Source organism: Diadema setosum, chromosome 18 (genome assembly GCF_964275005.1).
Source record: "Diadema setosum chromosome 18, eeDiaSeto1, whole genome shotgun sequence".
Taxonomy (NCBI): Eukaryota; Metazoa; Echinodermata; class Echinoidea; order Diadematoida; family Diadematidae; genus Diadema; species Diadema setosum.
In genome coordinates this window covers 13,005,739-13,149,917 of record NC_092702.1, presented here as the reverse complement: position 1 = coordinate 13,149,917, position 144,179 = coordinate 13,005,739, and the positions used below count along the sequence as shown (strand labels likewise).

The 144,179-nt window shown below is 39.5% G+C and overlaps 2 protein-coding genes, 1 non-coding gene and 1 pseudogene across 3 annotated transcripts; 1 reads left to right on the top strand and 3 right to left on the bottom strand.

Annotated features, from left to right (window-relative positions):
* Positions 1–16,994: 16,994 nt before the first annotated feature.
* Positions 16,995–17,067, bottom strand: Trnac-gca (transfer RNA cysteine (anticodon GCA)). Its single transcript has one exon. It is a non-coding gene; the product is annotated as a tRNA-Cys (tRNA).
* Positions 17,068–37,871: 20,804 nt separating this feature from the next.
* LOC140241645 (SH3 and PX domain-containing protein 2A-like) lies at positions 37,872–127,769 on the bottom strand. The gene is made up of 14 exons (XM_072321386.1): positions 127,665–127,769; positions 124,762–124,877; positions 120,917–120,997; positions 108,456–108,531; positions 94,509–94,585; positions 83,202–83,296; positions 80,202–80,224; positions 74,879–75,010; positions 70,956–71,066; positions 69,902–70,019; positions 67,813–68,057; positions 59,513–59,565; positions 44,349–44,486; positions 37,872–43,108 (listed from the first exon to the last, which is right to left on the bottom strand). The coding sequence occupies exons 2-14, from the start codon at positions 124,831–124,833 to the stop codon at positions 42,500–42,502; spliced, it is 1,830 nt and encodes a 609-aa protein (XP_072177487.1). The 5' UTR covers positions 124,834–124,877; positions 127,665–127,769; the 3' UTR covers positions 37,872–42,499.
* On the bottom strand, positions 111,893–113,181 carry LOC140241494 (uncharacterized; annotated as a pseudogene).
* A 2,318-nt stretch (positions 127,770–130,087) lies between the features above and the next one.
* On the top strand, positions 130,088–137,396 carry LOC140241729 (uncharacterized). Its single transcript, XM_072321477.1, has 3 exons — positions 130,088–130,246; positions 132,224–132,353; positions 134,467–137,396. Exons 1-3 carry the CDS (start codon positions 130,097–130,099, stop codon positions 134,631–134,633), a joined length of 447 nt encoding a protein of 148 aa, XP_072177578.1. The 5' UTR covers positions 130,088–130,096; the 3' UTR covers positions 134,634–137,396.
* Positions 137,397–144,179: the final 6,783 nt, after the last annotated feature.

Here is a 144,179-nt window from a genome sequence, read left to right as displayed (position 1 = left end):
GTAAGTCAATTGCTCTTTTTATTATGCTAGGAAAATGGAAATAATTTACTTATGTTGAGTTTTTTTTTTTTTGATATTTTCTTTTGTTGTCCATAATGACGTCATGAATTGTTGTAGTCTCCTAATCCAGAGATGACGGCACCGAAATTCATAATTTTTGAACGGATTATCCGATTTTCACTGATGTGTTCTACTAATATTGTTGCTTTCACTCAATCCACATTTATATTTGGATTTTGGTTTCCTTTAAAAAGAAGGGAAGGTAGGGACGTGAGCTAGCTTCTCCTGCAGTTCTTGAAACAAAAATCATTCAATTGGTCTCAAGTCCTGATGACAAAAACCGAAAAAAGACAGAGAAAGACACAAAAAAATGTGACAAGAAGGGGAAAGAGACAGTTTTGAAATAACGGAGATATATATATATACACTGATAAGTAGATAGAACAAGAGGGAGCGAGGGAGAGAAAGTAGGAGGGGAGAGGGGTCGGCGCTGCATCAATAGACCATCGCCCCCATACTCGCGTTGAAAGCGGTCACTTTGTGACGTAAGCTGCTCCCCCTCAAAGCTACTCAGCCTTCCTCGCACTGTGGATCAGTTTCAGGAGCCGCGCATCACAAGACTTCTCGCTATCTTTTCAAACGTCAAATTCCACCAAACACGTAGGCGATACACCTATACCTCGCTGATACATTATCTGAGTTTGTACTGTGTTGCATAGCATGTACAACAAGTGACAAGTGTAACATGTGTAGAGGAAATTCATGGTATATAAAAGTCTATGATATTATCATAGGCGTATGCTTCACGTGAGTGAAATAAGACAAAGGATTTTTTTTTTTTTTTTTTTTTTTTTTTACATGGAAACACTATACGTGTACACACACGAATATAGAACGTGTGTAGTGTGGCTCCCTTTCAACTGCTTGTAATAATAATAATAATGATAAAAATGATAATGATAATAATGATAATCATAACAATAACAATGATAATAGTAATAATGATAATCATCATCATCATCATAACAACAACAACAACAATGATGATGGTGATAATGATGGATGATTATGATACTAACGATAATAATAATGATAATGATAATGATAAAGATAACAATAATATGGTCTTCTTTATCTTGCGTTGCAAGGTATCTACCCATTCATACACATGGGTAGAAAGGGACACGGTGGGTAAGAGTTGTCAAAGGGCGCAGGATCTTGACGGGATTTGAACTCGGGACCTCCAACGCAAGTCAAGAGTCTTATCCACTATGCCACAGTGCCCATACATGTAATGGCAGTAGTGAAACTAGGAGATGAAAGATGTCATGAGAGAACTGAGCAAATTAATATTTCAGTGCACAACGAGAAACTCGATTTTACCTGGATTTTTTTTAAACTTCCCTCAACATCATAATCGATGGTATGATAACATTTGTATGGAAGAGTTACCAAACTCAAGAATGTATGAAATTTACGAATACCGTCATCATCATCATCATCATCACCACCACCATCACTGCTGAGTCATTAACAATCATCAGCATCATCGTCGTATAACTGGACTTTACGAAACGTCAATGTATTGCGTTCGTGCCTGGAAAGTACTTTCCTTCACCGCGATGTATTTTTCATGAACTGTTTCGGCCTTGAGTGACAAAAGGTTGAGTCCACGCGAAATTGAACCAATCACGGGCTCCGATTTCATCTCATGCATATATGTATGCCGTGGACGAGAGACGCAAGCCGTAAGTCGTGTCACGGTCATCGGAGGAGAGCGTCTCATATTCAGCAGCTAAACTGTGGTTCAACCACGCTGAAGGAGGCGGTTGGGGAGCGGCTGAGTTGTTTTGAGAGGCTATGACGCGAAATATGTCACATCAAGAGGGCGCTAATGACGTAGTCCAGATGAATTATGCGGTATATCAGATCTATTCATCTGTCTTTATATATATATATATATATATATATATATATATATATATATTACATTACATACACTTCCTATGGACTTTTAATGATTCAACAGGGATAATATCAAATTAATAAAAAAAAAAACACTACTATCAAGTCCAAGTATGTTTACGAATAGATTTGGTGATCTTCCACGAAGAATCTTTACGAATGCTACATTTCATCATCTAATACAATTTTTACAAAGGTGTCGTTTCCTGGATTCGGAGGCCAATGTATATCTTATTCTGGCAATCCGAGATTCGGGTGGAATGATCTAAATGTACCTTCACGCCCACCTGATTATACAGATTATGACGAACTAAATGGGAAACAAGATAAAAACACAGATTAATAATAACAAACAGTCGATATTCATAGTAATATACCAGCTGCCTTTGAAACAAGCATGAGCGAGTAATCGCAACACGTATTGTCAAAACAAGAAAAACATAAAACCGTCCCATCAAATTTTCATAAACAGTTCACCGCTTGACCTAATTGCACTATCATCTAGCAAGTTAGGAGCGAAGTCAAGCTGGACCATGATCTGACGGTGCCCTAGAAAGTCAATTATTACGGCCGGCGGTTAGGTGCTGCGTGTGTCGCTAGATGATACGAAAACGAAATGGGAATATTCATTACAATCATAAAGCGCACACGTCTCACGCTCTTAAGACTGCGGGGAAACTGCGTGACATTTCTGATCATTGTGTACCCACTAATCACCTGTTGCACTAAATTATATTTGTGTTGATTGATTGCTTACCCTTATTAGTTGTCATAAAAACACACAAGACAAAGAGTTACTACATTGACTTCTTAAGCGACACCTACGTCAAGTTGGTTCTCCTGTACATGTATTCTGGCTGTAAATTTCAAAGAGCAAAAAATCAAATCCATTAAAAAAAAAACCAAAATCTTGGTCATGAAATAGGCTAAGTGAAGATATGCAATGACAGGACCCTTACCAAGTGACTTCGATTTCTTTTTTCTCTCTCTCTCTATTTCAGTGTTTGTTTGTAAATTATCAGAAGCATAAGCAATATATCAAATGCTTGAAATGTAGAAACCTGTTACTTTACCGTCTCAAATTTCACCAAATTGATTAGTCTTCCTTCCTTCACCACTTTCTAAATACACTTTGTACCGAGAAAACCCAAAACCACCATGTATAGATGCGAGTAGAGGACTATGCATCTTGTCGAGATATAGAATTTTGATTTTTTATCCTCGTCCTTTGTAAGCAGAAGAAGTAAAATAATTAGATTAATAGTGTATTTTTTAGTCTTAGGAAAAGACTTATATGTAATAGATAAGCTCTTACCACATACAAAGCTGCAACAAAGTTCATGCTGTATTCACCAACGGTTTATTTCTTCACCGTTGGTGAATACAGCATGAACTTTGTTGCAGCTTTGTTACTTATCTTTTTATCTTGCCAACACGTGGACTACCTTATCAACATATATATATATATATATATATATATATATATATATATATATATATATATATATATATATATATATATATATATATATATATCTAATACAGTAAAAAGGTGAAGTTGTTGTTGTTGTCGCGGCCTTATGTATTTCCTGTTTTATTCCGGCGTTGCTGGTTTTTTTTTTCTCCTCCCGAGCCTTCGGCTCCGGGCAGCTGCGACCGGTGCCGTCGGCCGCGGGAGAGTATCCTGCATCGAACAGCGCGGGCTTCGTCCCCGCTCCGCCTCCGTGTCGACGTCGAGGTCGAAAAAGAAAAATTAATTAGATAGTTGCATAATGCATTTTTGTGCGTGACGAAAGAGCCGAGCGTTTTAATATTCACCGATCCTGCGCTGGACTCCTACTTTCTCGATATTCTATCTTTTAGCTTGCAGAGACAGTGGGATACTAAAGATGATGGGTGCAGCGAAATCTCTGACATCTTCCGGCGGACACTCACGCACGCACTCAATGCACTCTCGGGTGGGTACGGTATGCCAGTGTGTGGCCTGCGCCTGTACGTGTATGTATTGACGATGGTTGCACGAAACACTATCTGCGTGCGCGCGCGTGATATGGACTCTCATAATCTGGTATAATACACGGCGCGGTCATACAAGGGCATTTACGTACAATGACGTTCGCCGTTGGCGTGCCCAAATGAAAACAACGAATGCTGTTATTTTATTGTATTTTGCACAACTGCAGGATACTATGCAGCTCAGGTACGACATTTAGTTTACTCTCAAGTCGGGTATCATTGTACTCAGACTGTTTAGGACGGCTAAATGTCCACTTAAATTTTGTCCTTGCCGATCGTATCCTTCCATATCAGATTACATGCGCCGTTGTCCATTCGTTTACTGCATAGCTGCTATAAACATGAATATTAGGGAGCTTTAGATTTTGACGCGCGGACGTTTGAGACGACGAGTGCGTTGGACGTTCTCCTCTCCCCTGCGTCGTGTTGAAAAATAGCTTTAGATTAAGGGGGACGCAACGTATAAAATAACTAGAGAAGCACTCTGAGAGCGCAGACCTCCGCCAAGCATGCAGCCCATTTCCACCAGCACTGATCTTGTTCTTCCACAGAGATCAGTGATTTCCACCAGCGTTTTGATTGTGAGATCATGTTGTTGCCAAATTTTTACCTCCACGAAATAATCCTTATTACTCTAAAATCTCGTTCTTCAAAATTATCCCCTTAATCGAAAAAAAGCTACGACTGTGATTTTTAAATCTTTTTTAAGATGATAAGAATACCACTACCTTTGGAAATGAATGTTTCTAGGTGTACTGAGTTTGTACTTAGCTCTCTTTTGTATCGTCATGTAGGGAGCCATTTTGTGTCCATTTTTATCGCGCGCCTTCGTATCTTGTTATGCAAACCTCAAATACGCGCAGCCTGAACTCCCAAGTTCATTGACCCTATAAACCTGCCAAAATATCAAAAATCCTTCATAGATTCCCCCAAAATTCTCGGATAACACTACCAAAAGTTAATTGTTTGTTACTTGTGTCATTCTAAACCATTCCTGCAAGTTTCATCTCAATCCGTTAACTACTTTTTGAGTTATTTTGCACACGGACAAACGAACGAACGAACTAACAAACAAACTGTAGCGTAGTTGGTTTCTTCTTCAGTGTCTGTGCTTGTATTGGGTAGTAGAACATCAATTGGGAGTTTCACACTTCTTCCCAGCATCATTTCACATGGTGAGAATTTAGTAGTGTCATAAATTGATGTGCGGTAGGCCATCGTCACGTATGGGAGCCATTCGTCCCAGTCTGTTTGGTCAGGCGCTACGACTTTTGAAAGCATTGCCTGGAGTGTCCTGTTAAATCGTTCGACCATCCCATCTGATTGAGGGTGAAAGGGTGTGGTGCGTGTCTTGTCTATATCCAGCAGTCGACAAACTTCTTTGAAGAGGTTTGATTCGAAATTTCTTCCCTGGTCGGTGTGGATTTCCACTGGTATACCAAACCTACAGACGAACTCTTCTACCAGCACTTTTGCTACTGTCTCTGCTGTTTGATTGGGGATTGGGAAAGCTTCTGTCCACTTTGTGAAGTAGTCAGCTACGACCATAACGTATTTATTCCCGTTCCTCGACGAAGGAAGTGGTCCCATGATGTCGATAGCTATTCTCTCCATTGGCTTTCCAACATTGTACTGTCTCATTTTGCCTTGTCTACGTTGAGATACCTTCTTTGCTCCTCCGCAGATTTGGCATGAGTTGCACCTCTCCTCCACATCTCTCCGGTAACCGTACCAGTAGAATCTCTCTTTTACTCTCTGCCCTATTCGTGTGATACCAGTATGTCCTGTCATTTTGTGATCATGGAGCTGTTTTAATGCTTCTGCCTTCACAACGAGTACAACGAGCTGCCAGATTATTTGACTGCCATCTTCACTTTCCAATCTATGGTAGAGCAGACCATTCCTCAGATGCAACCTGTCCCATTGCATCCAATATGCCTTGAGTTCTGGTCCTTCAAGTGACACTTCTTCCCACGGTGGTCGATAATCTGCCTGTTTCCAAGTCATAACCTTCCGAAGACACCTGTCTTTTTGTTGAACATCGGCCACATGCCCAACTCTCCAGCTCCCTATACCAGAGCAATTATCCGGTCTGTCCTGAGCGTCCTCAGGCCGACCCGACTGTATCCCCACACTGTGAACCCGGACATCAGTCCCATGAGCTTCCTGCTCATCCTCCGAAGCAAAACCCTTTGCCTCTTTCTGCTCACAATGCTTACAGTCCACGCATGGTCTACGTGATAATCCATCAGCGTTTCCATGCGAATTTCCTGCTCTATGCTGGATCCGAAAGTTATAAGTACTGAGGAGTTCAAGCCATCGTGCTACTTGCCCCTCCGGGTTTTTAAACCCCATCAACCACCGCAGTGCCCCATGATCAGTACGTATCAGGAATTCTGCTCCATAGATGTAAGGGTGAAAGTGTTTCGCTCCCTGAACGAGTGCCAACAACTCCTTCCTAGTCACACAATACTACCTTTCTGCTTTATATAAGGCACGGCTGAAGTAGGCTACAACACGTTCCTGGCCATCTTGTACTTGTGAGAGTACTGCGCCGATTCCGTCATTACTTGCGTCTGTGTCAATGATGAAGGGATCATTATCACGTGGGAATGCGAGGATAGGTGACAATGTTAGGGCGCGCCTGAGTGTCTCGAAAGCTTGCTCGGAGTCTTGCGTCCATCTGAACGGAGCGCCTTTCTCCGTTAACTTGTGCAGGGGTCTTGCAAAGCGTGCAAAGTCTTTCACAAAGCACCGGTAGTAAGAACAAAAACCAAGGAAACTTCTGACTTCCTTCACTGTTTTTGGTCTCGGCCACTCATTCACTGCAGTAATCTTGCTTGGGTCCGTTGCTATGCCATGTTCAAAAATGATATGCCCGAGGAATGGGACTTGGTGCCTGAAGAGAACACATTTCGAGGGGGATAGTTTCAAATGAGCATCACGCAGTCGTTGAAATACCTCTGTGAGTCGCTCTAGCTCTTGTTCAAATGTCTGTCCGAACACAATGATATCGTCTAAGTACACCAAACATGTCTGCCACTGAAGACCATGCAGTACTTGCTCCATCAATAGTTCGAACGTTGCCGGTGCATTGCAGAGTCCGAAAGGCATTACTTTGAATTGGAATAGCCCTCCCTCAGTTACGAATGCGGTCTTTTCCTTGTCATGTTCATCCATTTCAATTTGCCAATAGACAAATCTAAAGTCGAGAACCATTTTGTTCCTCCCAGCCTATCGAGCATCGAGTCATCTATTCGTGGAAGCGGGTAGCTGTCTTTCTTGGTTATGTCGTTGAGTTTGCGATAGTCTACACAGAATCTAGTTGATCCGTCTTTCTTTTTGACGCGCACCACTGGCGACGACCATGGGCGAGAGGAAGACTATTATTTCTTCCTTCAGCATTGCGGAGACTTGTTATTTTGCATCCTCCCTCTTGTGAATGGGCAGGCGCCTTGCGTGTTGTCGGATAGGTTCAGATTTTCCCGTGTTTATTGTGTGTTTCACAATTCCAGTTCTGCCTATGTCGTTTTTGCCAGTGGAGAAGATGTCTTGGTAATTGTGTAGTAATGAGGCCATTGCATCCCGTTGGCTAGCATTGAGTGTTTCTGTACTTGCTTCCAGTAATTCCTTCAGATATTCGGGGACATGCTCGCCTGTGTTGTCTTTGCCTGTTCTGATAGACTCTTCTGCAGTCTCGTCATTGGCTAGCACCTCATCTACTTCCTGACATGTTGCTATTATACCTTAGTGTTCTTGTAAATCGTCTGTGTCGCTTCAGCGACGTTTGCTATCCTTATTGGGACTGTGTCTCTGCCTGTTCCTATTAGTACTCTAGCCACTAGTAGTGGGCATTTCTCCACGAATTTCTCATTCGGCTCCATAATCATACCGTTCGGTAATGTGGTTGGTACCCCATCTAATCTCCCTGGAACAACGATCTCTTCTCCTGCCTTAATACATATTGTCTCTGTTAAACGCACTGTGTAGATGGTTGGGTAGTCACGCTGCTCTGCATCAACAATTTCATCCCCAACCCGAACCCTATTCTGACTTGGTTCAATCGTACACTTGCAAAGCTTTAACAGATCCATCCCGATTGTCGCTTGTGGCTCTATGTCGGCTATCCAAATGTCATGACGCAGGGTGACATTTCCAATTTTGATGCTCATTTTGCCCTTCCCTTGTATTGGTTTGGTTTCCCCATCTGCAATGGTCATGTCTACATCAGTCCACTGTAATTCAGGCTTTTGGTTTGGTTCGAATTTCTCAAACGTCTTGGTACTAAGTATTGTTGCATTTGCTCCTGTATCTACCAAAGAGTGAATTTCTTGCCCATTGAATTCTACAGGTATAATGATGCCGTCTGTTTCTCCACTGCAAAAGCGTATAAACACTGTATAGGGCCGTGAGCTATCTACTGCCGGTCCCCGACCCCTGGACTCGGCTGGGCTGAGTTTCCCTGCCTACTTTCTGCAGTTCCACCGTGTTGTGCATGCATTCTACCTCCGGGGCTCTGGCTCTTACAGTCTTTCTGCAAATGCCCAAGTCTTCCACATTTCCAGCATCTCGGCGAACCAGATGAACGCCCGCCCATTTTGTGTGGACTCAGAATCTCTGTGGAAGCCAGTCTTTTTCGTCACCCCTGCCTTTGACAGCTCTACCATAACTGCAGCTACAATCTTCTCCACTGCATCTGAAGAAATGACTGATCCATCATCTTTTACATTGCCCGTCTTATTCCCGACGTTAACGTTACGGACCTGTTTCCTTTGCGGGAAATTTCGCCTACGCTCTGCTATTTGGAGAGCCTCAACTTCTACAGCCGCCCCAATAGCCTCCGTAAATGAAGTAGGATGAGCGTCATACACTCCAAATCGGATATCAGGGTCCTGAATCGCATCTATGAAATGGTCTTTAGCTAGAACATCTTGCAGCTCCGCCTTTGCTGTAGGATACGCCCTCCTAGTAAGGCGTCGCACCGCTTGCCCTAGCTCTGGTAAGGATTCATCCTTCCCCCTCCTCCTGTTTCTTAATTCTACGCGATGCATCTCGGTTTGGATTTCGGGTTGAAACCTAGCCTTTAGGGCAGCCTCCAATGACTTGAAATCGTGCCTTTTCTCTGATTCGAGATCGCTCAAGACGGCTCGAGCATCTCTCTTCAAACTGGCTGCCAGCTGCATTGATTTTGTCTCGTAACCCCATCCATTCAGTTCTGCAATAACATCAAACTGGACTACAAAATCATCCCAAGCTGACGATCCGTCATAAGTGGGAGCCTTAGCTGTGTTACTGCGTTTGTTTTGGGGAGTTTTGTTCTGCTTTAAAAGCCTAGCTGCCAAGCATTGTAGCCAAATCCTCATTTTCCTCTCTGTCAGATACATCTGTTTCCGATGAATCTCTGGCTTTATTACCCTCATCTTGCCTGCCTTGTGGTTGAAAAATGATTTCATCGCTTTCCATGCCTGGACTGCCAACTACATTCTCCATTGTGATAGTATGGGCTCGTATCACTGGATCTTGGGATTTCAAAACGCTTTTCTCAACGTATATCCCTGTATACTACAATTGCCTGTTTCAAAATCTTCCTAAAATCCCACCGCTGCCACCAATTTTTGTAGCGTAGCCGGGGAGCGGTCCAAGAGCCTTTATTATTGTGTCTACAGGTATAATGTGTACTAGGAGTAGCAGCACATCAGCACCTTATTCGGACAGCACTCACGCAGCCTATCTCATACTCCACGTCTATATACGTGCATTAGGACTCACTAGGCGCATTAGAAACCAGGCATATCACTCTCCCAATCAACCATACAGCAGCCCATTCACAGGGTCTAGTACCAAAGACTATCAGTTGCAAGAAGGAGGCTGGTGTGGAAACGACAGGCCGAAATACGGTTCAGTGCAGCATTGCTATATTGTAGCTCCTGCTGTTACAACCGATGGGTTTTTCTGTAACACTAGCCTAGTGGTTCCCCATTAATTTTATAGTGACTCCTAAAGAGAGAGAGAGAGAGTCCTGTGGACCCGCACTTACCCCCAACCCAACTGAAAACTTGAGCGGTGAGCTCGCGGTATTTATACCCTCTCGAGCCAGGGTCACGTGACTAATCCTGTCTTATTAACCCATCATGTATCAAAATGTATTGGAGTATTATACAACCCTACTTCTCAATGGCTGAATATTTTCTGGGCCCTTTTCCCTAGGGCTTCTGGCCTTTTTCCGTACTCTGGACATCGTTAACCTTGGTTTCTGCACAGGGTGTATCATAAAACTATAGGGTGTTCCAAAACCTTCTATACAATTTCTCCATAGGAAAAGCACAGGGACAAACTCTATGGGATTTTTACACAGGTTCAGAAATTAAGGGCATGAGCCGCATATTTTAAAGGTGCTCTATCGCATTTTCGCCACAAAACCAACGGTAACGAAAACATAACCTACCCCTTGGTTACGGCGGAGGTAATAAAATCGCGCCCCCATATGATCAGTGCATGAAGTAGTTCTCTACGTTGCAAACTGTGCGGACGTAAAAACAGCCCACTACGAGTAGTGAAAAACTCAGGCGACTCAAGCTAAAAATAAATCGGCTTGCCGCACGCTTCTGCGCACGCTCAGAACATGTTTGTTTGTTTTTTTTTTCCCCTCTGAACGTCCGCGCGTCTAAAATCTTAAAGCTCCCTATTCATAAGATGAGCGGACGTAGGGGAAAACCCTCGCTTTGCCGACCGCTTTTTTTTTTTTTTTTTGAATTTCCAATTGGAAATAAAATGGGTGGTTCTATGGTCCATCACACGAAGTTTTGGTGATAAAATAAAAAAGAGGGAGCAAATGAAGACAAAAATATTCTTCTTCCTCCCATAACGTGGGAAAAGAGTTAAAGAAAAGACTATATGATCTCCCCCTCCCCAAATAATAATGGAGATTATAGTGGTAATATAATAATAATAATAATGATAATAATAATAATAATAATAATAATATAATAATAGTAATAATGATAATGAAATAATCATAATGATAATAATGGTGATATTTATAATAATGATGATAATGATAATAATGATAATAATAATATAATGATAATAATAATAAAATACAGTCAACTTCGGATACCTCGACGTCGGATAAGCCGAATATCACTTACCTCGGGGGCAAAATGAAAGTCCCGATTGTTCCTATGTAATCATAATAATAATGGTGATATTTATAATAATAAGGATAACAATAATGATAATATTGATGATGATGTACCTGTGTATGAAGCAGATAAACGGGTGGTTTTATGATCTATCAAATCAAGGTTTGGTGATAAACCCCCCCCCCAAAAAAAAAGAGAGCAAATGAAGACGAAAATATTTTATTTCTCTCAGCACAATAGCAACAAAAACACAACTGGGGTAGTCCTGCTCAGTACAAGATTACGTATGTTAGTGCAGTGAAGCAGTTTTGCGCAGGACTGTCTTCAGAAAAGCTTTTTATCAAGAGCAGAAAAATGGGGGAAACAGATTTTTGCAATTCTTAACAAATTAACATTTCCGCCTCCCTATGTTGATCATCCCTATATTATGACTCTACTCTCTCCTCTCCCCTAAATAATAATAATAATGTTAGTTATAATAATGAAAATGATATTAACAATAACAATAATACACTGAAATAATGATAATAAGAGAATAGGCCAATGCAAATGAATGGGGAGGGGTCTAAGATCCATAACTAAGAGTGGGCGGAAGAGACGCAAACAGGTACTGGATTGTTTTAATGTTTAAAATGAAATGTCAGTGATAATGAAGCTATTTGAAATAAGTAACCTTCAGAGTAACCTTGACATGACGGAAAAAAAGATTCACTATCCTTGACCGATAAACTTTTTTTCTTAATTCCCTCGAGTCATCCCCATGTCAATGAATTATATAAAATAATAATAAAACCGAATGACTATGATCTCACCTCCCTCAAAATAACAATGATAATAATAATAATAATCGTAATCATGATTATAACGATAATAAAAACAATAAACAGTATTAATGAGATAAACAGGCGGTTCTAGATCCATCAACCCAAGTTTTGATTATGAAAACAGGAATGAGGGAGCAAATGAAGACGAAAATATTCTTTGTGTATTTCTTCTCTCATAACGTGGTTGAAAAAATATCAAAGAAAGAATACGAAGCCCTGAGACCCGTGGATTTCCACGGGTTATAACACTTATAAAACCTAATGACTATGATCAGAATAATAAGAATAATTATATGATAATAATAACGATGATGTTTAGTCTAAAGCAGATAAACGGATGGTTCTATGATATATCAAACCAAGTTTTGGTGATTAAAAACAAAAAGGAGGGAGCAATTGAAGACGAAAATATTATATTTTTCCCTCATAACGTGGGAAAAGAAATATTTTTTTTTGTTCTGCGGGGATGGAAATGTGTGTGTGTGTGTGTGTGTGGGTGGAGGGTAGTGGTCATGGGTAGAAGAGATCGAGCGCAAGTAACGAAAGAATGAGAACATTTTTCTTTTTATTTTATCAATAAAAATGTGCAAAATCGTATATGATAAAAAAACAAAACCCTCAGACCCGTGGATTTCCACGGGTGCTGCTATATATATATATATATATATATATATATATATATATATATATATGAATTAAACATTATTAAATCGCTTTCGCTTTATTCCTCATCCGGATTAAACTTGTTTTCACGCTTCTTGGCATTGTTATATTATTGTACAGAATGTCTAGAAGAAGAAGAAGAATGAGAATCGAAAAAGCAGACGAGAGATGGAGAGAGGGAAATGAGAAAGAGAGAGAGAGAGGGAGGGAGAGAGAGGGAGAGAGAGAGAGAAAGGGGTGTTTTATAATAATACTCGTTCTAGAGGGCACGGTGATACAAGGGGTGTTGCCGTTCGGTCTAAGTGGAAACACTTTCGGTGTAAACAGGACTGCAAAGTTGGCGTGCATGAGGTGCAAGAAATCAATTTTAGTATTATGATTTAGTACTACGACGATTGAGGCTTCAAAAATACAAGACGGTAATGATGTTCCACGAGTTATTTGACGTAGCTGCACGAATATAAATCACTGAATGCGTGTCAGTGTTCAGGACTGAAGCGGTGATGATTCATTACTATTGAAATCACTTAGCTGCTATTGGCCTCCCGTAAAATCCCTCTGAGTTACGTTTACATTTTGGCAGGTCAGGAAAGAAAGAAAAACAAAACAATTACAGCAGAGGATCGGGTAGGGCGGGAATGGGGCAGACTGATGTGGGAAGCAGAAAGAAAGAGCCGAGCGGTTTTATACAGAATTCAATCAAAATTGGTGTATGATGGGGCATCAGATGTTAGAAAATGCCGTGTTGGTGTACGCGTATGAAGCAGGAAGGCTAGATGAAACTGGGCGAGGAAGATAGAGAAGGCCGAGGGAAGAAGGGATGCAGGAAAGGAGAGGAAGGAACTACAAATGATATAAGAGAGAAGGAAAAGAGATTGTATAAGCAAAGAGAGGATACGAAATAAGACCACACGACAAAAGACTAAACTATATTGACTGCACGTGAAAAATAAAACAACACAGGAACTACACATTAAAAAGTTGAATGACGAAACGCGGGGTTGAGGTGGGGACGAGGGAAAATGGCAGAATGGACAATGGAATGATTGCTGGTGATTATCTGCAAAACAAAACCGAATTGCTGACTGATTTAATGAGGCTGAGATTCTAGAGCTGGTGAGAAATAATGACGAAAGCTGAGATCATGAGTATATACCACTGCAACTGATTTGACGAACGGTAATTACTCCGTCTGTATATAAGATTAGCAAACTCCTGACGGTATAGATAGATCGATATAAAGACTGGGTGGGGGGAAAAGAAGATGGACAGAGAGATAGCTTTTAATGACATTAAGATGTCATGAGTGCGCAAATGGTAACTTTGATTTATCAATGAATGGAGATATTTTTTTTTTAGTCTAGTAGATAAACATGCATCACGTAACGAATATTATATACATACACACACACGCACACACACACACACACACACACACACTTATGCATACATATGCATAGGGCCTATTTTATAGGCCTATTGTCAGATAAGAATGGTCACATAAGATTTTATATAGAGACAGAGCAAAGATATAGAGGCTACATCAAAAGAATGGAGGAGAAACAGAACAGACAACAACAACAACAAAAAGATGATAAGGCGAAAGCTTTGTGAGGAAACCGAAGCATAATAATTATGTTGTTAGGCCTGCGAAAACAGGAGATTTATATGTTGTGTGAGAAATCACTTATTATACAAAGTGCGGCAAGGAGAAAGAAACTTGAACCTGCATGAAAATCACTTTTGCAAGCAAACAGCTTAATAACGTATATGCTATAGCTCACGAACTGCAGAATAAAGACGATTCGTCTTCATTCAAAACAAGTCTCAGAATAGCAACATTACTTTCACAGATCTGGCACTCCTCAGATAAATACTTCATATCCATTCTGCATTTTATTCCACAAAGGTGGAGGCGTTCAGATGGCAGCTATATATATATATACATATATATATATATATATACAGTATATATGCTTCTCGAAATGGTGGCAAGCAAAGGAACTTTTTTTATTTCTTTTTCCTTCTATCCACGACCATAGGTACACGATAAAGATCTTCAATATGCAGTGATACGATAAATATGTTTTCGTAAGGACATGATTTACAACTGCTGGAAATAACATTGAGATTCTGCGACATTTATTTGGCCGAGAATGGAAGATGACACTGCCATCACCATACCTGCCTGTCATTATCACGTACGCCATCAGCGGCCCTCCGCTATCCCTCAGTGACCCCTGCTTGAGGCGTTAATACACTCCAACAGCAACAACAATAACTGGTACTCTTTTCTCAATGCTATTTCAAATGGGGGGGGGGGGGGGACAAGTCATTACAACCTGTACGAAGGAAATTGCTTCAGCATGGAGTAGCCGAATGGTGTAGACAATCCACACATTCCTCAGTATCGACTTCTGTCTAAAAAAAAATAATAATAAATACCTTGTAAAAGAAAAGTTCTTTCAATACTGGCAGGAGCTACAACACGTACACACATACACATACACACACGTACATACATTATGAACACGCGCCCATAAAATAACACTCTTACAATGTAGAATACAATAATTTGGAGAAATTAACAATGCTAAAAGCAATCTAAAAGGACATGACGTGTCTGCCAGAGAATGACTTATTGTCGAAATGAGACTATGTATATCTATACACATTGACAGTTTGTCAAACGTGTTTGAAGATCTGAATGATGAATTAACACTCATGGGTTATCTTATTTTCCTTACTTCTTCACGCTTTGTCAGTCGGTAATATGAAATAGGCCTATAAGTTTGTTGTTGTTTTTTTATCTAGTGCTTTTGCTACAAAGCAACCTCGCCATCCTCTTTTCTTGCATAATGCTTGTGCGTATGTGTGCACGTGTGTATGCACCTGTGTGTATATAGGCCTACATGGCTTTTTATCGTATTTTTTTAATGATTGCAAACTATTATTATCATTGCATGAACAAAACTGAAAGCATAGATTTATGTGAACACACCATAATATTCACACACTGATTGATAAGTAACATACAGGATGATTAATAAGTATATAGAGACAGAAATTTTTATTTGTTGAATTCTGGTTTTTACTACATTATGAAGATTGGATTCTATCGTCCCTGTCACTGTATGCACTTGACATGAATGAGTGGTTGCGTGCTTGAGTTAATAATGTTGTTAGTGTTCGCAGTCTTATCCCACTCGTTGTTATGATACTGATTAATAGTCTTGTTTTTCTGTGACTAAACATTCCAGAGGACAACGATTAATGAAGTTCTTATGTAATCTCAAATTTAGATCACGATCATGGTTGTAATGACTTATTATTGTGCAATTGCTTTGCAACCCTATTAGCTTTTGAGGCTGCAGTTTGTGTAAACATCTGCTTGAAGAAAACTTTTAATTATACATGTATTAATGTCATAGAGATAAAATTCAGACCATAACTATGATGGTGATGATGACGTTTAGTGCCGCATTATCATACTTATCATTATCATCAATGTACTTACAATAATGCTATTCACAATAACCAAAATGCCAAAGGCCCCTTGACAGCATACTCTATTTCGACTTTTATCAATGTGAATGGGTCTACATAGTCACATATTCTGGAACTGTTTGATCAAAATACAGTACGTACCACAGCATTTTTGTTGCACCCATTAAGTCCCCCCCCCCCCCACACACACGCACATCCACTAAAACAAACATGCCTGGGCTCTCGATGATGTCATCAAAGCATCACATTGCAATGCCTTCTTTTCTGCACCTTTACTCGGATTATTGCACAAATTCTGCGGTATACGCAGGCATTCTGGAAGCTAGTCCTGTCTTTGGGGTCATCCCGCGAGACCGACACCCACGAGTCATAGGGTCGACGAGACCGACATTAAAAATAGGTCCATGAGTTATACAGGTCAGGAGTCTTACAGCCCATAAGTACGACACTACGCACAAAAGGCTCAAGAAACGACATTACGCAAAAAAAAAAAAAAAAAAAAGCCCACGAGACCGACACTACGCAAAGATGGCTCACGAGACCAACACTAGGCGAAGAAAGCCCACGAGACCGACACTACACAAAGAAGGCTCACGAGACCGACAGGATTAACAGCGCCATCTACATGTCAATTACCATTATGTACCTGTACGGGGTGTTCAATGAGGGGAAAATGATATGCTGGCGGGTGCAATTTGTCACGCTATCGAGCAACAGATTGGAACTAATTAAACAGGGCCATCTACATACACTTATCATCAACAACGTCAAGTATTTGCAACTGATTGACAAATTTCCCTATACATCGACGTAAATAAGCACTGAATTGATCAGTGTTTTAGTAGTAGCCACGATAAAAAATAAATAATGGGCGTACATACTCGAGCAGGATTCGAACCTACGACCTCCTGATTTGCGGACAGGCGTCATCTCCACTAGACCACCGAGCTTCTGCCCGACAGCAAGTGTTGGTTCTAATCCTTATAGCATGAACGTCAAGTATGTATTTCTACCCGTGTGGCTTTTAGGGGGCAGCTCTGTCACGACATTGTTACCGATTATTTTATTTTTCAAAATAAAATTTTACTTTTCATGGGACCCCGCCCCCAGAAAATAAATAGATGAAAGAGGACAAGAACGATGTATGGTTTAATTTTAGATCTTTGATAATGCCATCGTGCTGTTTTTAATAGGCTTTCCCAATTTCTAGCTAAAAGATGGACACGATGTAATTTTTCCCCTTTTATTTCTTGCTTTTTGTCACACACACTCACGCACACAAACACAATTAAAGATCTTGAACATTTCAGAGGGTGAGGGAAGGCAACTGAAGGGGTAACACCCTAGCAACTCTCCTTTTCCATCTCTCATAATTTCCTTATGCCATGATCAGGGCCCCATTCCATAAAAGATGTTAGGATGGCAACTCTTACTGGAATGACAATTTCCAATAGCAACAGCCAATCAGGAAACTGGATTCTTGTCGTTGTCATGGAAATTGCCTTTCCAGCAAGAGTTGCTATCATATCAACTTTTTATGAAACGGGGCCATGGACACCCTATACAATTAATTGGTCTGTAGGTGGCGCTGTTCATCCCGTCGGTCTCGTGGCTCTTAACGTCGGTCTCGTGAGCCTCTTTTGCGTTGTGTCGGTCTTGTGAGCTTTGTTTGCGTATAGTGTCGGTCTCGTGAGCCTTGTAAGCATAGTATTGGTCTCGTGGGCTTTGTTTGCGTAGTGTCTGTCTCGTGGGCCCTTTCTGCGTAGTGTCGAACTCATGGGTTGTTTATGTCTTGGGCGTATTTTACGTGATGTCGAACTTGTTGGCTCTATTTACTTAGTGTCAAACTCGTGGGCTGTATAACTAGTGGGCTGTATGACTTCTGAGCTGTATGACCCGTGGGCTATATGACTGGTGAGCTGTACAGCTAGTGGGCTGTATGACTCGTGGCTGTCGGTCTCGTGACGTGCACCCCTTTCTTTTGGATCACTCTTTCCACTGTTCTCAGACGTGAAAACTTACGATGCCAATTTTGTTTTAGACAACCGCTTTCTACCTTTTCACTTGAGCTTTCAAGATTACCAAAATAGTATATTCGATATTTCATCTATTGGTTTCAATAGAAGTAAAGGATGATGATATCATACAGGCTTGGTATATACCAATGGAAAGTTGTGAGAGTACAGATAGCGGTCCTTTTGAAGGAAACTATCGTTGTCATTGTTTGTATTTTTCAAAGATCAAACAACTTTGTTCAATATGGAATAGATTTCAAACCATTCCAAAATAGTGTCCTGCGGAGGTCTAATCTGTCGCAGCATATTTATTTCACCATGAAGAATGAAAACAAGAAATGGATGAAGGGAGTTTTTCAGTGATTGGGTTTTGAAGTTCCTTCTTTGTTTCTGTTTTGTCTGTGTGTGGTTTTTTTTTAATGACAGTAAATCATGGAAAATGTAAGTAACAATCGCCATGTTCATGCATGTTCACGATGAACTGTTCATTACACAGTATGGACCAACTGTCATTTTCGCAAAAGATATTTTAATCACAATCAAGACTAACTGCGCATAAAGTAAGCATTGATCAGAATCTGTTGGGTTCATTCTCACTCTTTGTGAACGGCTTCACAAGAGAAATATGGCTGAGAAAAAAAAAATCACGCAATGAACAACGAACTAACTTGTGTGGAAGATCGTTTTTCCATCAAGAAAACTGTATCGACGCTTGTTGTCGTAACGTGTCATATTTTAAACTGTGGAGCAAAGATCGCGAGTCTGTGTAAGTTCAACAAACTATCACAGTCAACCACGCCAAGTGGATTATCATCTATCAGGGTATTGGGGAGAAAGGGAAAAAGGTGCATATACAATTTACGCTACATTTGTACAAGATTTTAGCGCATAAGAAGTTCGTTTGTTCTAATCAGGTTTTGCTAGAGAATCGAGTGAGCGAGGTCTATAAACTGCAATAACTCGCTTTATTGAAAACATCACAAGTATACCATGCTGTCTATTGCTTGCCATTGGCAAAGGCAAAGAAAGGACGATTTCGGAGACCCCATTCCTTCTGCACAGTTTGAGTATTCCAGGGAACTTCATCGGAACAGGACTTCCCATTTCACAAACTCGCCTAACAAATTTGGTCAATTTTCATCGAGTATTTTTGTTTTCCCATCTTGGATCTATCCACTAAATGCCGTCTCTCCTTCGTCTTGGCACACTGACAAGTAAATGTCTTTCGAGGTTTGTTTGTTTGTTTGTTTGTTTGAATGGTTAGTTGGTTGGCTGGTTGTTTCTTTCTTTCTTTCTTTCTTTCTTTCTTTCCCATGAGTATTAAAAATCATTTTCCCATCATCAAATTATGATTGTGAATCAAAATCCTACCACTCAAAACCTCACTCAAAGTTAGTTCTTTTTTTTTTTGGGGGGGGGGGGTTGGGACCCACTTTGACAGGGGTGGTAATGGTACCGTTGGATTATGTCTAGACCTAGAAGGAATATAACAAAACAAACTCATACATCAAGACACTCATTCATCAAATTCATGTGGGGTAGTAGTCGGCATAACCACCTCGGCACGGGTCAACTACCCTTGAAGGCGCTCAAGTTTTTATCATAATCCAGCACTCTTTTATATCCTTTCTCTATTCGTTTTACGTGAAGAAAACTAGACTATTAAGTCTTTATATTTGTTTTCCACTGCTGTTATTTCAATCATAGCAAAAGGTTTTAATAGAATTAACTCTCTCTCTCTCTCTCTCTCTCTCTCTCCTTTCTACAGAAACTATCACATGCCTTTGGCATTTAGTGAAAAGTTCATGCACAAGAAAAAAAAAACCCACCAGAGCTGCCATATTTGACTGATTAAGGCGTCTAAGACTTCTCAAATGGCAATCGAATGCCAGGTGCTCTTTAAAGGTAACCATTTTAAAGGGTAAGCAAGGGGTAAAAAATCAATGATTATTGTGATAATTTACGCTCATGTACGACCAACATGCATGTTTATCACTAGCCTCTAAGCATATTTCCAAAGTCGCAGAATCGTATTTTTCTTTCAAATTTTTGATCACATAGAAAACAAAATAATAAAAAACCTTCTATTTCGATCCTTCCTCTACAAGAGAAAAATAAAGAAAGGAAGAAAGGAACAAAATATCTCAAACGCAAGCAGTAAATGATATTTCCTTTCCCTGGATGACGAGAGCATAACGCGTTTAAAGATCAAGGAAGTGTCTCTGATATTTTACAAAAATGTCTCAACAACACCGTAGTTATACAACGAATGATAACAGTAATATGTTAGGGAATAAAGACAATATCAATAGGATGTTATTAGGTATCTACATCCACAATGAATGTACCTTTTAACCCTCAAATAGCCCACTGAAGCTGCATTTTCATACGGCAATTTATTGATACATGAAATTTTGATCTTGTTTTCGAACACTCTGACAGATGAATGTGTATGCAGTCATGCAACAATATTTTGAGTAAGCTGTAACAACGCTTGAATCAAGGTTTACTTTTGAAAAGAAAATAAAGAAGAATCAAGGAAGAGAAAAGAATACGACGACCTTGACAAAGGAAAATACAAACTACGTGATAACGCTTATCGTTATTTTTATTAGCGCAATCGCGAGCAGTGTTGACAAAGGATAATGTTTGTAATAGTATTCGATCTGGTGATGTTCGTTATTCCGATGGTTCCGTTAATCTGAGAATGAGAAGTATGTGCGTTATTCCGAAGGTTCCGTTAGGGTGGGATTTCACGGAGCACGCGAATGATTTGCGAAGGACGCGAATGACAAAATCCAACATTCGGAAAAGTTTTTCGCCGAATGTGTTCCGACAATGAAGCCGAAAACCATTCTTGCGCAATTTGTGCGAAGTTCTCACGACGTATGTGCGAATGTCGTGTGTATCATTGCTAAAGTACAGCACGTTACGTACACGAAGAACACGTGACGGAAATGCGAACAACGCAAATTTTTTAATGATCATGGGAGAAAATGTACCCAAGGAGAGGTGGGAGCTGTCTTGAGTTGAAGTTTTTTTCTTCTTTCCTGTATTTCTCCTTTCTTTTTCTATCATTTCTCTATTGGGTGCGTGCCTGGAGTTTTTTCTTAGGTCCTATCTCCACTAGTAAAGCATTTGACTTTTTTTTTCAGTTTCTCAAACAATAATCTCTAGTTTCAAATGTAATTTTGACATACTTAAGATTCATTTTAGGTGTATTCTGTATTTTTTGTACATCAAACATTAACCTTTCTCTTTGCTGGTCTTTAATTTCTTTTTGTTTTTACTATTATAGTTGTGAATAATTGTTTTTTTTTATCTCCTGGAGGCGCACACAGTTATCAATTATTGTACCATTGTATCACATGTATTTTTCTTTTCTTTTCTTTTCTTTCTTCTTCTTTTGTTACTGTTAACGCTGATTTTGTTAATGTTATTGTGTTTTCTAATCTATTTGTATGAGTAGCAAAGTGCGCTTAGAAACGTCAGTATGAAGCGCCATATAAATGCAATTATTATTATTATTATTATTATTATTATTATTAAGATGTTTAGATGTATGCAACGATTTTGATTTGTAGAAAACGTAGGTCATACATACCCCAAACATGCTCTAAATGTTCGTGAGAATATCTCAAAAGGTGCGCGAACAGTTTGCGGTTACGTCGTAAAATGACCGGAAAAACTTCGCAGATTTCGCAAAACATACGCAAGACATTCTCCAAAGTTTCGTGATCTGTTTGGGGTTTCACGAAAATTTTGCGAACATCGCGCTTGTCTTGCGAAGGTCTTGCGCATATGACGAGGCTTTAAAACACTTTCGAGAACAAATCACGAGTAAATCACGACCACGCGTGCGGAAAAGGTTCGCAAAAAATTTCAAAATTTTCTGAAATTCTCGCCGAAGTAAAAACGACATTTGCGAACAATTGACGACGCTTCCGAACCCTCACGTTCGTTTGGCGATCTTTTGCAGACTAAAATACGAATGCTGGACTTTGAAATTCGCGTCCTTCGCAAATCGTTCGCGTGCACCGTAAAATCACACCTTTTAATGTGAGATTGAGAAGTACAAATGTATGTGCGTACTAACAAACCTTATTCGTTTTCGGATTAACGAACCTTCGGAATAATAAATCTTTTAATTCTTGGATAACGAAATTTTTGAAATAATGAACCTTACGTCATTTTCGGATTAACGAAACTTCAGAATAACGAACCTTATATCATTTTCGGATTAAAGAACCTTCGGCATACCAAACCTTTGGAACAATGAACCGCAACCATTCAATCAGGCAGATGTTTCTGCCAACGTGCTGTTATTATTTCGCCTTGTCCACAGGTAGTTAATTTGAAACATACTAGAACAGTGAGCCAGAAGTGAGCATGATCCGAAGATAAAAGTTCAAAATAAAAGAAGAAAAAACAAACCTAATAAAAAACACACACAAAAAAAAAAACCACCACACACAATTAAGGATTTTTCCACCTGTAGCATCACTATACTCATTGATGCAAGACGTTCTTTTTGACTTCAATTGATATAGGGAGGAATGAAACAAAGAGCAGAGTTACAAAAATCTTATGAGAGCCGGTGATGAGATAAGTAAGTTTATTACGGAATCTTTCCTGTTTTCATGAAACGAGAACATTAGTCTCAACCTATAATGCCAAATAGTGGAACCGATGGTATTTCCTCGCAACTTTCCAATTACTTTTTATATAGAATGTAACAATTTGTTTTGGTCATTAACTTAGTGAATAAAACCTCTTATTTTTGCTGAGTTTGCGCAACTCTCCGACAATTTGATGTGGAGGACACATTCCATTTGAGTTTATAAAAAAAGAAGAAGAAGTAAATGGCGTAATTTATGTACAGGCAGCTTTAGACTTGCGAGTACATTGACATCACCCCTTTCGTAAAATATGGATTGTCCATGATAATTATTCATAGTCTTCATGATATTCTTGATAAAACTGTTAAGAGGCAGAGGGAAAAGTACGCGAATCTTGAAAATTCCCTAACTTTGTTACTACAAGTCCGCCTTTCATGAAACTTCCATCATCTCAATTTGTGTTATTACATTCTGCTGAACATCAACATGGAATGGCATTCACTTTAACCTCTATGCATATGTTTATCAAGTCTTCCTCCAGTTGATGGGTGATATTTCGTATTGCATGTATTAGAATTCGAATCAAAAGCGTCTGCTGTTTGCATCAATAGAAAACTAAGATATTCTGCTTAGATTTTGAGCAATGTTCTACAAAATGCTGCTTGGTGTCCTGTTAGAGAGAGATGGCTGCAGGTGGCATGGCGACTTCAATGCAGATTTTGAGGTAGGTTCACAGCACTATATGCACTAGACTCTCCACTCTATCTTCCTTGATCTCCCTTTCTTTCCCTTTCTACCTATCTAGTCATCCCAATTTTTACTTTCCTCCGTGATTCCCTGTTACACTGTCATCTATACGCTATGAAGTTGTCCTAAGAGCCAGACTACATATTCATGTCTCTTTCCCACTCAAAATTGCATACGATTGCACGGAGTTATCTCGCTTTAAACAAGTAGATTTCGCACAATGTATCAGGAAACAATTCGTGGGTACATGTTAAGTTGAGATTGCTCACTTTTTTCCACCCCCGCAAACCAAAGCTACAAAATTCTTCATTGAACTGGCATTTGTTTTTCTGACAAATTCCCGGGAGGGGTTGACGACCAAGATAAATCTGATTTTGTAACTATAAATGAATATCCTTACTAACCACTGTTGTGCTAATAAACGCCTGTAAATCCTGGAGTTTAAATTGCCCATTAGTATTCTAGCACTTTGTTCCAAGTTAGTGGTAGGTTACATTTGACGTGGATGACCTTGTCTTTTGCAGCATACGTTTCAAAGCATGTTGGGGGCGGACTCTAATAGTCGTCAAAATATCAAGACAGTTTGGCTGGTGAATGAAGGAATGACAAGATATGGTGGGGTATAGATGCCCTAATTGTTTCCTGAATCAGTACAAATCTGTCCAAATCCCATGAAGAATGTGAACCCTTTTAGTAGGGGACCTACTGTTTATTTTGATAATTCGCAAAGTCATGTGACATCATCATTCTTCGATTACTTCAACAAAAATATGAACGTTAACAAATATCAAGATAGATTTCTCTGCGAAATTGGAGTTGGATTCTGTGTTAATTTCCTTCTACACCACAGAGCGGGAGCCTCTAATGTCAGACGTCAAACTGTGCTCGACTCGGTTGAGCTTATCGGTCAGATAAAATTGCCCCCTTCAACTTGTAATTACCCACTTCTCTCTCTCTCGTCGTGACGTATGTATTTCTTCTTGCAATTATTGACCAAAAAAAAAAAAAAAAAATAAGATGCATTAGAGTCAACAACCAAGCGTGCTCTACGAAAGCAGGACAACAACCTTGATTGCAGGATGATGATAGTACGTAGGCGTTTGTCATCTTATATTCACTGCATGTACTTTCGTGGATTTGCAGGTGATACAATAATGACCCCCATCTAGAACGTAATTTATCCCGGCGTGTGGTGCGCGTAAGCTTCCAAATGATCATCATGTATCAAGAAAATCATACTAGGTGTTTTTTCCCCCTTATAGCCCATATGGTTTTTAACTAGTTTCTTGTTATATTTTACCACTCAGTTTTGTTTTCGCACTTTTTGTCGTCGGTAAGACGATTTGGGTAGGTTTCCCTGATGCCGACAAAAAGAAAGCGAGAAAGAAAAAAAAATCATCCCAGTATCCACGAAACCGATCCGACATGTTTGGCTATACAGGGAAGCCTCTACTACTTCAATTACAGTGTTAAATTTTGGCTCAGATTTGTTTGTCGCCACCTATACGTACGTCCAGTACAATTCCTTGCAGCGGCGAGCGTGATACGATGACCTAAAACTGGTTTATGCCCAGCGTTTTCGTTTGACAAGCGTAGCGGCATATATCCACTCAAGAGTACTTCAAACTATTTTCGGACTGACACAAACACTGTTTCCTTTCGACATGATCCTGTCGATTGGCTTGTCATCACCAACGCAAGCCAAGATACCTTAAAACAGCATCACTGTCCCTAAACCATCCACTGCTTTCCCTGTTTGAACTGCACCGTTCATTCAATTTCGTTCTTAACATCTCATCCACGTGAGTAGGGCATACAGCGCCACCTCCATAAATGTGAATGATGAATTGTTTCCGTCAGCATCATTATTACTACTATAATCATCATTACACACACACACACCCACACACACACACACACACACACACACACACACACACATATATATATATATATATATATATATATATATATATATATATATTTATATTTATATGATATACAAATATATATTTAATATTTAGATATACATATTTAAGGTTTCGCTGGTAACGACACACCTTTTCGGTGAAGGGTGCGTTGCAGCAGTGCTACTGAGACTGTGCCTGGACTTACAACTGTACTGTACTTACATAAAGTTTTATGGTTTCTCTTTGCCTACAGGCAGACAAACAGACATCTAGATTTTCGTTAACCCCAGCATTCCTGAGCTGGGTGTGACGTCAACATGTCGTCATTAACTTTGCACATGCACTCCCACATTCCAGTTTCCGTGATCAGCTCGTTGACGGCAATAGTTCCAGCAGAGCAGTGGGAGGCTCAGAAATGATGGCACCGTTGGCTCTTTAGACAATTACAAAACAAAAGTTGAGACGTATTTTGCCCTCCCTCTCATTCAAAACTCTGCATCGCTACCTTGGTGATTGTCCTTTTGTTAAGTTAAGAGTTAAAAGTTAAGAGCTAAATTTTCACCTCAAGCAATACTATATCATCTTTTTAAGACTCCTCCGAAAGGCTTAGCAGTGATGATAAAGTACCTGCCCTACTGCCGAACTAGGTTTCGAACCCCATGCATGCATACATGGAAGCTCATGTCTTGCCTCTACTTTGCATGAGACAGCTAGGCTCTCTCGTCATGGAAGCAATCGTCATCCATGCCTGCCATTAGCAGCTTGCTTTCTGAATCCTATGTATTAAAATGTTCTTCCTCACTCTCAGTTTTACCAAACCGAGCTTGCAAATTGTTACAAGAAACTCACGGCAGTCTGTTACTCTCCGTAAAAGATCAGGCCTATATAATATATGGTTATCATAATTTCAAACAGTCTTGCCTATTAACAGTATTGGAAGCAGACACATTGGTAGGAGCGATTAAACTGACGGTGGTAGGATTCAATGCTGAATACATGTACTAGTATCGGCACTCTGTCTGTTGATGTACAAACCAGTGGCGGAAATCATTCCCCTAGCACCAAATGTGCCAGCTCGCAGATCTACACATTTCGAATGCATTTGGGCATCTGCAGGTGGGCTGAATCAGTGTAGAACGCGGCGGTGATGACATCAACATTGCTACTTCAATGATCCACTGTGTCAAGGAAGTAAATGGGCGCAGATCCCAGTCTGTCCACCATGCAAATTACTCAGCTGTCTGTTGCACAGACATTCATGACATTGGAAACTGGTTTCCCTGCCCGTCATGCGTAAATAACACGAATATTTAGCTGCTCGTCTTACGATTTTATTGACATTTTAGGTAGTTTGCTGTGGGTTCACGGGGCTTGGTCTGATCAAGGAGTTATCAGACACTATAACTCCTTGGTCTAATGTTATGATGACACCGTCATATCCAAAATAGGTCTTCCTAATTAACCTGCTGGCAATTGCACAGAAGCAGCTTTTTCCGCGCAATGAACTGAGTTACCCTGTCTTGGAAACCAACGCGTTCGGGAGACTATAGCGTGGCCTATTATATAAAAAATGACCCTTGCTCCTCAGATCTCCAGACGCAATGGTCGGTCATCAGTATGAACGCAGGCTGGTCTAGTAATTGACCACTGATCAAAAAAGTCAATTCACTCGTATCTTCGCGCTAAAATCTTTCTCATCACATCGACCACAATTACTATTATGTCCAGGGTATTACATGTATGTATTACCAAGACCACCATTGCCACCAGACCCAAGTAGCTGGTAATAAAAGCCCAAAGTTTGTGGTAGACTGCATGGTGACAAGACTCATCTGATATGTACAGGTGGAGGCCACTGCTTCTGCTCGACAAATAATGTTCCCTGATGACTACCACATTGACGGTTTCTCTTGTGCGCCTTGTGGCGCGGGTAGAACCCCCGATGGCAGGCTTTTGAGAGTTCTCTTCTTAGCTTCGGCTTGCCTGCATTGAGCTGGGATGAGTATATCATTATCCAACTCCTTCCGGATTTGCTAAAATTTCTTCTGACTTCGCTTTGATGGAGGGATGCTTTGTATGCCAACCTGTAACATATGCAGGTTTGCTTCATCGTCTGCATTGCGGTCATCGGAGTGAAATTAAAGGCAGCTAAAGTACAAACAACACCTTTAAAGGGATCGTATAGTTTTGGTTAAGACCTAATTTCAGGTTTCTAACGTTTTTGGTGAGATAATGAGAAACCTCTCATGAAATATGAAAGAGCATGTAATTCCATGAGGAATTCAACGTTTATTTGATGAAAATTGGTTTTGAGATGGCTGAGATATCCAAAACAAAGCGATTCTTATAAGTGTGGGACCCACACATTACTACGATCGCTTTGTTTTACTTTGTTTTTGGATATTTCAGGCATTCCAAACCCGATTTTCATCAAATAAATTTTGAATTCCTCTTAAAATGGTATGCTCTGTACTATTTCATGTGTTTTCTTGGTATCTCACAAAAAGTTAAAAGCCCAATTCTCATCTCCACCAATACTGTACCATATCCCTTTAATCGCTGTATGCTAAAGTGTCCTTCAGCAATAACCTCCTACACCGACTAGCGGGCTAGTCATAATAATGTCTTCTTTATCCAGGGTGGCCTCTTCAGTGTTACCACTGCTCTACCAGAGGGCCCTGCCATTATTATTACCCTAGCGTTGCCAGTTACCTATTTATACACCTGGGTCGAGAGGGACATTGTGGGTCCAAAAACGAAAGCACTGGACGGGGATTGAACTCGGGTCCTCCGATTGGGAGTCTTATCCACTATACCGCAGCGCCCCCACTGCGGAGCATGTCCCTCCACTTTGAGAACAGGCGTCCTGGCCCTGGATTATAATAGTTATGCCGAATGTGCCTTTTCTGCGTGGTAGCGGAGTGCGCAATGTGCGGAGAAAATCGCCACCACCCTCAGAACAAAACAATGATTGTTCTTGACTTCCAAAACCCAATCACAGCGGACCTCCCAAAAACACTTGTCTGGAATTGCACCAACGCAGGGTAAATCACATCGACAGATTAGTGAGCAAGGCCACACAAGACCCGAAACACCACCTACACAAGCTTGTGTGAGTAAGACTCCTAACACCTTGGTCACCGACTATCCCGCCATCCGATTCGTCGTGACTCCACTTTAAATAACTTCCTGGCAGCAGGCTCCCCGACCACCCAATTCCTATTTCCCCCGAAAACAAGCTTTTATCACCTGGCACTATTTTCTCGCTGAAGGTTGGACAACACTGAACAAAAATTATTGAAGAAATTGGCCGGTTCAACGGTACGTCAATATGTACCACCAGGGTCTGCGCCCTTCTGCAGCCTACCCATGTGGTGCTTTGGAACAGACTGCCCACAGCATCTACGACCCTCCCCCCCCCCCCCCCCAATAATCTAACAACCTGGACCTTGGAAACCCGGCCCAACCCCGACACAGTGAACTGGCTGCAACGGATTTGCGACACTGCGTCATATGCAAGAAGTCACTTTGCTAACCGTAAGAGATCCCGAAGGGTACGCAGAAGCAGTATTCTCAAATGGATCGAGGTTTGCTTTATTCAACAGCCAGTCTGTATGCCCAGAATACCTTTTACTCAAGGACCACACTTGCAGCTTACCAAATGAACTATGCTTGTCAGCAGTTTACCAGTGCAGTACGGCCCCATCTTGACCATCTCACAATAAGGGCTTCTAGATTTCATGCCCAGAACGTGGACTGCGACATGATGACGTCATTTGAAGAAACTGCGTAGCTCCAGGTTCTCTAGAACGTTCAACGCCAGAATCGGGAACACGTCCTCGAAGGACTTCACGGCCAGAATGGACATCGGACTAATGCCACCAGTATGCACTGGCAGAGATTCTGAAGGGGTGGGATTGGAAGGGGGAGGAGGAAGGCGTTGGGTTGGGTTGGGTCGCGGATGACCAAATTGCAAGTGGTATAATGGGGAAGGGTTGGCTTGCGTAGCCGCTTTGTTACATGAATACAAAATTCGCGAAAGTAAGAAACAACTTTGCAGCGAGTCTTGTTTGAGCAGGGGCAGACAAAATAAATGCTTCGACACAAATATCACTCATAAGACTGATTGGGGAATACTTGACATAGCTACATGCAGATGTGCATGCTGATCTGTATAAAATGTACACGTCCACATTTTGCACGTGTAACATTTTCCATGAATTCAGGATGAAACGTGGTCGGCGTTTATAGAAGCAGGCGAAGGGAGTGAGCAAGCTCGACAATTTGTACTTTCTCATAACAATGAGCCGCAGAAACACCTACATTTGCATTGTCCATGGTGGACCCTTCGATTAAGTAACAGAGTGGAGAGGGAAGGTGAGGATATCCATACACTCCGACTCCGCAATTTTTTGAGCATAAATTTTGTCATATGTTAGGAATGGTGACGATAGACTGAAATTATTTCCAAGCAGGAAGAAACAGACGTTTCTGTTTTTCTATGTCTGTAATAGAACTGACAGATGATAGCAGCTTGTACTTGTTGGTGCGTTAAGACGAAAAGGACCAACTGTGTTTGCAAGCAAAATTTAATGTTTGCACGAAATAAAGTTGCCGTTTTGGTCAAAGGTAAGGTAACAATGCCCCCCCCCCCATTTTGTTTTCTTTTGTTTTCCATAGGAACTCCTCCCCACAGCCGCTGAGCCGTGGTTCGGATTTGTGCTGTTGGGGTGGAGTATTCGTGAGTGAACTATGTGTGTGTTTGTGTGTGTGTGTGTATGTTTGCAAAGTGCTCCTAATTGGGGTGTTCACGGGTAGGCCTACGGGTATGAGTATACATGCGTATAATCATCTACAGGGGCGGATCTAGGAATTCCGTAATGGGGGGGGGGGGGGCGACTCTACAAAATTAAAGGGGGAGGGGCGCACCCCCCCCCATTTTTTTCTTTTGATTTATTTTGTTTTAACAAAACATAAAGGGGAGGGGGTGCGCGCCCGGTGCGCCCCCGCCTGGATCCGCCACTAATCTATAAATTCACGATATGGTATACAAAATAATGCATTGCCCGAATAATATGGTGTATTTTTGCTGTGTCTGCAAAAAAGCAGGAACTACACTGTATTGATGCTAAAAAGTTGAACACATCCCTGCATCTACGGGGTACACATCACTGACTGAGGACAGTATGAGGTCCATCAAAATCAGAGAATGGAAGGCAAAAAAGACTGCGCGGGGATTTCTTCAATTTCAAAAGAAGTTGAGTGAATCCCACACAAGTCTATTATGAGTTTTATGTAGTAGCATAATGATGATAATCAAATACAATGTATAACAACTGCTTTTAGGATACAAAGTGTCACGCCACAAGCGAGAGGCAATCCTTTAGGGAAGAGAGATTGCCCTTGAATTACTTGATATTACTATCAGCACTTGGTAGAGAGAAAAAAAAAAAAAACCTTAACCAATCAGCAAAGTTGTGTTCGCAGAAGCTCATGAATAAAGCATTGTTATTCATTCTTTTTTCTGAGTTATGTATTTCAAACTGATGTCCAATGGGCAAATGTCGCAGTTTCAATAGGTCTACATGTTAAGCTGATTTACTCAACGCTGAATTATTCAGTAGAAGAGGAGCGCAAGTTAGGCTTTCTGCCAGCTCATGTATAAGAAACACACTCGGAGATATCAAAAAGGCTCTCGCACTGACTTGGTTGGCCTTTTACAAAGGCAGCTCGATAAAATTTTTATAACACACGCACACAGAGAGCAACGGATTTGCATACACAGCGCGCGACCGGGGAGCTGCGAGAGCAGCGAGCTGCCTTTGCAAAAGGCTATGACTTGGTCGACTTCAGCTTTCTACGCTTGCGTCAATCGGAGCTAAAAGTGAAAGCAGGCCTTTGAATAACAACAGCTCGAAGTATGACTCTACGCCTCTGATAGTCGGGTTCCTCATATTTGAATTTTAACTTTCGTTGGATATTTGTGGAGAGTATGAAACCTATACATTTTTGGAAACGTTATAGTATAAGCAATCACAAAAACAATGCTTCCATTTGCACCGAATCATTTACGGCCGCCATCTTGGATTTTACAAAATGGCCGCCATAAACAATGTTTTTGTTAATATATCTCAACTTCTAAGTGACATAGAGCTTTTATTTTGACAGCTAAACTACCATTTTCAAGGTCAAAGAATCCAATGCTCCTAGTTTCATGTGTGTTGAGATATTTCCTGTAGAATCTCTTGCAAATACTACTTTTGTGACAGATTACGTAATATAGATTCACAAAGATCTTATTTAAGACTAATGAAGTGTCTACTAGGTCGTCATGCCTCAACCACAGGGGATTTTGTGTGTATATGTGGGTTGTTTTTTTCAGGGTGTTCCCGCACTTGTGTGTGTGTGTGTGTGTATGTGTGTAGGTGGGGGTGCAGTACTGGGATGTGGGAAAATCAAGGTCAGCTTGTACTGTGTGTCTTATCGCCGTATTATGTTAATGGGAAACAGCTCTGGACAATGGTGTTGTACACATCACCAGAATGTTCTATGGTATGTATGTACCACCATTCTCCAAGAAGGGTACCTTTGCGTTCTTCGCCACATATAATACAGACTTGTCCAAGGACACTGCTGAGAAAGGAACCACCCATGATGGCATGATTACTGGTACATGTGCCAGAAGGCAGAGGTTCCTGGAGAACCGGTTGCACCATCCTTATCGATAGGCAAAGCCTAGAGTCTATCTGCCACTCCACACCATGTAGATATGCTGCACTTTGTCAAGTCAGGACCACAACTTGCAAAGAGAAGAGACCACATTGTCACCAGTACAGAAATCTCAGAATGCTACCAGCTGTAACAACTACAAAGGGTTTGTTGCAACTTCTTCATTTAGAATGGAAGTAGGGGAAACATCAAGCAATATCCCAGGCTGAGCAATTGCCAAACATGTCTGAAAGCAAGTTACTGACCCACGCAGGAGTCATACCAATACTCCTAGAGGTGGCACATGAGTGGTCAACCCTGCTGACTGTGATCATTCAAGGAAGGCAACTGAGAAAGCTGACTTTTGAAGAGCATCGTACAGTCATTTCATTACTTTGACATTGCTCTTTATGAGAACGTGGTTCAAATGCTAGATGCCAGACCGAACCTGAGATGCCCAGTTGTCCCATGACTGTGAGAACTTCATGTTGTCTTGGCTACTGTATGCGCTCTTGGTGCCTCCTGGCATTGATGATGCTGCGATATAATATATCTCAGCATCAGCTTCTATATTATAGAAACCAATATCTCTAGGACTGCAACAATGAGGCAAATCCTGAAATGTACACATTATAGGGTGCTCGTCATAGCCACACCTATTCATATAATTATGTAGCTCTCTATAAAATGGCGCTGGAAAACTTCTTCAAGGAAAACCTACAACTGAAAGATGCCTCACTGAAGGCAACAGACCGAGGTGAAGCTGAAACGAAGCAAAACAAGCAAACACCACTCTATACTTGAGGTTTTGACCACTACTGATATTATCACGCCTTTATGGGAGGAACAAAAACAGATATAAGAATGCAATGTTCAAAGCAATGATGAATTAGATAAATCATAAAGTTGAAGCAATCCTATGCTTTGTCGCTGGAACCAGAAATGCTGATCAATCTGGTACCAGGTCAGAGATGACACAAAATATTCCAACAAGCAGATTCCTTTCACAAAGAAAGTCGAAGGCTGACCTGACCAGCTATCTTGCTTCAAAGACTCTAGAGTACTACAGTACAACACAAAAACATGTTATCATCTCTTCTTCAGGGCATACCAGGAGCAACAAAGACTTATTTTCCAGGATAAGAATCATGAAGAGGTAGACACACTTTTGATCTTCAATGCTGACCTAGCATCACAGCAAAACTCATCAAATGCAGAGGTTTTCTTCTCTGCAGACACAGATGTCCTTCTTCTTCTTCTTCTCCTGGTTAAGTCTGCCTCAATCAATTAGCTGAAGATTCTTGCAGACTGTTAGTGTTCTAATAGTCATAGCAAATATAGTCACTAGTCCTAGTTATAGCAAACTTCGAGCTCATGCTGAAGAACACGTCCATATTCATGACTTCTGGGTTAATGATATAGAACCTAAATTATGGAGAGCGATAGGGCCAGCCTTTTATGCGTTCACTGGTGCTGACAGCACTGGAATATGATTTCTCGTATACGCATAAGCAACCTGGCTGCAAGTGAAATATGAAGGCAGAAGAGATGTAGTCAGTTCTCTGCAGATGCTTTCCACAGGGACTGAAGGGACTGAAATTTACAGTGTAGTTGCTGGCTACTCTGGCAAGCTTTGTATGTGAGTCCTACTCCCCCAAAGGCATCTACATCAGGACTATCTCCGAGCTGCGATGGCATCTCTTCTGCAAGCATATGGCAGAAATTGACAAGCTACCTCCAACCCTTGGAGCTGTGAGACATCATATCTTAAGAGTCCATACCCAAGCCAGAATGAGAGGACCCACCAGCATTGCTCAGCAGGATCCTCAGTTTGATCTCCTGCAGTATGGCTACCACAATCATGACAATGAGTCTGATGGCCAGCTGAAACCGACTATGACAGATGTCCTCCCAGATCCAAAGGCCATAACTGAGATGGTTAGCTGTCAATGCAAAACAGACTGTTTTTAATTCAATCTGCCAGACAGTCTTGCAGAACAAAGAACTTAACTATCCTGCACTGATCTGTGCTGGTGAGGCAGTGAGTGTCAGAATAATGAGGACACTTAGAGCAAGTATAAAACTGATGATGATGATAATGGAGATGACGATGATGATGATAATTGAAATGGTTTTATGTAACGAAGGTTGGTTGCTAAAAGATTAAACCCGTTTCTGCCATGAGGAGCATTTTGTTTTTTATGGACACTATGTTAGTGGAACATTCATGTCTGATCATTTGTAAACAGAAACAGGAAATTTCATTCAAGCGAGTTTTCATATGGTTGAATCTAGTTTATAAGTTTTTACCATTGGATTTCTTTTTAATATAAAAAAAAAAAATGGTTTCCTCCAGGAATTAACCCATTTCTATCATGACGTGCATGTTTTCTCCTCGGTGGAACATTTAAGTGTGATCAATTTTGTGCAACAATCAATGAATCAGAAAATGTAATTGAGGTGAGTTTATGGTTGAATCTAGCTTATTTTTTGTTACCACTGAATTTCTTTGCTGGTGCGGCACTGAGTGTCACAATGAGGACACTCAAAGCAAGCACAATTAATGTATGGACTGAAGGGTGACGATAATGGAGATTATGATGTGTAGAGAAAGTTGTTGCCTCAAAGGATAAACCCATTTTTTGTCATTATAGGGGTATACTGGTTCATAATGGACACTAACTACCAAAGTGGACATTTAAGTCCGATTACTTGTAGAGCAGTCAATGAAACAGAAATGTCAGTGTACGGTTGAATCCACAGCAAAGATTATTACACCATTCTATTTCTGTGCCAAGGCAGCAGCATGTGTCAAAATGATGACGGTATTCAGACCAAAAATAAAACTGACGATGGCAATGATTGAGATGAGATGGAAAGAAAGTTGGCTGCCTCAGAGATTAAACCAATTTCTGTCAGGAGGACCATGCTGGTTCTTTGAATAGACACAAGTCATAAGACCCGATACAATTAATCTCTTTGATGATTAATTCTATGTTGATTACTTTAGAAAAGTGGTCAGTGTCAATTTGCAATTAAAAAAAAACGAAAAAAAGTAAAAAACAAATATAAAACACATTAGAAAATAAAAAAGATAAAATACATATGAATTTAAATGACTTTTTAGAAATCTTTATGATGTACAACTGTTGAATATGCTAAAACAGACAAACCAAAAAGTAGATTCTCAATACCTAATTAGGCTAAAAATAAAATATGATCTTGGGCTTAATTTGCATAATTAATTGATAACCTAAGATTAGAAATGTATCATTTCAAAAAAAAACAACAAATATGTACATTATGGGTGTCATGCATGCCAAATTTCATCGCGATCGTACCAATGAGGGCCAAGATCTCGGGGGCGGAGCAGTTTTAGCACAGCCAAAAACGCCTGGACTGATTGGGGTAATGGAACATTTATATCTGATTACTTAATACAGACAATGAAACAGGAAATGTCAGTCAGGCAAGTTCACAGTTGACTCTTTTTTTAATGCGGTTTCCTCTGCCATTGGAATTCTTTTCAGTTGCGTACGAGATTAAATCCACTTATCTCGTGATGAGCATATTGGTCCACAGCCATGGACACTAACTTAAGCCCCCGTTCCACTATCACGATCTGGACCCCGATCTGTCCCGATCTAGCAGATCGGGAGAGAGCGGCAAAAGCGTACGGGGATCGGAAGCATCGTAGTAGCAGCAGCGTGTGGAGGTCGGGGTTGGAGCGGGCATTTTTTCAGATCGGGAAGAAAATATTTTGTACCTGTTCAAAATTTCTTCCCGATCTCCCCGATCAAAATTGACCTATTTTTAGTCGTACGGCAAGCGGGGAGAGCGTAGTGACAGCGTAAACGCAGCGGGGAGAGCGTAGTGACAGCGTAAACGCAGCGGGATGAGCGTAACAAGGTCTTTCTGAGCGTAGTAACATCGGCACAAGAACGGGAAGAAAACTTACACAAAAAATGTCTGCCAGAAGAAGATAAGGAGATCGAGAGGCAGAACTGTTGAGGAGGAGGAGGGCATTGTCGCTTCACCTGTCAGGGCAGAACATGAAGAAGGGGCTCAAATTTTCGAAGAAGGAGAAGAGATGAAGAAAAAGAAGAGAAGAAAGCAGCAATGCAGCTACCCAAAAGGCGAAGAAAGAGAGACTGCACGTGATGCTTAAAGAGGAGGAAGAGGACATAGCAGAATTTTGAAGAATATGAAATCATCTACAACTGGAGGAAGACGGACTATAAAAGCAAGGACATCAAGAAAACGCCTTGGAAAAATGAACACGTCTTTGTTTATAACAATGCATTGCTGCAAAAGAACCGTGAGTTTGAGGAGCCTCTTCGAGGTCCACAGTATATTTCTTCGGTTCTGCATGCTAATAAGTTGACTGACTGCAGATCGACAGTCGAATCGGGGTACATCGGGGCACATCGGGCACTTTTCAGCTCTCTGAACGGGGTGACAGCGTGATAAGATCGTATAGATCGTTCAGAGCGTAGATACAGCGTGCATCGATCGAATAACATCGGCAACATCGCACTGACAGCGTAGCTACATCGTTCTAAAGCGTAGCTGCAGCGGCAGAGATCGTAATGCCTCATTCCCGATCATCGTAGTAAGAGGGTAGCAAGCACGTGGTAGTCGTAACTGCAGCGTACTTAGAGCGTTCTAACATCGTACCGTGTCCAGATCGGCTCAGGTTTTACCCGATCCTTCCCGATCTGAGAAAATTGTCAAATCCTAGCGAGAACGGCATAGTGGAACAGGGGCCTTATTGCAATGTTCACGTCTGGTCACTTGTAAAACAATAAAACTGAAAATGTCAGTCATGTGAGCTTTTTGTTGAATTTAGCCTATCCATTTTGCTACCACTGGATTTCTTGGCCCTGAAAATGGTGGTTTTGCTGTCAAAATCAAATTCCTGGGTCATTTAGAAGCCGTTATATTGAAGAAAACATGTTTTACGGCAGCCATTTTGGAAAAATCCAAGATGGCGGCCATATAGGTATCGTCGCAAATGGAAACATTGTTTTCCTGATTGCTTATACAATAACCTTTCCAAAAATATATAATTTCGATACTCTCCAAAAAAAAAATCCGGCGAAATTACATAAGGAACCCGACTATGATGGTTGCTGTGTAAGCTAGACAGAAAGACGGGTCGAATAAAATTCTAGAAGCTGTGCAATTAAATATAATTTATTCCACCTTTTCCACCATATTGTGTAAAAAAAAAAAAGAACTAACAATGAGTATGGAATGAGCACCTCGTTTCGGCCGACTGCCTCTATGAGTTAGCGTGACATTTCTAGATAAAACCTTGTGTTGTGATACATAATATGATATACATCCACAAAGAGATAGGTACCATCCTGCAAATATGAAGTGAATAGTGTCTGAGGGATGTACTGTACATTACATGACAATGATTCTACCCTCAGACGTAAACATAGATTCATACAGTCCTTGAAATTTACTTTTTTTCCCCCAAAGGCAGTTTCTATGCATAGAATATAGAAAAAAACAAAACAAAATTAGCTTAAATTCAGCACAAAATTAAACCACGGTCAATCATTATAGATGGCCACACAGAGTGTAGACTGGGTCATTAGATCAAACTGCCAAATTATTACTTGCGTGTTTGTGTGTGTGTGTGTGTGTGTGTGTGTGTGTGTTCTTATTGGCCTAACAAGATATCTTATATATACATTGTATATATATATATATATATATATATATATATATATATGCTGTCAGCGTATGTGTTGGTAATAAAGGAATCTCAGGATTCAAGATTTTCTGTCTGGTAGACGAACACATACCTTTGACATAGACATGTCTAGATAGATCACAGTCCGCTGACTTCCCCTAAATAGCAGACAAAGTATACTGAAACTATAGTAATTTATTCAACATTTCAACAACGGTGATTGATTTGGGCCCATTCACCTCAAATAAATGAGGATATTAAGCATTTATGCCTCACACATAACTCTCATGTCTATCCCACTTTTCATTTCTCAATAATAAAAAAAAAAATATGCATTTTTCTTTGTTAAATATCTCAGTATCATATTTACAGAAAGACAGCAAAGAAAGACATCTCCCCTACCCAGATCTACAAAAGCACAATAAAATACGTTAAAATACTTGTTTCAGCATTTTTAGCAGTATAAAAACAATTGGAGTGCAACAAAAAGCTTTCAAGATTTACCTTTAAACAGAAAATTAGAACAAATTGTGATATATTTTGTATATTCTCTCAAAATCTGGTGATGCAAGAATGTTTTCTGAAGAGACATTGACACCATGAACTACAATTGTACCTTATCCTGTATTTGTCTACAATACTGTATTTCTCCCTTCAGGCAACTGAAAGACAAACTAATGCTGGTATAAGTTTCAAACACAGAAGCATTACGAGCTCAGAAAAAAATAATTTTCCTTGCTATAGCTGATACCTTCATATATCAGTAAACACAAACACATCATACAAACATACACTAGCATATTTGTGTATGTGTAGCATAATGATGTCAGCACAGTTGCTGCAAAGTGTTGTGGAGTAAAGGCAAAGTACCCGTAACCTTTTAAAAGCCAAAATAATGGGGGGGGGGGGGTACCAATAAAAGAATTCCCTATCCGGTTCATCTTATCTCTTTGACTTTTCAGATACGCAGCAAACCCCATGGAGATTCTCATCATGTCAATAAGGGTGTATACTGCAAGTAGAATATTGCAGTACATGTCTGTGGGTATTGTGCATTCTGCATTGTTTAGTAGACTCCCGTTGTAACAAAGTCCTCAGGACCGGCAATTCCCTTTCGTTATACAGAAAATATTGTTATATTTGAATAAATAAACAACAAAAAAAAACTTAGAGTAGATGATGTGGCCTGAATCTTTACTTTGTTGTTACTGGAATTTTGTTATAACCATGTTCATTATAACAGGAGTGCACAGTACATGGCAGAGTACTACTGCAAATGTATGAACAGGCGCTATACCGAATCATATGACAGAGCCAATTCTGAGACATGTATGGGAATAACTGACTTAGGAAGAGTGACATGGTCTGCATTGGCATTGAGTAATAACATGGTACACTATACTTTGAAATTTCAGTGGCACTTTAAACATATGCTAGCATGAGCATTGCGTATGTGGGCAAGGTAATAATGCACCGTATTCTACACATGTGGACTCCAGATATTACGGTCAGGTAGGCAATGGATTAATTTTCCCTGCTGTAACAGGTTCAATAAGTTACCATATATTTGTCTTTGTTAAAAAGTTACAAGATTCTGGTCATTATAGCAGTTATTTTGTTATGGCCAATCTCCTTCTAGTAGAATAATACACTGACTTACAGCAGGAAGAAAACATTAGGACCACAGAAATTTCCTCATAGCTTCTGGTATCTTGTTAAATCAGTATTTGTTATACTTCCACTGTACTTGTACTTGGTTAATCAACAATAAATTCTTTTCGTTCTTTTTCTGAAAATATATTCCATACAGCTTTGTACATTGGATGTCAACTTAATACAATCTATAATACAATTTGTAAATAATCAAGCCATGACAGATATGCATGTAGAAACAATACATAAGACTGCACTCTGCTGATATACTGATCGTAATCAGTATTAAATACTGCATACTACCTTGCTCAAAATTGTTCATTATATGATATTATGAGGCACTTTGCTATCAAGACAGCCATATGATTCCTTCTGTATATCTCTGGCTGAGTTTTGTGCTTGCTGCTTTAAACTTTGAGCTCTTTATAATCCATCTGATATGTAAACTCTTCATTCACTTCCAGCACTTGACTGGTCAGGGAGCGATAGCAACTATCATTTCCACCATGGTTTCTAAACTCGACTACCATCAATGACACAAATACCTTAACCCTAACTAGGCCCCGGGCTATTTAGGTAAATGGGGGGGGGGGGGGGCCTCCTTCGCCCCCTCCAGATCTCGGCTGTTGACTGCGCTATCGCAAAGAAAATCGGCGCAAACATTGCCTGCGACAAAACTGTTGAGTTGATTTTTCAACAAATGCTAATTATTTTGCATGACGTATGCGTGAAATCAGACTTTTTGCTATAAATCACAAAATAAAGCTCCAAAAAGGCATATTTTTGGCGTACAAATTCTTTCTAATGTTCTCAGCAAATGTAAGTGAGGAAATTGTACCGTCAAAAAGAATTTCTGTAGTATTTTGTTATATTTGTATTTTGGTTTTTTACTTCTTGTGTTTTGTTTTTTTCCAATGAAATTTGTTGGCGACAATGTTCTACGCATGAAAACATGTCAGTAATTGATTTTTAATCAATAAAAAAGCACAAATAATAATGCTTCTATGAAATTTGACTCAATCACAAATTGCATTGAAATTGCACATGAATTCATGTTTTTGAGCAATTTTTGGTATGACATACATGTACGTAACTGCTTAACTTAAAAGCCATGTACCCTGGTGTTGCAAATTTGGTGTCAAAAATGCAGGAGATTCGAAAGAAAAATGTCATGAAACATTGCAGCGATAGCTTTTTGTGGTGGCAACATATTGCACAGAATGTCAGGGGGGCCTCCCAAGTAAAAGGTAAAGGTAACTCCCTCACTTCTGTAGGCAATTTTTTGTGCACTATGTCAACGGCATTGTGAAGTGGTGTTTTTTAGAGAGTTAATTGGCAGTATGAAAAGGGAAGAGACATGTACATAATAGACTGACAATTTGTATGCTTGCCCCATCTACCTTTATTTTAAGAGGGTTGCACTTGTAGTATCAAATGAAAATGATGAGTACAAAAAATTTCCTTATTTCTTTTGTCTACATGGGATATATCTTGCGAGAGAAGATTGGCCTGGAATGGTATACTCACTTCTTTTACAACCAAATACACAAAGAAATAAACAAGACAGAATACAAAAAAAAAAAAAAAAAAACCAACAATGTTTGGTCTTCAGAATCAGAATCATTTACAGTCTGATTGTAATTCAGCAAACATTCTACACACAGGAACTTACAAGCTGGCATCCACAGCCCAAATATATTACATAGCAGCCACAGTACAGGGGGTCAGAGAGACTGATATGTGCTTCGAATAGACTCTTATCATAACAAACCATTTTTTTTTTTTGGGGGGGGGGAGGGTGGTTGAATGCATGTATCATCTCCATATTTCCTTATACAGTGGACTCTCCTTATAACAAACTCTTTGAAAACAGTGAAATTACTCTATTATGGTGAAATGTCGCTTTTACAAACCACTTGGAAGAGAAAAACTTTGAGCTTTTGGGCATCTGTCAGACTAAGAGGATAATTTCTATGACTGTTGCTGTAAGTGGGAGTGAGCTGTGTCAGAATAGCATAAATAAAATGTTTTTCTTAAACTTTGGAACTAACACATTCACATCACTATGATGATGAGATTCTGTTACACAAGTGTCTATAACAACAAGGGTTTACTGGATACAGTACCCTCTTCTCTAGCCCCTGCTAAGTACAAATGCATTTTGCCTGAAAGACACAAATCATAATTCAGTGAAACAATGATATTGGCCAACTAGCAACACAGTGACCAGGGCGACCATTCGTATCACTGCCTTCATTAACATCGAGGATCTCAGTCCCAAAATACAATGGCTACTGACACTTGCCTCTGAGCATGATAGTATTACACACATAGATGTCTCATTTGACCCTGAATATGTCTTAAATGATGCAATATTGCTGATCCTTGGTTGTCTGACACTTTCAGGATAATACCAAGAGCAATTTTCCTGGTGTTTACACTAGCATAGATCTATCTTTCCTTATATCCTGGCAATGCCAGGCACAAAACCCTCTACATCTAGGACAAGATAGACATAAGTAGTGTGCAGTACCTTTTCCAAGGATGTATGATTGGGCAGAAATCTACCCAAGGTTCTTCTGTTTCAGGACAAAGAGCCTTTAGTATTCAGCAGAACACTCTGCTCTAACCATCACCATACAAAACAAAGCAAATAAAGTCCTCCCATTATAATGTCAAAGCATGAGAGAGTTGAATGCACCGAAAAATATTTCAATCTGCATATCAAATCTATGCCACCACTATCACATGAGTCCAGAAAACGCAGTGCTTCACTGTATCATACGATAAGCTGACATGAATCTCATGTGCAAAAGGTGAAAAACGATGTACTAACGACAGCTGGCTAAATGGCAACATGACCCATGGTTGACTACGTCATGTCGGCGTAGAATACAGTTCTTGATGTGCAGTGGCAGCAGGGTTACAGCAGTTTGGTTTCAGCATCAACTATGTGTCGGTTTCCATACCAACTAAACTTGTAGCATCAGTGTACTGACAACATCCTCTCTGTGGACTAACAATCATGCCTTCTCCATGTATGTACTGGGAGCCCAACCTTCTCGTGATCCGATCCGGACAAGCCACCAGCCACTGCCGTCCTTCTTGATCACTTCAACCTTCTCACCGGCCTCGAAGCTGAGTCCATCATTCTCGTCATTGACATAGCTGGAGGTGGTCACGTACACTGCATCCCGGTTGCAATAGGGCTGCGATGCTGGCTTTGGCGGTTTGGGCCCCGAGGGGCGGGATGGGCTTTCGCTCAGGGAAGACTTGTCAAACTGTTTCTTCAGTGCAGACACAACATCCGTTGGTGAGCTGGCATTGCTAGCAGCCGAGGATCGAGAAGCAGATGGACTGTTGCTACGATTAATGGGCGGTGGGCTTGGTGTATTGGAGCTTGTTAAAGGTTTAAAGGCCCCACCCCCTCCAAACTTTGGCCTTGAAGGAAGGGCTGGAGGGCCACTCTGCTCTCCTGTTTCCTCATCAAGGCTTGCCAGGCCAGATTGGCCGGTTGACCTACCCCCTCGGCCTGCAGGCACCTCACGTTTCTCGATATACGTTGAGGGCGCCCATCCCTCTTGGCCATTGATGGTCACATACCACCATCCACCAGCTGTTTCTTCCCGCACCTTTAATAAAAGAAGAGAAGATATTTAATTCATTGTCATTTTGTTGTCGTTGTTGTAGGGTTAATAATAACTGCTTAAGAAAAATTGTGACTCTTGTCTTTAGAAATGCTTTCATCACAATAATAACTTCACATTGTCAAAGGAATACTAAATCTTGGAACATTCCTGAAATCCAGTTTAGAGTTACCCAGCAAAACATTTACATCACAAAGATCTGAAGAAATACAATCTACATGCAACAAAGACATTCAAAACATTCTAGCTTTAGAATAGTTGACAGCAGCACAGTATCAGAAACATAAAAAAAAATAATTTTTTATCAAATTCCAATTCACAAACAACACAAATCTAAAACAATTGGACTACTGTGCGGTCAACTGAAATGCCAATGCTTCTCACATAGCCACTATATGTGACCCGCTACAACAAAAGGATTCGAAAGTCGGGGGAGGTTGATCTTCTAAAAATGGCATGACATTATTCCCTTTACTCTTTTGCTCTAGTTTCATTCACACCATGACTCATAAAAGTACTTGGTTGCGGAGATATCAACAATTTTATGAGATTATGTTGAGTGAATCAGTGCTTCAAGAAAACTGCCTACAAAGTTTTCTTTCTGATGCAATCGTGATCAAGGGGAGGTAAGACAGTTTTCACCTCTTGACAATAGAAGGTATCTTGCAACCTCCGCGATGTTCATTCAAGCTCAGTGCCAGCAGTCTACGCTCAACCAATCACTAAACAGGATGCCACGCACTGACCAATAAGATCGCTCCCTCATTGACAGGGGCGGAGTCTATCCTGCGGCACTAAATCCAAATCTTCGGGCACGTTTCTGTTCCACTGAAAGTCGGGAAATCATGGCCCAGAAAAATGCTAATTTCTTGCCTTTCCTTTGGTCATTTAGCTTCAAAATTTTGGCAGATGATAGACAAAACATTAAACTACAAAATCGTGCCATAAGCAGAATTTTGATTGTTTTGAGCAATTTTGATGATCTGACTTCAAACTCAATTTCCTCGGCTCAGCCTTCAGCGAATTTCAGATCCTTTTGTTGTGGTGGGTCACATATGTGTCACTTATGGGGTTATGTGTACAGTGCGAGTCCTCATCTTGGCAATTTACAATTGAAGGCATTTATAAATGCTCACCTTCATTACCATGAACACACCCACACACTCAAACATTTCCTAACCCACATGTGAGTAGAGGGAAGAAATTTAGGTGTGGCAACACCTACCTCAGCCTTTTCTCCCTCTTTGAAAGAGAGACTTCCTTCACCTGCAGCGCCCTCAAAGTCTGCAATGGTGTAGTACTCCACCACTTTCTTCTGCTTCATCTTTGTGTTCCTCGTAGCACCACGCCTTGCTGATGATTTCTGGAATAATCATTCACAAAAATAGATATGTTCTGAGTCAGAACTGATGAGTACAGATACCTGGCCACACTTCCAGCTGTTACAGCTGCACATGCAACCTCCCTCTGACCAGGGGGTCCCATTTCATTTAAGTGATTTGTCATTCCTGCAGGTTGCAGTAATTGCAGTTGCTATAGCAACAGCCAGAAAGCTGCCAATCAGCATTGAGGATCTACATCATTGCTGTCACATGGTAACTGCAATCATCACAATTTACAGCTAGTGCATTCATCTTTAAAGAAATGGACCCCCAAACTCTAGATACCATTTTCTCTACATCACAAGGAGTAATAAGCCTCATGCACTCCATTCCACTTCCACAAATGAAACATGCTAATGGCAAAAACAGAGAATATGAACCTTTTGGGTTGGAGTCTGATTTTTCAAAGAGTTGCATTCATGCACAAATACTTTTGAGTGTTCTGATGCATATGAAGAATGACAAGGAAAACAAAATGATAGCATGAGGACTATATCTCCCTTTAAATCAGAGAGAGATAAGATAAAAGTTTTTCATGCAAAATATAAACAAAGAATATTGCATTGGCTCAGACCAAATATGTCAATTGACCAGGTACCTCAGCTGACATGCATATGGGATTACATAGTAAGGTGACTTTGAAAATTTCCATCCTCTCTCACTAGCCCCTACCATGCCTTCTGGTTTTACTCTATTATTTCAATAAACATATAAATGAGAGAACAGTGTGTGGTAGGCTGCTGCTAGTCCACATCTCTAACCAATATGTAACAATCCTTGCCAGCACTCCCCACTAAACCTACTTGAATGGGTTATCTTCAAACATTCAAGCAGTTGTGTTCCCATAGTAGTACCATACAGCATGCTACCACTTTAGTCTGCTACAAACCATCACTCATCTTGACATAGGTACATTCAGCAGATACACACCAATATAAGTGTTTGATGAATACAGTGGCATATGGGAATATGTCAGTGATCCCTTCCCCCTTCTATCATAGACACACAAGTTCTGTATCATTCTTCTTTATCCAATTTGTACACAGGGATATCGCCTACACCTTAATGTTTCCTTTACAGTTCGACCTCGATTATCCGGCCTCCTTTTATCCGGAAATCTCTATTATCCGGACGTGTTCACGTAGTGAAGGACTTTTTTTTTTCATCCAAAAAATTAAGAAACTAGAAATGTCGCTTTGGCGACTGGTATGCCTCCGCCATAATGCATGATTTTCCCAATAGGTCTAGATAGTACATGTGGACACTGTGTGATTACATTTTCACAAAATTGGTAAAATGTTGGAATGACAAGTTTGTCACAAATGTGTCGAATGTTCACCTTCCTTGACGTACGTTTAATTGGATGAATAGGAGAGCATGTATCTAGGGATTTAAGGACTTTAACTTGACTTTGACCCATTCATACATTTAGGCATTGAGTAATTTTCAAGGTACAGGTGTGGAGAAAAAGTGCAATTTCTGAATTGAATAGTAAATTGTTACCATTTTCATCTGGCCCTTGACCCTAAAATTCATAAGATAATTACTTTCAGGTAGAACATGCATAATATGCACTAAGTTTCAAGGTAACTTGAGCCACTTCCGAGATATGGAGGAAAAAGTTAGTTCAGCACTTTCACTTGATCTTTGACCTTTTGACCTTTGAGGCAAGAAGAGAAAAAAAAAAAAACTTTCCAGAGAATTTCTATTAGGTTACACACGCATACACCAAGTGTAAAAAAAATAACCCTGCTGGCATTGCATAAATATGAGGGTAATAGTAAAATTTTGAAGTCTTGCACTTGACCTTTGACCCCATGAACCCTACATTCTCTAGATAATCACTTCCAGTCAGTACATGTATATACTATGTTCCATGAAGATACCTTGAACAATTTTCCAAGGTACGGAGAAAAAAAAGAAGTTTTAATATTTTTACTTTACCTTTTGACCTTTGACCTCATGACTCAAACTTTCACCAGAGAATCTTAATTGGGTAATACATGTATACACTAAGTTTCAAGAAAATCTCTTCAGGCATTCAATAGATAAATGGTGGAAACAGTGACATTTTACGTATTTGACCCTGACCTTTTGACCTTTGACCTCATGACCCAAACTTTCACCAGAGAATCTTAATTGGGTAATACATGTATACACTAAGTTTCAAGAAAATCTCTTCAGGCATTCAATAGATATGGTGGAAATAGTAAAATTTTATGTATTTGACCCTGACCTTTTGACCTTTGACCTTTGACCCCATGACCCAAACTTTCACCAGAGAATCTTAATTGGGTAATACATGTATACACTAAGTTTCAAGAAAATATCTTCAGGCATTCACTAGATATGGTGGAAATAGTGAAATTTTATATATTTGACCTTGACCTTTTGACCTTTGACCTTGAGCATGTGCACCCAAAAGTTGATAGGCACAACTTCACCCCCTAATACACATACATGCCAAGTTTCATTAGGATACCTCAACAGGTTTCGATAGTTACCTTGTCCACAAAATTCATTACGGAGGGACGGAGGGACGGACGGACGGACGGAAGGACGGACGGACGGACAACCCGAAAACATAATGCCTCCGGCACCACTTCGTGGCGGAGGCATAAAAACAGTGACTTTAAACTCAATTAAAATTTCTACAAAACTCACATGATTTACCTACAGTATTCCCATCAGAACTAACATAAATTCACACCACATTATCATCGTAAAAGTAAGGGACTACAATTTTGCACAGGCTAGCATATATTACACCACCGTTGCGGGGTACGCTACCTGCCTAGCTGCCAGTGCACTGGGACGGTAACTTGGACGGCAGCTATATTACATTAACATTGTGTCTCCCATATACGGCAAATTCGCTTATCCGGATGAGCGCCGGTCCCGACATGGCCGGATAATCGAGGTCGAACTGTATACATATTATTTTTTAAATGCAACAGTATGATCTCTTCTCCTGTGATGTGACCCCTGATCTACAGGAAAGGACTACTCATTTATGAAATGCAAACAATAGATACAACAAAATAAAGAAAAAACAATACTCTAGGCCTTCATGGATTATACAAAAATGAATAAGTAAATAGACAGGTGAACACACACAGACACACACACACACACAAACAAGCAGAGAGGGGGAAATGACGTAACTACTCTGGTTGCAACATTCCATTTATTCTGCACGCTCCGTCAGAAACTTTCACTTCACTTCTGCCAAGATAAACTGCTCTAGCTGGGAAACTGTCCATATGAAGACGAGGGTGGTACATTGTACATCATTTGCCCCAGGAGTCCTTGCCATGACTGGGAAATGAGGCCTACTGCCTTGAATCGAGCGATTATCATCATTAGCTGTGAGGAAATGCTTTCAGAGTAAACGCCCACTTAATGGAGGAGATGAAGAGTGACAAGGCTGATTTCTGGTGGCACATCATGCCATTTGCTGAGTCTTCAAAAAATGTGCATTACCACAAGAAAGACATTAGAACAGAAAAGTAATGACATGCACAGAATTACATGGAATTACCATGGATTTTTTTTGTTGTTTTTTTGTTGGTGCAAATACATAAAATGGTGTGGTATGCCGCAATGGTCAGAACTAATGAATGTCAAGCGGCAAAATAAAAAGGACAGCTCTGCAGATGTGTTATAAAGTCTATGATTCATTCTACCATGCAAAGAATGCCCCACCCCCTTTTTCTTTTCTCTCTCTCCCTCTATTTCTATGACATATAGCAGCAATCATGCACCTTCAATTTACCTTTTAAGCTCTCAAAGGTTCAGTTATCAATAACTAAGCACTTTGTTTCAGAGGCACCAGTAATCTGTGATGATTGCATTGACAAGTATACATTATGTGATTGATCATAAAAGACGAATATGATATTCAGTTTCTGTACCATGGCACTAAATCAAGTTCTTTCTCCAGCTGTTATCAGCCTACAGTTGCAGTATCATAAACTAATTTCTTACTTAATCCTTGCTGTGCTTTGTTTAAGTGGCACATGCTGGACTGTCTTCTTCATCTGGGTAGACCTTCTTTGTTGATTGGCATGATGTCTGGAAACTAATTCTCAGAAACAACCTAATCCATCCAATCTATATTATGTCATAATGAACCAAACCTAGTTTGGATTTTGGATAGATTACTGAATGTCGATGACAAATTTAGCTTGGAAGCTAAGTGCATGGTTACATAAGAGGTTAAGGAAGTAAAGTGACCCCCAAAGTAACATGCTATTTGCAAGGCACTTGTGTAACAAGTTACTTCGTTATTAAGTTGCATTACTATGCAACTCCACATGCACGTTTGTATTTTATTAATCCCATGATGCATTGTGCTAACATCACAAGACAGTGAATGCATCACGACATAACATGCTTTAATAACAATGGGAGTGAAGCAGATATGCCATTGCATGTACAAATGTAGCTTTTTATTTCAGTTTCAAATTATGCTTGCAACATGCTCATGTCTTCCTCTTTTGTAGTACTCTAACATATTCGCAGCACAAAGAAAATTACATGAGACGAAATGAATGCAATTGTAAGATGAATTTTCACATTAAGACAGCTTGCTAACTTGTTTGTGTGGCACCTTCAAATTTCCTGCAATGGGTTGCATTATTCATACACACTGCACTGCAAACCTAAGGATAATTGAAGTCTTTGAGCTCTGGAAGACCGGCAAACAAAAACCAACAGCTCTTTCTGCATGTTCTGGAATTTTATAAAGGAAAAACAGTCAGAGTTTTTAGAAGGGCTCAAAATTCACCTCCAAACATTTGGAATTTGTTTAAATTGATTGCAAAACATTATGCAGCAACCACAACTGGATATTCTCTCAGATTGCAGTGATGTTTAATTGGTTGGCTCATATTTTGCTATTTTCGTTGTCATCCAACTGAAATCATGTCATCACAGCATTATTTCACACATTTCTTATGCACATGTACCCATTTAAGCACAAAATATGACAGTTTCTGCAGATGCACAAAAACTTTGTTTTACTTTCAGTGCTGCTACTATCTAGCCGAAGCACGTGAATGCCTTTGATGAAGTTATCATGGGACTTATGGCTTTTAGTCCCCTCTAAGGGCCAAGACAATGAGGGTAAAGTGCCTTTGCCAGAAGGCAAACCCACTGATACATGTACCAGTGCCTTGAACCAGGGACCTTGTAACTGAGACTCTGAGGTCTAATCCACTTGACAATAACTTTTTCATGCATACGCTCTCATGCCATTCAAATCTTCATTGATCAGTGCCACTGATGGAGCAACCATACAGAATTTGTGCATTCCTTCAAGGCAATACCCTTTAAGATTAAAATTTATGTGTGGGAATAAAGACAAATATTTATTCTATTTTGGAGGGTGCACCTAACTAGTGTTTGCCCACTACACTATCGTTCGCATCAGGGAATGAAACAAATTTGCAAAGAGTGATGCAAGTTACAAGCACTGCATGAATGAAACACCTTTTACAACGCCTGTTTGATCCTTTAAAGGCCAAATCCTGTACATAATGTATGATCTCAAAAGCATGGTATGACCTCATCACCATCATAGCCTAAACCAGCAAGTAAAGGCTAACTCCCAAGTATGATGCCACTGCACACCATAGGAAGAATGTGTGTTGGAACAAAATTATCATCCTGAAAGTGATGGTGATGGTCTCTAATAAATATCTGTACCCAAAAATTATACAGAGAAATAAAACAAAGTGTCTGCATCAGCCACAATTGTCTCAAATTTGATGATGAAATGCAGTGGGAGTACTCCTTTACCACCTGTCAAAAACAAAAACAACCAAAGTGTTTATATCATACAACCTCTCTCCTCCTCCAATTGCATCTTAAACAGAGCCTCCAAAGGAACCAGAAAAAAACAAAACAAAACAAAACTGCCTTTGACTGCTTAGTCTGGTGCATGCAGTCTTAATTAGGATTCAGCTTTAAAAATAGGAGCATCACAGAGTACAGTATTAAAGATAAATATGTTTGTTATCAAGCTGCCCTTATCTTGGACCTTGCTACATTGCTATCTCCAGTTATAGATTACCAGATAGTTGTATTTGCAGAGAAGAGGTTATAATTATTATATCTATGGGATTATCAGACACTAATAAGCTACTATCTTTTCTGTCTGGAAATGTTAACCCGTTGAGGACGAGTCCTGAGTATACTCGGGCAGGTGTCTATGGGAAATGTGTGTAGTAGCAAAATCAGTCTGTCCTAAACGGGTTATATAATGTTATATAGATACGTGAGTGTGGTATGTTTGTATGTGTACATTTATCTCATACGAGTATATAGAGTAGTCATATAGGATCAATGTGTCTCACACTTATGCTACTACACTGTCTGATGTGATAACTCATTACAACTATCATTACCCATAGGTGAAATATTTCAGTGCAGAAGCTTTTGGCAAATTCAACACAATGCAATACCAGCATAAAAATAGATTCAAAGTGGAACATTAGTCCACCACATTTTGCCCACATAACTTCATGCTATTACCATGAATACAGCTGTAAGTCAACATTCCACAAAATGTGTAAATACAAAATTCATTGAATTCAACAAAGATTTTTTTTTTTTAAATAGTTGGCAAAAAAAAATACAACAACAACAACACTTGGCAGTCATAAACTTTTAACACATGACAATGTTCCCACACTGAAGAACAAAAATTAGAAATTGAGGTATGGGTTTTCTTCAATTTGTCTACCCTCTTTACAAATGAAATTTGTAAGATCCAAACTGCTGATCTACATTTTAACAAACCTGTTGGAAAAAGAACCAGCAGGAATCGAACATGACATCTACTGCTTTCCGGGCAGCGACACTACCACCAGGCTATCCCTGGTTGCCCGCAGTGACACGATGAACTTGGAACAAATACCAAAGCTCCCAAGTTCCGACATTGCCATGTAAGTAGCTCAAGGCGGACAAGGCATATCAAATGAAAGCACATCAAATGAAAGCACAAGATTATTAAGTAGAAGGGTGAAGATATGAGGTATGAGTTGTCTTCAATTTGTCTGCCTTCTAGAAGAGACTCATTGATTTAACAACTCATTAACATAAGACCTACAATACAGTCATACATATTCCATTTTTTTTTTCCTGCTATGTTTTCATGGACAGTTAGTTCATGGACATGAGAAACCAAAAACATATCTAAGACATATACTGTGATAATACTGACCATGTTCTAAAATAGCTCAAACATAATACATCACACTGTATGCCCTACTTTGCATACTATGTGCAGAGTTTTCATTGCCCCCTCTGCCATCTTAATACAGTTGTATCTACCCATCTCACGAAAGTGTGTCAGTGTGCATGTGCATTTCTGTTCCTGTGCACATTTATGATACATAAATATTTTAATCAATTCATCTACTTATTCATAATGTAATTTATTCATGACAGAGGAGTCTACATGCATGCTTTGCATACTAGCATCAGCTCATGGACAGAAAACCCTCCTTTCTTCCCACTGGGTTCTTTCCTTCATGGAGAAGATGTTTACTGCATTAATGTTTTGACAAAGAGACAATTGAACAGTACTGAGCATTTACATTGTAGTGTTCATGGACACCCATGCTGGCAAGAAAGCAAGATTCAATGATGCTTTAAATACACACAAGACATGCTGGCATTTGACTGTTTCACCACTTTCATCATGCATCCTCATGCACTCACAATGTAGGGAAATCAAAGAGAAAGAATAACATTCTCTCATGCGCTGCACATTGTTGTATCTCAATTTCCAGCAGGCTTCAATCCTCTCCTGTCAACCAAATTGCTCCTCCTGCTAGTCTGCAGGCACAACGTCTTGACAGAACAAAGTGTCTGTCACCTGATAAAACTGACTGAGTTTGATCTTGACCAATTTTAACCATATATCCAAGCTCGAGTCTGCTTGTCATTACACCACAATGGATCAGATGATTAAAGTTCCACGGCTGCTGCATCAAAGTATGACTTTGGTAGGAATTGACTGGTAGCCAATTTCTCATTAAAGGACAACTTCACCTTCATAAACATAAGGATTGAGAAAATGCAGCATTATTAGTAGAACACATCAGTGAAAGTTTGAGGAAAACTGGACAATCGATGCAAAAGTTATGAATTTTTCAAATTTTTGTGTTGGAACTGCTGGTTGAGGAGACTACTAAGGCTCGTGATGTCATATGAGTACAACAGTATAAAGAAAATGTAAAGAAAATTCAACATATTTTCACTTTTTTCGCATAATACAAAAGCAATTGACTTGCCTCTTTCTAAAGGCAATGGGAATAATATTACCTATAACATATGTCAGTAACAAGTCAAAGGAATGTGTACTTTTTCAAAAGATGAAATTTTGTGAAATTCTCTTTATATTTTCCTTATGCTGTTGTACGCATGTGACATCATACACTGCAGTAGTCTTCTCATCCAGCGGTGACTGCATAAAAACTTCAAAAATTCATAACTTTTGAACGGATTATCTGATTTTCCTCAAACTTTCAATGATGTGTTCTACTAATATTGCTACATTCTCTTAATCCATATGTTAATGAAGGTGAACTTGTCCTTTAAAATTTGCACTGACATTGAGCAACAATCACTGTAATTACCATGGTAAAGGAAGGGCTGCACACTAACCCATTTTTTCTACTGGTCCAACCTGTCTGTCAGACCAGTACATTGTAGGTACCCAGTTTTTCCATTTTCTACTGGTTCATTCCTGAAAAAGTTACTGGTCGGACAGTGATTTTTACTGGTCCTGAAACGTCGGACCAGTGCCAGTGTGCGGCGTTGGTAATGGTTTATATGCCAACGTCTAGTAGCTTTTACTCTTCCTCACTGCCACTGCATATATGCAGTCAATTGTCAATCTCTATTGTGGCATTAGCTCAAAAAAGGAGCCTAAGACTTTAATATTAGCTTGGACCTTCCAAATGGGTGTGAAAAAAAATCTCAAAAACAAGACACACAGCCAACAAAATTTGTTTGAGCATGCAAACAAGCAGAAGGAGTCTCAAGCCACAATCTACAAGCTGTACATACTCTCTCCACACCCTCCCCATCTCCACCACTCTTAGTTCGGCTCAATCTCCTGATGATGGATCGTAGGCTGAGTCCTTCCTTTGGTTCCTCATCCTGGCCAGAAAGTGAATCCAAAGTGAGGACAAGCAGTGATCTGATCAGTCTCTCAGGAATTGATGCTGCATGCATCAAAGGTACTCTTGTCTCTCCAAGTCACCATATCTTGTTTTGGTTTTACATTCATCCTTCTAAGATGCTTTGAATAAATCCTTCTGTTTTTCACCTTTACATGTTTCTCATGATTTACTGGTACATAGCTAACTTTCCTCAAGCTCAAAACATGGGTAACACTCAGAGAAATAGTTGTATTACACAGGATCCTGCTGTTATATAAATATTTCTGTCAATGATTTTCAGCATCTCATTCTATTCTTCAACACCTTTTATTTCTCAAATAACAAACATTTTAACTCATGAATCTCTTCAAGACTTTGTTGTTTAATAGCTCAATCCTCACAGCTTCACTCTCAGTACAACACCATTTCGAGAATCAAATGAAATGACTTAAATAACGGTCTTATCAGAACTATGATGCAGGCATGACCTATAAACCAGATCTTTTATAACAGTCAAATAGTTTATGATATTTAAACCTTGATTGGTAGTTGACTGCTGTTGTTCGTTTCGGCCTCTAAGTCAGTTAATAAATGCGCATTAAATTCTTCTGCCAAGTTTCAACAACTTACACCCACATTTCATTTAATCTTATACATCAACTTGAGTCAGGAAATTCTTAAATCTGTATCTCTCCAGTCTGATGATCACTTCCATTCGATCATCCTATTCCTGGCGGAATTTCAAGATGTGACAGATTTGCGTTCGTGATATGGTTAATGAATGTCCACAGGAATCCAGACATACTAGATATATGCTGGATTAGTGATGATGAATAAAACATGCATAAATCCTGAAAATCCCTCATAATTGTGCTCCTTAATACATAAATAGATGCACATCTATTTTCCCCCATGTAATGCTGGAGACATTGGCAATGAGAGACATCTCAAAAGAACACTGTGCTATATACATGCATATCATGTTGTCCTTTTTCCAAATATTCGCGAGTTGACTTCGATCTATCAAAAAAGCCAAAAGCAAAAATATATCACCTCCTATGGCATAAAGAATGTAATGCATCCACTTTCCAAGGCTGGAACTCAGTAACTTGGCTTCATGAAAAAAGATAGTAATCATTGCTCATTTCACTGCTGTCATCCTCAATGATGAACTCAAGAGAAGTCTTCCAAGTCCTGATGTACAAGACAAAAGGCATTTTCACACCAGCCGGATGAAAATCCAAGTTTGATATTTTTTCACGACTGCAAATGAGTTTGCTATTTCATTCCCTATTCACTTTAGCCTGAAGAGAATTAGCCCAAAAATTTTCAAGCTAATTCGATAGTAGAGCATATGCAAACAGCATTGGTAGAACGCACGCACCATCAAATACTTACCTGCGATTTGTGTGCCTCGTTCGATTGGGCCACACACGCCCATAGAGGTATAATGGGCTGCATCGCACTTAATTAATTTCTTAAGGCGAATTCACATTAATATCTAATAACATGGTAGGTAATAAATAAATCATCCCGCTATTTCAAAAATTTCCAGAGTTTGGGTCAAGATACTTCTCATTATCAAATAGAGAACTATTTCGAAACATTGGGCTGATGTAAAAATGCCTAATATGCTCTCTAAGCATACGATGGTATGCAGTAAACAGTTATTAGATAACTAGAGGGGATTTAAACATGCCATTGTAAATGATGCATGTTATTTTTGTAGACATGTAATATTGAATTCAATTTGTGAGGAAAGGGATCTTAAGCCATCTGCTTCACGTAAAGCTGTAGCGATCAGCTCAAGGATTTACTGGAAGTCACTGGAGCGGCTTGTTAACAGATGTGCCAAACTATTTCCAAGAAAGCATGGTTATGAGGAAATGACAAAGAGGGGCAGAAGAAACTTGCCAGGATCTAATGCCTCAATACAGAACATATGAATTTTCAGTGTATATCAACCTCTTGTAGAGATTAATCTCATTACAATTTGTCTGATCTTGCATAATGTTGTTGTTGCTTTTCCATTTTCATTTTTGACTGTGTGAATGTGTTTCACAAAGGGATTTTAAAATTGATGTCCCTAGTTGGCTGAACGAGGGCAGCACACATGCTTTAAAAAGTCTACAATATAAGTAGCCTGGTTTAACATTTTTCATCATTTATCCCACTGAATCATATAATCAGGTGTAGAGTGACCACCTGACTGAAAACAGAAAGGTACAATGTAATAGGTAAAATACAAGTCAATGTGATTTCAACCCCAATTAATAAAGTAACACATTGTTGTTGTTTTTTTTTGACTTGTCATAGGGTCTTCTCTTCATGATTATGACATCCATTAGGTAACACACTTCTTTGGCTTTTCACACATATCCCCTAATAAACTTTACTTTGCTTGAACATACCTGAAGGTAATTGACTACCACTCAGTCTAAAGATGCAAAGGAACATACTGTGCTGGTAAACTAATTTTAGCCACTGTGAAAATTAGTTACAGTCTGATTGCTAGGAACAAAAATGAAAAGAACTATGCCCTGTGAGTCAAAATCACATACCAGCAGCAACTAAGACAAGAGTCCTTTCAATCTTCATTGAACAGTCAAGCAAACTACAACAGACAGATGATAATGTTGGAGTCCTCGATTCCTCGTAAGGATTGAGTGTGCAATTATACTTCATAAGCGCTGATGAATGACCAAGACATGTTGGATCAAACATAGACATTTCTTTCTTTTTTGTAATGCTTATCAAGTGTCTTACCACTAACAATGGGGAAAAAGTTCTTGTCTGCATAACTGATTAACATACTTATTCTATTGCAAATTTTTTTTTTGGATGGGAAATAAACTCAAGGGGTTTATGTTTTTCTCAAGTACAGTATATGCTATTTCTTTTTTTCTCCATAAAGTCATACGTACTGTGTAATCAGCCAAAATGAGAAAAAGATAAATAACAAGAAGACAGAGCAAAAAAGAGACAGCAAAGAACAGGGAGAAGGAGGAGGAGGAGGAGGAAGAGGAAGAGGAGGTGGAGGTGATGAAGGAGTAAAAGGGGAAGCAGAAGAAGGAGAAAGATGAGGAGAGGAAAAAGGAGGAGATGGAGGAGGACGAGGAGAAGGATGAGGACAAAAATGAGAAGCAGCAGAAGCAGAAGTGAAAAAGCAAAAGGAGGAGAAGGAGAAGGAGATGGAGAAGCGGAAGGAAGAGGAGGTGGAGATGCAGGAGAGAGAGGAGGAAGAGGAGGAGGAGGAGGAGGAGGAGAAGAAGATGGAAGAGAAGCAGAAGCAAGAGAAGGAAAAGGAGAAAGAGGGAAAGAAGCAACACATGCACAAGAAGAAGCCACACATTAAATGCAGACTATGGAAGAGCACAGAAAGACAGGCACTGCAACAACTGCATAACAAGTAAACATGAAAACAACTTTTTGGGGGATATGATCACTGACAAACACGATTTCTTTAAAATCAACAATCTATTATTGTTCACGGAGAAATGTGGGAAATATAAGCAATGTTGCATCTGATGGCCCATTTAATCATCAAAAAATATGGAAATGCCTGTTTGATAGTGAGCCACATGTGCATTCAATTAATCAACACAAAATACACCTCAAGTATCACACCATATAAATCCAAGAACACGATGGAATGAAATAGTATTTGCGGCACCAAAGGGTTACTGTGAAAGAGCACTGCAAGACACTTTAACTTGTCCAGTAGTACAGATAAAAAAGCATTATGAGTGCAAACTTTACACTGCATGTTATTGTCTTTAATTTTGTTCTTTGGATTTGATTACTGAATCAGTAACATAATGCATCAAGCTGCCCATTACGCTGCAATTACCTCTTCTGCAAGATTAGCAACTAAACACTTCATCAGCTATCTTTGATTTAAAAATTAATACCAGTAGCCTTATATTGAATATTTAGAAAGACAGGACAGTACTTGCAGTATACAAGGAAATCATTGTCCACACAATTTTCAATTGAACACAGGGGAATTTATGTCTATTACATTTAAGTCAGATGCTCCAACAGCATTGCATCATAATATATAACTTTAATATACAGGGGACGAGAATAGCTTCTCTGTCCTTTCTCATCAATGCAAGGAAAGTTGTTTTGAAGTTTAATTTTTCAGCACACACTAGTAGCACTCATGGTTTGTATTCACTTCTGTTATTGTTGTTAGCTTATTTTTTTTGTTGGTGGGTTGTGTAGAGCATTGTAATCAATATGCATCAAGCTGGAAATTCTCTTCCTTTTTGTATGCTGCAGTTGCAACTATAATTGCATAAAATTCTCTCATTCTCTCATCTATTTAGTTTTTCACACACATGCATATATGTACACACACTATCCCTCACAGATGAAGGAAAGAATAATATATTAAAGTAAAAATAGGTTGGGTAAGTAATTTTACTGCCACACAGCCAGTGATAAGCTTATGCTTAAAGCCAAAACATAGTTCTGGTACGCCGGCAAAAGTTGTCAAATTTCGCTCCCAAATGTGAACGTATGCCTAAGAAATGTGTAAAATAACGCTGTAATAACAAGATATTCGATGGGTAACAACAAAAATGTGAAATATTAACCAAAAAGGTTCAGTCTCAGAACTTACCCGAACGGGGTCAGGCTAAACTCGGACTCGGGGACAACTCGGCCTCGCTTTGACGGCGGTCTGAGTTGTCTTGGTTGTCCCTCTGGATTGTACAGTGTTGTACTATGGGAGCGGCCTGTATAGCGCTTCGCGTTCTGGCTACTCGCATCAAAAAAAATCTCTTTGGCGCTCATGCAAAATTAGTGTCTGCCTATCAAACACCTCTAAAAACAATCAAAGACGCTTGATAAACAACAGCTAACTTCAAAGACAGCGCGTCTCAGCAACTAAGGTGATGTGCGTAATACGCATGAGGACCGCACACTGTCCATTTGTTTTGTACAGGATAGCACGCACTTTCCTGTCAGTTCAATTAATATACAGTAGAATATGGCGATCACGAACTAGGGTCGAGTTTTCCCTGAGACCGAGTTAGTCTGGATCCTTCTGGAATAAAAGTCGGTTTACCGACTTTTATTTTTTATCTCAAAATACTCCAAAACGACTCATCATCCCGGCAAATTGTGTCAGCCAGGTAAGTTTCTTGGTAGACTCTTTCGATAAATTGCAAGCAAATATGAAATGGTGCCAGACGGGTTCTCAAACCCTTACCAAAACTATGTTTTCACTTTAAAGTTGGTGCGACAAGTGTGTGATGACAAAGGAGAAACATAAACACGCACAAAAAAAGCTGAAATTGATAGAAAGCAGACGCACAACACACAATATACCTGAGAACCTTGTATGTTAGATTGATCCGTACACCGTGTGTTAGGCTTATGGATAGAAAGCATTAAAAGATATTAATCAGGTTAATGGAGATCACTTATATGGTCGCTGATGTGTGAAATTACTAAGATTGGGAATTACAGAGAAAACACTGTAGATCACTTTGTAATCAGGTTGCTCAAGAATCTTACTTGCCAAGAAAATTATACAGTAACTCCTTATTTGCATAAAAAGATTATGATTCTGTATGATTTTGAGACTAATCACCGTAAGTTTGCTGATGTTTCAAAATCTCTGTACATCCTGCTGATCCTGCTGAAAGTTGATAATGCCATCATGAAAATAGAGTACCAGTATTCTCACCAAGTTTGTTTAGTGTATCATACATATAGATATATATATTCCAACAGAAGAAACTTATTGGATATGCAATGTTTATAAACAAATAAGTAGTAAGATAGTTGATATAAACATTCATGTGAAATTCTTGACTTACCCTCACTGTACTTCTCCTTGGTGGGGTAGGCTTTGATTCTGCGGGAATGTCATCTACAACCACGACATGGGGTGAGAAGAAAATGTGTTAAATGGATTCTTGGCCGATGATGTCAAGCATTTTCACTCAAATCACATTCATATTATAATCTTGGCTGACGTAGGGCCTATATTCACTTTTCTATGAATCCAGTCGTATGGACATCTTTTCATTGGAAATCTAAATTTCATCCTCGAGCTTGCTCTTCAGACATCTTTGGCATGGTCTACAACATTACAAAGATCAGACTGATATACCAATCCTACAGGTTTAACCCTTACTGTGCTCCACTCGCTGATTAGTGTTTGCAAGAGTGTTTTCCTTGCCGATTGGTGCAGATGTCTGGAAACTAAACCTCAAACTAGAAATGTTGCTATGGCGACTGGTATGCCTCCGCCATAATGCATGGTTCTCCTGATAGGTCTATAGTACAATGTCTTGACAGTGTGTGATGACAGTTTCACATATTTGGCAAAATATTAAAATGACAGGTTTGCCACAAATGTGTTGAATGTTCACTTTCCTTAAGCTAGGTTTAATTCAAGGATGAATGGCTATACTGTCTAAGAGTGCAGGTATTCGGGGATTTGAGGATTTGTACCTGACTTTTGACCCTTTCAGAAGTTTAAGGAAGAAGTGAAATTTAGCACTCTTACTTGTCCTTTGACCTTTTGGCAAGAAACTTTCAAGAGAATCTCTATTGGGTGATACATGCATACACTAAAGTTTCAAGAAAAATTTTGCAGGCACTGCATAGATAAGAGGGAAATAGTGACATTTTGATGAGTTGACCTTGACCTTTGGCACATGACTTTTGACCCACGACCCACAAATTTCCTAGATGATTCATGCCCGTTAGTACATGCATATGTACTAAGTTCCATGAAAATACCTTAACATATATGTGAGATATGGAGAAAAAAAGTAAAATTTTAACATATTCACTTGACCTTTGACCTTAGACCTCATGACCCAAAACTCTCTCCGGTGAATCTGTATTTGGTAGTTCTTGTATACACTAATACCCCTTTCCCGCTGCCCCTCTCGGTGAACCACTGTTGGATTCCCCGGTGAATTCACTGGGGAACCTCCCGGTGAAATTTTCAGTGCCGTCGTTTCACACCTACGACAATGCTCTCGGTGAATTTTGTTTGCAACTTTCCCCTAGATGTGTTTTCTGCTTGCACCGTGGCCGATCCCAGCGGATGTGTGTAATAATGGCGCGATATTTCGCACACTAATTTGAACGTGGTGTGGTATACTCAGTGTACTGTACTGCGTAGTGGTTCGTAGGTCGTACTCGCAACAAAACGTGACCTTTGACATAATCTGCATATTTCGCCCGGTGTTTCACCGAGACGACCTTTCACGCTGGGCGTTCCTCGGTGAACCACCGGTGGTTTCCCGTTGAACTATCGGTGTTTACCCAGGACGCTTCTAGGGTAAAAAATGCCCAAAATTTAATCAGTGTTTCACCTAGGCTTCCCCTAGGTTTCAACCGAGTTTCCTTTCACACCGCGGGGTTACCCGGGTGCCCCCGGGTGCCCCCGGGGAAGATTTCCTTCAGCGGGAAAGGGGTATAAGTTTCAAGAAAATATCTTCAGGCATTGCATAGATATAATAATGATAATGATAATGAATAACATTTATATAGCGCTTAATACTGATGTTTCTAAGCACATCGATCCGGAAAAAAAGAAGTATGACATTGAAATAAAATACAGCATTATGTGCATGTACATATTATAATATAACAACAGCAACTACAACAGAATTAAAGCTGAGTAAACAGATCATTTTTCAACAATGACTTGAACTTATCAACATTTTCGAAAGTACGAACATAGAGAGGGAGTTCATTCCAAAGAGACGGGGAAATAACAGAAAAAGCCCTATCACCATAGCTGGTTCAGGTGTGGGGACCATGTGATAGTTGGAGAGTGGAGGAAGAACGAAGGGAATGGGTTGAAGTGGAGGAGCGGAAAGAAATTAAGTCTTTAAGATAAGGTGGAGCAAAATTATTACATATTTTGTAAACAATCAGGAGGATTTTGAAGGTGATACGTTGATGTATGGGGAGCCAGTGGAGGGATTGGAGAACAGGGGTAATGTGTTCAGATCTTTTTGTAAGGGTCACAAGCCTAGCAGCTGTGTTTTGAATTCTTTTAAGTGGTGCAATACTCGAAGCAGGGAGACCAACAAGAAGGGAATTGCAGTAGTCAAGATGGGAAGAAACAAATGCATGAATGAGACGTTCAGTGGAAGACTGATCCAATAACTTACGAATTTTACCAATTTTACAGATACCCCAAGCAGCAGAACGACATGAGTTCTTAATGTGTTGTTGAAAATTCAGATGCTTATTTACAATGACTCCAAGATCTCTGACGGACTAAGAGGTGGGTATAGTACTATCTTCGAGGGAAAATTCTGTGAGAGAACCATCCTGCCTGAACTGAGGATGAACATATAAAAATTCTGATTTGACACAAATCAATTTCAAAAAATTATCACGAGACCATTGCTAAATATCCTCAACACATCTACTAAGTTTGCAGAGTGCTTCGACTTGGGTATTTGGTTGTATGATTATGTAAATTTGAGTATCATCGGTATACATAACATGTAAAATATCTTCATGAGAGCTGATTATCGAAGACAGAGGGGCTGTGTATAGTAGAAATAGTAAAGGATCAACCACAGACCCCTGGGGGACACCATGTCTGTGAGGGAATGACTGAGAAAGTGCGCCATTAACAGTAACCATCTGGTGGCGGTCGTGTAAGTAAGATGCAATCCATCTCAAGACTGTTCCCGTAAGACCAAAGTTAATCTCTAATCTGTTAAGGAGAATTACATGATTAATGGAGTCAAACGCAGTAGAATAATCTAAAAGCAGGAGAGCAGCTTCGTGGCCTTTGTCTACTGCTAAGAGGAGGTCATTGAGTACTTTCAATAAGGCAGTTTCTGTGGAATGAAAATGCCTGTAGGCAGACTGATTAGTAGGAAACAACTGGTGTTCATCAAGATGATCTCTGAGTTGGCGAGTGACCACTTTCTCAAGAACTTTACCAAGAAAAGACAAATTAGCGATGGGGCGGAAATTGTTCAAATCATTTCGGTCTAAACTAGGTTTCTTCAAAAAGGGGAAAATGTGCGACCTTTTGAAGTGCTCAGGAACTACGCCTGATGACAATGAGAGGTACAGAATGTGAGTTATTGCAAGAAGAAATTCATCTAGACACTCTTTTAGTAGCCATGTGGGAAGGGGATCTAGAGAACATGACTTGGACAGAAGAGAATTGATGAGACGTTTTACTTGCGACTCAGTGATTAAAGCAAACTCAGAAAATACGCAGTCATTGTTTACATTTATGTGAGAGGAATTAGAGAAAGAGATTTCAGGAGACACTGGGAATGAAGAAGCAGTGGTGCTAATCTTGTTGTCGAAAAACTAAGCGAACCAATTAGCCAGTACAAGATTTGAAGTATGGTCAGGAAGAGCAGAATCCGGATGTGCAATTGTGAGTCTTTTGATGATGTTGAAAATAGATATGGGGGGAAATAGAGAGATTTTGAGCATTTAACCTTGACCTTTTGACCTCTGACCTTGAGCATGTGCACCGAAAAACAATCGCTATCCGGTGGACCACATGGTATTTCAGCCCATTTCATCAAAGAATTTGCTTATGAACTGAGTTGTTCCTTGACCAAGGTTCTCAACAGCGCTTTTAGCAAAGGCATATTTCCTGATGTCTGGAAGAGAGCAATCATTACCCCTGTGCCGAAAACATCGCCAGCAACAATCGACGGTATTAGACCGATCTCTCTCACAGACCACTTTGCCAAACAAGCAGAAGGCTACATCACAAAATGAACCCTAGAGGACATGAAACCATCCCTTGACCGCCATCAATTTGGTAATCGGCAAGGCATGTCGACATCTCATTGCCTAGTGAGTCTCCTACATGAGCTCTACCTCAATGCTGACAGGCCTAAATCTTCATCTACAATAGTCCTCACCGATTTCGCAAAGGCGTTCGATCACATCGATCATGGTATCGCGATACAAAAGCTTCTAGCAATGAATGTTCGTCCATGTGTGGTGCAATTGATTGCTAATTTTCTATGTGACCGGAAGCAGTGTGTCCGATGCTTCCAACAGTTATCGGAGTGGATTTCACCACATGGAGGCGTGCCCCAGGGGACCAAGCTCGGTCCCATTATCTTCTTGGCCATGATTAACGATGCTTGTCTCGACCACCTTGAATCCAGTCCTGCCCTGAGTATCTACAAATATGTCGATGACCTAACGCTCGTCGAACGTCGCCAAAGCGGACAAAGACCTGTCATCCAAGAAGCCGTCGATGAGCTTTGTGAATGGTCTCGTATGAATAACATGAATCTAAATCCAAAGAAATGTGTCACAAGGCGCGGTCAGACTGGCAAAAGATTGAGAAGTTTAAGATCGCGAAGTTTGGGCCATTGGTACGCGCGCAAGAAAGAGTGTGCCGTCTGATGGCCAGTGATTGTGACATAACAATGCACATCTGTACATGACAATGACCTCGCGCTTCGGAGGCACCGCCCGCAAACAGATCGAGCAGTTTCCCGGGAAGTTTGCGGTAACACTGGCAAAACTTCGAGATCTTAAACTTCGTGATCTTTTGCCAGTCTGACCGCGCCTACAATGGAGTTTTGTTTTTCGCGGAACAAGCCCGACCACCACTCGTTTGTATCAACAATGAAGTTCTTTGCCAAGTGGATTGTGTGAAACTACTCGCGCTCCCACTGTGTGACCTATTAACTATAAACACATGTTATGTCAGGCCAGTGATAGAGTACGCTACGCCAAGCCGTTTGGAACGCGGGCATCACAAAGGAGCAAGCTACCAAGTTAGAATCCGTGCAGAAGTGAGCCCTCCGAATCCTACTTGGTTTGCAGTATACGTCCTATGATGAGGCTCTCCTCCTTGTGAATCTACCTACCCTAGCTCACCGCCGTACTACATTGTCCCGCAACTTTGCCTTAAAACTCTCTGCTCCTACCTCGGGTCTTCGCCATCTACTCCCAACTCGAAATCCCGGCATACGAACAACGAGACACACCCAGGCTATCCCCCAGCTTAGGTTCCGAACAAATAGACTCCGAGATTCCACAATACCATATTTTGTTACTCTCATCATTCAGTCATAATTATGTCTTTAACTAATTGCTAACCGACTCTGAAATAATTGTATCAAAGATTTTGCAGTACATTGCTTTATTTTTTATCACCCCATTTTTCGGTCATGATACATGTACATGTATTACGTTGTTCGTCACATCGGCAACAGACTGCCATATATTGCATCGTGTCGTTTTGCCATTTGTTTTAGATATTGTCTATGGATTCGATTTGATTTTTGAATTTTTGTATGCATATACACAATGTTATGGTGAATAATATTCAATTATATTTTATAGTTATTTGTGTTAATGATCACATAATGATAGTTTTTTTTTTTGACAGAATAGTTTGTGTTTGTATACCGGGGTATATAGGGCACAAGCAAGCTATCATGTCGTATATGTGGGTGTACGTGTGTGTCTGGATGTTAAATGTTGCATACTGTTTGGGTATCTCATGCGTATACTTGTATGTTCGGATAAGTATAATATGCATATGTGTATGCCTTTGTGTGTACAACGCATTATGTATGTGTGTGCGTGAATGTGAGCATGTAGAGTGGGTATGTGTGCCTGTGTGCATGAATTACTGTATGTGATTGTTTGTACGTATGTATGTATCAGATCGAACATATATATACATGCATTATTATAGATGAGTGGGTGCGAGTACAAATTTGTATAAATTGAAATACTCACGGTCGGCGTGGCTCTGTTTGGTTGTATTATTATTACTGTAACACGAAGTGAATGGATTTTATTACGGAATTCACTATGTCCATTTATGTGTTTGTATTTTTTTTCCTTCTTGGTGATTGCAAGTGATTTTAAGCTTCTGATGTAACGTAATATGTGCAATTTGACATTAATATATTGAAGAAGACTCTGAAATATTTTTTGAAGATAAGATTTTACAGCTTTGTTTATAGACTCAACAAACTGGATTTTTTCTTTGCCGCTCTCATGTACCTCTGTATTGTATATCCACATCTGAAAGTCATTTACCTTTCATTTATGTGCGTTTGTGTGTGTAAGTGTGTATGTGCGTCTGTGTGTGTGCGTGTGTGTGTGTGTGTGTGCGTGTGTATGTGTGTGTGTGTGTGCGTGTGTGTGCCTGTCTGTGTGTGTGTGTGTTGTGAGTGTACGTGTGTGCATCTTAGTGTTTCACTTGTCACTTGATTGGTTTATGCCATAATTCAAAGCACACGGTATACAGAATAACAGGGGCGCTAATATTTATCACTTGGTTCAGGTTATACTATTGAACACCATGTAATAGCAAACCATGCACCCGATACTCATAAGTGATGCAATAATTTTTACACTTTTGATTTGGTCAATGATAAATAAGTGATTGATATTTTTATTTATGTGGATTGTTGCCGTTTAAGTATGTATTCTTTACACCGTGAAGTAAACTTATTATTTCCTCACAGTTTTATCTATGAATATAATATGTATGTGTGTATGATTATTATGTATTGTTTTCATGCAATAATGACTTTTTGTACTTTAAGTACTTTTATATTTCATTGTATGTACAGCTGTACCACTCCACAATTCAGCCACTTGGCTGCCATGGCAGTATTGCGAATAAACCAGATTGAATGAATGAATTGAATGAATGATAGGCACAACTTCGCCCACTCATACATACACATGCCAAGTTTCATTAAGATATCTCAAACAGTTTTTTAGTTAGGCTGTCCACAAAAATTGATTATGGACGGACGGACAACCCGAAAACATAATGCCTCCGGTGACACTTCGTGGCGGAGGCATAAAAATAATAACTACCTGTCCACTTCATTCCCTCTACTTCCTAATGCATTATCAGGGCCTTCCTATTGGACTGAGGAACACTGTTTTGTCTGAGTGGGCTAGCTACCTTACAATTAATAATAGGTCAAGTTTAGAGGAATTACACAAATGTTGATCAAAAGTTTGATAAGTCACAGCCTGGGCCTCTAAAGTGCCTGGGCATCTAAAGGGTCAACAGGTATTCTGTGACACTGTAAAAGCAGAAATTTTCATGAGTAACTTTTCGTGAATTGTGCATGTTTTTAATTCTGCGGAAGGAAAGAGCTGATACATTATTACTCATAACAAGCACAAATATTCATGCGGTTTTATCATCACAAATGCACAAAAATTTCAACACCACAAAAATTTCCACTTTTACAGCAACCATTTGTGACCGTGCATCACAAAACGAACAAAAAGTCGCACACACTGATTTTGCGTGAGGACTGAAAATAAGTGAAATGGGTCAACCTAGCCGATCTTGACTTTTTCATATCGTCTGAAAGAGCAAGTCTTCTTTTACATTATGCTAAAATTTGGGATCATAAAACGGGCAGGAAAGTGTGTTTTTAAAGCAGTTTATCTCAAATATTTTTTGTAGAATAGTGTAATTAGGTGTGTCTGTAGAGTCCCCTTTTCAAATCTGAAAAACCTTGTCCACACTCTTCACTTTCAACTCTAATAACATTCGAAAGGATAATGCTACTGCTTTGAAAGTTGGCATTAATTATGGACTTAATGTGTTAATGAGGCATGCGCAATTTTAGTTTAATCTGATATCTGAGCTCCGGTGGTTTACTTCCTGTTTTTTGTCCCATTCATCGCACAACCAGCATGGCTTGGTGAAGATTAAGCGCTTGAATAGACGCTCTACTTCAGAGCCTCTTTTCTCAGTTCACACTTTTCCTGATTTTGTGCTTTCTTTCCAATATTTAGGTAGGTTAGGAGAGTCCATTTGATTTGATTTATACACCATTTTAAAGCTTAAAGTCTGTTCTTTCAGAATATGGTCTTAACTAAAAATTCATGTCTGGCGACTTTATGTTTGTTTTGTGGGGCAGGGTCACATTTCTTCTTCTTTTTTTTTTTAAATTGCCCAATAATGCTGCTTGGTACATTGTTGACACTTCTCTCATTTGTCACTGATGATCGTTAAGTAAAACACTTCTAAAGAGATATCCTCTCTGATGCTAAATGGCATGGCAACTAATGACCAAGATGAGCACAACCTGCAGTGGCTAGATTGTACTCTCTGAGACGACATGGTTGGTAGAGGGCGCTAACTCACAATTGAGGTAGATGTTGTCGGAGTCCTCCTCTTCCTGGGGTGTTGGCACTGGAGGTCTGAAGCCCGCTCCGGTTCCGGGTCCCGATGGTGGCCCAGGCCTGTTCCTTTGCCTGTCGTTAGAGCTGTCGCCCTTAAGTAACATCACATTACCGATGCTCTGTGTGGGAGGCTTGGCCGTGACACCAGTGGGGCCCTTGTAGATCTGGAGATATGTGGCAGGTGCCCATCCCTGTTTGCCCTGGTAGCTAGGGTTGAAAACACAACAGCATATTCGTAATAAAGGTCAACCTCTACTACTTCTACTCTTACTTATACGAAGTACCTTTACCACTAACTACTACTACCATTACAACAACAACTATTACTACTACTGCCACTACTCACTACTACCATTACTACTGCAACAACTATTTCTACTGCTACTACTTCTACTGCTGCTGCTACTACCACTACTACCACCTACTACTACGTACTACAACATATATGTACTACTACTACTACTACTACTTCTACTTCTGCTACTACTACTACTACTACTACTACTACTACTACTACTACAATGTACCTACTACTACCTTCAACTACTAGTACTTCTTCTATTACTTCTACTACTACTACTACTACTATTACTACTATACGCAACTATTACTACTACCACTACATTATACTCATGCTAACAATAACTCTACTAATACTATAAATGATGGACGATAATATAATTAGTAATCATATAAACGAGAGTAATGATGACAATGCTAATAACAGCAGTTTCCCTTATCTGCATCACCATTTCGGTGCATGTAATCTTCTTGTAAACAGCTGTGCCATGATCATTGACTCTGCACTGTGAAATCCATTCATGTTATCTGTGTCAAATGCTGGCTTTTTCCCAAAGCCTTTACACTCTTGACAGTTGTGAGCAAAGAGCAAGATAACTGGAGCTAGAACCATACATGGGAGCATGAGGGCGCCTTCAGATTGGTGATTGTGATTCTAATTCATAACTGGGATAAAGCCTAACCAGTGCATTACTCCTGCTGAATAATTCAGTCACTCAAAATTTAGTCAGTCACTTTGACCAATGAAATGCTCAATATGTCCAATGGTCATGCATGAGCATCTTTGCAGGGTTCTCTACTGATTGGTTGTGATTTTTGCTACCACACAATCAAAGGCGTAAGTGAAGGAATTCAGAAGAGATCTCCACAGGCTCTATCGCTGATGATTTGACTAGTCTCATACAACAACCCTCTGATGCCCCTGTTGCAATCACTACAGGAGGAGGGCCTTTGACAAAGACTATGTCAGGCAAGACATCATGGGTAAACCATCTTGACCAAGGATGTACATTTAGGCTCTGCTTAGGCTTCAGGGTCATAATATCTGGTCTTACTTAGAGTCCAGAGCCATAGCTTTATTTATTTTATTATTTATTTTATTTAGAACACAGTTCTCACATAATCAGAAGAGTATCATTTTCACATCAAATATGATTTCTATATACAACGGTCCCTGCTACGTGGGGAGGGTGAGGTGACACATTATTACATCAAGTCACGTGTGTGCCAAATTTCTCTTGAATCTCTTCAAAACTGAATAAATTGTATCTGCTTTTTCCCAGTTTGGGGGCCATGATGTGCTGTCACTATAGCAACACACATTCTGCTACTGTTGAAAACTGTGTCTTGAACAAATTTACATTATACATCGAGCTTAATATGTGTGCCAAAGTTCTTTTGAATTGCTTGAAAACTGGAGAAGTAGTTTGATCCCCAACATTTGCTACAGATTGACTGCTCATTGTCCCGACCGCATCACCACACATTGATTCCTTCGTGCCCTCTATACAAAAGTGTACTCACAAAAACCAGTGGTTTTATTTGTGTTTCACTTTAGGCTAATTGAAATGTTTCATTCACAATTTTCCATTTCCCACAAACTATTTCCGCCCATGATCTTCATGATAAAAAACTCACAATTTCCCTATAACAAACAAAGAGAAAACGGACATGGTGCATGTAAGATGTCTTCAGTTAACCTCAGGGAGAGAGTTTAAAAAAGTTTATACAGAAACAGACATGTGTAATACCTTATTTTCCACCAGCCATCTAAGCTCTTTTGAAGGATGTTGACCACGACACCTGTTTGAAAGGAGATCTCATCATCTGCCTGGGCCTTGTAGGCATTGTTGGTGATGTATGTTTCATCTGAGATACACACACACAAAAAAAGGTAGAATTGAGTAGCGAGAGCAAAACCAATGCATTGAATTCACTTCAGATTTGTCTTCACAGTAACCCTCACAGTGGCTTTTAGACAGTATGAATATGGAATGACATAGCAAACATCACAGGAAATTGAGTCGTAATTCTAAGAAAAAAAAAAGAAAAAAAGAAATGCTCATAAAACTTACAAGGCACGTGCCTCGTGTATGTACACTGTACAAACAAATGCCTACTTCACACAGAATTTCAAAGTAAATTGAGGTCTGTAAAGGAAGCTGCTGATAATATCTTAATTCATCCATTTCATCAAATGTATCCATCTCTCACTACCCACCACCATCACCACCTCCCCTATCACTACCACCATCACCATGATCACCATCACCTCTACCATCACTGTCACCACCATTGTCATCTCCACCATTACCCCCATCATCAACATCCCCATTAACTCCACAATCACCTCCACTATCACTTCGACCACCACCTCCACCATCAACTCCACTATCACTTCAATCAGCACTACCACCATTACCTCCACAATCAACCCCACCATCACCACCATCTTTACCTCCACCAATACCACCACTGTCTCCAACATCACCTCCACCATCACCACCACTACCACCATCGTCAACTCCACCATTGTCTCCACCACTGTCTCCAACATCACCACCACCACTTCCACCACCATCAACTCCCCCACTGTCTCTATCACCACCTCCATCAGCACTATCACCATTACAGTGTATATCCAGCATCACTTCCACCATTACCATCATTATCACGGTGACCATTATCGTCACGTCTACCTCAACTCCACCATCAAACCCACCACCATTACCTCTATCATCACCTGCACCACTTCCTACACCACCACTGCCACTGCAACCACCACCAATGGTAGGGAAGACTCACTGTTTCCCGGCAGCAGGGTCTCCTCTTCCTCCTCCTCCTGCCCGTCTGGCTTCTGAAGGAATGTTCCTGGTGCCCAGCCATGCTGATCATTTATCGTAACAAACCACCAACCTAGAAAAGAAGCAGAGCGTGGTATATGTTCTGGTTAATATCTGAATGAAAACAAAATGGTAGGCCTACTGCCTAAAAGTAAAAATACTGTATTAACATGCAACTATAGTGTTAACTGTGATAAAAATTTCCAGAGTGAATGGTAACAAGTTCGAAGTAGCAGGTAGTGGGAGAAGTTGTAGTAGTAGAGGTAATAGAGTTAAACCTGTCTTAGTGACCACCTGTCTATAGCGGCCACCTGCCTAATACAATCAATAAAAACAATTCCCTCCGAGAGAAAAAGCATATTCAAGAACTTGTCTAAAGTGGTCACCTGTCTATAACAGCTACTTGTTTCTTCTCCCGTGGGTGGCCACTATAGACAGGTTTGACTGAAAAAGCAGCAGCAGTACAAGCAGCAGCAGCAGTAGAAAGACTGCAATTAGCAGTGGCAGGGGTGATAGTAGAATAGTCACAGTTACTGCTGTTGTTATAAAGGCACTAGAAGCAGTAAAAACAGTTTAAAAGGGGGTTTGACCATGGACCTACTAACGAATGGACTTTCAATGAAACCTACCACTTTGAAGTACGAGATCCGCAGCCACCTGACTATGCGCATCTCAATGAGGAGTACATACAGGTGTCTCAAAAATGATGATTGCATAATCATGCATCGTCACTGACAAAAAAAAAAAAAAAAAAAAAAATGTTTCCCTTATTCTGGTGTTATATGACTGATGAGCCTTTTCAGACTGAAACGTCTTTGAATAAACGCCAGTGATGAGAAGCAGCAAACCTCAGAACGTGATTGATCTCGTTTCATTGGATTGGAAATTGCCGATTCGCTCGCTAGCGCTCACATACACTTTGCCTACTAGTAAGACAGACATATCCTCTTCCCTTGCTATCTGTTTTTACTCTGGAAAAAGGTGCGGAAAAGGTGGAAAATGAGAAAACAAATTATGATCAATTAGCTAAAAACTTCGCTATTTCTTCAAAAGTACCTGCATTTCGCTAATGAAATGTCTGAGCGGTGATATACCAATACATACCACAACTGCACATGCATTTTCCTTGATTTAAGTCAGTTGTTATTTTCTGCGCATTTAGTTTATAGATTTTTCAAGGCTGCATTGTGTTTTGCCCCGGCTCGTCGGCGGCGGAGTTCATACGATCAAAGCAGGGAAGAATGTTCAAAATGCTTTTGTCACACTTTTGACATAGACAGAGGCATGCATTAATTAAGGAAATGATGAATGTCCATGTGTATTAGGTCCACGGTTTGACACAGTGATTCTTTGCAGCAGAAGTCACAATCATGACAGAAGAAATTGACAGTGATGAAGACAGGTTTATTATATGTAATCATTCCTACGGGTAGGTCTTACAGCATCATTCTCTTCACTAGACTATATATATATATATATATATATATATATAACACAGTGCTTTCACATTTGTATAGCGCATATCACTACCGTGGTGTCTCTATGCGCTTTAAAGGGTGTGTACAGTTCTGGTCGAGGTGAGGATTTAGCTTTTAACGTTTTGCAATATATTCAGAAACCACTCTACGTGATGTCAAAGAGCATGCAATTCTAATGGGTATCAAAAGTTTATTTGATGAAAATCGGTTTTGAAATGGCTGAGATATCCAAAAACAAGGTGAAACAAAGAGATCCTAATAAAGTTGTGGCATGTCGCCTTTTATTATTAGCACTTTTTTGGATATCTCAGCCATTTGAAAACCAATTTTCATCAAATAAATGTTGAATACTTCTTAAAATTACATGCTCTTTCATGTTTCATAAGAGGCTTTTCATTATCTCACTTAGAAATGTTCAAAACATGAATCCCCACCTCAACCAGTACTGTACAGTCCCTTTAAGGGAGAGGGATGAAAGTAGAAAGAGGAAATGTCGTGTACTATGTATGAACCATAAATGCAAAACCAAACTCATTCATAATACTTTTTGAACAGAAATGTCTTGAGAGCAGTTTTAAACTTTAACACTGTGGGAGCTTCTTTTATATAACACGGAACAGCGTTCCACAGTATGGGGGCAGCATGAGCAAAAGATCGCTCACCATAAAACTTTGTTGTGATAGCAGGACATTGGAGAAGATTTTTCTGAGTTGATCTTAAATTACGAGAGGGAGCGTATCTTACCAAAAACTTACTGAGATATTCTGGTGCCATTGAATGCCTGCACTGATAAGTCAGTAACAGTACCTTAAAAACTATACGTGACTGAACAGGAAGCCAATGTAGCTGCTTCAAAATGGGGGTTATGTGAGAATTCTTCTTCGTGCGGGTGATCAATCTTGCAGCTGCATTATGAATTGCCTGGAGTTTATGTAACTGTGAGTCAGAGATATTATACATCTCACACTATCTCACACAATTGTGAGAGGACACAGATTAACATATTATTTTGGGGTGTGTGTTCCCTTTTTGAAATGTCGGGAGACAGGCAGAAATTAGAGAATGACAAACAGACAGACAGACAGACAGACAGAAAGACAGAGGTAGGTAATTACAGTGTAGTTAGTTATGTGCAGTCAGTTCATGAAGAGAAGCTTTGGAAACTTTCACAGATTTCACAGATGCAAATACAAATACGAATCACTGAGGCACAGGTTGACACAGACAACAGAAAACAACCAGTATTTCGTAAATTCTCAGCGAGGTGCAGTGACCCATCATGCATCTCTTTGGGCTACATTATCCTCCGGGTGCTTTGTGCCCTGGCTGGCATACGATTCTCCCCTTCCTTCTGTCTACCACAAAAGACTATACAAAAGAAGGGTGGTGTCTCGCTATGATGCGAAGCAAACAAAGGAGCTCTATCCATGAGGAAGAAGGAAGCAAATAGCTCACCACTGCAATATTTGCCTAGCAGTAATGAGCAATCAAGTGTAAATGTACATGGCATGACTTCAATACCCAACATTAATGTCAAGCTGAAAAGGGCCGACATGCGCTTATGGAAACTGGATGTGTTGTGATTACATCTAAATATGCATACAAATATGAATAGTCCTGGGACTGAAGAGGGGAAATTACAGTTTTGAAGTAGGGTATGAAGTATGAAGTAGGGTAGATCACATCAAACTCTTCTTGTTTTCATTAAATAGGGGGACTTTCCCAACAAACGTGTGTAATTGTTACCTGATGCCTTGACTGTCAACTTTTGTGTGTAATTGTTACATGTGGTGAATGTACACACACTGTAATATATGCCATTCTGAGAGTGCATTTTTAGGAGTCCAGTGTAAAGTTTACATTAAATCTTGTAATGATGAATGGGATATATCGAAGCATATTCAACTAATTTCCCACACTTGTACAAAAATATATTGTAATTACATAAGAGCCCAAATGATGCTCTTACACATAATGACTCTTATGGCCTTTGACCCTTGATAGAGAGAAAAAAAAAGGAGTGACTAATAAGCCAGTTCACAGTTCCAATCTGAGCATGTGCAGTTAAAGGTCATTGCAGACCTTCTCTCAAAATGGATTTGCAACTGAGGTATTCAAAACCTAGATAGGGCTTCATGACAACTGTGCTATAAATGAACCAGGTGCAGATTGGTATTTACAGGTGAATGTGCATTCTTTTCAGCAACATTAACAGAAGCCATTCATGCCGCACTGACATGTAAATTACCACTTCCTGCATGGCTGTTTTCACCAGCCTCTCTTGAAGACTATTCCACGTATTGCAAAGTCTGTGGTTGGAGAGGTCATTGCAGACTAGTGCTAACTGTGAAGTGGCTTATATTCTAAAAGACGAGATTCTACAGGAAACTGGGCTGGTACTCCTCACCGTTGTCGTTCTTCTCAAAGACTTCCACCAGGTCACCGGCCGTCAGGTCCACCTCATTCTTCTGCTGTTTCTTGTAGTTTGCTACCACCACATACTGCTCTGCCTGGATTGGCTCTGAGATGCTGTCAATTTCTGCCAGAAGACAAACAAACAAACAAACAAACAAACAAATAAATGCAATGCAGGTGGCCAATTCTCAGTACACCACAGTGATATCGGCAGCTGAGGACCAGAAAGACGCTAAAAACACAACAGACTCTGAACAGGAGTAATGTCCTTGTGGGTTTGTAATAGTTGATACATTCTCAGTTTGAGATGCAGAGCACCAAAATACATACATGTAGATTTTTGGTTTAGATGCAAAGTGCTCACTTAAATTCCTAAATAATTTAAAGCAAGGTTGCATCACGAGGGTTCAAAGTAATGACAAACCAATCGATTCAAAAGATATACATGTTATGATAACAGAACACAATGCACATTGAACTGAAGAATGATACTTGACTGGATTCTTTACAATATCATCAAATGAGACACAAATCCACCCATTAGATTGTAAACATTTATGTAGGTCACTTTCATGTGTAATATTGTATCACAGTGACTACATTTTTTTCTACTTCTTAAACATACTTATAAAGTTATTTCAACTAGTCATTCTACTTTCATGGTACATGAATATGGGTGAGAATTTTGAACGATGTACAATTGCCGATTTTTGCACCTTATGACACTCTTTCCCCTAGAGCACACCAGGATGATCAAAGAAACCAGTTTCTTTCATGTCATCTCAAAGCCCGGTAAATTTCCTTTCAGGAAATGTATGGGTTGGTTTACTTTTGACTGATATTTTGCATTTTACAAGGACTTAAAGCGTAAAAATACGGTAAAAATGCTATTTTCACAATAATTTTTGTTTTTCAAACCAATGATGTGATTTTTTTAAAGTACGTGGCATCTATTATCTGACCGTATTCTGGATCTGACATATCATTGGTATGTACCACAAAATTATAAGAACTCTGTGAGTATGTATAAAATTACAGAGAACAATTGAAATATCAAAGTCCTAAACAGACGAACGTCTGTGATGCTTCTATCTCTCTCGCTGCTGCAAATTCTACTTTGTTGTCCCAACTGCAAGGTATAAGAAAATTTGGTGTTCCACCTAATGTACATATTCTGCAAAAATTGTACGTCTGCTGGCTGTACATGGGATGTAACATTCTTTTATGCAAAATTATACTCAGTTCTCGTCACGGATGTGCGTCCACTATTTACTAATAAAGACCGTAGCCCATTCAACGTTATTGACAATATTGTTCTGAGTCGTAATCAACTAAGATCTAGCCACATGGTAATATGTATGTTTTGAGTTTCTGCTCAACCCTTGTCAAATACGAACAGAAATTGCATTTTCAGACGAACCTCCGTGAAAAAAAGAAAGTCCATGATGATTAAAACGTTATCTAGTGGGGCACCATCTTGCTTTGATGGAGCAGGTACATTTTACCTCTGGCTCTCTAGCTGAGGAGCTGCATGCCAACGTTGACATAAACACTCCTACCAATAAGGATAACTTGTCTCGAAAGTGTCCTTTATTCTTTAAAACTTTTACAAAGTAAACAATGAGCTAAGAGCAGTAGTTTCAGAATTTTCAAGGCAGTATGTGATCATGAACAAACAGCTCAAAATTGACTTGGCAATGCAATTTTACGCTTGTATTCCATCGAATTATACAAATACAGCTAAACACTGAAAATCAAGTAATAGGAAACTGGAATTTTGCGTAATCTGTGATTTCTGTGCATTTAAATATCTTTCTGACGATGTTTTGGAGACAATTTGCACTGTTATAGGTTCTGAAAGTTTCGCTCACGGATGTTCGGTCCCAGAAAGGAAATTTCTGATAATTATCATTGTACGATAAGTAATGTTACATGAAAATATCATTAAATCACTGAGTCTCTCATATACCCAAAAGTGAATGACGTTCAACATTCAATTTACCTGCAATAACAAAAAGAAAACGTTTTGCTCACGGATGTTCATTGGTAGAATAAGTCCATGAATTACGTAGTAGGAGATAGAGGAACAGTGTCACTTTTTAGTGACAGATGCTCCCCGTGTATATCTTTTGAGTAAGGTAGCTGCCATCTCAAACAGAACACATCCAGTTTTGGTCTCCATCATGGACATTCGCCGTAATTGTCATATATTCTATGCCTTTATACATTCTTATCTTTCTCTTCACAAGGATTTTTCTCTCATTCCCTAAGTAGCCTGGACATGCTGCGACCAAGAAGAAGAAAAAAAAGCCAAAACAAATCCGAAAAGTGCTACGCAGTCACATTCAGAATATATTGAAACGAAAAGGATGAAATGACAGAAGAAGTCTGTGATGGGCATGTGTCAAGAGAAATGTAAGTTTCAAAAGAACGTGGAAGCAGTTGAATGAAAATGAGAAGAAACGGAGAAGGGATCGAATTCCAACACAAAGAGGAAAGAATTGCCAGTGCACTCCCATTATACCGAATTCCTCTGGAGGAGTTGTTTTTATTTATTTTTTATTCATCGAAATGTCGTCATAAGCGAACAAAAGTGATGCAGTATAAAATTATTGTCTGATGAAAACATGCAAATCCTCCGTTTATCATGACATTGTGTTTTTTATACTCGTCAATGAAAAGCAATGTTAATTTGCAATTCTGTCTCATATGTTTTGCTTTGTTTTTACTTTACATTTAGGAGACAGGGAGATCGTCAAGTTGTTTGTGCATTTTGTGCTTACTTTAAAAAGACATTAGAAAAAAAAAGTGATGATTTAGTAATAGGTTTAAGGTCGCACTTTGATATGTTCGCTCTTCCAAAGATTCATTACTCCGAATGTCCGTTATTCACTGGATTCATTATTCGAAAGGTTTGTTATTCCGAAAAATGAAAAGAAAAAAAAGGTTCGTAATTAATTCAGGAGATTCCTTATCAAAAATGTTCTTATTCCGAAAGTTTATTAATCCAAAAATTAAACATTAAGGTTCACTATTCTTTCTTTCTAAAAGTGGAATGGGCCTGATATTCGTTAAGGTGAAAACGATTATTATGAGGTTTTTTAAATCTGTAGGTTTTGATTGTTAATTTGTTTCTCCACATTTCGATAACTGAGCACATTTCTTTTGTTTTTCTTTGTCAATTCTTTGTCATATTCAGCTGTGACTGTCTTCGTTATAAGCAAATTTTGCATTATAGACTTTATATAACAAATTTAGGACCTGAATCTTTACTTCGTGATTACGAAATTTTGATAAATAATTTCGTTCTCAAGGACGTGCACTTTATCGCGATTGCATGGGAGCGTTACATTTTTTAAAGTCAGTCAACTCTCAAAGTGATCTTCTTGCATGTTTTTTTTTTTTTTTTCATACGGACTTGGGTCAATAAACGATCTTCAGTTAAGACATCTAGAGTTATAATAAAACATGTTGCTAAAAACATTGTCCAATTTAATTAGGTAATGGTAATGAAAGCAATGTGTGTTGAATTTTTTTTCCTTCAATTTTCAGAGGTTACTGATGGCCTGCTTACAACTGACAAAACAAAACATTTCATCTGATTCTTTTAACCTGGTGTAAATTTACAAATGGTAGTTGTTTGTACCCAGTTCACTGATTTGCTTGATGGCACAATCAACATACTAGCGACAAGGCGTAATGTTTCATCAGATGGACTACGTCACTGAGATTACACTTACCTTTGTACGTTCATCTACGAGAGATGGAAAAGTGTTTTCTTTGATCCTCAGCATGAAAAGATAAACAAGCTTTAATAACTTAGAATTGGTAACAATTATTTAGGATTTTGCAGAGGAGTTTGTTCTCGACATGAAATCGCTGTTTGTTGTGAATAGAATGCGTTTCCAACTCCAGAGAACTGCATTGTTCAATATCTTGTTTGTTCCGAACTTCCATGAGCTATATGCGAACCTCCGTGATGAAAACTATGCTATGTTTGTTGGATCATAGAAACTGCCTAGATCAAATACACCTTAAAAAAGTATCCTAATATTTGTAAGGATTAAAGTATGGGATAGTGAAATAAAAGGTCGAGATATTGAGTTTCTGTAAAATGCGCGTAAATTGGAGAAAATGTTTAGCGAAAGAGTAATATTTCAACAGAAATAACAAATTCGGTTAAATCATCGGTTGTCGACCATTACGCACAGGTTAAGAGCACCAGCTTAATTTTCTGCCAACACATACACATATCCCTTAACCCGTTGAGGACGGACTGATTTTGCTACAACACGCATTTCCCATAAACACCTGCCCGAGTATACTCGGGACTCGTCCTCAACGGGTTAAGATACTTCGTTACGATTTTGAACTGAATCAGATCGTTACAAGCTATGTTAAATGGCATTCAAATGCATGTGCAGAATTATTCCTCACGGGCGTTCGCTGCTCTGGACATGGTAAACTTTCGTGGTGAATAAAAACTTGTTCCTCTGAGAAAATCCTAGTATAATTGGGTTCATATTAAAGCTTGAATTATACTCTTTCAGGTATTGATTTGGAGTAATTCCTACTTTTGAAATTTGGCGTTGGTTTGGCTCAATTGTACATCGTTCAAAATTCTGACCCATATATATACAGTGCACTCCCGTTACAACGAACACGGTTATAACGAAATTTCGTTACAACGAAGTAAATCTTCTGGTCCCAAAATTATCATTATTAAAGTCTATGGCACAAAATTCGCTTATAACAAACACAGTATAGCGAAATTTCCGTTATAACGAAGTCTTTTCCGAGCGCCACAGACAAAGAAAAACAAAAGAAATGTGCTCCATTATAATGAAATGTGAATTGCTTTCGAAAATACGTAGCGGAACAAGCATTTATAGCGTCTCTGCATGGGTGAACGCTTCACACCACTGTGTGTTCGCTCCTTGTGCCACACACACTTTCTGAGTGGATCTTGCGTTTATTATTGTAATACAGTTATCCCATCACATTTCACACAGCTTTCCAGTGTATGATGAGTATTCAGCAAACATAATATGATATATATGCGTGGTTTCCTTGTTTTCGTTATATATTGTATTTGTTCGGTTATAACGAAATTTCGTTATAACGAAAGAAAACCGCCGGTCCCGAGCATTTCGTTATAACGGGAGTGCACTGTATATCGTGATTGGCAAAAAGGACACAAAAATAATTTCTTAGACAACAAAGATAGAGGAAAAGAAAAAAATATCAAAAGGAAATACTTAGTATGTAAATGCAATATAAAACATAATATTCATAATAATAAAGCAAAAACATACCTTTTCCTCTTCTTGACTCTCCACTGATGGTAAAATGGGAGAATGAAGCAAACAAAATTATTGAACAATGTTATTAGTATGAAGAGTTTTCTTCTCCTTCTAATAGTACAAAGTGCCTAGCTGATAATGCTTGCCGACTATTACTAGTCACCTGGGGTGAACCTTGGGGGTCAGCATCATTGTCGCCCATTTTCTGTTGTTCAATAGGCATGTGGGTGGACCATTATATCAGGTTAACACCCTGCTCTTTGCAATGATTGATTGAAGTGGAATCATTTATGTGCATACAGGTTGTAAGTCTTGATTCCCTCACACATAGGACCTAAGGTGATCTTCATTTAATGTCCTATCTGGGGGACAGAGTGTTTTTGCCTTGTATTAGATGGGACAGCATCATTACACACAAAATTGCTCAGCTAGGCTAAATGGGAATCGAACCCGAGTCAGTTTACTCTTTATGTGCCATGGTGTAAACCCCCTGTGTGCCACATTATTCCGAGATAGCAACTGAAGTCATGCTTTGGGAAGACGTTCTGTTTTTGTTTTTGTTTTTTTCAAATCTATGGAACTTTCATAGATTTTTGTTACCTGGGCATATAATGAGCAAAGATGTAGAAAAAAGGCCAAGCATTGCTTTGATGTTAATTCTTTTGACAAATCTGTGATTGGTTTTCGTACATCATTGTAAAGGCATGACTTTTGCACACAAAACAGTGACAGACGCTTTGAATTTACTTGCAAATCCAGTAGGACACACTGCTTGATGGTCATTCACCACATAAAATGCAAGTTACATGTGACAGGAATGGAATCACGAGAAACGCTTTTATTTCTACTGTGGTATTTGGCGATTTATTGATAGGTTTGGGCGGGTTTGTGCATTTGAGCAGAATATGCGAAGATGGCATGCCGTCGACTGAGTCGGACATGCGAACGTGGCACATAAAGAGTTAATTGCAAAAGCAGACATGCTACCAACTGAGCCACATCACCACCATACTAGTAGTATGAAGAGTGAAGAGGCAGTTTGCTCTCAAGTAATGGCTATCTTTACTGATGTTTTCCATATACTGTCCATATTTTTGATAAAATTATGCTACGGCCCTCTGTGAACATGATTTCTCTTCATTATCTGGGCCCTGTTTTATGAAGAGTTATGATTGATTTCTATGGTAAGTCTATGGCAGCCTGAGTGGTAAGGAAATCTATAATTGATTATATCTTTTGATAAAACGGGGCCCAGATCCTTTTCTTACACTGTGCTTTACAAGTGTACCTGTTTTGAGTGTTGATACCATGGTATGCACTTAGGCCACAAGGAGGTTGTACGCACAAATGTGACCACACATCTCAAAACAAACAAAAAGTCGCACTCCCTGATTGTACATGAGGACTCAAAAATGGTGAAATGGGTCAACCTAGACAATCTTCAGTTTTTGTTTTGTTTTTTAAAAGAATCCTTCCACATAATTCCTCAGTTTGGGATCATAAAACACATGGGAAATTGTGCAGTTTTTTGCAGTTTTTCTAGAATACTTTTTTCCCCCCATATAATACTGTGATAAGGTACATCTTAGAGGTCCCTTTTCACCTCTTAAAAACCCTTTTCACACTCCTCCCTTCCAACTGTAATAAATTTTGATAGGATGACGCTACTGCATTTAAAGGGGATGGCTAGTAACTGATCAGTGGGAATCAGTGGGAATGCTGGGGGATGATTGTTTCAATCCTTGTGGGATTCATTTAAGAGTACATTATATACACTATTGTTGTGTGAAAATTATTTGCTTCAGAATGGTCTCATATTCAAGTAAGAAAGACCTCGTCACTGTACAGGCATGCTAATCTAGAAACATTAAACTGCACATTACTTGAATATGAGACCATTCAGAAGCAAATAATTTTAATACAACAATAGATATATAATGTACTCTTAAATTAATCCCACAAGGACTGGAACAATCATCCTCCAGCATTCCCACTGATTCCAACTGATCAGTTACTAGCCATCCCCTTTAAAGTTATTATTAGTCATTAATAGAATGTGCTCAACGAGTGTAGCACATTTTACTATAATCTGATAATCCCTTCATTGTGGGTGCTACACAGTTTTACATGCTGTTTTCTGTTCCATTCACTGCACAGGTTGCATCTTGGTGAGATAATGCACTTGAATAGACCCTAAACTTCAAAGCCTGATAACATTTCTCACACTCTTTTCTTTCCAATTTTCTGGTTGACATAAGATGAGATATTTTTCATCTTGAAGGAAAAGCCATGTTATAACTGTAAACTATGTGTTCGAGACAAATCTACCTCATAACAGTGCGGGGCTGGGCCGAGCCGCGGCTGAGCCGCGGCCGAGCCCAGCCTCAATTGCGAGGTCGGGCCCAGCAATTTTGTCCGTTGACACTGCCGGGCTCGGCCGCGCTTTTGATTCAAACCTTTCAATGTTTTGTCGTAGTGGCGCTCTGCTTGTAAACAAACGCAATTTGGTATTGTCTGGTTTTCAGACCCTTTGCCAAATGAATTCCATGGCGACGAAGTCGCCGTTCGGGCAAAGGCCTCTGCTGAAGGAAAAAATCCTTTGCAGGACAAAACCACCATAAACTATACTAGTTTTCGACGTTGAGGGGGTTAACATCCTGAACAGCGAAATAGTACAGGCAGAGGGTTTGGAAGCCAGACTAAAATTGGCTGCGCATTTGGCCCAGTTTGCGTTTACAATGAAAAAAGGCCGGGCTCGGCCGCGGCCGAGACCACCTCCAGAGCATGGACAAATGCGAGGCCAATTTTGGCCTCGCATTTGGCCTTTTGCGCGTTTACACTGAAATGAAGGTGGACTCGGCTACGGCCGAGTCGCGGCCGAGCCTCGCACTGTAAACGGGGTCTAAGTCATGGTTGATTGGGTGGTGGTGGTGGTGGGGGGGGGGGGGGTAAGAAGTTTAATAAGAGAGAGAGAGTGCAATGTGAAAGGAGAGAATGATGGGAAAAACTCACTCTGCAGACGGTGGACTCACATCCTCAGGGGATGGAGTGAAGAACTGAATGACAGTGCTACAGTCAGAAATCTTGCTTGGAAGTTTGACCAAGGCCTGAGGAGCAATAATATGATAACACAGAATCTTGGCACTTTGTCATGGAATTCTTTAACCAAAGAAAAAGAAGAAGAAAAAAAAAAAAACCACCATCATCATTTAAATGTATCATAAACCCTACCACCCCACCCCAACAAGCAAAACAAAACAAAACAAAACAAAATAAAAGCAATGAAGACATTGAAGACATGCAGATTCACATTGTATTACAAACTCTTAAAGATACTGTATACCATTGGGAGCAGTTATTCAAAAAATGCTTGAGTTATTACATTTGATGCATACAGTGTACAGTGTATCTTAGGTCAGTTGTATCACAAAACATCCTACCATATTCAAAGTTTTGCAACAAAGCCTAAAATACAAGGAGACGTCACTATTTTTCTCAATAAATCATAACTGAAGAATGTTTATTCTAGAAACAATTTTATTACAACTATTGTGCACATTTTGTATATAATTTACGTAAATGGGACTGTACAGTACTGGTTGAGGTGGGGATTCAGGTTTATAACATTCCTAAGTGAGATAATGAGAAACCTAGCTCTTATGAAATAGGAAAGAGCATGTAATTTCTAGAAGGATTCAACGCTTATTCAATGATAATTGGTTTTCAAATGGCTGAAATATCCAAAAAAGTGATAATAATAAAAGGTGACAGGACACGCCTTTTATTGGGATATCTTTGTTTCACCTTGTCTTTGGATATCTCAGCCATTTCAAAACCGATTTCCATCAAATAAACTCTTGATACCCCTTAGAATTGCATATTGCTCTTTGACATCTCATAGAGTGGTTTCTGAATATCTCACAAAACGTTAAAAGCTAAATCCTCGCCTCAACCAGAACTGTACAGTCCCTTTAACATTGTTTTACATCCGTTGTTTCTATTCTTAACTCACATTTTAAAACTAATATTTTGAAGCACTGAAACTGGGTTTTTGTTTCATCAGCAAATGGTAAATAATGTCTTTAAAGAGAATCAGAGCATATCAATAAGTCTAAGGGACAAAACACATTTTTTGTTGTGTCACAAGGAACATAAAGAGTACACAAAGACATCACCTTTGCTAACTGTGTGCTGTTGCAACTTGAGTTCTAAACATTGAGACATACATGTATTGTTTGCATATTGTGACATAACAGACTGATATACAACATATCAATCTCACAAACAGTGAAAAAAAAAGCAAACTTCTAAACACAACATTATGCAGACAAAAAAAAAAAGCCAGCAGGAAAATTCCTGCTATTCTCAATGTTGTTGGGATAAAGTCTCTATGAAGGACTACAATGTACTTGTTAAAATCTTTAAAAATCATACCTCAAAATGAAAGTATAAAGTTTAAGGATAGTTTGACTAAAATTTTTCTCCCAAATTGCAGGCATGGGATTGTTGGACTCAGCAGATATTCATTGTCTGCCATGAGAAAGAGTCTGTCATTTTGATACATAATAATCTAAATCATAATCATAATCACAGTCATAATCACAATCATCTTCATAATAACGATAACAAAACATAATAATATTGTTACACTTATCATTACTACTATCATCATTATTATAATTATCATCATTAAATACAGAAGATAAAAGGATTTCTTGTTTAATTACCAAAACATTTGCCTTAAAAAAGAAGAAAAAGGAAATGGTACGTCAATGGTATCATCTCCACCATTCCAACCGACACAAGTACAATCAACTTGCATATCTTTCTTATTTTTTTTCAATAGATTCCCTAGTTGCCCAAACAGCCCCCAAACACACACACAAACAGCATCATAACCCCCCCCCCCAAAAAAAAAAAATCCCCCAAAGTGCATTACTGTGTAATCATGAATCAATTCAGTAAACAAAGGCATGTACACACAGCCAACAATCTGCGAAGGGAAATTCCCCTATTTGTGCAAGTCAAGGAAGAGAAAGTACATAAAATCCAAAATATGACATATGTGCATGTTTGCATTACATTCATGTTCTAAATTTATTCTACATATAGCCAAGGATGGATTTCATACTGCACACATTTTGCATTCATCAGCGTGTTCCATCATAGTTTATCCATGGAGCTACCAAAAAGATGGAGTAACAACGGTTGGGGTCCTTTTGAAGTGATGCTCGAAGCCGACTCGTAAAAAGTAATCCTCGCTAAGCCCCCGTGAGCGAGAGCGATGACAGATGAGACAGTGCGTACGCACAATGACGTCATCCGCAGCGCGTTCGCAAACTGGTTCTTACCATGGAGCTACCTAGCTCCATGGTTCCACCATGGAACGTCAATGCATGGGACTACACAAACTGCAACTGCCCCGTCAACTTCGAGCATATTCGATTTAACATGATTCTGAATTAATTATAGCTACAAATAGTGAATCTGCAGTGTAACAAATTGTTTAACATGTCATACCGTCGTTTAGTATGTAAATCACGATATGATACGACGGCATGTAAACAAACACTGCACTCTCGACACGATCAATAATGGCCGTCACGCTGTCCCGAACAAACACACAGACAAATAACAGCTGGCTTCACAACGGTATAGATAAAATGTACGCAATTGTACGCAGTCAACACTTACGTAAGATTGTAGTTTCAAATGTCAGCTTTACGGACAGATATTCAACTATGTGGAGAAATGTGAGGGATTTTTATTAAGAATTTTATTCTTAGGGTATGTACTCGCCACAGTCACAAAGCATGACGACAATACATTGTACAGTACCTTCGCTGTTCATGGGCCAATTCAGTTCGTTCAAAGTGCACTGCACTCGGTATCTCCTCTGTTTTGCCTGTGGATATTATGCGCATGCGCGTGGTCTTCAGCAAAGTTTTGCGCAGCCATATGTTGTTGCAAGTCGAGTTTTTGACTCGATACAGCACTATATTGTATGTGCAATGTCGGTGAGTATGACGTCATTTTTGCGGCTCGGAGCATCGTTTGCCAAAGTATCCCCTGCGGGACGAGTTAAGCCGTCCCAGCGAGTGCGGTGCTTTGAAGTCTGTCAGAACTGACCGCTCGTAGTTGGGTTACGTAATATTGGTGGCCTTCGTTGTTACTCCATCTTTTTGGTAGCTCCATGGTTTATCCTTCGCCCCAGGTTATTAGGCCTCTCTCACCAGGAAGTCTACTTTACACATGCCATCAAGTGAGCTGTAATACCTAACTTTGGGCAGAGTTCATTTAGATACACAAGGCTAGCAATTACATAACAAGTCCTTCTCTGTTACCTTGATAGAGGAAAGAATACATCGTGGTTTACTAGCAGTTTTCGCTCAACCCCTGATACAGTGATGCAGACTTTTTGACTGCCTGCATGTAGTTTTCCTGTTTTCATATCCAGTAATTATTTTATGACCTATTTTATTCCCTTTGCATCATTTTACTGGGAAGAAATAGAAATGAAATGCAACACAAGGATCCTTGCCCACAAAAGGTCAGAATTGCATGAGAACATATGTTAAAGACCTAATAAAATGGTTGACATTTTTTTCTTAATGATGTAATAATATTAAATGTTAAATTCTAAGTAATTCTGTGGCCATGCGGGGTTTTTTACTGTTCTGAATTTTGTTCTATATTTGTTAACATAATGGATGCAATTTCCTCGGTTTTGGCAAACTTTCTATACTTTCGCCGCATGCGGCGCACTATCACTTCTGAATTGTGATGACGTCAAAGAACGGAGTCGTCGATATCGATTGTCCGACCAGCCTAGCCATAGCCAGCGAGCTAGCAAGGCTAGCGCAGCGCAGCGACAGCACCGGCGCCGGCGGCTAGCGCTGGCGGCTAGCGCTGGCAGGGGAGCGAGCTAGTGAGCACGCCCGCATAGCTAGCGCTGCGCTGCACTATTGTCATTGGCTAAGCCTTTGAACAAAAGAATATTCAATGAATTGTATCGGATTTAATACTGCCAATAATACAGATTACAACTGTGGTACGTTTTAATATCCATTATTTTCACTGTAAGACCATGAAGACTGTGGCGAGAAAAGGATACTTCGCACTCGGACAACGCTAAGCTTACATAGATTTGTAGGCAAACTCGTGAAATAGGCCCCACCACTGCGTGTCTGTACTAATACTACGGCGACTCGCCTGTTTATACTCGTGAATTCAGCCCCACCGTGTGGCGTTCATCGGTAGATAAGCACGGCGGTGGGGCTTCCTTTCACAGTATGATTTGTATCATAAAACAACTAGAAATGTCGCTTTGGCGACTGGTATGCCTCCGCCATAATGCATGATTTTCCCAATAGGTCTAGATAGTACATGTGGACAATGTGTGATTACATTTTCACAAAATTGGCAAAATATTGAAATGACAAGTTTGTCACAAATGTGTTGAATGTTCACCTTCCTTGACCTAGGTTTAATTGGATGAATAGAAGAGCATGTATCTAGGGATTTAAGGACTTTAACTTGACTTTGATCCATTCATACATTTAGGCATTGAGTAATTGTCAAGGTACAGGTGTGGAGAAAAAGTGCAATTTCTGAATTGAATAGTAAATTGTTACCATTTTCATCTGGCCCTTGACCCTAAAATTCATAAGATAATCACTTTCAGGTAAAACATGCATAATATGTACTAAGTTTCAAGATAACTTGAGCCACTTCGAGATATGGAGGAAAAAGTTAGTTCAGCACTTTCACTTGATCTTTGACCTTTTGACCTTTGAGGCAAAAAAAGAAGAAAAAAAAATACTTTCCAGAGAATTTCTATTAGGTTACACATGCATACACCAAGTGTAAAAAAATAATAACCCTGCTGGCATTGCATAAATATGAGGGAAATAGTAAAATTTTGAAGTGTTGCACTTGACCTTTGACCCCTGACCTTTGACCCCATGAACCCTACATTCTCTAGATAATCACTTCCAGTCAGTACATGTATATACTATGTTCCATGAAGATACCTTGAACAATTTTCCAAGGCACGGAGAAAAAAAAGAAGTTTTGATATTTTTACTTGACCTTTGACCTTTGACCTCATGACGCAAACTATCACCAGAGAATCTTAATTGGGTAATACATGTATACACTAAGTTTCAAGAAAATATCTTCAGGCATTCAATAGATATGGTGGAAATAGTGAAATTTTATGTATTTGACCTTGACCTTTTGACCTTTGACCTTGAGCATGTGCACCCAAAAGTTGATAGGCACAACTTCACCCCCTAATACACATACATGCCAAGTTTCATTAGGATACCTCAACAGGTTTTGATAGTTACCTTGTCCACAAAATTCATTACGGACGGACGGAAGGACGGACGGACGGACGGACAACCCGAAAACATAATGCCTCCGGCACCACTTCGTGGCGGAGGCATAAAAAAACTACTCGACCAAAACTGACAATCATTCTTAATCTTGGTATGGTTTTTCTTAGAAAATGGCGCATCTAAATGACTGATGACAATTATTGCAGAAACTGACCTTGGGAAACTGGTTAGGCCTAGCCCCCTTTTTTTTTTCTTTTCTTTTTTTTTGAGCCACGACCCACCCTGTAGTGTAACATACTCTAACCCCCCTGATGTATAGAGTGTAGCCTCTGTACTACTACCAAAGATTCTGCTACTATTACTACTTTCTAGTCTACTAGACCTAGTGGTACTAGTACTACTACTAGTAGTAGTACTAACATTAGTAGACTACTACTACTAGTAGACTACTACTAACGTTAGATCTACGTGTTAGTAGCGTTAACTTGCTAGCGCCGGCCGACAGGCCAGGCCACGGCAGGGATGCTCCCGCTTGCGGTGGCCGGAGTAGCCGCTCACTTTGTGAGCGAGCTGGGTCTGTTCTTCTACTACTTACTAGACAAACAGTTACAACTTACAGTGTCAATCATGTAGAATACAGTATATCCTTTCTAATGTTAAACTATGGGGGCATACCACACATACCACTCTGTATTTCCCAGGTGACCGTTTCCGTGGCGTCTTATATTCTCGGACTTGGTGCCATGTTCATTCGTTCTTGCACTGGCAGTGGGAGATGCAGCTGGTTCATATCGGTAAGGTGCAGCCCCACGATAACGTTCTAGTTCATCGGCTGCCTCTCCCTCCCCATCTTCCCCTTCAACTTCATATGACTCCTCTTTTTCTCCGCTATCGTCAGAGCTGCAATCTTCATCATCATCATCAATGTCGAAGTTTACCCATATAGGGGAAGACATTATGCTTGAGGTACCAGGTATGATATTTGTGCAAGCTAACTAACGTGTACGCGCGTGTACCAAGCTAGTAATCTAAGTGCTAGTGCTGAGCGGCGTCTGCTAACTGAGCACAACTCCGTGCTTATACGTCATCAATCGCTTCAGAGGTGTTGGTCACGTGACGTATTTTTTTTCACAAAAACTGCAACGAGGCCCTCCAAAAATGTGATATTTGGGGGAGTTTCTAGAAGTGATAAAAACCGGAATGACACTGAAAACATATTTACATTGATAATCATGACATATATTTTACATTTCTTTTGCATATTAAAACATTTTGCAAGCATTTTATTAGGTGTTTAAATACCTAAGCACAATAGTGTGTTTCTGTATCTTGCATATTAGAATGATGATGATGTTACAGTCAGACTTGCCATGAAAGAACTATCGATATGCCAACAACAGTCCACCACCTTCAGATCAGTAAATTAATTTTGTCTCTTCCTTGCTCTACAAGATTGTCTTTGGTCATGAAATATGTACATTCATGGTTCACCCATTGCTTAAAAAAATTTTCACCAAGTAGTTTACTTCTCATGCCAAATGTTTTAGTTGCTTGTATCAAGACAAGCCCTGGATCTTCCTTTATGCATAAACATTATACTAACATAATAAACAGCAGGCCTCGAATTAACCGACGGCCATGGCCGTCGGTGCCCCTCTCGTTGGCCACAATGCCTTTTTTTCCTTTATCAAAGTTACGGCCAAAAAAAAATGTGCCCTTTTTCTTGTGGCCGTGGTGCCCTTTTAGAATGAAAGTTATTATTTATGATGTATAATATGCCCTTTCTCAAAGTCTACACTTTAATAAGCTTGAACAACTTTCCTGATCTCAAATATCATACCTTCAGTTCACTCGCATCCCAATATATCTGATTCAAACTCAAAGTATCTTTCCGAGATACGAGACGACGTGTACTTACATGTACGCCCGACCGGCTTTTACCGTCCCGACTGCCTCCGCAGCGCAGCGGCCATAGAGTTACTAGCTAGGCAGCGGCGGGCTGGAGCAAGTGGTCGCAAGCCATGCTAAAAAATGCCAGGCCTGTCGGACGGCTGCGAGCATTGCCATCTCTCTCGCTTTGCATTCATGCCCGCATGCTCAAAGCAAAATGGCGCCGGAAGTGCTCCAAAACGAGCACGGCATATGTGTTGAGAACGTACTGTATTACAGAACCTACATTGTATTGCGTATGGCCTACTGCCTAACGTCGTCTGCTGCGGAGAGATCTTATGCGTGCGTGCGCTGCTGGAGTGTAGCAGCATGGTCGATAGCATACAGCTCTATGGGGCATTCACATCACGTATAAACACCCAACATGCCCTTTCCAATGTGGCCTTGGTGCCCCTCTGACTGACCTAAGTGCCCTTTAATGGCTGGCCTCTTGGAAAAAGTGCCCTTTTCTAAATGGCCTTGCCCCTCCAAAATCCTATTCCAAGGCCTGAAACAGGCCTTCCTCTGCTATAAGACAACAACCAGAATTACCTTGTTTATTTCGTTAGGGCAGAAAGAAGGAAATCATCAGGTCCCCGTGTTGTAATTTTTTGCTAAAGCAACTGCTTAGTGGATCAGGTAATTTTCTAATTCAAATCACTAACTCTTGTAAAGGAAAGAAACAATCACACAAACAAACATAAAATTAAGAGGCTCATTTGAGGTCCTTTACTTCAGTATTCATACAATTCTGTTCTCTTGCGTACTGCATTGTTGACGGACTGCACTACTTCCTTAAAACCTGGCAATGACGATGATGTCAGAAGATAAACACCTTCAAGACATCGAATATCAGATAAAAGTTTACATTTCTTGGTTCTTTTTGTTTCTTGCAATCAGTTGCAATGTCAAATATACTTAAAAAATAAGCCATATTGGCCTATTAAGCATTAAATTCAGTCTGAATAATTTACGTCGATGTAGGGCAATTTGTTAATCAGTTGCAATGAAAACATCTCAACAGAAGAATTTCGTGAATTTTACTATTATTATTGTAGAGACTTATTATGAACCAAATTTATTTTAACTGTGCTAAGTGAGCTCAGACAGATTTTATCTCATCCTATGTCATCCACCATGGACAGTGCATCTGAAATGGATGCTAAACAGTGCATTTGAAATGGACGCTAAACAGCGCATTTGAAAGGAACACTTAAATAGTGTATAATTATGAAACATCATATATTTGTGTTTTGTTTTTGAGTGTATTTCTTGTGCATGTCAGAATGAAAAAAAAAAGCAATTTGAGACAATTCTCAAAGCAAAGAGTTCATTTGCAATAGAATGTGTATATATACATTGTATGCAAAATGTTGTGTATTCAGTACCATGTTGAGCCTTGACCTTTAATGTATTTCATCACACAAAATCAGTGTATAGAAGCTGGCATCTCAATGGGTGACAGAAGTTTCAAAACCCACGTTCATTACAAGGTATAATGTTCCAAAAAGTTGGATTTGCCCAATTACAGATTGGCAATAATATACAGGCACAGATTTATTGAATCCAGAATATTGAGAATTATGGAAGCCAGTATTTGTTTTATATATCCTCAGATGAGATGAATAGATACATGTATCAGGGAATATGTTGCAATTGGAACCTGAAATTTGGAAGGACTTTTTGGACAAGTCAGTTTAATGAGAAATAACATGACATTGTTTATTTTATGTACACTGGTTAAAGGCCACACATAAATTCTGACAGAGATTCAGATATATTTGGTCTGTTTAATAGTGCCAAAGGTACACATTTTGTAATTGATATATTTGGTTTGGATATTGAGGCCCACACAAAAGAATACCTCTTTATTGTTTTGCTAATTAGACAAACTAAAGGATATAAAAGAAATCCTAAAATCATTTATTGTTGATATTGTATTGTGTGAATATGTATATGTTTGAGAAGTTGAACATATGATTTTGCAAAGAAATAACTGATTGTTAATGATTCAGAAGGATCACACGTAGTGGGAAACAGATATTTTAAGGTTGTAATTCATTGCATTTGTTTTGGTGAATTTAAAGGTGCTTGATAGTAAAGGTCTGTCAAATGAGCCGAGATGTTTTCGTTCTTATGTTGACAGTAAAAGGTGTTATTTTGTTGGATCGAGTTGATTCTAAGTTTGGTGTACATCATGTATTATGATTGATTGGAATCGTATTAGGTATTAGGTAATAGGTAATATGTGTTATGATGCATTGAAGAGAAGTATTTATGCATCTACATGACGATCCGAATAATTTTACAGAGAATGAATGAATTATAAAATGAGGACATTTTATTTGCGAGAAGGAAATTATTTGTAGAGACTTATTTTGAACCAAATTTATTTCCTTGTACAAAGTGAGCTCAGACAAATTTTATCTCTTCCTATGCCATCCACCATGTCACACCTCTTTCACAATATGGTACACTCCACTCTCCTTCTATACCTACCAAAGCACATCTCCATGCCCTACCAGTACATGAGCCACTGTTAGAATCTCCCTCCATTTCTCCTAATTGGTTTTCTCTGTAATGAATATTTATCTGTGCATCCATCCTTATTACAAATTTACATACAGGAGTCATAAATAGCAATTCATCCTCTGTTGAGATCCTGTGTTGACTTATTTGTATACAATGAATATTAAAGGGAACCAAAATCCAAATAGCAATGTGGATTGAGTGAAAGCAGCAATATAATAGTAGAACACATTAGTGAAAGTTTGAGGATAATTGGACAATCGATGCAAAAGTTATGAATTTTTAAAGTTTTGGTGTTGGAACCGCTGGATGAGGAGACTACTAGAGGTGATGACGTATGAGTGGACAACCAAATAAAGAAAATATAAAGGGAATTCCACAAAAATTCATTTTTCATGAAAATTACACATTCCATCAACTTGATACTGACATACAAGTTAAGGGTAGCAATTATTCCCCCTGCTTTCTAAAAGCGGTTATTCAAGTGCTCATTCATAATGCTAGAAAAGTGAATTTTTGTGGAATTTTCTTTATATTTTCTTTATATTGTTGTCCACTCATACGTCATAACCTCTAGTAGTCTCCTCACCCAGCGGTTCCAACACCAAAACTTTAAAATTGTTGTTCATTTTCCATCTGTGAAGATGGCTGGATAGCCCATATTCAGCTATACTAAAGCTGGTCTTCCATGGGGTCCAGTTGAATGTGGGGTGGGACCACTTCACCGGGTTAGACACCCTGCTCTTTGCGATGAATGAATGAAGCGGGATCTTTTACGTGCATTGAGCTGTGACTCTCTCATACACGGGACCTCCATTTTATGTCCTATCCGTAATTCATAACTTTTGCATCGATTGGGCAATTTTCCTCAAACTTTCACTGATGTGTTCTACTAATATTGCTGCTTTCACTCAATCCACATTGCTCTTTGGGTTTTGGTTCCCTTTAATGGCAAGTGCCTGGATAAGATATACAATGAAATTGCTGGGAAGGACAGTTCGTCAGCAGATCTCCTCCAAGCAAGACCTGTGTCAGCTGCCTCCTAAGTTCCACCAAGTTGTACTGCCTCTAAGAATATGAGAGCGAACCCAGAGCCTTACATTATTATGAATAATTATGCAGTACCCGCTGCATGCTATAAGGATTAGAACCAACACTTGCTGTCAGGCGGAAGCTCAGTGGTCTAGCGGAGATGACACCTGTCTGGAGATCAGGAGGTCGTAGGTTCGAATCCTGCTCGATTTTGTATGCCTAGGATTTCCTTTATCATCGATGGCTACTATCAAAACACTGATTAATTCAGTGTTTATTTATGTCAATGTAGAACAATTTGTCAATCAGTTGCAATGAAAACATCTTGACGGAAGTATTTCATGAATTTGAATAAATTCAGTCTTTTCCACACCAGATTTAGGGCTCCAGATAGACATGGCCAAGTACCCAAAGGGTTCCTGTATGTAATGGGCGTTTTCAGTGCTTTTCTCGAGTTCTCCACTACTGTGAAGTTGTCTGAACTTACCTGACAGTATTCATCCAAAGGTTTCAATCTTTTCAAAGCTACTTCACGAACATGGCTTCTTCCAAACAGAATTTTTCCTGAGGAAGACCAGCATGAAAAACACAAAAAGAGAAAAGAAAGGAATTGTATCGTCAAACATATAATACACACAAAACAACCAACAACATCTGAGAACTATACATTATCGTACATTTTATTAGCGGTGATGAAAATTCACATCTAATGTATGAATTACTCCCCTCTTGATTTATATAATTTTGTTAATAATAATATTGCTTATTTGATCATGCAATTGATCGTATTTCCTTATATATAAACAAATCAACTCACGAGTACATTATGCTGTGATATATATATTCAGATTATATCATTACCAAAAAGAAGAAAAAAAAAAGCCAAACCTAATAAAATCACGGTCTAGTGATTTTCTCTTTATATTTGTTAAATACAAGCCTAGACTTGCAACATGTTTAGAACTAGAGTCCAACATATAGTAAATGGCGATCATAAAACTCTTCTTTGATGTAGCTGTTATATACATGGGCCCAAATTCTGAAAGCTGGAATAACTATTCCGTGGAATAGTTATTCCGGGGAATAAATTATTCCACCTTTGAGAATAGATTCCAGGGAATAAATTGTGTCATTTTACATCACGAGGGCCTGATTTGCATAAGAGGCGTAATAAATCGGCGGAATAAGCGGTGTAATAAAGTTATTCCACCTTTGAGAATTCGGTCCACGGTATACATTCTGTTATATGTCATTTATCTGTTCAAGAGTTTGCAAATTGGTAGTTTTTTGTTATGTTCATGTCCCAAGCCCTGACAAAGACCTGTAAACAGGCCGAAAGCTTGGCAGCAATAAAAGGCAATAAATAAGCAAACTACTGCAACGTCCACTACAATACCAGCCCTCTTCCATCATCACAACTAATACAATGCAGCACCCATCACATAAGTTGCCAAGCCAACTTCATGTTTTATATATATATCACATATATAATATATACACTGTACATAAACTGACCATTTGTTCAGTTGGCATGAATAAGACAGAATCAGAAGAGATTACATGCATGATTATGATCTGAAGGTAGCACTAATCAGTTTTGGAAGATGAGCTGCAAAAAAAAAAAAAAAAGGAAAAAAAAAAATCAGTTTGCCATCACAAGGATCCATAATACCCAGTACCAGTACTCACAAATTTGGTCCCGCTACCAGCCAATTGTACCAGAAAAGGTCATGAATAACATGTACAGTATATAGCCTGGAAACAGCAACAATGTCTAGAACTAGTCTGTAGTGTTAGCTAGTCAAAGACCTTTTGGAATCTTTGCAAACATACAGTGATACTATTTGTCTTTCTTTTGACCTAATAGAAAAACATTCAACTGATGGTTGGTCCATGTTCACTCAACTGTACAAAAGGATTAGATTTTAATCATAATAATAATAATAATAATAATAATAATTGCATTTATAAGGCGCTTCATACTGACGTTTCAAAGCGCATCATGACAAAAATTTCATTTCATTTCATTTCATTTGAAAAAAATTTGAATCACATGCCCCAAGAAAAACATGTAGAAGTCTTGTATAACACTTGTACATATAAACAACCAACATCACTAAGCCACATTGCAGCCAGTGCCACTTGGAGTTTGGTAATGAGAGCTGCCCAAAGAGATTTTCCCCAGTGACTGCTAGAGTGCGGGGTCTTCATACGCCCTGTACCATTGTTTTGTGAGCGCAAGGGGATCGAGCATTGGATGACAACGAGGCAGTAGGCTCACCCCTCGTGCTAACACGCTAGCAAACGAGCAACCGAGGAGCAGCCAAAATCAAGTGCGTACTCGCGTAAAAGTTCAGAAGTTCGCGTAATACGCACTGTAGAAATGTATACTTAGTACGCAAAGTCCGCCATTACTAAGTGGGTACAATGGCGGCCCCCATGAAATCACCAACTCCATTGTAGAGTCCGCCCTCTAGTGGTGGCGAGGAGAAAAATCTCTTTGGAGCTGCCAGACAGCATGACCATGACGATTTGAAAGCTGAAACTTCTTGCAGTCTCACCCTCAGCAGCGATGCTTGTTACTTGCCAAAATTTGATGGAACTCTGAACTGTGAAATTGCTCTGAATACTAATTAGAGGATTTGGCGATAAACAGCAATTTGTTTTCTGCTCAGAAAAGACATAATATGTGACCGTGCACCTCAAAACGAACATAAAGTCGCACACACTGATTGTGTTAATGAGGCATGCTTAATTTCAGTTTAGTCTGATAATGCCTTCATTGTTGTTACTCTGGTGGTTTACTTCCTGTTTTTTGTCCCATTCATCGCACAGCCAGCACGGTTCAAATGGTAAAGAATAAGCGCTTGAATAGACACTGTACTTCAGAGCCTCTTTTCTCAGTTCACACTTTTCCTGAGTTTGAGCTTTCTTTCCAATATTTGGATAGGTTAGGAGAGTCCATTTGATTTGAGATATACATCATTTTAAGTCTGCTCTTTCAGAATATGGTCTGAACTGAAAATTCATGTCCGGCGACTTTTTGTTTGTTTTGAGGTGCAGGGTCACATATGATGATTTCGTTATCAAACGTGAAACATTCACCATTTTAACCAAGCCAGAAGCATCTGGCGTGTTACGTTGAAGTTAAAGTGCCAACAACAGCACACATTTCACACATTGGCACATGCACAGCTGGCAAGTAGTGATTACCGTCACGTCATTACTGATCGCATCAAGCAATTAAAAAAAAAAAATCAAAATAATCTCCCAAGTCTTTTTTTAAATGTTTTTCTTTATTTATTATTATTATTATTTTTTTTTTTTTTTTGACCAGCAAAAAATGGAAAAATGAGTGTCTGCATATACTGGTCCGACAGGGATAGGTTGGGCCAGTACAAAAAATTTGTTAGTGTGGAGCCATGTTTGTACCAAGAATATACTGACATGGTTTACAGCTGTATGACAATTTTATAGGTAGATTTCACCTAATTCTAGATAAGTATAGTGATATGTTCCACCAAGAATGAAGCAAGTAATGCAAAATAATGATATCCCCTGGTTAAACAAAGAGGTTAAGGATATAAGAAGCACATGGATTCTTTTTAAAAAAAAATCAAAGCTAAAGGCTTATAATATTCTGTGTGATTGGGACAGTTTAATATTGCAAATAAAGTTAGTTAACATCATAAGCTAAAAGTTGAGTACAGTGTGTGTATATTCAAAGCAGCATTGAACACAATTCACCAGTTTCACAATCTATGCGCCATCAAAGTCCATACCACAAGAGGCGATGCATGCTGTATTTCCCAATTCTGGGTCAATTAGAGAGATCATACATGTACTAAAGGCAGTAAGGCATACTGCTACTAGTATTACTGGAGTTCTTTTACCATAAGAAAAACATCAACACCCGCTGTTTCCAAGGTGGCACATGTAGTAAGTGAGTTAAGAATGAAAGCTGACCAATTGTAGAAATATTTAACAAACCCACATGTGATAACTCAAGAACCACATTTCTGGATTTGTCTAGCCCAGCTTGAATGTAGCTATCCATAGCATGCTTGGGTGTTGTAGACTCAGTTCCAAGAAAGAAATGCACTATTCAATGTGTAGGCCCCTATTTATTTGTGGCATTTGAACCAAATGAGGGCGCATGGATTACGAAATGCGAGAATTCTGGTGACAGTGAAAACATGTGGAAAACCTTACGGTCTGTGATTCCAAACAAACGCCGTGATCCAAATGTATATTCTGTTCAAGTTCAAAATAATGTAATTAAAGATGAAAGGGAGTTTGCTGATTTATTCAATTAATGTTTTACTAAAACAAAGTTGGTATATCAAAGAGTCAATGTAAATCTTGAGGTTAAATCTTAAAGATATCTTGGCAAGCCTGTAAAATAAAAATTCAAATGTAATCAAGTTGCAGAGACTGAGCCGATGAGATTTTTACATGAGGTCTCAATAAACAAATCTACTGGTTTGGATAATATACCACCAAAGGCCACCAAACTTGCAGCTAGATTTATTGTGTAACCTCAAATGTATGTCATGAATTCATCATTAAAACATGGTATGGAATTTTTCTTACTGAACGGAAGGTATTGAAAAATCAATCCCTATAACCAGGTGTATCAGTGCGTTTGAACCGTCCAGTTATCATCTCACATGTATTTCTGTACAAAACCAATTACAAATAAGAAACAATTCTCTTTTTTATATTCTGTCAGAATATTACATAATGTACCACATTACATTTGATCAAATGAATAATTTGTACTTTTTAATAGAATATTAGAAGATATAATTTGTTTTAGGCTGTGTTTTTAAGTAGATATCTTTTGGTTGTTATTACCCATTGAATAATTATGATTGATTATTTGAATACACGCATGTTACAATTTCAAGATTTTCTAGGATACTATCCATGCTTGGGTATATGCAGTCATGCATACATGTAGTATGTTTAGTATTTTGTACTGAATTGTGTTGTTTTGTTGTTTATAGTTTTTTATGTGATTTGCATTTGCTATGGTACCTCAAGTGCACAATTGTTTTTTTTTTTCATGTGGACCCCTTTGAAAAGCAGTCTTTAACTAAAAAGGCTATTTATCCTGGAAAAAAAAAGATATTAAAAAAGAGAATACCACCGAGTGTAATGACAAACTTTGTGCACATTTTTAGGGGACTTTCATTTAATGATCCACTGCAAAGCCTCATACAGTATTTCTCGAAGATAAAAATGATCAGTACATGAAATATTGATTATTTCCTACTAATAAAATGATTCATCACTTTCTTTCATTCATCAACATCAAATTGAGGATATCCTGGTGCGTGGAATCTGTTCGTGGAATCTTTCGCAGCTAAACCACATCAGCAAAAGACAAGTCATGACACACAGGGACACGCTGATAAGAGCAAATAGTTTTTGACACGGCGGTTAGTATAAATTTCCAATCCAGGGACATTTTTGAGTGAGAGTCAAGGCCTGCAAGTTACTTTGAATGCAAAGCTTGCAACAGTGGCTGATACAACTTGGCAAATTCTTAATCTTAGAAGGAATTTAAACACCTTGAGAGCTGTCTGAAAGATTTTTCTTCCATTACTGCTTTTTCCCTTTTCTTCTTTTCCTCTTCCTCTCACATTTTTCCCTTCTCTTTCTTATATTTCTTCTTCTGCTCCTTCTTCTTTTCCTATTGCATTTCCTTTCCCCTCAATTCCTCCTTGTTCTCTTTCTTACTCTTCTTTTTTTTTCCTCTAACTGCTATTTCTTTTCCTCCTCCACCTCCTTCATCTTCTTTTCCCCTCAAGTAAAGTACAGTTACAGTTGTAGGTACATATTAAAAAATCATAGTGTCAAAAGTGTACATTGGAAATGCAACAAGTATGTGAAACAAATTCAAACTAGAATTATCAGTGAGTGAAGGTGATTAATACCCCCACTCCTAGTGTTGCTTTATAGTATGTGATGTCATGAGGGCAATGATGTTAATACCAAGTTTGTGCATTTGTCGAATTGGAAACAGAATAATTTCAGTTTACTGTACAATTACAGAGTTGACACCGAGTATAAAACTTACAGCAAATGGAAACATGCTTTCCCCCAGCATAGACCATCATACACACCAAATTTGACCTTCATAGCTTGAATGGTTTATTTTGATACAAAAATGAGTGGTTACCATGGCAACACATTTTCCTTAAACTAACACATTGGTGTCTTGCAAAACTACACTTCTAGATCAAGATACATACTAAATTTGACTTTTATTGCTTGAATGAAGGAAAAGTTATTCGATCTGCAAGGTTTTGGTAAAATTGTGGTTACCAAGGCAACAGTTTGTGTGACAAACACAAAAATTATGTGTTCCACATCTATACCTCAGGGCCACAATGTCTACCAAATTTGATTTCAATTGCTTGAAAACTGTGGAAGAAGTTCACTCCACAGGATTAAAAACAAAAAAACAAAAAAAATGCGGTTACCATGGCAACGCATTGTCCGATACAAATACAAAGGACATTTTGCAAAACTAAACTTAAAAAGCATAATACACACCAAATTTCACCTTCATAGATTGAACGGTTAAATTTGATACAAAAATGAGTGGTTACCATGGCAACACATTTTTCTTATATTAACAAACTGGTGTCTTGCATAACTACACCTATAGATCATCATAGATACCAATTTTAAAATTGATTGCTGAAAGGGACTTTACAGTACTGTACTGGTTGAGGTGGGGATTCATGTTTTGAACATTCCTAAGTGAGATAATGAAAAGCTTCTTATGAAATATGAAAGAGCAAGTAATTTTAAGAAGGATTCAACGTTTATTTGATGAAAATTGGTTTTCAGATGGCTGAGATATCCAAAAAAGTGCTAATAATAAAAGGCGACATGCCACAACTTTATTAGGATCTCTTTGTTTCACCTTGTTTTTTGGATATCTCGGCCATTTCAAAACCAATTTTTATCGAATAAACTTTTGATACCCCTTAGAACTGCATGCTCTTTGACATCTCATACTAGGGTGGGGTATCTGAATATCTCGCAAAACCTTAAAAGCTAAATCCTCACCTCGACCAGAACTGTACACACCCTTTAAATACTATGGAAATATTCAATCCACAAGGTTTTGGTAAAATTATGGTTACCATGGCAACGCATTGTCCGACAAACACAAAAAACATGTCTTGCACATCTATACCTCAATATCATCATTTACCCTAAGTTTCATTTACATTGCTTCAAAACTGTAGGAGGAGTTCGCGACGCAAGATTTTGCAACAGACCGACCGACCGCCCGCCTGACAGCCCGCCCGCCTGACAGCCCGCCCGCCCTACCAACATCACAGTGATTCCTATATACCCCCTTCACACTATGTGTGGCGGGGGTATAATTACTAATAGGGGTTGCCATTGCGGGAACGTGATTGATTTTTTTTTTTTTTTTTGTCTAGATGCTTGGTTTGAAGAATGAATGCTGATTGCTTTTTTAAAGAAAGTGAGCAAGTATGCATAGAAAGCAACAGTTGTATTGCTCACTGTATACAACAAGAAGAGACGTTTAGGGTGCCACATACACATAAAATTGAAATAGCGCATTTTTGTTCAGCACTGGATGTGACTAGAGGCACCATAGAAGCTTTCCAGCTTTTTCCTTCCTGGTTATGATGACAGTTGTCAGGGCACACAGAGTAGGACCATGAAATAATAACTGAGCATTTAATTTCCTCTAAGTAAACTGCAGTAATACAACATTTCTCACTGTCCTTTCCTGTCTTTTTTTATCACATGCTTGCATCCAGAAGTCCAGAAGTTTGTGAATTTGCATGCTAACACTATCATGTTTTGTGTACTTTGGTGACCGAAAACTTGCTTTTGTTTTTCCCCAGCACCACATCCTCTAAGTCAAAGCCCTTTACATTCTACACTTCAGACTATAATTTTAAATCATGAGATGATTGAATCATGTTCCTCACTACCTGAAGAAGTGATTCAATTCATGTTCACTATATAAAAAAAAAAAAAAAACACCAACTGCAAAATAAGAAGGGACTTACTCATGCCTGGTTTGATAAGCAGTTTCATGGCAACTAATGTCCATAGCCACATGCTTAACCTGAGAGATAATCTACAAGCTGTATGATTGACAGACTGTGTATTCTTAGGCACCACATATAACACAAGACTTTTCCTCTTTTCATTCTCCTTGAGTCATTAGGTACATCCAATGAGTAAGCATCCTTTACGCTGGATACATTTGAATGACTGACACATCATTACTTCAGAACCCCCCCCCAAAAAAAAAAAAAAAATAATAATAATAATGATAAAATTAAAAAAAAATAAATAAATGAAATTAAAAAAGAATATTTAAGCATGCTTCCAAAAGTGCCTCATGGTAAAGGAAACCCCCAAATTGCTCATTTCACCCTTCTCCAAATGTCAATGAGGTATAATGTACACTGTAAGATTGAAAAAAGACAACTAGAAATGTTGTTATGGTAACTAGCATGCCTCCACCAAAATGCATGGTTCTCCTAATACATGCAGGTCTATAGTACAATGTCTTAACAGTGTGGGATGAGTGTCACATAATTGGCAAAATATTAAAATGACAGGTTTGTCACAATGTGTTGAATGTTCACTTTCTTTGAACTAGGTTCAATTGGATGGATGGCTATACTGCCTAAGAGCGCAGGTATTTGGGGATTTGAGGATTTTCACTTCACTTTTGACCTGTTTTATAATTCTATGCATTGAGTAACTTTGAAGGTATGGAGAAAAAGTGTAATTTCACTATCAAATAGTATTTTTTTTTTTGCATTTTAACCTGGCCTTTGACCCTGGACCTTTGACCCTGGACCTTTGACCCTAACTGTCCCAAGAGAATCACTGTCAGGTAGAACATGCATAGATCTGTACTTAGTTTCATGATGATACCTTGATTCACTTTCAAGATATGGAGGGAGAAATCAAATTTAGCACTTTCACTTGACCTTTGACCTTTGGGCAAGAAACTTCCCAGAGAATCTCTATTGGGTTATACATGTATATATCAAGTTTCAAGAAAACTCCAGCAAGTACTGCATAAATATGAGGGAAAAGTGAAATTATGAGGAGTTGACCTTGACCTTTGACCAATGACCCCCACATTCCCTAGATAATCACTGCTAGTTAGTGTACTATAGGTAATGATATGTACTAAGTACCATGAAGATACCTTGAACCATTTCCAAGATGTGGAGAAAAAAGTGAAATTTTAACATTTTCACTTGACCTCTGACCTTTGATCTCATGACTCAAAACTCTCTCTGGAGAAGCTTTATTTGGTATTACATGTATACACCAAGTTTTAAGAAAAAACCTCCAGGCATTGCATAGAAATGGGGGAAAAAGTGAAACTTTGAGCATCTGACTTTGACCTTTGACCTGGAGCATGTGCACCCAGAAATTAATAGGCACAACTTCGTCCACTCATGCATACACATGCCAAGTCTCATTAGGATACCTTAAACGGTTTTTTAGTTACACTATCCACAAAATTCATTACGGACAGACAGACGGACGGACAACCCGAAAACATAATGCCTCCGGCGACACTTCGTGGTGGAGGCATAAAAATCTCTTGATCTAAGATTATTTAAAAGTGCATGGTCCCGGTGTTTTAGTCAAATGCCTACGCGGGCGCAAGTTTCCTATAGAGACCTATGCTATCGACTCCTCTTTGGCGCTTACGCTGTGGCCCACTTCCCCGAGTCCGAAGAAGTCTGATCCATTGTAGTCAGTGGTCCGATCACAGTTCGGCTTATGATTTGGCTGAGGGGGATGACAGCTTTAGCAAACTTCTTTTGTGATGTCATAATAAGAAGCACATCTGCACGCACCCTGGCATTACTACAGATGCGCAGAGAAGACAACGAAGGCAATGTTACTTAGCAACACCTACGCACTTTACTCTTGATGACAGCTCAACTTCGGTAATCTTCGTATCAATGCTAACGGTGATCGGCAGCGTCATCAACAGCGCCCTCTACACTACCGCGACTATGCGCCTTTAACTGGATATTTTTGCAAACATTCTATGTGGGGAAATAATCAATCCTTGTAATGCATCACTTTTTTGACAGTACAATAGTTTACTTGCATGAATCAGTGCATGTGCACCAATAACTGTCTATGGTAGACAAATAACCTTTCATTATGGATGGTAATTGCAACTTGGGAGTTTGCCTTCATTCCCCTTTTCCATGAGATTCCAAGCGGCAATTTTTCAAGAATTATAGGCATTCATTTTCCTCTGGCAAACATCCTGATGAAACAAAGGAAAACAGAAATGTAATTCTACACTAGGTTTGACACAAACTTGCTCTAAATCTAGTGTTCTATTTCCTTGTTTTGTTTCTGTCTTTTTTCAGTTGTTCATTTGGTTTTTTATTTTACACACGATGTAATTAGCTTGACTTTGACGGTATGATCTACTGTAAAAGTCCAGTGGTAATTTTTGTGAAACTATTTTCATTTCATGGAATTAGCATAAAATAGGAGCATGCTAATTTCTGCCACACACAAAAAAATAATTAAAAAAATAACTTGCCATACACAATATTACTGTGTAGAATATTTTGATTCTGTGGAAATAAAAACATTCCAAATTCATATTACCAGGCAAAGCATGAGAAACTACTAGCACAGAAATTTTCACTTTAGAGTATCAGATCAACCCATCGAGTCCTGGGGGAATATTGCTGCTGAAATCATTACCTCATCATCAGCAGATTAGCACTTCTGAATTTCTCTGCATGCCTTAAGGGGATGGTATAGTTTTGGTTGAGATGCGGCTTCAGGTTTTCAACTTTTCTTCTTTTTTTTTTGTGAGACAATGAGAAACCTCTTATGGAATATGAAAGAGCATGTAATTCTAATTAGGGATTCAAATATTTTTTGATGAAAATTGGTTTTGATATGGCAGAGATATACAAAATACAGGGATCCTAGTAAAAGGTGGGACCCATCTTATATAAGGAGCACTTTATTTTGCTTTGATTAGTATCTTGCAAAAAAAAAGTTACAAGCTCAATCCTCATTTCAGCCAATACTACATGTATATCATCCCTCTTAATTGGAGAAAGATTACATGGAACTGGGTAGATCCATTAAATCTGCACAAATTTCAGAAACGTTACAGAACTTTTCCAATTTGTGAGAGAAATAGGAATTTTTAATTGTCTACAGTGTGCCGCCAAAATACGAAAATCAGCAAGTATTAATAGAAGGGACTTACAAAAATCTTCCAACCTAAATAAATAATTGGCATAGGTTACAACAACAGAGGCCTCCAATGTGAAGAGATTTTGTTTACTCTTCCTAACGAGACACCAGCAATGAATAGGGAAATACCGCACTAAACCACAATGATGAGGTGTCTCGGATTCGCATGAGTTCATGGAGACAAAGGCATCCCTACATGGCAGGGTAATCTATTCAAGCATTTAATGGTACACACGATAACATCTTGTCGGTGGATGTCTTGTACATATACATATAGAACTCTGAAATGTGCTCACACAGTTTAATACTGACAAATATCAAGTTCCTAAGCCTCCAGTACCAGTCTTATGAGGCATGAAGCAATAAGAATCATTGGCTTCCAGAATAAAACTGCTTGGATCAACACAAACAAACAAACAAACAAACAAACAAACAAACAAACAAAACAAGTAAATCTAGAATGCTGCGAGATTGGTTAAATAATGAACTCAGTCAGGCATACCATACATTCCGCCATGATCAACAGGAATGGAACAAGATTGTGTGCTGACTACTACATATATAGAAGTATACATGCATATGTGATACCCATTTCACACTAGTCTATTGGATGATCACCTGGGAGATTCAAACTGGGAATCAAATGGGGAACACCTGTAAGACATTTTTATCATACAGTTAGCCAATGAGCTCCTGCTTGAATTTCTCTCACCCGCTCTTCTGCAGTGCAAGTACATGTTATGTTGTACATACACAAAAATGGTCGCCAAGATGTTGTTTGCATGCTGACCTTCGCTTTTCACTCGAGAGGTACCCAAGACACCTTTGATGCTACAGAATCACCGAGGAATTTGCGGGGGAAACCCTCAAATTCACACGGGACGGTTCAAGGGCGAGATTTCTGAAAAGTCACCCAGCATTTTAGCCTTATCCGAAAGTTTACCCATGATGCTTTTTATGCTACAGCATCATCCTAAAGTTTGCACGAAATCTCAGGTGAAATTTACTAAGCATGAAAGGGATATTAGCTGGACAAATGGAGTCAACTTGACACGTTGTCTAGAGAACCCACACTTTGCCGACATTGACTTTCATATATACAGTGAAATCATACAGAGCAGGTACATTTTTATGACAAGACGAGGGAGCTGTGATTTATTTATCTTTTTCATATTTCATGTTTCCCCAAGATGATGATTTTGGTTACACTCACATGTATACCAAATACATGGGAGAAGTGATAGTGATGTTGTTGACTTTAAAGGTCTCTCATGCAGTTTCATACAAAATCCTTGTGAACAATCTTCACAAATCATCTTCTCCTTGTTTTAACATGAATTCAAGAATATAAAATTATATCATTTACCTCAAATAGTGGCAAATATTTGAAAAAGATGGCTTTAAATTGGGAATAGTGCTCTACAGATCTGCTGAGTAAACAACTATTTAACATAAAGAATAACTTCACAATATCTTGATGTACACAAAGTACTGATTAATGAAAAATGTGCTGAGAAATGACAACAGCACATTAATGAAACTATGATGTTGTAACTACATATCAACTGTTTTGTGAAAACATCTAATACGCATCTTTGGACTCAAATTCTTTCTCTAATACTTTTTTCCCAGTATAGAACTTTCATCCTTCTGCACAACAAGTTCACTTTATCTATTGAAGTAAATTATATTACAGGTTGACCAAAAGAAAGAAAAGGCGTGTCTTCATCAGCCCGAAGTTTCAAAATAGCGCGCTATCTTGCAGTTACCAAACTAGTCCGATGTCAAAATAGCGCGCTATCTCTGTAGTGAAGACGCAAATAGCGCGCTATTTGATCGGGAAAATTTTCCCCCAAATCTTGGTCTAGTTCGTCAACTAGAGCGCTAATTCGTGAAATAGCGCGCTATTTTGGGTGCGTCTCCATCAGTCCGAAATTTCTCGATCCCTCACCGCTTCTGGTTAGCCAGCTGGCAATGGAAAGCGCATGTACAAGCTAGTGATTGTGTATAGTACATTACACGCACGGTGTATTCAAGGATCACATGTGTGTACTATAGGCCTACTATTGTTGACCAGGGAGGTGATTTCTCTCAACTCCCTATTAAAACTCAGTTCCGTGCATGCTAGCTGTTTGTTTTTTTTGTAAACTTCTTCTTCTGGTCCACTCTACCGTAGCTGAAGATTCTTGCAGATTGTGTGCATTTTGGATTTGTTTAAACATTGCAATTCGTTAATTTCATATAAGATGCCTCACTGGACAGAAGAAAGAGTAGCGTTATTAGTATCCCTTTGGAGAGAATTTGCTGTACTGCTCACCTCCCTGGTTGTAGAATCGTACATACGGTGATATAGGAGATTTTGAGCGGGGAAATCCACTTTCGAACCGCGAGCCAGGCAGAGTAATATTGCAAAGTGCGCATGCGTCAATTTTCGGACTAATGAAGACTACTGATGAAGACGCACATTCGCTGTATCGGGCTATTTTCTAAGACCGCAAAATGTCCCAATAGTTTGAACTTCGGGCTGATGAAGACACGCCTAAAGAAACAAATCTTGGTGCAATGGTCTTGTGTCATATATTATAGAAATGATGCACAGGATAGAGTGCGTTAGTGGAGCCGTAGCGCACTCGAGGGTATTTACAATTGTGAAACATGCACGAGGCGAAGCCGAGTGCATGTTGCACTACATTGTAAATACCCGAGAGTGAGCTGCGTCTCCACTAACGCCACGAAATAATCCTGTGCATCATTTGTTTTATAAAATGGGTCGAAAACTAACAACATTTTTCACGTACCTTTGTGGATCAAGATGTCCGAAGATGTTCGTCCCAAACACGTCGCACTCGGAAAGTACTGTACGTATAAGAGTATACGTACGCCGGGCCACACATGTTATGCACACAAGAAAGGCCGGCCGGCAGCCCGAACTAGAAGTTGTTTACAGGATTGACAGCGCGTATAGTAGTGCGTGACGCACTTGTAACAACTGATTGAGTGCGCACTGCTAGTGCAAACATTGTGACGTCGGCCGTGGATGTTAGTGAGAAATTAATACAAGCACACGTGACTCATTTCAGCGCTTCCAATTGGCTACATTCTTGAACCCATTTTATAATTCAAAGTATTGCTGTCTTTGTATAAATATTACCTGGAAGGAATGGAATACACCTGGCAGAGGGGTTGTTTGTTCCAGCTTCATCAGGGAACTGACCCAGAATCTTGACCTGGATAAAAAGAAGAAGACAAGGATTCATAATTAATGCAGAAATCACAGAAATGAGTGGACTGTCCCAACGGCTTTTCTCACTGCTGGCAGCACCTTACCTCAGCAGTCCAACTGGCTTTTCTTTCTTCTTTTGAAGTTAAGTGAAAATCTCATGTATGGACCTACTGGGGGATTGTCTATGAAAGTACTGTCTATTTACAAGCTCTCTTGTTTCAATCAAAGATATTAAAAAGAGTAACTATGGAGGAAATCTGAGTTTTGCACATTAACAGCATTGCTCTTGATTACTGGCAGGACAAGGCGTCATCAGCTCACAGGACTCACAAACTAGGTTCGATTCCATGCTATCATATGTGACCCTGCATCGCAAACCCACCAAAAAGTCACCAGACATGAATTTTTAGTTAATGGCAGATTCTGAAAGAGCAGACTCAAAGCTTCAGTGATGCATTAACTCATTACAAATGGATTTTCTAACATACATTGTATCTAAATTACAAAAGAAAGTGCATACTCTGGATAAGTGTTTAAACTGACAAAGAGGCCTTTTTATTGGGTCTATTCAAGTGGTTCATCCTCATCAAGCCACACTCTGTGCACTGAATGGGACACAATACAGGAGGCAAAATGCCATAGTAACCACAATGAAAAGATTATCAGATTAAGCTAAAATTTTGTGCACTGTTATAAGTACATTCGCTTCATGACTACTATTAACTCTCAAAGCAGTATCAGCATCCTTTCAAGAGTTATTAGAGTTGAAAGTGAAGAGCATGTAGAGGGTGTTTAAGAAGTGTGAAGGGACCAGTAAAACATGCATAACCATACTACTCCACAGTAAAAGTGTTATATAAAAAGTGCAAAATTCACAATTTCCCAGTCAAGTTGTGATCCCAAACTTATGTACAAGAATCAGATTTCAGAAAACATAAACAAGGCAAGTGCCATAATGTGTCTCGCCCATTCCCTTGCAAGAATGGGAATATAATGTCAGATAAAATAAGAGATATAACAGATAAAAAGAGATATAAGAGTGTAAAAATTTATGGCAAAAAAGAAACGTGCCATAAAAATTATTATTGGGCCCTTTAAGTTTGTTGACCCCTGCCTGTGACCTTTGACCTTGTGGTGATTATCCACTCCCCAAGGGACATCTACCATCCAAGTTTAGTGACAAACGGACCTATGGATCAAAAGCTATGACCCATAATAGAAATGCGCCATAAAAACTTAACATTGGGCTCTAAAAGTTCGTTTACCCATGCTTGTGACCTTTGACATTGTGGTGACTATCCACTCCCCAAGGGACATCTACCATCCAAGTTTAGTCACAAACGGACCTATGGATCAAAAGTTATGACCCATACTAGAAACGCGCCATAAAAACTTAACATTGGGCTCTAAAAGTTTGTTGACCCCTGCTTGTGACCTTTGACCTTGTGGTGATCATCCACTCCCCAAGGGACATCTACAAGTATTATCCAAGTTTAGTGACAAACGGTCTAATGGATCAAAAGTTATGACCCATAATAGAAAGATTAAACGAGAACTTACTAGTTTGAAGTTTGATCTTTATTTTATGAGGGAGTTGGAGAAAGAATTTACAGTGAGAGCCCGCTCAACGCGCGCGCAGTTATACATCGTAGCAACAAGTTGTGACTTCTGTCAGAGTGGAAAGATTGAGAACTTACTTGAAGTTGATCTGTACATTTTTGGAATAGTATTCATGACAGGGAGGGAGAGGAGGGACTGTGAATTCTTTCTCCAACTCCCTCATAAAATAAAGATCAAACTTCAAACTGGTAAGTTCTCGTTTAATCTTTCTATTTTATTTCGTGAGTTTACGCAAGAACTCACAGTGAGATTTTGTAGCACAGAAGTCACATTTGTTCCAACTGAACAATCTCAGGCATGCACAATGGCAAGCAAAATGTAAGCTAAAATTACCTGGGTCTGAGGCCATTATTTCCTCATAATCAGCTGCGCCAGACACTGTCCCTCGTCTTGCAGAGGCTTGTCATAGAATTTGCGAAATGTCTGTTCTTTTGACCAGCCTGCTTTTGCGAGGATCAGAGGAATAGGTGCATCCGCTCTGTTTGCTGCTGAGCTAGATGCTGCTCGGGTTGAGCGTGCACTGAACATCGTGGTGTCAATGCCAGCGCCAGTCATGATTTCCTTGATCCATCGAGAAATTGTCTGTGCTGTTACTCTCTTGAAAGGCTTGCGAAAACTAATAAAGAGATGTCTTTCCTCTCCTCGGATCTCTTTGGTTTTCTGAAGATAGGCCTTAATGTATGTAACTACACACAAACGTCTGTCTGGGGGGTACGCTTTCAAAAGCACGTCCAATCCAAAATTCCCAGGTCTAGACTGCTTAAGATGTTCATTAACTTTGAATGACACCATAGATTGTTTGAGAATCATGTTGTCTAGATTCAGGCAATGCAAAGTCTGTACCCACTGGGTGGATATCAAGGCCAGTAACATGCACAGTTTCATCGTTAATTGCTTCAAACTAAGCGAATTAGCAGGAGCTAGCATTCTCAAATACCTAAAAACAATATTCACGTCCCAAATTGTGGTTGCTTGCACCGCTTCTAGTGCTTGTGATTCAGTTTCACCAATTATGAGAGTGTCATCTAAATACCCCACAACCAGGTGGCCTGCCTGTCACAGCTTTGCGAACACCGGCTTCATAAGTTTTGTGAAGAGCCTAGGCGCTGTACTAAGGCCATTGGGGAGTACCTTAAATTGTCAACATTTCTCTTGCCAGACAAATCTCAAATACTTGCGATGTGAGGGGTGAATAGGGACAGAGTAGTAGGCATCTCGAAGGTCGATTGAGGCAAGGTAACAACCAGGGGAAATTAGGGTTGTAGCTGTGTGGATGTTATCCATTTTGAAATGCTGTACATTCAGACTGTCATTTAGGTCCGATAGATCTAAAATCAGGCGTATGTCCCTATTTTTCTTTGGGCGTGTAAAAATATTGGACACAAATTCTCCTGCCACATGCTGGCATTCTTCGATTACGTCTTTCTCGGCCAGTTTTTGAATTTCAATGTCAATCTTGCTCTCCTCAGCATTTCCCACTGTGTAGTGGTAAGGCGGTTTACCTCTGCGAGGTGGGATATTCGCCTCTTGAAATTCAAGTTTGTAACCGCTAATTGCATCAAGTATGAAAGGATCAGTGGTAATATGATTCCACTGTTTGCTAAAATGCCTCAGTCGACCCCCAACGGGCAGGTCTAATGTAACATCTACATGTTCAATGTAAAAAACTGACAGTACAGTGTGAGTAGATTGTGTATTCCCACAACAACAGCTAGGCCTGCAACTTACCTCCTTGGGTAGTGCAGTTACTTTCTCCGTGACACAGTGTTTGGCTTGGCTGGGGTCGCTGGGTAGCTCTGCCCCCGGTTGTGCGCATGCGCTGGAGGTGGGCGAGTCTGTGTGTGCGGGGCTGAATGTCTGTTCCCCCGCTGCTGCTGGCCTAAAAAAGGCTGCATCCGGCTGAATCCATCGCTGGACGTGCGCTTGTATTGGTGGTACGGCTCTTAGCCTGTCCTTTAACCACACTAAAGGCAGCCCTATTCTCCTCCTTGCGATCTTTTACATGTTGTCCCAGGTCATCACCGAAGAGAAACGCAGACACGGGCGTTGTAGGCTTGCACAAATGTGCGTAAGCAGCGTTCATGTCGGGTCTGATCAGCTCCTTTCTCAGACAGTTCATTTCATAATTGGCGTTACAGAGCAAAGCGAGTGCATCCTGTTGCACCTCGTTCAAGTCAGTAGGAAGAATTTGTAGGAACGCACACAGCCCGTGGGTGAGAGATTTCTGTACTCTCTGCAGTTTAACGTCTCTGCTGCGCGCAGTCTGTGTCACATTATCCCAAATCACTGGATTGACTTTCGGGACTAGTAAGTTGGGGCAATTGCTCGGTGCTAGGTAGTTTGCCGCTGACTCTTCCATCGATTTTTCCTCCAGACAATGGGAGATGAGATAATTGGTAGAATTTGCCAATTCATCGTTGATAGGTTCGCCCACAGAGGGGGGGGGGGGGACCGCAAACTTTGCAGCAAAAGATGGTACTTGTACTGTCCGCCCCGTGTGCTCTGCGGGTGCGTAACCCGCTGCCGCCGCAGGGAAATCGCATTCATCCCCACTGAAGCTGCTGCCGCTGTGGTCGTGCAGCGTACCGCGTGCTTGCGTACTATCGTCTGTAGCACACACATCCATGTCCCCAAACGGCACACCACCGTGGTCTGCGATACAAGCCATGCCAACATGGCCGGCACGTAGTTGCTGTTGTTGAATACGAGTAGGCTGAGACGGTAGTATTTCCATGACCTTTTCAAACATGGATTCGAGCTTAGAAAGGTGGGAAAGCACCTCCGCGTCCGTCTTCTCTTTAGGGGGGGCTGCGTTCTTACTTAGGCCTGGTTTGGTGGGTTTTTTAAGGGTTTTCCCATTCCCTTCTTTCTACGGCTGAGCCTTAATAGCCGGCGAACACTTAGGTTCATGATGCGCGGCTGTAGTCACCACCACCACGACAGACTTAGCTGTATGCAGGGTGCTCGTACTAGTGGTGCCACCCACGACAGGCTTAGCTGTATGCTGTGGGGGAACGGTAAGCGGAATTTCCATCCCGCGATATCTCGTGAATAAAAATCCTCTTCCGAAGCAAAGTCAGCTCTAACTGAGCTACAAATAATAACAATCCACAATATGATAAGATAGTACGACGATGCACGGTAAAAAGGACGAATAAAACTTGATGTAGACTGCGATGAGGGAACTTATTCCCTCGTGCAAAACGTGCGAAGAAGCGATATGACTGCGCGCGTGTTGAGCGGGCTCTCACTGTGAGTTCTTGCGTAAACTCACGAAATAAAATAGAAATGCGCCACAAAAACTTAACATTGGACCCTAAAGTTCATTGACCCCTGCCTGTGAGCTTTGACCTTGAGGTGACCTTCATATATGGTAAAATGTGAAACTTTGTATGACCCCTCTTCCCTCAAAGTTTGATTGCAATTGAAGCACAGCGTAAAGAGTTATTGAAGTTTTTGTAGCGTTACGGACGGACGATGGACGGACAGATGCCGCAGGCGATCCCTTAGTCTCCCCTCACCTCCGGTGGGCTCGACTAACGATTGACCATATTGACCAATTCACTTATTCTGAGTCCTCATGTATTTTGAGCATTATTGAGGCATGCAACTTTTTGTTGGTTTTGCACGTTCCAAAGAGGGATTGGGAGCACGCGTAAACTCCCGGTGCAATCCGATACCGAAAGTCACGTGATGAAAAATCACGATATTTCTGCAGCTTGGGTTAACACTTCGCCTCCAACATCGCGATGTTTCAAAAAATCGCACTCCGGCTGGTGATTTTTCTGGCGATGTTTCGAGGGCATTTGGGTGTAGTTGCTTAGCAACTTGCACCCAAATGTCGCGATTTTAGAAAAATCGTGATTTTTCCAAGCAAGTGTAAATGGGCCTATTTTGTACATATAGGGCTCTGGGCAGTAGAGCACTGATGGCAAACCATGTATGCTAATTCTAGCAAGAAAATGGCAAAGGGGGCAATGACAAACCTTTGATATCAGCACAAAGCAACAGTTTGTGCTACTGACCCAGGCAGAATGAATAGTCCAGTGCCTCTCAAAGAGTGGGGACATCATTCACCTTTATTCAGGATGTACTGTACCCAGACAGTCTGTACTACAGTAGCTTGTTTGGGGCAAAATTGTCCAAAACAACATCACCTACATGTAGGTCCTATAGATTAAAAGATTTTTTTCCTAGAGCTTGATTTTGTAGTGCAAGGGGGAAGGAATTAAGTTCTTCATTAAAAAAAACAACCAAAACTAGAAATGTCGCTTTGGCGACTGGTATGCCTCCGCCATAATGCATGATTTTCCCAATAGGTCTAGATAGTACATGTGGACAATGTGTGATTACATTTCACAAAATTGGCAAAATATTGAAATGACAAGTTTGTCACAAATGTGTTGAATATTCACCTTCCTTGACCTAGGTTTAATTGGATGAATAGGAGAGCATGTATCTAGGGATTTAAGGACTTTAACTCGACTTTGACCCATTCATACATTTAGGCATTGAGTAATTTTCAAGGTACAGGTGTGGAGAAAAAGTGCAATTTCTGAATTGAATAGTAAATTGTTACCATTTTCATCTGGCCCTTGACCCTAAAATTCATAAGATAATCACTTTCAGGTAGAACATGCATAATATGTACTAAGTTTCAAGATAACTTGAGCCACTTCCGAGATATGGAGGAAAAAGTTAGTTCAGCACTTTCACTTGATCTTTGAGGCAAAAAAAGAAGAAAAAAAAACTTTCCAGAGAATTTCTATTAGGTTACACATGTATGCATACACCAAGTGTAAAAAAAAATAACCCTGCTGGCATTGCATGATAGGAGGGAAATAGTAAAATTTTGAAGTGTTGCACTTGACCTTTGACCCCTGACCTTTGACCCCATGAACCCTACATTCTCTAGATAATCACTTCCAGTCAGTATATGTATATACTATGTTCCATGAAGATACCTTGAACAATTTTCCAAGGTATGGAGAAAAAAAAGTTTTAATATTTTTACTTGACCTTTTGACCTTTGACCTTTGACCTCATGACCCAAACTTTCACCAGAGAATCTTGATTGGGTAATACATGTATACACTAAGTTTCAAGAAAATATCTTCAGGCATTCAATAGATATGGTGGAAATAGTGAAATTTTATGTATTTGACCCTGACCTTTTGACCTTTGACCTTTGACCTCATCACCCAAACTTTCACCAGAGAATCTTAATTGGGTAATACATGTATACACTAAGTTTCAAGAAAATATCTTCAGGCATTCAATAGATATGGTGGAAATAGTGAAATTTTATGTATTTGACCTTGACCTTTAGACCTTTGACCTTGAGCATGTGCACCCAAAAGTTGATAGGCACAACTTCACCCCCTAATACACATACATGCCAAGTTTCATTAGGATACCTCAACGGGTTTTGATAGTTACCTTGTCCACAAAATTCATTACGGACGGACGGAAGGACGGACGGACGGACGGACGGACGGACAACCCGAAAACATAATGCCTCCGGCACCACTTCATGGCGGAGGCATAAAAACAAATATTTGGTGGTCTTCTCAGGAAATTGGCAAAGCCCACCCCCCCCCCCCCCATCCACTCCAGGGTTGGAGGGACTGCATGCATGTTCCTTACATCTCTATAAAAGGGTTACTGCGACTGAATAATTATTTATTTAATTGATTGGTTTGTAAGAGAATTGTACTTGGGGTGTACAGTATTTGACTTTTCACCCGAAGATCTCTTTTGTTCAAAAGGGGCCAGGTGGGTTTTTTTTTTTTTTGTCTCTTGCTCTTTGGACTCCTGAGAAAATCAAAAAAGGGTAAGAAATTATCTTGAAAATCATAGAAACTAGATCAAATTTCCGCGATCAAATTCCCTTACCATTAACAAACATACTGTAAAACGAGGAATGTTTGCGTGCATTTTATTTTCGCGAGAGCCAAGATTCGCAAAATTAAAATGCACATGAAAGTTCTTGCCTACACTATACAAATTGAATGTTAGAGGCAACTCACAAAAATTTCATGTAGCGAAAAATGCCACTGCCTCCAATTCGCGAAAATTTCATGCCGCGAAAAAGGCCGCTGCCTCCAATTCGCGAAAATTTCATGCCGCTAAAATATCATGTTTTACAGTATGTGACAGTGTTATGAGATTTTCATTTTTGTTTGGTTTCCTCTGAGTTCTGAGATCCCAATTTGAGCACACACCAAAACACACACACACGCGCGCACACAATCTCTCCTAAGGCATTGTAATGACAGCTTACTTACTTGAATACAGATAAAAAGTTTTTTGTTGTTGTTTTTTATTCTCTTTCTTGTCATTTTTGCAATGAAGATGACATTTTGCAAATCTGAGTCAGACCTCTGTAAAAACTGAAAATCTGCAGGGTTGAGTATGGGATCTGGGTGCAATGTGAGAGTGCTTAAAGGACAAGTCCACCTTCATATACAACGTACATGTATGTGGATTGAGTGAATGCAGCAATACTAGTAGAACACATCAGTGAGAGTTTGAGGAAAATCGGACAATCCGTAGAAAAGTTATGAATTTTTGAAGTGTCTGCTCAGTCACTGCTGGATGAGAAGACTACTACAGCTGATGATGTCACATGCGTACAACAGTATAAGGAAAATATAAAGAGAATTTCCCAAAATGTTACTTTTTGAAAAAAGTGCACATTTCCTTGACTTGTCACTGACATATGTTAAGGGTAATATTATTCCCCCTGCCTTCTGAAAGAGGGAAGTCTAGCATTCTCTTATTATGTGAGAAAAGTGAAAATGTGTTGAAATGTGTTGAAATTTATGTTGACTGAGCAGAAACTTCAAAAATTCATAACTTTTTAACGGATTGTCTGAATTTCCTCAAACTCTCACTGATGTGTTCTACTAATATTGCTGCATTCACTCAATCCACATGTCTATGAAGGTGAACTTGTCCTTTAACACCACACACTCACACTGCCTGTTGCAAGGTGCTGATAAGTTGGCAGCACACTGAACCGGAAGCATGATCTTTGGAATCATCAATTTTCTGAGCTAAAATGGATCCTGCTTTTGACCAATGACAGGATATCTGGTGGATTAAATTACTTCTTTTCAGACAATGTAACATCTGTGTCTATAGAGACTTCATGTCTTCCTGCAAAAACCGGATTATCATTCACTGTGCTGTACCATAGGCCTACCTGTGATGACTCCTCCAAATGCAGAAATTTGTATTGATGCTATGGTTTACTTCTTCCCCCCCCCCCTCCCAAATGTTTACATTTCTCTTTTCTGCACTCTCCTTTACATTGACATTGAAAAAAAAAAATCTTGGACAAGACCACATCGACCAGGCTATAAACTTACGAACGGTCTACGAACACTGGTTTCATATGGCCTTCTTAAGAAGATCTTACGAAATTGTCTAAAAATCGTTTGTACGGCTTTCGTAGCAGTTCTTAAAGGTATTTGTGACCATGCCATAAAACTAATGGCGTTGTCTCAAATGTTTGCTGATGGGCAGCAACAGGGCTGCCAACACTGGAAACTAGTTGAGAGTGAGACTCCCATAGGCCAATGCTATAATTTAGGAGTCAAAATGAGTGAGATCAATAGAAATGCATGCAAATGAAATAAAGTTTTAGCGTGAGAAAGGACCAAAATGTGTGAGTCTCACGCTCAATGCGTGAGAGTTGGCAGCCCTGCAGCAAGGCACAGTTTGTGGGATTATGATACATTACAAGAGGGTGGCATTGTGCTGCCAGTCATACCGAGCAGTTAGCTCCAGTAGCAAACAACTACTAGGTGTTTCATAAAAACATTTCCCACTTTTGATCATTGAACTTTCAAAAACTATTCATCCGATAAAACTGTCATTGATATGAGTAATAGCTGAATAGTGTACAATTTTGTTGATTTGAATGTGAAAGCATAAATCAGTTTCATTAAATCTAAGATTGATTTTGAAGTAAGGTTTCAGATTTTGGTCAAATTTTAACCCTCTGTATAAAAATTGAACTTCGCACAGGAACCAATGATGTGTGTGTGCTGACAATGGCCCTGGGCCCCATTTTATCAAAAGATAAAATTAATTTTAAGTCAAGATAATCTATGATTAACCTCTCAAATCAACTCTAAGTCCATTAATCAATGATTAACTTCCAAATCAAATTCAAGTCCGTTTTATCAAGAGACCTAAAGTTGAAATCAACTTTAACTTCCTCCCAAATCAACTTCAAGTTTTCACAACCGCTCCAAATCCATGATAACTTTATAGTTGATAAAAAAAAATCAACTTTAATTACAGACAGTCAAGGTAGACTCAATTGTAAGGCAATTTACAGAAGAAAGATGAGTGTCACACTTTCCTAGTCTAGCTGGGGTCTTAACTGACACAATGTTTGTCTGTTAACTGCTCACTTTCTCTAACATTTGGTTACATTTCTTTTCATCTAGTTAGGGTCTTTTCTTTGCATGAAATTCACGATCGGCATGCATTGCTTACGCGACTGCTGCACGCAAACACCTAGACAGCAGTCCCAATCCCACCCTGCGCGCCCGGCGCCTTGGCCCACCCACCTGCCCATCAAGCCATCGCCAGCAAAGGCAAGTAACCAAGCGCTGGAACTGCGTCTGTGTGCAATGCATAATCTTGCCAAAGAATACACAAGGAAACCAGTGATTTCTGACGTGTGTAGGCCTGCATAGAGCTAGTTCGTCAATACATACTAATTGATAGTTTATAAGGCCTCTACAGAAAGTAAAGAGTTTAATTCTACAGCATCGAGTACGACAATAAGATCTTTCTAACCAATAGGCCTAAGTGACGTTACAGGCGGGTCGTTTGTACTTACCGTACACAGTAGACTAGAGCGTCTACTAGGTCTAGAATTTCGACATGTAGACTCGCAATCTATTCTTTACAAAGCCGATCCTACATGTAACGTACAAAACTTGGAACAATGCATACAAGACACGACCTTCACCTTGGACAGTCCCACTGGCACAGCAGAAAATCCTCCGTGTCAGATTATCCATGTCAATGAATGTTACCAACGTTAGATCTAAGATCCTACGTAGTGTGCAGGATCTTCACGGTACGCGCCTACGCAGAGTTTCGTTGAGCTCAAGTCAAGATGTGCTAGATCTATCGACCTACTTTCGTCAATACAATGCAAAACAACTGCATATTTTGCAGTTCTGTTGCAAACATACTTCTAATTCAGCAGCTGTAGCGCTAATCATACTGTGGCGCACTAGCAGACTACGCTTTCGTGGCTGTGGCAAACAATCATGCATTCGTGTGTTTGTTGTTTGTTTTGCTTTATGTATTGTATTGTTTTTAAGCAGACAGTACCGGAAACCAGCCTCGTCCTGTGTTTTTTGTTTTGACCAAATCAATAATTAAGTCATGGTGATCAGCTATATAATCGCCTATTAAGTCTCTTCATAAAACGGAAACTTAAAGTTGATTGAAAGTTATAGCCGACTTTAAGTTGATTAAAGTTACCGTTGATTTCACAATCAACGCTAACTTTATCTTGATAAAACAGGGCCCTGAACAATGGACATTCCTGAACCATCTGTTAACTAGGCGTCAGTCTCGTGCTCCCAGGCACATGAATGCTTACTGGTAATCAATAATTCATGTGGATTGTGGGGGGGGGGGGGGCACTGCTAGTCTGAATTCATGCACGGTAAAGGGTAAAATGCATGCACATGGAAAAAGTAAGCATATATGTTTCCATGTGCTTGCAAACACCACATTTCATTCCAGCTGGCAATCATTTTCAAATTTTACTTCACATATCACTAAATTTGGGATATAAATAAGCATAAATGATCTAAAGTTCTTCATTTTAATACAACTGTCTCCTAATAGTCTGACAAATATGTCGCTTTTTCGATAAAAAGAGATCATTTTTTGGTAAAGAGTTCAGCAGCGCTTTTCATTGGGGCAATTTGTTTCACAGTAGATTTATTTAAGGCTCCATATACACAAGTGCATACTCTAATTGATATTTTTTTTGTTGCTTCCTGTCACCATGTTTACTACAGTACAGAAGGTATTCATTGTAATTTTGTTTTTCAGAAGTAGGGAGAGCACTGTCGCGACTCAACGACAGTATCAGCAGGCCTTTGACTTTACACAGATACTGCCAGAGGCTGAATAAAGACTAGTTGTGATAGTGGAATTTCTCATGAATAAACAATGGAGCATTCAAACCCTGGCCATTGTTCAGGACCATTGACCCCTGTGCAAAGTGAAAGTTTTGTAAAGAGGGTTGAAAATAGAGCAAAATCTGGAACCTAACTGTGAAATTAATCATGGATTTCATGAAACTGATTTATGCTTTCATATTTAAACCACCTCCAACAAAATTGTACACTATTCAGCTATCACTCATATCAATGACAGTGTTATCTGATATATAGTTTTTGAATTATTAAGAATCAAAAGTGGAAAATGTTTTTTGAAACACTCGTGTGCACTTCAGTATGAGCAGTACAGTTGAATAAACTGGACTATGCATTCTTGTAAAATATATGAAAGGACAATGTCATGCTACATTTGTAAGTTTGGCCACATTAAAATTGGCCAATAAATGACCAAGGTTTGGGAATGGGGGCAAATTAGCCACCTGGCTAGATGCAGAATTTATAAAATAGCCTGGCAGTACAGGGTTAAACTATTAAAGGCATTACAATTCTCTTATTGTATAATGATAAATCCCTGCAGAATGCTCTTTTTTTTCTACTTACCTGAAGGTCAAAGAATGTGCTGTACCTCCTGTAGATCACATTTACAGATCCATCAGACCATGTGACATGAATAATGTAAACCTAGAAAGAAAATCAGGTTGGGAAAGTTAGAATAGCCAAACTGTGACATGAATAATGTAAATTCTGGAAAGAAAATCAGGTTGGGAAAGTTAGAATAGCCAAAACTGATTTACATTTTCACATAGTAATGTAAAACCAGAAATTTTTGCATGCATGAAATTTTTGTGAATTTCTTGAGCCAAGATTCGCCAAATTAAAATACATGCAAAAGCTCTTGGCAACATTATGCATTGAATGCCAGTGGCAATTCATGAAAACTTAAAATGCTGCAAAAAACGCAGTCAGCTCCAATTCATGAAAATTTCATGCCACTAATATTTCTGGTTCTGCAGTATACTGTATCTTAAATTTAAAAGTTTCAGCTTTTAAATTTATTGTCATCCCCAACCGATTAAAGTTTTCAGTATACTGTATCTTGTTTGATGTATTCTTTTATAAAATGTGACCCGCGACAACGGTTTCAGGCAAAAGTCGCAAGAGCAATTTCTTACAAAGATCTTTACCATTATTTTTGTCGATTTGGGTTTTTTGCAGAAATCGAATCTTTGATATGTTTTCTACATCTACACTAAATTTCATAGCATAAGACTACGTTTTTCCTATCAAAAATGGAATTTTAAGCACCCTATGTTGGATCGCACTCGTCAGTTTCGAGCTTCTTTCGAACGCCGCGCCAATATCCCCAGCGTTGCTATGGTGCAAGGTCTCGCATGCGATTGGCTGGTGCGTCGCACACATTTACATAATTCGGCTTTCGGAGACACCAGTTTCAGCGTTTGGGGAATGCTTTGTCCACGCATGCATGATTACATGCTCCATTGTTCTTGCTTAAGTGGTTTATACGCTGTACTGCGTGCTCTTCGTTTGGCTTTCTATCCAAACTATTCTACCGCAATGTTCGACAACGGAAGTGAAACAAATATCATTTAGCACGACATAATCGTGTGAAAAGAAAAAAACAATAGTCTACTTGTACATGTAGTAAAAATTATGACAGCAGACTGACTCAAGGGAAGGTAGATGAGAGGAAAGGAGAGGTCACATGAAACCAGTTATATTAAAATACTACACATCAAGATCGCACGAAACTAACGAGTCGTGTTTGTTTGTTTGTTTTAATATAATTAACACCAACGAACAAGGCAACATATGCACGGCTTGTAAAAGCAAAACAAACAGGAAGCGTGACCTTTGCCAGCACTGGCATTTTTCTGTCTACAAAAGGGTCGCCAATGATAAAGTCAAATCAACAACAATGAAAACGCGATTTGTAAATATGTGGATTCGCCACCCGCTCCTGTTACATGCACATGGTCATGGCGTGTGGATGCCATTGCGTAATGCGTGCGCCCATACACATGTACACCATACGTGCAATTATCGTATCCGCCATCTTGAAAGACGTAATGATAAAACAAACCCGAGCGAACCGTATTGTTTTTCGGCTCCATACGCTGAGCTCCTAGGAAGGGTGCCCGGGAAATTTGACTCTCTCAGTGAGCCAATCAGAAGGTGATGTGGTTGCTAAAGGCGGAGCTTAACATCGATTGGCACCATTGTACGGATGGGTGATTCTCACCTCGCATCGCCGCTCGGACATTGTCTTTGAGAAAGAGGTGAATCTTCAAAGCCTGTTTTCTCGCAATTTTGTCAGGCTAACAACTTAAAAAGTGCACTTTATTTCGCTTTCCATGCCCACTTATGGTGCCGAAGAATGCAAGTGTTTTATATCAATGCAAAGCTTAGGAAATGGGCAATGTAATTCAGTGAAAAAATGAATTTTCAAAATGCCCGACTTTTGCCTGAAACCGTTGTCGCCGGTCACAAATGTCACACCTACATGTACTGTACATGCCAGCTCTAAAACACTTTGTCAGAAAACAAATAGAGAATATGTAAATCCTTGTGTAAATGTATCTTTAGTATAAATAGTAACCACAATGCTTATTTTTGCCTCTACCAGTAATTTGGGGGTTTGGGGGAAAAAAATGGGGTTTCCTTTGTTCATTGTTCATTGTTCATGTTTGAGTGAGTGTGTGTGTGTGTGTGCATGCGCGCTGGATTTTTTCCCTGTTTTGCATCATCATGTCCTGTCAATGATCCCAGCTCTCCTGAACGATGAATAGAGCCATTAAACATCAGTCCAAATATCTAGCATGTGCCTAGCAACACGTTCTCCTTTTAATCTTTCTTCATGGTATGATCTTACAGTCAAACCTTCTATGTAACAGACACACCTGCCCATCAGGCAAACATATTCTTCACATTACACAAATATGCATAAAAGCTTGTTAAAATGAACTCATCTACAACCACCCTTGGGTCATATTTTGTGTGTGTGTGTGTTTGTGTGTGTGTGGAGGGGGGGGGGGGGTTGGGGTTCTGACCGGGTAATTATTTACTCATGTCCATGATTCATTTGTAAGAGAGGGAAACTACTATGCTTTAGAATCGTAATAAAAAAGTCACTTATTTTCCTACAACACCTCTTTTGAGAGGATATGAAATCATCTTTAATCCTTGAAAACTGTGACACATGGAACATCGAGCAGCATTGTACTGTTGCTAAAGACAGTGACCTTCAAAGCAAAGACCCTTTAGTGTCCAAAAAGTAATGTGTTATCCTTTTGTGGAGCCAGTAGGAATTCTTGAGGTGGAAATACATATATGTAGTTGCAACATAATATGTTCATCACATGAGAGGAATGTACAGTGTCATTACAGCAGACAGAAAGTCCTTGCCTGGCAGTACCCTTCAACTACAATGGTATCGTCAGCTGTTTTCTCTTGGGTCTGCCAACAGACAATTTTGACACTACATTGTGTGATGAAGAGATCCCGTTTGCGTCACAGACGACATCGTAGTACGACGACCTCACAGGCTGAGATGGAGCAGCTGAGGCAGCAGAATGGAGTTCATAACTACTTGCAATATTGCTGTGTGTCGTGCTTTGAGAATAACTACCATGGTATTCACAAACCCCAACAGCATGCACATGTTGATCATTAGGCCTATGCTTACAAATAGGAATACAAATGCCAAAAGCTGTTAGCACTGGATTTTTGGCAATATCTTGATCTGATTGCTGTTTCATAGTTGTTTGGAGATGCTTTTTAGTGTGTGTGTGTGTGTGTGTGTGTGTATCAAAGTAAATATTCACCCAGTTGTCCATCTTCAAGTCAACTGAAGTCTGTTGTATCAGTACAAGAGGGAAAAAATAAGCTTAAATACTGTAGTAAACCTACAGAAATATATGCATTTATAAACAAGTAATACTGTTGTTGCATTCAGTTAAAACTAAAATGAAAACATAATTAAAACTCAAGATTTGTATGAATGAAGTATCTGTCAGCCACAAGGACAAAACCATGTACCTTCAAAGATTGATTTAGTATTCAACTTGATTACAAACAAAATAGGAAAACAAAGAAAAAGGGAGGCTAGAAAGCACCAAGTTGAAAATATTATATCAGGAACATTTAACTTCTACTTCCATCTTGCACTGCATCTACCCATTACCCATCTGCACAAATTCAAGTCAGTATACATTGTATATGGTTACACTGAAGAGTGCACACTGTATCCGGGCTGTTTGGGTTTTCTTGCTCTATCTCCACAAAAATTACATTTATTATAATATCAATTATATTGTGTATCAAATGTGCATCCTACACAAAGCTTGTCCTTGGCATATACCGGTACCATCAATGACTAATCAATTGATGTCAAACATGCACCATAAAACAAATATTAGCAAGCTTACATAATGTTTGCTTGGTTCTCTCCTTTTCTCGATGTCTGTGACACACGCATTCACCACCGTTCTCTTTCCCATGCTCCCCTCTGTTGCTGTTTTGTTTTTGGTCTCTTGTTAGATGCCTGTTTTGGAGACAAATATTAAAACACAGAAACAAAATCTACAAATCATATACAGTGCATCACTCATGGCAACAAAAACATTGAGATATTAAATGTACTTACTTTGCATAAGTTTTGTGAGTTTTTCAACACTCAATCTTTCAATATTTTATACAGAATGACAGAGTATAGTATACTAGTAGGGCCTATGTTGGATTCTGGGCTCGACTCTAACTCTTCCCCCCCCCCCCCCCCCCAATGTTGGCCTGTTTGGTCACCAACATCTTTAAATTTCAAATTGTGGTGACCTGAAAAGAAAATGCAACTATGGACCAAAAATAACGAGAAAATTTAACTTTGAATTTTGAATCCTAGTCGGCTGATCAGACCACCAAAGATAACTGTTTGTGAAATCTGGTGGCCTGACATCAATTTTATTTTCAATCACTCACATGATTTTGAACCCAACTGGTTGTCAAGCATTGATGATTGTTTACTGAGTTGATCATGTTGTCGCTAAAAATAATTCACTCTTCGCGATCGATCGTGGTGTATGTTGAATGCACAATCTGAAAGTTAGCCAGCTAATAACCAGGAGCTAAAGATCAGTATGGCAGCTGAAAGAAGTTGGTTGAGAAATGTTTGTATGTGTGTGTGTGTGCCTTTGAGTTACAACATGAAAGTTGTTGAGGTCATTTATTGACACTTCCTGACAACCCATTTGGTTCAAATTCTGAGTGAGTGGAAATAGGCTATTAAGTGCTTCCTGTGATTTTAAAGCAATTTTAGGAATGCAGAATTCAAGATATCTACATGGATACATATACATATATTGCATGGTACATAATAGCGCCTGTGATACAGGCAGATAGGTCTACGCTGTTGTATCATCTTAAAAAAAAACCACACAAACAAACAAATTCAAATTCAAAAGCAGTCATATTACAATCAAAGCGACCCCCTGATTCCATAAAGTTTGAATTGTACATGGCCATGGGACTTCTTGTTTAAGTGTGTTATTTAATGCAATGAATGCAATGATACCACTATCTGTTGTTCTAGTGGATGCTTGCAAGCTAGATTTCAAAGTATATTGAATTGAATTCAGTACTCTACAGCAGCGAATGAAACTAATGAACAAAACAAACACACACACACACACACACACAAATGATTTGTTTGTTGGGCATGCACTTATTGACTACCCAGAACAAGAAGAGAGGTCGTGTAAAACACATACTTGTGAAAAGTGGCTTTGAAATCTGTTGTGTAAGTTTCTTGTGCACTCTCATGAAAGATGCCGCAAAAAAACACATCTCTAAATACTCTATTGAATACCCTAGACTTATCATCTGATCCATAACTGCAGTATTGCAGCAATTTTTACTGATGCATGAAGATTTATTTGTTGATCTGGGACATGGGAGTCTACACCTATAAGGTACTTTGTAAAAGTAGTAAAACTTAGTTAGTATGAGCAACAGCAATTTGCTCTTGAAAGTCAATGTAATACATATTGCTTTAATTTCAGGTTGTTAGACTGTGCGTGCGGCCGGCTGCGGGGAGCAACGGCACTGCATGCATTCTAAGCCACACTCTTTTTAATCTTGTCCCCATCTTAATTTTTTTACAACTTGCCACGGCCCTGGTTCCTGGCTAAACTATGAACTATTATTTAGTCAAGACGCAACGCACTTAAACCTTTAAAGGATAAGTCCACCTTCATGTATACATGTGGATTGAGTGAATGCAACAATATTAGTAGAGCACATCAGTGAAAGTTTGAGGAAAATCTGACAATCCGTTCCAAAGTTATGAATTTTTAAAGTATCTGCGCAGTCACTGCTGGATGAGAAGACTACTACAGTGTATGATGTCACATGCGTACAAAGATTATAAGGAAAATAAAAAGAGAATTTCACAAAACTTTACTTTTTGACTAAAGTGCACATTTCTTCGACTTGTTACTGACGTATCTTAAAAGGGTAATATTATTTTCCATGCCTTCTGAAAGAGAGAAGTTGAGTGTTCTTTTGTTATGAGAGAAAAGTGAAAATATGTTGAATTTTCTTTATTCTTTCTTTATAATGTTGTACACATGTGACATCACAAGCTACAGTAGTCTTCTCATCCAGCCGTGACTGAGCAGAAACTTTAAAAGTTCATAACTTTCGAATGGATTGTCCGATTTTCCTGAAACTCTCACTGATGTGTTTTACTGACATTATTGTATGGCAGTGAAGTGTGGGGGTTCGAGGACATTAATCAAATAGATATTTTTCATAGGAAATTTCTGAGAAATATTCTGGGAGTAAATAAATCAACAGCAAGCTGTATTGTTTATGGAGAAACAGGAAGGTACAAACTTTCAAGCACTGTCAACATGAGGATGGTAAATTTCTGGTGTAGATTACTCTCTGGCAAGCAAACAAAATTATCATGTATGTTATATAAATTATTGATAAAAATGCATGAAGATGTTGATAATAAGCATCGTGAATTTGTCCTTTAATAAATTATTTTAACGAGCCATTCACACCGTGGTCAGCGATTTCTGCTTTGGTAGTCCTTCCCTAATATTCTATGGAGTAAAATGTTCCTACAGTGTATAGAATCTAGCTACTTAACTCAGTACTGACTACTGAGTATGTGTTTCATGTTTAAATTATATTGTTTAAGAGCTCGAGACGATTTTATTGGGCTCATCAAGAGTGAAACTGAGAATACCAGTGGCAGTGACAGTGTCTCAGTAAGAACTTTGCGAAAAAGACAAGAGAGTTACAACTTTTAATACGGTAATCAACTTACAAGTTTGGAGAGGATCCTCTGATATTGCAGTGAGTTACCGATGGGATAATGCACCTGCGACTTCTTCCGCTGTTGTTTTTGCCGCAGTCAGTCCTGTGTCGATACCTATACCTCTTAGACGAGCAAACCTCTATTTTCCACGCATAATATACTGTATACACTTACTTCGTTCAAAACGTAACCCTATTTCCGGGTTTACATCAAGAAAACATACAGAGGGACAAGGTGGAGGCGGCGCCTGCACGCACGTGTGTGTGCATGACGACGCGCGGAAAGAAATGGGTGCTCGTGTGTGATACAAGCAGCGTGCTTGCACGGTACGATGCGACGTATCGCGCGCTTCTCTCTCTCTGTCATGCATACAACACGGCAACACTTGAGGCCTAGTACAGCATGCAGTGCATTCCTAGCACTCTCTCTGTCGAAGCTGCCGAAGCTCCCGCCCGCGGTCAAGCTCAAGGGTTAATACCTCCTTGTGTGACGAGGGCAGCAGGGGTACAGCGGTGTTCGACCTGGCCTTGGCTTGGTTCACCTTGTATTGGTTGCTGTTGCTTTGGTGGTGTCTGACCTGTACTTGCTGAATTGTGTTACTTCTTCAGATTTCAGTGACTTGGGCCCTGAAAAGGGTGAGCAGATATTTTAATTGTAATTAAATAACCATGGCCAGGCATTGTTTTCTATGCCTAGGCTAAATTGATCCTGATCGTCGAGCAAAGCCAAAGGCTAATTTATTATTTAGGCCCTGATTAATTTTAAAATACAAAACTAAAACAAAAGGAAGAATTCACATTTTGTCCTTTCTGTTTATTGTCAATATTGTAGACATTTTGCTACTAAGAAAATAGAGGTCTAAATTTATATCTAACGTTAGCAATTGGTTAGTACAATTTATTGGTATTGTAATTTTGAATAAATTCAGGTGAACTAGTTTATAAATTACCAGCCTGGACAACGTAGACTCTAGGTTTTCTGTAACAGAACCGGTACAGCACTGGTGTTTGTGTAGAACATATAGTACTATTAGTAGCCCAGATAGACTTGCAAAACTGGTGTTCTAATTAAAGCCAAGGATTTAGCTCGAGAATGTTATACCTAAATAAAAATTTTACCACTAGGGCCTACATTTTAGAACTTGTGTTTCTCCCCCTTAAAGCAGGTGGATCGACAGCGAACACTTACTACAGTTGTACCTCCATTATTGAGCTCATATAATTGGCAATGCACAACTCATTTTTCATACAGGTGTACAGTACATATCAATACTATAGCTCAGCATGTCTTGGACCCCATTTACAGTGAGTGAAAGGGCTGGGCTCGGCCGCGGCCGAGCCTGACCTTCTTTTCACTGTGAACGCACGAAATGCCAAATGCGGTACGGTACCAAAATCGGCCGTGCATTTGGCCAAGCTCTGGAGGTAGTCTCGGCCGCGGCCTTTTCTCACTGTGAATGCAAACTGGGCCAAATGCGGTACCAAATTGCAACTGACGGCCTCCCAATAATAGTGGTTGTTTACAAGCAGAGCACTGCGCCACTACGACAAAATATTTAAAGGTTTGAAGTAAAAGCCTGGGCCGAGCCCGGCACTGTAAACAAACAGAATTACGGCGCCAAGTACAGCAGTTGAGGCCAGGCTCGGCCCGGCCCTGAACTGTAAACGGGGTCTTGGACTCATTTACAGCTCTCCTCTGTAAGACAAAGGAGGGGATTCTATGAAGCCAGATGGGACAGTGTAGTCTCCGCGGAGCATCCCCATCGACAAGATACAGACCGATCTTTCGGTCAAGCACTAAAGTAGCAATATCATATGCTCCAAATACCGGCACTTACAATACTATGTTCCATCTAACCGCACCGGCGACTCCATCACTTTCACTGGTTACAGCGCCCTGGGGTTAGTTTACTTCCTGAACAGAAAAGGATCATGGCTAATATACTTTTATTTTATGGGCCTCAAGGTCTAAATGAATGACAGAATAGTTTGATATGTCAGCATTAGCCAATTACATGTACTTCCATAATAAAGATCCATAAAGAAGGGCAATCTCTTGAAATATGCTCATATGATATTATCCCCCACCCCCTCGGCCCTCTTATCTGGCAATGATATGATACTTTAATTAGTGGTAAGTTAGACTTCATCTGCCAACATACAAATTGTATACCTCATTCTATTTAGTGAGCTCTCTCTGTGATACAGTGTATCAGCTTCTTAGTAAAATTTCTTTTAATGATATCATTGACTCATTGCACTTATTAATAATAGGCATGCATTTCATTTCTTAGAGTGATAGTTGGTGAAATGAATGTCTTAAAGCAGGTGACACAAACACTGCTCTCTATTATAGTATTAAAGTGAATTCTGAGTGCACTCTGTAAAATAAATACTTCTGACAATAATTACCTTCTCTTCCATACAGACAGTTGTCCAGGCATGAATGACCGTGAGAAGATGTGCCTGTGCTCGATTCAGAGTGCCATCATGCGTGATGTTTGCGTCAGAGATGTGCAGGATTACCTGTTTGAGATGGAGGTCCTTACTCTGGATGATCTAATCTCCTTGGATGTTGAGAAGAATCCAAAGGTATGGTTTGCTTTCTATCATTGCTTTCATTGTGTCCTCATTTTGTATTTCATATTTTCATGGAAAGTAAACTTGTTCCAAGTATGGCATGAGTGCACAGGTAAAGACAAAAATATTTATATGTGACCCGTGACAACGGTTTCAGGCAAAAGTTGCAAACGCAAATTCCCTCCTAAGCGGGGTTCAAAGATTTTGACCATTTTTTTTTTGTTGATTTTGGTTTATTGCAGAAATCGAATCTTTGATATGTTTTCTGCATCTACACTAAATTTCATATCATAAGACTAAGTTTTTCCTATCGAAAATGGAATTTTAAACACCCTATGTTGGATCGCAGTCGTCAGTTTCGAGCTTGCCCAGTGTTGCTACGGCGCAGGGTCTCGCATGCGATTGGCTGGTGCGTCGCACGCATTTACTGGGTACATAGTTCGGCTTTCGGAGACACGTCTCGAGCGTTTCAGAAATGTTTTGTCCACGCGTGCATATATGCTCCATTGTTCTTGCTACAATAGATACACTCGCTCTGTAGTGTATACTGTTAGTTTGCCTTTCTAACCACGCTTCACTACCGCAATGTTCGACAACGGAAGTGAAACAAAAAGTGAATGGCAGCGCTAACTTTCAACGTGAAAACAGATTCATGGGGAGCATGGTTTGATCACATCAGAGTCGCAAATCACCACACAAATCATGCAACATGCGATCGCAAACTCATCTGTCAATTGCTGCAATATGACATACAGTGTAATTGTGTAAAAAGAAAACTTACAATATTCTCGAAACTGTCAACTCGTAGTAAATATCATGGCAGCAGGTTGACTCAAATGACATTAGATGAAAGGAAAGGAGCGGTCATACATGACCAATGTTCAAATTCTACACGTCAAGATTTCAAAATTCCTGACTTTTGCCTGAAACCGTTGTCGCCGGTCACATAATGCACTCCTCACAGAACTTTTCAGGTGGAGGTACCTCCATTGATTCTTCGGGCAGGGACTAAAATCTCTCCAGCTTGAATACGGTAGTGAGGGAAAGATGAGTTTAGCTGGACAAGGTGTATGTATACTCATTACATGCCATGTGTTTTTATAACCTCTGCCAAGGAAGGAGGAGGTTAAGTGATCATCGGCATTGGTTTGTCTGTTTGCAAAATAACTCAAAAAGTTGTGAACGGATTTGAATAAAATTTGCAGGAAAAGTTGGCAATGACACAAGGAACAGATGATTTGATTTAGGAAGTGATGGATTTTGAAGTTTTTTAATCTTTTTGCAGATAGGGTCAATGAACTTGGGAGTTCAAGCTGCTCATAGGCCCTATTGAGATTATGCTCTAAGCGTGTGCTGTGTTCGGGCGAGGCGCTGCGTAGCTGGAAGCAAATGTCGTAAGCAAAAGGCTTCCATATTGGGAAATTGGGCGATTTTCAGCATGCATGTATAATAATGGGTGGAAATGAGCTGCTTGGCGGAGGTCTGCGCTCTACGGGTGCTCTTCTAGTTTGTTTGTTTGTTATTTGTAGAGTAGTAATCATTCGACTATACGTATATATGCTTAAGGTATATATCAGACAGAGGACCGCACTTTACAGGAAAGACAGGAAAGTGCATTGTCAAAAACATCATTCACCTAAACCATAAAGGAAACAACGTTCTTTTAATTCACTACAGGCTGAAATTGATGTGAGAAATGTATGACATTCTGAAGCACCCATGGACCTCATACATGCACCAGCTAGGTTCCTATTGGCAATGTATTAAAATAAGACAATGTACTGTGTATGAGAACAGGGGCTAGGCTAGGAATAAATGGTGTTCAGCAAGTTGTATAAGAAAACATGAAAAACAACAACTAGAAAACACCACTTTTTAAGTGATTTTTTGATTCATTGATAAATGAATATGGTAAGCCTCTTGTACACATGTATAGTGAGGTGTAAATGTACACATACAATGTTTGACTCACACTGGTTTCCTTCGCAGAAACAGACAGAGATGTTGTTGTCATGGCTACAAGATAGACCTGCATCCTTCCATCATTTCCGTGACTCTCTGAGAACCAAACACCCATACATAGTTCAGGAAATGGACAATTTTCAGGCTGCCAATCATGGTAAGCATTTTCCTCATTGCATAACAATCCCAAAGTGCACATGCCATCAATCACAATCTTGTGATAATGTATGTTATAAAGCATGGTCTTATTCATCCAGAGTACCCGGTAGTGTCTTCAGTGTTGCCATTGCTCTACCAGAAGGTGTTGTCATTCTTCTTACTGTGGAACATTGTCGGATACTCCTGTATACACCTGAGTCAAGAGGGACATTGTGGATGAAACATCTTCTCCAAGGCTAATTTCATAAGGCAGAATTCAAACTCTGGACCATCCAAGATGCTATAAAGTATAAAATAAATTAGATGGAGTCAAAAGGGGCCTGAGCTTTCGATCCTAGCAAAATCTTTGTCAGAGGCAAAGTGCCAAACAGGCAGGGAAAGCAATCATATTTAAGGACTACACAAAACAAGAACAGTCAGGGGAGTGCGAGGGACAAAGAACAAAGAAAACAAAAGGGAAGGGTTGGAGGTCATGGGCAAGGAGCCCAATAGGTAAAGGGAGGGGGATTAATGCAGCAGGGTGGACAGACAAAAGGCAGAGGAGGGTCAGTGATGATCCCAAGGACCATGGGGGCAAACTGTTAAGGATGAATAGGGAGGCAACGTCAAACAAGATAGGAACAACAGAGGGATGAAGAAAGGAAAAGAGTGAAAAAAAGCAACCACAAGAGTAGGGGGGGGGGGTGGGCTGAGCAAGCAGCGAGCCCTAACCTGGTGTACAAAGAGGAGGCAACAAAATGGAAGTAAGAGTCAGCCAACAAATGCAAGTTATCAAACATATCAAAGTGTATATGAAATAATAATAATTAGAAAAATAATAATAACAACAATAATAATAAAGATGATATTGATAAAAGTAACAGTAAAGGTAGTGATAATTTGATATTAATAAAAAGGGTCCCGAAAAAATTAAAAAACCAAAGGGAAAGAGATATATATATATATATGTATATATATATATATATATGCATGATTATGTGACCCGCTACAACAAAAGGATCCTAAAGTTGCTGACGGCTGAGCCGAAAAAATTGAGTTTGAAGTTACATCATCAAAATTGGTCAAAACAACCGGATTTCTATTTTTAGCATAATTTTGTTTTGTTTTGTGTTTTGTCTATCATCTGCCGAAATTTTGAAGCTAAATGATCAAAGGAAAGGCAAGAAATCTGCGTTTTTCTGGGCCATGATTTTCTGACTTTCAGTGTAACAGAAACATGTCCAAAGATTTGGATTTAGCGCCTCAGCTAAACTCTACCCCTAGTAACAAGGGAGTGATCTATCGTGGAGGTCGCTAGGAGCATGCCTTCTATTGTCATGCGGTGAAAACTGTCTCGCCTCCCCTTCATCATGATAGCGTCGGAAGGAAAACTTTGAAGGCGTTTTTCTCGAAACTGTGATTTCCTCAACCATTTGACATGCGCTAATAAGATCATCAATATCTCCGCAACTGAGTACTTTTATGAGTTGTGCTATATATGAAATTAATGAAGAGTAAGGGAATAATATCATGCCATTTTCAGAAAATTGTCCACCCCGACTTTCGGATTCTTTCATTGTAGCGGGTCACATATATGTAGATATGCATGCATGTCAAATGAATAAGATGATGAAAATGTTAATTGAGACTTATAGTGACAGATAATGATGACACCTGTAATCATAGTAATGGGAGCAGTGACAACAACAACAACAAATGCTTATATGATGATGATGGTGATGGTGATAATAATTCTGGTAGTAGTAACAATGATAACATTTGATAAAACACATAGAATCAATATTCTATTTCTGTTGTCATTATTATTATCAGTATCATTACATTATAATAATACTACAACTGCTCATATTACTCTATTGCTACTATTGCTACTAATTGCTACTAATTGCTACTACGATATTTTCATTTTTACTTTATAATTACATGTACTTTATGCTAACTTTGAATTGCTCAGCAATCCCTGTTGTGCCGTAGGGTCTGTGCATAACTCTCCAATTTAGTAATTGTGTCTTGTACATGATTACAAGAACAAAGAGACAAGTGAATGCTGGATTCCACTGTGGATTTTGCCTTATATGGTGTCAATTTTTTTTTCTCTCGTTTTTTGACAGGAAATGATATTGCTCCATCGGGCAGCAGTCATCAAATGAATGGTTTCACCAGGAGTTATGAAATCACCGGAGATGGGAATTTCTGTGTGGCAGACTCGGTCAACACCAGGGTCTACATGAAGAGGCCAAATGCATCACAACCAGGACCAAGTCCAGGACCTAGCTGATGATCTCTGCCATCTCTTTTTCTTCTGTACATTGTGTTATAATAACAGCTCCAATTAATATTTGAGTCAAGAGCACTGTACACCCATGCAAGGTGATGCTGCCAGCTATGCCAAAGATTATCGTTAGATTATCGTTTGTCATTATGGTTTATTTAAGGACTGTGATTATGTTTATTATGCATTTGAGAAGTGATTTAGCCAATACCATCCTCACCTACAGCCAGCATACTAGATTCTTACAATATAACAGCAATAAATAATGTCAAGGGTAGATGTATATTTTCTTTTAAAAATCAAGATTTAGTGAAGATATGTGTCAGCTGCAGACTTGTGGTGCTGTGATATCATCGCCTCATCTTAATCATCTTAGTTTGGAGAGGTAATATTTGGTTGCTTCTTCTATCACTGGTTTATGACAACCAAAACAGAAAGAAAAACTTCTAGAATTCTTTGAATCTCCCAGTGTGTATGAAATCTCTGCCATTCCATTTGTTTGATTTTTTTTTTGTCCTACCTGCTGGGTGTGTGTGTGTGTGGAGGGGGGGCACATATTGTTATGGTCTCCCTGTTGAATTTTTGTTGGTGCTTCCGGTTCCTAATACTTTGATACTTCAAAACAAGGGGAATGGAGGGGAATGGCCATGATACCCCCATTCTCCTTCCTTTCACTCAAATGAGCAATTTCCACTTCAGTTAAATGGATGCAAGCCAATGTGAACCTGGCAATACGTACATGTACTATGAGCACTGTATATTCTACAAAGTTGGCTTTAGTACCAGTTTAAACTAGACTTGGAATTTGTCAACACTGACAAATTAGGTGATCCGATATATTTCGGAAGTAAATGTTATGACCTTTGACCCTAATTTACCTAGAAAATACAGTGTCTGATGAAGTAGTTGTTATTTTATGAAAAGATGTACTTGAAATGGACTAAACATGTGCAAAATATGGGGGTTAAAGGGCGTGTTTTTCTTGAGCTATTGCAAAGAAAGTCACCGAAAGAAAGACATATCTCCCGACATTGAAGCTAAGTGTCAATTTCAACCAGGTCTTTGGACGTAATCGCGACTTCCAATAAGAATTTTGATCACATGAACGATAGCCCAAAGTTTCATCTACAACATATTCAACTCTGGGAGAAATTCACGGAAGGAAAAATTGGCTAGTGCTCGATAAAACAGTCATGTCATTTTTCATTTCCAGAAAAAATGTACAGTGCTCCCATAGAGATAATACCTCATTTGCACAGCCAAAATGGCGTCCGACCAAAGCGTCGTTATTTTACAAATGATCCATCTATCGAGGTCCATGTGTGTGCCAAATATGACGTTGATACCATATACACTAATGAGATTACAGAATGAAGTACATTTGACCTTTGACCCCACTTTACACTGCCAAGATGGCATCTGAGCAAAAAGTTGTTATTTTGTGAAATGATTCTTGCAACATGTTCCTTACTTGTGCAAAATGTGGGAAAGATAGGACGTGTATTTACCAAGATACAGGATGAAACACTTTTGACCTTTGACCCTAATTTACCTACCCAAGATGGTGTCGGAGGAAGTAGTTGTTATTTTGTGAAATGATGTTCATGACACGAACTAAACATGTGCAAAATATGGGATTGATAGCCATGATTGTTGTTGTTGATCTATTGCATAGAAAGTAGAAGAAAGAAAGAAAAATAAAGAAAAAATTAAGTTATTTCATAGAAATTTGAAGGAGAAGCATAAAAAAATCAGAAAAAGATAAAGTTAGGAAGGGAGAATAAGACTAACTAAAGAAAAAGAAGAAAAAAAGTGTTAAAAAAAAAAAAATATTGGCAGTGGTGAGCCTCGAACCGGGGACTTTCGGATTACGAGTCGGATGCGCTATGCATTTGACCTATTTCATCCTCCATAGGCCCTGTGTATTAAGCAAAATGACGCTGATTCAAAGCCAAGTGCCATTTTCAACCAAGTTTTTTGACGTGATGCCGACGTATGAAAAAAATGGAGGGCACACTTACGATAGCCCAAAGTCTCAGCTACAACATATTAAAATTTGGGAGAAATTCACCGAAGCATAAGTGAGCTAGTGCTTGAAAAAGATAGTCATGTCAATTTTCATTTCCAGAAAAACTGCACTCCCATAGAGATAACACGTAAACTGGTCAAATTTGACAAGATTACTTTCAATCCATTTTTACGAGGTGATGCCGTCATCCAATCAAAATCTTGTTATACACTTTTGAAAGAGCATTTAATAAGCTACAACATACTGAAATATGGTTGAAAATTGGCAAAGGATAAGTGAGATACGCTCGAGTGAACTTGAAATTTGATGATGTCATTTTGAAAATTTGTTTTTTATTTTATCAATTAAGAAATTTGATATCTTTTAATCATTTTTCCAGCATTGCCAACCCATGAAATGACATGTACAACTCATCAGCTTTCAGAATATGTAAAGAAAATGGGGGGTCACCGTCCATCCTGACGAGTAAAATCGGATTTAAAATTGGCGGTTTTTTGGCATAGTTGCACTGTATATCGCCATTGACACGCGCGCAGAATTTCAACTTTGACGGGCCCGTATGACGTCATATTGAGTCGGATTGACTTGAAACTTGGTAGAAATATTCCTTGACATTTCAGACATCCAATCCGTGTGAAAAAACGGGAAATTTCTATTGCATATGAGCTGTGCGTGCGTATATGTGCGCGCGTATACGCGTCCGTCCAATTTTTTCAATTTTTCAAAAAATGCTCTAAATGGTCTGAAACATGTGCAAAAAAAAATTTAAGCTCGATTGGAGTATGTAAATATTTCAACGCGCCTCTTAAGGGTAGATATGAATTTTGAGAATATGAGTAGAATCCGCTGCTTGACTTGAAATATATGTGACATAAATTTCATTGAAAAATTCCATTCCATTAATGAGGATATGAATGAGAATGTGTTTTCATATAATGATGTCATAGTGACGTCACGGTCGACTGATCACTATGATTTTCTTAGATGTGTCGTCTTTGGGACATGATACATATATGGTATAATTTTGAAATTGATAGGAAGAGGACTTTCTGAGCTAACCGCTGCACAACTTTTGAGGAGAAATAAGAAGAAAAAGAAGAAAGAATCCGTACAGATACAGAAGGTGATCCGAGAGGATACTCGGATCACCTAATAAATGGTACCTGACGTACACCTCAACCTTTCATTTGGCCCTGATGTTCTCACCTGTGAAACCTACAGACACTTTGTCAGTTCTTTTTTTCCAAGCCTATTGTGACAATTTCTCTGTGTAGAACATCATAGGAGCCATTGTTCCCCATGACGCTGTATATACCTCCATATCTACCATACTGTTTTCAATTTCAACTGGAGCTACTGTCTGCAGGCTGTATATTTTGTCACTCTCACACCTTATTGTACTGTAAAATGAAACTTATCAATCACATCAGTGTTTTCATCAGAGTTGGTATCTGAATCAAATATAATGTTTGATCCTGCGTGCTTTGTTTCATCAACTTTACGGACATCCATTGATTTACTAGTACCATATTTTTGCGTACTGTCTTTGCCCTTTTTTTGGACAATTTTTATATATTTATGAATCTTTCACACTGCAACATGTATGCTCAATATATCCGCTCTTCATACAGAGTCTGCATTCAGTCATTTTGTTTAGAAACACACATCTGGGCTATGATGATTCCCGCAGTGAAAAATGGCATTTGTTGCAGTCTCTTTTGCTACACTATTTTACCTTCTTGTGCTTGCCATACACAGAATGAATGGACACATTCTTAGGTCCAGGCTCAGGTCCTGATCCTCCCTGTGTGTGTGTGTGTTTTTTTTTTTTACTGCCTCTTATAGCTCTGGCTTCCCCTGCAGCCACTTCACGCCATGTCTCAGTGTAACGATAGCAGCTGCGGGGGAAGGCTTGTCACCGAATGTAACAGTTGTCAATTCGTAAACCTGTATAGGTTGTTCGGGACTTCCGGAAGACATAGCGGTGGGACTTCCGGAAGACATAGCGGTGGAATCTTGCGTCCTCAGATCTGATCTTCACTGCCTGGAACATTTTCCTAATGTCCACAATGATGCCCACTTCATTCTCCCTGAAGCGAAAAGCAACATTGAAGAGGTCGGACAGCTTGAAATGCCATTGTAGGTTCATCACTTCCTTTCTCCAAGAGTTTTGATGGTGTCAACTCATTTTTCATTCTGCTAATAAGCTGGTCTCTGAAATTTTTATCCAGTTTGTCCAATCAATAAATGATGCTTCAGCTCCAAAACAGTAAGAAATTGATTCACTTTCGCCGTGATTGTAGCAAATAAATTTTCTCCTTTCTGCCACCATCACTGTCCTTTTCTTGAAACACTTTCTAAGCACTGTTTTTAACTTGCTATACTTCTATCGCTGGGTTTAGTCGATGACACTAAGGTCTTTACAATTCCGTAGGGTCTTCCTGCAGTTCTTCGCAAGGAACCCAGTAGCCTGTCTTGGTGGGCACACTCCTTTGGCGAGGTGCTGTGGTTGTCGACTGGCAGAAACATGATGTTATGAGGTTTCGATGCACTGTCCTCTCCTTCTTTGTGTTCTGGCATTGCAGAGTGTATATTGGGAGTTCAGGATGCCTGGACATGATTACGTATGGCTTAGACTCCCAGCTGTCAGAGTTATCCTGTAGTCTTGTTGAGAACTAAAACTCTATCACCCGGAAGGAGGGGGAAGAGTTTCGTCCTTTTTGTCGAGCCCACCGGAGGTGCAGGGAGACTAAGGGATCGCGTGCGGCGTCTGTCCGTCCGTCGTCCGTCCATAATGCTACAAAAGCTTGAATAACTCTCTACTGAGGACTTTAATTTCACTCAGACTTGGAGGGAAGAGTGGTAATACAAAGTTACACATTTTACCAAACATGAAGGTCATCTCAAGGTCAAAGGTCACGGGCAGGTCAATGAACTCAAGGGCCCAATGTTAAGTTTTTACGGCTCGTTTTGATTATGGCTCATAACTTTTTGATGTATATGCCCGTTTGTTACCAAACTTGGATGGTAGATGTCCCTTGGGGAGTTGAAGGTCACCACATGGTCAAAGGTCACAGACAGGGGTTAACGAACTTTTAGGGCCCAATGTTATGTTTTTACAGCACGTTTCGATTATGGCTCATAACTTTTGATGTATATGTCCATTTATTACTAAACTTGGATGGTAGATGTCCCTTTGGGAGTTGAAGGTCACCACAAGGTCAAAGGTCACAGACAAGTCGAACTTTTAGGGCCCAATGTTAAGTTTTTATGGCGCGTTTCGATTATGGCTCATAACTTTTGATCCCTATGTCCGTTTGTGACCAAACTTGGGTGCTAGATGATCCTTGGGGAGTTGAAGGTCATCAAAAGGTCAAAGTTCACAGACAGGGGTCAACAACCCTTTAGGGCCCGATGTTAAGTTTTTATGGTGCATTTCAATTATGGCTCATAACTTTTGATCCATATGTCTGTTCGTGACCAAACTTGGCTGGTAAATGTCCCTTTGGGAGTTGAAGGTCATCACAAGGTCAAAGGTCATAGGCGGGTTCAATGAACTTTCGGGATTTAGAAAAACATTAGTTTGTTCTACGCGAATGGGCGAGACACATTTTGGCACTTGCCTTGTTTCAAATTGCTGCTTCTGTTGCTGTTTGCGTGCTGCCAATTTACTTATAACGTGATCTCGTAGGGGACCTGTAGTCCTTCCTGGAAATCCGTCACGTATTGTTCAATATCTTCATACCCTTCCCTTTTGTTGTTTGTACAAAAGATGACATCAATTGGCGAGTTTGGGTGTCTACTGAACATCAATAGGAAGGGAGCAAACCCAGTTAATTCATGTCACATAGCATTATATGCATGGGTTAGTCTGCCTAAGTTATCCTTCCAGTTTGCTTTTGGTGAGGGTTTCTAGTGTACCAAGCATGTCTATGAGCGCTCGGTTGAATTGCTCTGTTCCATTTCCCTGCAGATGGTTAGCAGTAGTCCGACTCTTTTGCATTCTGGCAGCTTTACATAGCTCTGCAATCAAATGACTCTTGCAGTTCCTTCCCTTGTCAGCATGGATCCGGCGGGGAAAACCATAATGGACAAAGAGGTTGTGCCATTATGCTTTTGCCTCCTTCGATGCATGCTTGGTATATCGCCTAGGCATATCGCATGAAATGGTCGGTCACAACCAGGACATTCTCATGTCCACCCTTCAACCTTTCTATTAACATTGTATTTTATTAACGCCTGAGGAGATCCTTGTCATTTGATTGGTTGTTTAACATTGATCATTCGGCCCATTTCACTATGACGTCATCATCCGTGCAATTGTGGCTCCATTTACCGTGCAATTGTGGCTCCATTTACCGTGCAATTTTGGATCCATACGATTTGCTCCATTGCTGAGAGCCCGGCACACTACGCATGTTAAACACGCTTGCATTTGCAGTGTGTGTATGCGACAGCGCACCAGCGTAAAGCGCTCAGTGAGCACTCTCGCAGTCTCAGATTCTTTCTTTTTTCTAAATTGATAAAACATCAAACGACATGGATGTATTTTAGGCGTTATATATAAAACAATAAATGTTTTTCATTCATGTAGTGGACAGAATATTTCATTCGGTGAAAGATGAAATGTTTGATCCAATTCAACTCGGCTGTGCTTCGTTGAATGGATCATTTCATCTTTCACCTCATGAAATATTCTGTCCATTGCACTCATAAACATTCATTATTTGTATAATATGACCAGATGTTCTGATCCTAACAAAAATCTCAAAATGTATGAAAGAACCTACATAAGACAGAGAAACTGGTGAACAGAGAGTACCTCAACACCTTGGCTCTATTTAAAGAACAATGTCACGTCTTTGAAACAATGTATAGATATCCTATATTGCCTGCAGATTGGATCTATTCAAGGAGATACACTTGACACATTTTGCCTGTGAATAATTGATTCGTCTCTATTTGAAGCTGGCGCCATTATCATTTGTTGTTGAGATTGCTACACCAAAACTCTGTGGCAAACGTTTGTTGGATTATCAGCTTCACATTTGACTGGACACTGTCATCGACACATTTGGATTCTACACATGCATCACAGTGGATTTTATGTTGTAGAGTACCAAAACCTGTGGACATTGGTATCACCTATAAAAATGAACCACATTAGAATTTACTCATAGTTTCATTTTTCTTTGTCTGTTTGTTTGGTTTGGTTTTTTTGATCGATGACAATCAGTACGATCTCGTTTGTAACAGATCATCTAAGTACAAATGACTATTGATGGTGCACATATTTTCTGCGGTGGTCATCTCGGTCTTTTTTGCTACCATACACATAGCGGCAGGATCCCTCGCTACATCGTCCAAGCTGCTTCACTGTGAATGCCAGCATGTGTTGACAGGGAAGACTTCTGGTACCCTGGTTAAGTGACACGATTAATGTCTTGAAATGTCTTTCATGCATCAAGCTGGGTGTTGGGAGAAGGGAAATTTTGGAGATGGTCCATTTCCTCAGCTGAGAGTGAAGATGGGTGGTCTCGACAATGGCTGCACGAGGGTTCTTTGCCATGGCCATTCCAATTCTCTTTTCATATGGCCCACTACAAACTGGTACTCCTCATTCAGTCCGCTGCTTCTCAGCTGACGGGCAGACCCTGCAAGAGCATTCTTCACCTCCTGGTTATTTGCTCTATAGCGTCCATGTACAGGACCACTCTCCTCCACGACGACTGTCACTGACTTGCCAGCAAATGTCAGATCCTTCTAGTACGAGTGTTGAATCCATTCCATGGCCAGGTTGAAGACTCTGTGTCCTTCCTGCAGTCTGTCTTCTGGCTCAAGCTGCTGCTGAGAGGGAGGGAGCGTTTCATCAGGCACAGATGGCAGGGCAACGCTGGTCAACTGCCTAGTGCAGGGAGCCCAAAGATGCTCGATGGGGTTCATTGCAGAATCTCCTGGACAAAATGATGTCACCACCAGGGCATCTAAGTTCATCTCCCGGAAAAATCTTCCATAGTAGAACCAGTTTGTAGCATGATTTATGTTGAAAGCGGGTCCGCCGTCTGCTACCAGAAACAGTATGTTTTCCCGTGGTCACTTGGCCTCCAACATCAAGGTGATCGGCCATGTCATTGAGATGAGACAATATGTTGATTGTTGTATGGGGGCCACACAAGACAATCATTGAACTACTCTTCTCTGGGATCCTGTGAAGAAATGAAAATGCAGTTGGGCAATACAATGATTAGGAGGACATGACATCTATGAAAGAATTATCTCCTATACGCTAATTCTTCATTTAGGTGTTACCTAATGCCAAGGATGTTCAGAAATCATAAATGTGATATGAGCATGACCTCAAACTGCTATTTAAGATGCACATATGGGAATAGAGACTATGCTATAATTGAAATTATTTGGGACACTTTTAAGGCTCTGTACAATTGAGCAAACTAATCTAAGAAGCATATTTTTTATCATGCACTGTTTTGTAATTATTATATGATCTCTTAAGTTACCATTGCAACTGTAATATTTGTTGAATTGTAGTCATTCTTTGCTGCACCATAAACCTAGAAAGGCATTTATAGGCATATACCATGAAAGTGACGCAAAATTGTATAACTGGTGATTTGATAGTAAAAGCAGATTAGATTTAAAAATTTGCTTAAATGTGGCGTTACTGACCGTGGAATCAGCAAGTTACTGATTTGACATTTGTCACAATGTTCCAAACAATTGTAGTCTGGTATCACTGTTACCAAAGTAATGTGTATAGAACACTGCTGTGTGGTTGTTTGTTTCTTCTTTTTTTATGGAGATTAATATATGTCTAAGTAAGGTAATTAAATTTCAAAATGAAAACATGATCTGTTGGTAAATTCTTGCAATTGTTCATACATAATAAAATTTGACATCTCATGGATAAGAAAACATTTCCTTGGTTACAAGCACAATCTCGATATTTATACAAACTGTTTAAGAAAAGTTTGATAGAGGTCTTATCCTCACTTGTAATGTTGTCTTCCCAATTGATCAAATGCTGTCTCTGGATGGCTCATAGGAAGGAGCTGCAAGTAGCCGTGTGATGTGATAGCCCGGCACAGGAAAATCATGATCCAGGTACTGGGGCCGGTCATTGATGGGAAAGACTCGCTGAATCTGGATGCGTCAATCCACAGCCATGACATCATCACCGACTCTAATCTTATTTTTATTGTCCACAGAGTAGACAAGCCCCTGGCTGCCTAGCATAGCTGCCATCTCCAAGCAGTACTTGACACGTGATGAATAGGAGTGACTGTTGTAATTTCCCTTGCGGGCCGAATTATCTTTGGATGGAACTCTGGCGTCGATTAAACTCTTGTACCTGTCTGCTGATGTTGATCACTTGTTGTGAGGGTGCATCAGACGTGCCAAAGTGGTGTTGTCTGGATAAAAAAAGAAACAAGATCAGAAATGATGATACAACATTGTAATTGACAAGTATATATTAATTTGAAGAAGTCTATGCACACAAGCTC

What these genes read in the sequence shown, in the direction of transcription:
- LOC140241645 (XM_072321386.1), bottom strand. Translation starts at nt 124,833, where the DNA reads ATGGGAAAGAGAACGGTGGTGAATGCGTGTGTCACAGACATCGAGAAA. An exon ending in GTGAGTCCACCGTCTGCAGA is followed by an intron (nt 80,225 to 83,201) that starts GTGAGTTTTTCC and finishes TTTTACCATCAG; the next exon opens with TGGAGAGTCAAGAAGAGGAA. An exon ending in AGAGTCAAGAAGAGGAAAAG is followed by an intron (nt 75,011 to 80,201) that starts GTATGTTTTTGC and finishes GTCTTCTGGCAG; the next exon opens with AAATTGACAGCATCTCAGAG.
- LOC140241729 (XM_072321477.1), top strand. Translation starts at nt 130,097, where the DNA reads ATGAATGACCGTGAGAAGATGTGCCTGTGCTCGATTCAGAGTGCCATC. An exon ending in ATGTTGAGAAGAATCCAAAG is followed by an intron (nt 130,247 to 132,223) that starts GTATGGTTTGCT and finishes TTTCCTTCGCAG; the next exon opens with AAACAGACAGAGATGTTGTT. An exon ending in TTTTCAGGCTGCCAATCATG is followed by an intron (nt 132,354 to 134,466) that starts GTAAGCATTTTC and finishes GTTTTTTGACAG; the next exon opens with GAAATGATATTGCTCCATCG.